This window comes from Carya illinoinensis, chromosome 15 (genome assembly GCF_018687715.1).
Source record: "Carya illinoinensis cultivar Pawnee chromosome 15, C.illinoinensisPawnee_v1, whole genome shotgun sequence".
NCBI classification, from domain to species: Eukaryota; Viridiplantae; Streptophyta; class Magnoliopsida; order Fagales; family Juglandaceae; genus Carya; species Carya illinoinensis.
This window is the reverse complement of record NC_056766.1, coordinates 5,535,727-5,679,905: the sequence shown is the minus strand read 5'-3', so window position 1 is coordinate 5,679,905 and position 144,179 is coordinate 5,535,727. Positions and strand designations below refer to the sequence as shown.

The following is a 144,179-nucleotide window of genomic DNA, read 5'->3' as shown; positions in this document are numbered from 1 at the left end:
AATGTATTAGCCAAAGCTAAATGACACTTTTAGATAATATCAGATGAATTTGATTTTGGCTATTCTAATTCTCACATTAGAATAGCTATTTTTTCATTATATAACAATAAAATAGTATGAGATGAATTTGATATTCCATTCACATCAAATTCTCACATTGAGTTATTCATTTATTCATTATGTAGTAATAAAATAATATTACTTTATAAAATATTTAATATTTAATTATTAATTTATTTAATTTTATCATGTTTTATCATTCTATCTGTTATATGTGAATTAGTAATCATATTCTAATTAAATTAATGTTGTTTCATATAAATTAGATAAAATTTTGTAATATACCAAAAAGAGATTAAATGACAGCATAATTCAACTAGGAAAGAAAAAGAAGAAAGAAGTCAAAGCGGTTGATGAGAAAGAGCACGGGTTGCGCGATGGAGGTCTAGCGTTGTCACCACTTGCCACTCATTCGACGTCCGTGCCTCCCCCAGTCACCTTGTGCTGTTTCATGCTCAACCGCTTGCCACTGTCAACCCAACCGCAACCCAGTTTCTAGTTGCTTTGTACCTTTCTTCATCTCTGTAACGTATCGCATACTCTAGTCGTAAGAAGTTTTTCCTGAGGTGCTTAGGTTTTATTTTGCTATAGACTTGTGTTATTAATTTACAACGAGGCTAGTTTTCTTAAAACCTTTCTGTATATTTTATTTTCGTAAATCCTCCTTAAGCTTTTGGAGTAATTCCAATTTTTGCCCGCTGATTTTTAAACCAAAGCTTGAGGATTTTTAAAGTTATATTTCGATGGGTTGGTTTCTTACGTTGAGTCTAAGGTTGCGTTTGAGTGTTGAAGATAGTTGAGAAGAGTTGTGAATAGTTGTGAGTAGAGATGTGGTAAGTTTATGGGGTCCCATTGAGATGAGTTTGATGTGTTTAAATATATGAAATATGTTGAGTTGTTGACTTTTGAGTAGGAAGTTAAAAAATATGTGGGTCCCGTCCCAACTATTAATTTATTTATATGTTATATTTATAAACACAATTATTATGATAAATGATTTCCAACACCTTTAAATATTAATTTTTCACAAGCTTTTTTTTAGAGAAATTCATTTAAATAAAAATTTTTGATAAAATATATAATACCAACTTAAAAAAAAAAAAAAAAAAAAAAAAAAGAGCCAGTAGCCACATGTCCAATAGTGGCACCCTTCCAAGTTTATTAAAAAATTCTCACTTGTGGTAGAGAGAAACCGTGGTTATAGAACCAGCCTCTGGGAATTAATAGATAAAGAAAAAAAAGATCTCCCAAATACAACCCAAACAACAAGAGAAAAAAATCACAAATCAACCTAAACAAGCCTATAACAGACCAACGTCTAAACATGCCTAACAATGAACTACACAAGCTTAAAAAACCAACACACAACCAAACAAAGAAGAAAAACAAAAATAAAAACAAACCCAGCTAGAAACGAAAAGAAGGAAGGCCGAGAGAATCAGTCCAAACAATGCCTTTCAAAAGTCGAAGACCTCTTTGAATGCTATCATAAACTCTCGTCCTCACCCTTTCTCCTTCACGAGCTAAAAAATCCGCCTCAAAATTTGCTTCCCTGAATTGGTGTTCAACCATATAAGTCATTCCCCTCAATTCCTCACATAAATCATCTAAAAAATCCCAGAGATACCACAACGTGCACTTCCTTTTACGAATCCAAATTACGACAATTTTAGAGTCGGTTTCAATAATAATATTATTCATATGAAGCCGTTTACAAAGCCGAACTCCTTCCACAATGGCCTTTAATTCCGCACTATTATTAGTGTCATGTCTGTAATATGTAGACAAAGCCCCTTTCACGAAGCCATGACTACCCCTTATAATACCACCACCTCCTATATTACCGAGATTCCCTCGATAACTCCCATCGCAGTTAAGTTTAAACTAACCCTCGGGAGGCCTAGACCATTTTACTATTTTTCCAGGTCTAGAAACTATATTCTGACATTGTAACTGAAAATTTTCAAAAACAGCTCTATCATGTTCTGAGAATTTTCAGGCTGAGCAAAGATTGTCACCCAGCAATTTAATCCAAACACATACAGCTCGTCAAACCTGATCAGCATTTTCAAACTTCCCCTCCATTCTTGCTTTACATCTTCTCTTCCAAAAGCACCACGTAATTAAACAAGGAATTAAACCAATCAACGTTCCCTTGATGGAAGACTTCTTGGCATAATTAAACCAATGCAACACTCTGGATTTCCAAGACCAATGATGTGTCGAAGGGATCCCCATTTCTGTGCTAGCAAACAACCAAACCTGAACCGCAACCTCCCCCCCAGGAGAAAATATGGTCTATACTTTCTATTTGACGCCTCAAACAACAATCACAAGCCGAAGCTAACGAGACCCCTTTGTGCTGAATTCATTCATCCACCGCCAAAGAATTAAACCAGCTCTTCCACGTACACATAGATATCTGTGTGGGTAAACTATTATGCCAAAACCACCCATAACCCGGTAATAACTGCCCTTTAATCCTAGTCACCTCCCAAGCTGTAGAAGTAGAAAAATTACCATCAGGAGAAGGCTTCCATAAGTTTTATCCACACCCTTTTTCCCAACCGGAACATGTAAAATAATATCTGCCACCGTATTAGCATCAACTAAGTCCCTTAACAAATCCGTGTTCCAAGAGTTATTAATCCAACAATCATTAATCCGTAATTTCAAATTAGCAATATCATGAACTCTAGCGGAAAGCAAACCCGAAGATAACCATCTATCAAACAAGAAAGAAGCGTTACCACCATTGACCAAAACCTTCACATTATCCATAACTTCTGGTAAGACGGAAATAATAGATTTCCAAAAACGGGAATCCGTGGGTCTCCCGTTTTGTGCTAAAACATGATGCCATTTTGTTCATAATACCAACTTATTATTCATACGAACCATTCTTATGTCCACATTTTGTTCCCAACTTTGGCTATATATTATGATCACAACCCGCAGGTGAGTTATTTCATCTTATTTTCACTCCAAAACTTTATTAATTAAATATATGTAAATTATAATAAGTATTTTTTTGTAATAAATATTTTTTCCCACACCAATAATTATTTAATTAAAAATAATTAATGTTATTTGATGGGAAGAATGATTGATGAGAAAAGTTATTTGAAATGAAAGATCAATCATGCTACAGTGCAGCAAAGGAGTGTCGCTTGAGTATGTTTAAAGTGTTTGTGGGTTGAAAACACTTCAACCGTACGAACCCACCTCAGATTTCTAAGGTATGTTTGTTACCCAAACATGCCCTAAGTTTTTCTGTAGAAAATTATTAGATTTATTTTAGTGGGCTTGTTTCTACTTGGTTTCTTTTTATATTTTTCTAGTGAATTATGTTAAGTTATTTTGAAGTAAAATATTTTTGGGTTGAGTTTAAGTTCTAAATTATTTTTGGGTCGGGTAATATTTTTTATTTCAATGACTCTTCATTTTTAAATGGGTTGGGTTTTGATTTTTTTTTAAATAAAAATAAACTTGTGAATAAGTGGGAATTATGTTAAGTAAATATTAAGTGGACATCGATGAAGTTGGAAAGTGATGATATTTTAGGGTTATGAGAATATTTAGGTTTTTGAGGAATTAAAATAGTTATTTCAAGTGTAAATACGAGGCAAATGTTCATTTGGAAATTTATTCAAGTTACATGAATTCTTCTATAGGTGACGATTGATTTTCGTTCAGTACTATTATGGTGAATTTCTAAAAAGTTAAGAAGTTCAAGTAAGTGAAATTCCTATACTAGACTTTGCATAAAAGGAAAATAAAACGAATTTGACTTTTAAAATATGCATTTTTTGGTTTTTGAAAAGAAATATGAAAAACAACCTCAATTGTTTGTTTCAATGACTCACGAACTCTATATAAAAACGAAAATATTTTTGTCATGACTAGTATAGACATGAGCTTATTTTCTGGTATTTTGTTTCGAAATTATGCAAAAGAGAGCGAATATGAAATTTTGTGCATAAATTATATTTTTGTAGTCTGATTATGTTTTGTTATGAAGATGTTTTAAACTCTAATATGATATGATATGATTTTTGAAAACTTTTGACATGACATTCTGAATTTGGGATGTGCTTTATGGATGATGATCTGTTTGACCTACCACGGGTATTAATAGTAGCTTCTGTTTGGATTGTACCAACTATTCTGTTTCTGGTGCATCAACTTTGGAAACAAAGTGATTTTTTGATGGTCTTTCATGTGTACACACTTGAGGTTCCGAAAATAATAATAAGGAAAAAATTCACATACTGTTTCTGCTCGGTTAGCTACTGGAGTTTGCACAACCCTACCACGGGGGTAAAACATGGTCTCTGATGTGATATGATGTTTTAGTACGATGGTGATCAGTTATGCTATGCCAAGAGAATTTTGAATAAGAATATTTTGAACATTCGCTCTGATATTTTTTATAACATATTCTGACTCTGCATTCTGAAATTAAAAAGTATTTTCATTATGCATTTTGAACTCTGTAAATGCTCATATTTGTATACTAGTATATGTTTTCTACTTACTGAGTTGTTAATAACTCATCCCTTATCTCATAACATTTTTCAGATATTTTGATGGTTTAGCTGGAGAACACGAGTAGAAAGTTTTGGAAAAGTTTGATGATCATATATGAAAAAGGCTAAGGGTATAAGTATTTTTTTTAGGATTGTATTTTGTAGGTTTGTATACCTTTGGCGATAATTTTGGTACGTCGAGTTATGGGAAATTAGAGTCTCTGTGGAATTGCTATTCTATTTTTATTGAGGGTTTTGCTTAGTATTTCTGTAGAGGAACATGAATATTTGAGTTGAACAAATGAATTAATATTTTTTAGAGTTTTTCGGGATATATCGTTTGTGATATTGGAGTTAATATGAGGTATTAAGAGATAACTCTCCGAACCTCTGGGACCAAGGCGTTACATGCTTGCTGCCTTCGGACGTTCAAAGAGGCCTCTATTTTGGCTCCCAAGAACAGAGCACATTTGCGCTTTTAGCTTGTGCATAGCAGAAGTTGTGTGACGTCACCATGCATCGCGAGCCACCGTTGATCGTCAGTCCTACTTGGTCACCATCACCCTTACAATGTCTCAATATGTACTTGTAGAGCTCCCACCATTTCATCATGCCATGTTCTCTCTCTCTCTCTCTCTCTCTCTCTCTCTCTCTCTCTCTCTCTCTCTCTCTCTCTCTCTCTTGAACAACAGTTCACTTTCTCTCTTTCTCTCCCCGTGCTTAGCCACCACCCCCCAGCCATGCCGCTATTGAAAGTCACCCAGGCCGCCGCCGCATGTAGCTCTCTCTGTAAAGAACTCTCTTCTCTACGATACGGGTTGATCTCAGTTTGTAGTTTCAAAGAGTTTTATTCTTATTTGTTGCCATTCCTAAAGAATTTAGACATGTTTTGGCCAATCCCTAGAATACCATTGTCTTTAGGTAGGTTCTACCTTGGCCATATTTGGGCTTTATTTAAAAAAAAAAAAAAAACACTTTGCGTGTGCTTTTTTTTAAATACAAGATTTTGTAAAGAAAATAAATAAATTTTTAAATTGTATTGTTGGTATTTTATTAATATCATTTATACAAATCGAATTTCTAAAACATTTAGTAAGCATATAGTTTTATTTTGAATACTTTAAATTTGATTAAGTCTATTTTTATTAAATGACATTTTTACTAATACTTATATTAGTGAATATCAATTAATTTAAAAAATGGTTATTTTCATTTTTAAGGTTATTTTTCACTCACTAGGTTAGTTTTTACATCGAGCCTAAGTCTTTTTGTAGTAAATTATTGGATTTATTTCAGTGGGTTTGTTTCTACTTAATTTCTTATTATATATATATATATATATATATATATATATATATATTTAGTGTGTTAGGTTAAGTTATTTTGAAGTAAAATATTTTCGGGTTAAGTTCAGGTTCGAAATTATTTTGGGTCGGATAATATCTTTAGTTCAGTGACTTTTCATTTATTTTTTAAATGGGTTGGGTTTTGTTTTCTTTTAAATAAACTTGTGAATAAGTGAGAATTAGGTTAAGTAAATATTAAGTAGACATCGATGAATTTTGGGAAGTGACGATATTTTAAGGTCAAGAGAATTTTTGAGTTTTTGAGGAGTTAAAATAGTTATTTTAGGTATAAATATAAGGTAACTGTTTATTTGGAAATTTCTTCAACTTACATGAATTTTTCTATAGGTGATGATTGATATTCGTTTGGTACTGTTGTGAGGATATTCTAAAAGGTCAAAAAGTCCAAATAAGCAGAGTTCCTATACTAGACATTGCATTAATGAAAAATGAAACGAGATTGACTTTAAAAATATGCATCTTTTGGTTTTTGAAAAGGAATATGAAAAATAACCTTAGTTGTTTGTTTCAGCATTAATCATGAACTCTGTATGAAAGAGAAAGTATTTTTGTCATGACTGGTGTAGACATAAGCTTATTTTCTGACATTTTGTTTCTAAACTACGTAAAAGAGAGTGAATATGAAATTTTGTGCATAAATTATATTTTTATGATCTGATTCTGCTCTGTTATTAAGATATTCTAAACTCTGATATGATATGATTTTTGAAAACTTTTGATATAACATTCTGAATTTGGATGTGGTTTGTGAATTGTGATCTGTTTGACCTACCACATATGCTAATAGTGGCTTCTATTTTGGTTGGTATCAGCTGTCCTATTTCTAGTGCACTTAGTTTAAAAACAAAGTGGTTTTTCTTGTGGTCTTTTCTGTGTGCACACTCGAGATTTTGAGAATAAATAAGGAAAATATTCACATTCTGTTTTTACTCGGTTAGTTACGGGGATTTGCACAACTCTACCACGGAGGTTAAACATAGCATTTGATGTTATATGATGTTCTAGTATGATGGTGGTAAGGTATGCTATGCCAAAAAGATTTTGAATAAGAATATTTTTGGACTTTCACTCTGATATTTTTGATAAAATATTCTGATTATGCATTTTTACCATATAAAGATTTTGTTCTGCATTCTGAACTAAATAAATGCTCATATTTACACACTAGTATATGTTCTCTACTTACTGAGTTGTTTATAACTCACCCATTATTTCCATAACATTTTGTAGATATTTTTTATGGTTCGGCTGGAGAACACAAGTAGAAAGTATTGGAAAAGTTTGATGATCATATATGAATAAGTGCTAAGGGTACAAGTATTTTTGGAGGATCATATTTTGTAGGTTTACCTTTGGCAGTTATTTTTTGTACATTGAGTTATGGGTAATTCGAGTTTTTGTGAAGTTGTTATTTTATTTTTATTGAGAGTTTTGGTTAGTATTTCTGTTGAGAGACATGGATATTTGTATTGAGCAAATAAATTTATACTTTATGGATTTTCTTTTTTCAGATTTTATGGTTAGGATATTAGAATTGATATTAAGTAATAAGAGTTAACTCTCTGGACCTCCGGGAACAGAGTGTTACATCTCAAGTGGCCATAGAAACTATTGGCTATTACCTCCCATCAACCTCACACAACACCGCCACCGCTACCATCACTTGTTGCCGGAAATCGCAGCCGTACTCCATGTCGCCCATTGCCCCAGCACATAAGACTTCTTCTCTCCTCTTAATTAGTGTAGCAAATTTCCTATAGATTTATATATTGAGTCTTATTGACATGGCAAATTATTTTGTACTTGTGATATTTTACGTTGGGCTTTGTTTATACGTAGGGCTTTATTTTATTTTATTACATAAACCTTTATACTATTTTAACATGGGTTGGGCTTAAGATTTTAAATCGGGCTTAGTTTTACTTGGATGAATATGTTAGCCCAAAAGCTTTATTTTTACATAAAATATTTAAATAATGTTATTAAATATTAACTTTTAAAACTGAATTTACTAATAAATAATTAGAGTCTAATTCTTTTTTTATTACGTTAAGTTTGGTTAAGTATATTTTATTAAATAAAAATATGATTTTTTATTAAATTGTGATATGTTATTAGAATATTATTTTTTAATATTATTATTATTTAAAATTTAAAAAAATTAAATTATTTATTATATTTATATAAAAATTTAAAAAAATTATAATAATGAGATAAAATACTTTTACCGTTCAAACGAGACCACGTGACATGAAGTAAGATAGATCTTGTAGTGTTTTGTATTGCTTTTTGTATTAGGTGTGTGTTTGCCATCAAATTTGATAGATGGGAAGTCATTATCCCGAGCAAATTAGACTTTGTGGCCATTATTATGCCACCGTAACAATTGCTTAGAAAATTATGGAGTTGTCTCATTGATGAGAAATCATCACATATGATACCACATTTATTAAAAAAATAAAAAAAATATTTAAAATAAAATAACAGCTGAAAATATATTAAAAAAATAAGATTGAAACTTTAAATTCTATTTATTTGATTTACGTTAAGACTTTTAATTTTTTTTTTAATAAATTATGCAACCCCCCGTGAATGGGAAAAAATGAGCTTGTGGCAAAAAGTCAGGGAGGGAGGCCACGGCCCACAGGATATTTATCAATTTATCACCGGGGAGACCGACAGGTCTCAGTCTACTGAATTATGCCAAGATACCAAAATACCATCTGTTTTCTTCCGCCATGAAAATGAAGTATGGCGGTGAGACTATTCTTATCCCCTCCCTTCCATGAAAGGACGCAGAGGTGGAAGCAATAATGGTGGGTTGAAGATAAGTCTGCTCAATACATGAGTGATGGTTAAAAATTGAATTTTTAGTTTGTACCCTTTTCATTCTTTTGAAAAAATCTCCCATCTTGTTCTCAACAGAAATCATTATTGGATATTGCCCCAGAATCTATCCTAGTTTATAAGCAGAAATTGTGCTTTTGTAAGGAATCTCCCAAGTCCACCCAAGTCAACGTTGATAGTTTATTGCTCAAAAGCCCATTCTCTGACACAAGGATTTCAAGTTGTCCTGGCACTTTGTTTTCCATTAACACAAAGTTTGAGGATATGGGTGAGTCCTTGTCATTTCCGAATTCCGTTCTGTTTGTCTTTCTCCTATTCTGCATCGGTTTTTCAATCGGTTCAGCCACTTCCTCATGTCCCATGGATCTCAGCTATGTCGAAGCCTTCCCATGGAACACTTCACAGTGTCAACAGCCTAATGGGAAACACTGTTGCGAGACCCTTCTCAGCCTTCTTGGCTTGGGAATTGCCCAGTACCTCAAAGACACCTCCATGTTCAACCTCCCTGATGCAGCTTCTTCATCTTCTTGCCTTTCCGATCTCCAAACCAAGCTCGCCGCCTTGTCAATCCAGCCCTCTTGGGTCCCTATCTGTTTTAAAAATTCAATCCAGTTCGTTGCTAATCCTTCCCTTTGTGCTGGAATCATGACAACCCAAGATTGGACTAAAAAGCTTGGTCCAATGACTGCATTGGACGAAAATTGCCGGGGAGACATGAACGCGCTAACTCGGTGTGGCGCCTGCGTGGATGCTGGCATGAAGGTGAATTCCATGTTGAAACGTCTAGACCCGAATGGCACAATTTGCTTTTACTTTGTAAGCTTATACGCTGCAGGGATTGTTAACGAGTTCGGTCCAAAGGATGCAGGGACTGCTTCTTGCATTCTAGCCTTGCCATTGTCTAGCTCAGCGGACAAGTCATCAAATCATTGGACCAGAAAAACTTCAACGATGTTGATTTTTGGATGCTTGGGTGTGATTATTGGTCTATTGGTTACCTTTATAGTGATCATGCTGTATAAGAGATGGGACAAGAAAGAAAGGCAAAATGGTGTGCATGAAGGCTGTGTGAGTAGTTTCAAGTCGCGCTTGTTACCCAACACAGGTGCAAAATGGTTTCATGTATCGGAGCTTGAACAAGCCACCAATGGATTTTCTCAGATGAATTTAATTGGTCAAGGCTCATCTGGGATTGTGTACAGAGGAACTCTTACAGATGGCACTTGGATTGCAGTGAAGCAAATTCTTGATTTGGACTCGAAAAGGGAAGAAGAGTTCTGCAATGAAGTCGAGATCATTAGCAAAATAAGGCACAGAAATCTTCTGCCTCTTCGTGGTTGTTGCGTTACAAGCGACACTCTGAAAGGGACTCAGAGGTTTTTGGTTTATGATTTCATGTTAAATGGTAATCTCAGCGATCAATTGTGCATTTCTGGAGCTCATGAACATGGTAGGAAGAAATTAACATGGCCTCAGCGCAAAAATATAATCCTTGATGTGGCCAAGGGGCTTGAATACTTGCATTATGGGATCACACCCGCCATTTATCACCGAGACATAAAAGCCACCAACATACTTCTAGACTCCGAAATGAAAGCTAGAGTGGCCGATTTCGGGTTGGCCAAGCAAAGCAGTGAAGGCCAGTCTCATCTCACCACCAGAGTTGCTGGCACTCTTGGTTACTTAGCACCTGAGTATGCTCTCTATGGGCAACTAACAGAGAAGAGTGATGTTTATAGTTTTGGAATTGTTGTTCTTGAAATCATGAGTGGAAGGAAAGTGCTGGAAACATCAAATTCCACAGTGCCGTTGATCACTGACTGGGCTTGGATGCTTGCAAAATCAGGAAATGTGAATGAAATTTATGATGAGTCCATAAGGGAAGAAGGGCCAAAAGGTATGATGGAGAGGTTTGTTCTTGTTGGAATGCTTTGTGCTCATCTTATGGTTGCTTTTAGGCCTACTATATCTGAGGCGCTTAAAATGTTGGAGGGTGACATTGATATTCCTAGATTACCAGACAGGCCATTGCCACTTGGTCACCAGTCATTTAGATCTTCTCTGCAGCAATAGTACCTCAGGTCCTCAACAAGTGAGAGAGATCAAGGCTCAGCTCAAGCAATAGATGCTTCCTCTAATACTTTTAACTGGACTGCTGTGTTTTTATACTTTTCAGGGAAATTTGAAGTTGGTTTTGAGAAATGAAATCATCCTAACAATGGATGCTTCCTCTAACAGATCTTTGTTGATGGCAAGGCAATGACATTGCAGGGCATGTAATCAATTGACAGGAACAGTAAGTTTTAGACATCTGAAGCGACTATAAGAACAGCTTCTGAATAATACAGAGATGGGAAGGAATAAACTGTTGGACTACCTTTGGGTTTGTCCTTTGTTAGTAAGCAATGTGACAGGTAACTTGCACAAACTTCGTAGGTCTTTCTGTGAACTACGAAGAACTGAATTTTTTTTAAGTGTCTTTTAATTAATATGTAATCAAACAAATGGAATTTATTTTTTGTAGATTAATGTTATATACAATCTTAAAATGTCTAAGTTTTGCACATTCTCATTGAGAAAAGTTGGGCGTGCCTTTAAAAAAAAATTAAAAATTTATGTAAGTCCTAAATTTATCAACTTTTTCGAAATGCCCTGCACACACCAAGACGATACAAATAATTTTCCTTTTCATATTTTCTTTCTATATTTCCAATTGACATTAGGCATCTCTTCATATGAATGAGGGAACTTTCATTCAGCAGGGACTACTGTAATTTATGAATGAATTTGTAGGACTATTTTCACTTGTTGATATAGAGGTGACAATTCGTATTCATGCCATGTTAAGTTATAGACGTTTAATTATATGAGTCAACTAAAAAATAACACATTAAGTTAAACGGGTCAGAATTTCAAAACCTTACACAATCAATTTTAATGACGGGTCGTGTCGCCCCCTTTGACTTGTTAAATATTTAATTAGAAATCAGTCAACACAACACAACACAATTCATTTTAACTCATTTTATATAAATAGGTTGATCTAGTCCACATAATTCATTTGACCATATTAGCATAGTTTTATGTAAAAGTTAAAATCTATATTTATTAAAATCTTAAAAAAATAAGACTACCTATTAACAAAAAATATTAATATTTCATATTTTAATCTATAATAAAACTAATATTACAAACACAATAATAAAAAATATGAGCATAGTCGTATAGATCCAAAATTACAATCCCAACAATAGAATATATGTATATTGAAAAATACCAATAGTATAACTCTATAATAATAAAATTATAATTTTGAAATAAAGTTTAAACAAGTTATTGCAAGTTAATTTTAGGTTAAGCAGGTTCACCAATTTTAGTATAGATTGATGGGTTAACCTGAATCCATTTATATCAAACTCAAACATATTAATTTCATATGTTTTTATGTTAAATTCACGAATTGTGTCATATATTGTTATCCTTATGTTAATATATCTATCATGTGGCAAGTATATGTGGGAAAAGCCTATTTGAGTTTTTAAGTATATATTTCTTTTAAATAGACTATGGGCCTAAAATCTTTCTTCTGAATATCTAAGATTTCCTTTGCTTTTGTTACTTAAAAAACAAAGATTAAAAATTTTTTATGGGCTGAGATAATTTTTTTTACAACGAGGCTAGTTTTCTTAAAACCTTTTAGTATATTTTATTTCCTTAAATCCTCCTTAAGTTTTTGGAGTAATTCCAATTTTTGCCCGCTGATTTTTAAACCAAAGCTTGAGGATTTTTAAAGTTATATTTCAATGGGTTGGTTTCTTACGTTGAGTCTAAGGTTGCGTTTGAGTGTTGAAGATAATTGAGAAGAGTTGCAATAGTTGTAAGTAGAGATGTTGTGAGTTTATGGGTCCCATTGAGATGAGTTTGATGTGTTTAAATGTATGAAATATGTTGAATTGTTGACTTTTGAGTAAGAAGTTAAAAAATGTGTGAGTCTCGTCCAATCAATTATTGATTTTATTAGTAATGATAGTGACATATTGATTTTATTTATATGTTATATTTATAAACACAATTATTATGATAAATGATTCTCAACACTTTTAAGTATTAATTTTTCACAAGCTTTTTTTAGAGAAATTTATTTAAATAAAAAATTTAAATAAAATATATAATACCAACTTATTATTCATACGAACCATTCTTATGTCCCCATTTTGTTCCCAACTTTGGCTATATATTATAATCACAACCCGCAGGTGAGTTATTTCATCTTATTTTCACTCCAAAATTTTATTAATTAAATATATGTAAATTATAATAAATATTTTTTCTCACACCAATAATTATTTAATTAAAAATAATTAATGTTATTTGATGGGAAGAATGGTTGATGGGAAAGGGAGAGAAAAGAATGATTGATGGGAAAAGTTATTTGAAACGAAAGATCAATCATGCTACAGTGTAGCTTGAGTATGTTTAAAGTGTTTGTGGGTTGAAAACACTTCAACCGTATGAACCCACCTCAGATTTCTAAGGTATGTTTGTTACCCAAACCGGCCCTAAGTTATTCTGTAAAAAATTATTAGATTTATTTCAGTGGGCTTGTTTCTACTTAATTGGTTTCTTTTTATATTTTTCTAGTGTGTTATGTTAAGTTATTTTGAAGTAAAATATTTTTGGATTGAGTTTAAGCTCTAAATTATTTTTGGGTCGGGTAATATTTTTTATTTCAATGACTCTTCATTTTTAAATGAGTTGGGTTTTGATTTTTTTAAAAAAAATAAAAATAAACTTGTGAATAAGTGGAAATTATGTTAACTAAATATTAAGTGGACATTGATGAAGTTGGGAAGTGATGATATTTTAAAATAGAATTTTTAGGTTTTTGAGGAATTAAAATAGTTATTTCAAGTGTAAATACGAGGCAAATGTTCATTTGGAAATTTATTCAAGTTACATGAATTCTTCTATAGGTGACGATTGATTTCCGTTCAGTACTGTTATGGTGAATTTCTGAAAAGTTAAGAAGTTCATGTAAGGATTCCTATACTAGACTTTGCATAAAAGGAAAATAAAACGAGATTGACTTTTAAAATATGCATTTTTTGGTTTTTGAAAAGAAATATGAAAAATAACCTCAATTGTTTGTTTCAGCATTACTGTAACAGCCCGCTAGAAATTCAATTGTGAAATTTCTATTAACTTTAGGAACCTCGTGAAAACCTCATAAGTTTTCACGAATCCATTAATCGTATAGGTTTTTGTCTAACTATATAGTTAGTGTTATTATTTACTATGGTATCATAAGTGTATTTTTGATTATTGGAGATAGTTAAAAGTGTCAAAATGTATTATAGTTTGTGCCATTAGACTCGGATGATTATTTAAAGTCTTATGGCGCAATAATATTTTTTCATATTTTCGGACAAAACGTCTGTTCAAAACTGTAGATATTATTGGATAAAAAGAAATATCTTGAGGTAATTTTCGTGAATATTATTGGGTAAAAATATTTTGAGTTGATAGATATTATTAGATAAAAATATCTTAAGTTGATTTTTTTTTAGATATTATTGGATAGAATATTATAAGATAATCATTTATAGATTTTTTTTGGGTAGGAGAAAACTACACTCAACTCTCAACTCCAGCCTCATCTCTTCCATATCTCATCCATAAGTATCTCCAGCCACCTCTCCCCATGAAATTATCTTCATTTACACTTTCCATTGAAAGAATATCAAACACTCTCTCTCGGACAGCTTTTAGGAGGTCTTTTGTACACCCATTTCGAAGCTTTTGTAAGTGTTTTATCATAAAGTCTCCTTCATATAAGTTGTTCTTTTTTTAGTCTAGTTTACATGGATATCTTATTTGCCCCATTTAAAGATCATTTGGTCAGTCAAATGTTGTGTAAACTATAGAAAGGTCATTCTGGGAGATAAACTGGAGAATATGTTATAGTTTGGAGTTTTCGACCAAGCTAATGGATAGATATTGATCCAAAATTTTTATGGAGTATTGTTAACATGTATATGTGACTATTGGTTGAGGATTTTTGTATGATTAAAGGTTTTGATGAAAGATTTTCTTAGATTTAGAAACTTAGAAACTGGAAGAAGAAAAACAGTTTCTGTTTTGAGAAAGTTTAACTCTTTGGTGGTCTAAACCTATTCTAATGACTTTAATAATTTTATTGGAGGATCTTAAGTATCTTATATACATGTTATATTATTATTTTGAAAATATTTGATGTTAGTGTCAAAGATATGAAATTTTATGCAAAGAGATATTCAAATAAGCCAAAGTGTGGATATTCTTGGCTAAATTTATGTTTTGGTTAATTTCTAATCATGTGATCTTGAATTAGAAGCTTATATATGTTTTAGGACATCTTTTTAAACCATGTGATGGTTTAATTTGAAGATCATATATTTATAAGTCATAGATCAAGAGATTTATCAAAACTAGTTGAGGAAAAAGTTTCTGTTTTTGGACTAAGTGTAAAACCAAAAACTCCAAATGTTATTTTGTGATTTTGGTGACTTTAGTTTGATGATTTAAAGCATGGTTGATGTTAGGATGATATTATGAATATGTTAGAAGTAAGATTTGATTTTTGAAATTCTTGGAAATGTTTTGATTTAAGGTCAAAACTTGTGATTCAAGTGCTTAGATCTTTTTACAAAAAAGTTTGGTGTTAATTATTAGCTTTTTCTAAATGGATGTTTTAAATATGGTTTTGAACTTAGGATTGGAAGATGTTTGTTGCAAAATTTTGGTTTAAGCATGAGTTTTGAAGTTGGAAGGAATTGCAACAAAAATAAAAAGAAATGGCCTATGGATGTTTCGGCCATAGTGTGTTCTTCATAGTTGTGTTTTGTTTTAAATTTTTCTGAATTGATATTTAAATTTAGGACAAAATTTACATGAAAAATGTAAATTTTGGAAACTTTTGGAGTTAGTATGCAAAATCCTTAAGTTATGGGTAAAACGGTCATTTTCCCACATGTAGAGAGTAAAATGAAAATTTTACTCTTTAAGTTAGTATTTTTCATATTTCAAATTTTTAGTGATTTAGTTCTAACTTTTAGAATCACTAATTACAGTTCCTCGTGATCGCACTTGAAGTTTTATAAGAAACGCGGAAATCGAAGTAAGTTAGCTTTTAACTTACTAGCAGTCTACTGTGTATGTGTGCTAAGTAAAAGAACTACAGTGTATGTATGTGTGTTATCATATATGTCATGCCATGCCAAGTTATCACGTAATTGTCTATTATACAGAATTTATTCTGTCATCAATTTTTATCTGTTACATAATATATTCTGTTATGTATTACTGTACATTACAAGTACGTCATGCTAAGTATGCCATCTATTACATGTATGTCAAGTCATGTAATATTCACTATTGCAAATATGTCATGTTAAATATGTTGTCTATTATATGTTATGTCATGTTACGAAATGTTTCTATCTCAAGTTGGTCATGTATTTCAAGTTATGTTCAAGTCACGTTATGTTACGTCAGGGTTTCAGTCCTTTTGTATTCCAGTCACGTTTCATCTTGAGTACATTATGTTTGTGTAGAATACATGAGGCCACAACAACTGTGGAGTATGTATTTAACTACAATTGTGATGCGTAGAATACATGGGGCCACAACAACTGTGGAGTATGTATTTACACGTAGAATACATGGGGCCACAACAACTGTGGAGTATGTATTTTTCATGTTAAGTCAAGTTTGTGTAGAATACATGGGGCCACAACAACTATGGAGTATGTATTTATACGTATAATACATGGGGCCACAACAACTGTGGAGTATGTATTTTTCATGTTAAGTCAAGTTTGCGTAGAATACATAGGGCCACAACAACTGTGGAGTATGTATTTACATGTAAAATACATAGGGCCACAACAACTGTGGAGTATGTATTTTTCATGTTAATTCAAATTTCAAAGTAAGTTCATGCTAAGTCAAGTTTCAGATCAAGTTCATGTCAAGTCAAGTTCAGTTCATGTTTCAATTTAAGTTATGTCAATTATGCTATGTTGTACTCCAAGTTATGTTTTAATTACTTATGAATTTGATTATGCATTTATGCTTTTACTGTCATCCATGCATCATTAGCTTGTGTGGAAGTTTTTTTGTTAACTTACTGAGATTTGTAATCAAATCTCACTTTGGTAGTCCCAACTACCATTCCCCCCGAATGGTAGATCTTGTTACAGGACCTGAAGGAGAATCAGGAGCTGATCAACTAGACACAGTTGACTAAGTGACGGTGCGACATAAATGTTGATATAGTAATTAACGTAAATTACTACTTGTACGATTGAGTTGCATCTCTATTACTTTTTGGATCATAACCATTTTGGACTAGTGTTGTGATCTTAGTTGTTCAATGGATTTTTATGTATGAAGTATGTTTTAAGCATTTAGGATATTTTCAATTTGGTGCATAGTATTGCTAAAGAAAAAAATTTATCCGCTGCGAATATTGCATATTGTTAGATGCATGTTAGGAATATTGCATCTTATATGTCATGAACGGGGGCAGGTAACCTTGTGTTGCATGTCTCGATGCTTCAAATGTCCGTCCGATCCCAAACGGAATTTGGGGGCGTCACAATTACTCCCGAACTTTATATAAAAATGAAAGTATTTTTGTCATGACTGGTATAGACATGAACTTATTTTCTGGCATTTTATTTCAAAACTATGCAAAAGAGAGCGAATATGAAATTTTGTGCATAAATTATATTTTTGTGATCTGATTATATTCTATTATGAAGATGTTCTGAACTATAATATGATATGATATGATTTTTGAAAACTTTTGGCATGACATTCTAAATTTGAGATGTGCTTTGTGGATGGTGATCTGTTTGACCTACCACGGGTGCTAATAGTAACTTTTGTTTGGATTGTACCAACTGTTATGTTTATGCTGCATCCACTTTGGAAACAAAATAATTTTTTTATGGTCTTTCATGTGTACATACTCGGGGCTTCGAAAATAATAATAAGGGAAAAATTCACATTCTGTTTCTACTCGGTTAGCTACCAGGGTTAGCACAACCCTACCATGGAAGTAAAACATGGTCTCTAATGTGATATGATGTTCTAGTACGATAGTGGTCAGTTATGTTATGCCAAGAGAATTTTGAATAAGAATATTTTGAACATTCGCTCTGATATTTTTTATAACATATTCTAACTCTGCATTCTGAAATTAAAAAATATTTTCATTATGCATTTTGAATTCTGCAAATGCTCATATTTGCACACTAGTATATGTTCTTTGCTTACTGAGTTGTTAATAACTCACCCCTTATCTCCATAACATTTTTTAGATATTTTGATGGTTTAGCTGGAGAACATGAGTAGAAAGTTTTGGAAAAATTCGATGATCATATATGAATAAGGCTAAGTGTATAAGTATTTTTTTTAGGATTGTATTTTGTAGGTTTGTATACCTTTGGCGATAATTTTGGTACATCGAATTATGGGAAATTAGAGTCTTTGTAGAATTTTTATTCTATTTTTATTTAGGGTTTTGGTTGGTATTCCTGTGGATGAACATGAATATTTGGGTTGAGCAAATAAATTAATATTTTTAAAATTTTTCAGGATATAACGTTTGTGATATTGGAGTTAATATTTAATAATAAGAGACAACTCTCTAGACCTCTGGGACCAGGGCGTTACATGCTTGCTGCCTTCAGACATTCAAAGAGGCCTCTATTTTGGCTCCCAAGAATAGAGCACATTTGTGCTCTTAGCCCGTGCATAGCAGAAGTCGTGTGACGTCGCCACGCATCGCAAGCCACCGTTGATTGTCAGTCCTACTTGGTCATTGTCACCCTTACGATATCTCAATATGTACTTGTAAAGCTCCCACCATTTCATCATGTCATGTTCTCTCTCTCTCTCTCTCTCTCTCTCTCTCTCTCTCTCTCTCTCTCTCTCTCTCTCTCTCTCTCTCTCTCTCTCTCTCTCTCACCTCCTTGAACAATAGTTCACTTTCTCTCCCTGTGCTTAGCCACCACCCCCCAGCCATGCAGCTGTTGAAAGTCACCCAGGCCACCGCCGCATGTTGCTCTCTCTGTAAAGAACTCTCCTCTCTACAACACGGGTTGGTCTCAGTTTGTAGTTTCAGAGAGTTTTATTCTTATTTGTTGCCATTCCTAAAGAACTCATACATGTTTTGGCCAATCCCTAGAATACCATTGTCTTTAGGTAGGTTCTACCTTGGCCATATTTGGGCTTTATTTATAATAAAAAAAACACTTTGCACGTGCTTTGTTTTAACAATTCTTCTATATACAGTCGGCTACGTTCAATCACCGTGCAATCGGCTGTGCCACATCAGCCAACTTAAAAAGAAAACACAAAAAGAAAGTACATCAATGCAAACAACAACTTTCCCCTCTAAGAAATCAAAAATTTCATTCTGCGATGGAGCTTTACTTCGTACTGATTCACTTCTGAGTTTCTCTTCAGTGGAGATTCACTTCGTTTTGCATTTGAGTTGCTGGGTTTCTCTTTACTTCTGAGTTTCTCTTCATTGGAGATTCTCCACAAATCAGCAAAAAGGACATATCTGGATTTATTCAAAGCTTTTTGAAGGATATGTGCAAATCGATCTATTCACCTTTTGAGTTTTGCATTTAAGTTGGAGCTTCTCTTTGCGGGTTCTTCCACGAAATCATGCGTCAAAGAAAAAACAAAAAGTTTCAAATTTGCTTCATTCCTAATCAAACTCACAAAGTAAAATGTGAAAAACGAAAAACAAAATAAACTTCCAAGAAGAACCGATGAACTCTCTAAGTTATCACTACAAACAATTAAAAAAAAATAAAAAAATAATTTTCCAGACCCTCGAATGGAAGAAAAATTGTGCAGAAAAAAATAAAAGCAAAATTGTACCAATTTGTTTGATTCACTACGCACTGAACACAGCCCTCTTGAAACAGAGGCCTAATCCACACCATTGCTGTGACGCCCCCAAATTCCGTTTGGAATCGGACGGACATTTGAAACTTTGAAACAGACAACACAAGGTAACCTGCCCCCGTTCATGACATATAAGATGCAATGTTTCTAACATGCATCTAATATTATACAATATTCGCAGCGGATAAATTTTTTTCTTTAGCAATACTATGCACCAAACTAAAAATATCTCAAATGCTTGAAACATACTTCATATATAAAGACCCATTGAACAACTACGATCACAACACTAGTCCAAAATGCTTATAATCCAAAAAGTACTGGAAATGCAACTCCATAGTACAAGTAGTAATTTACATTAACTACTATATTAACATTGACGTCGCATGGTCGCTCAGTCAACTTTGTCTAGTTGGTCAACTCCTGATTCTCTTTCAGGTCCTGTAACAAGATCTATCATTCGGTGGGAATGGTAGTTGGGACTACCAAAGTGAGATTTGATTACAAATCTCAGTAAGTTAACAAACAAACTTCCACACCAGCTAATGATGCATGGATGACAGTAAAAGTATGAATATATAATCAAATTCATAAGTAATTGAAGCATAACTTGACGTACAATATAGCATAATTGACATAACTTAAATTGAAACGTGAACTGAACTTGACTTGACATGAACATGATATGAAACTTGACTTATCATGAACTTGTTCTGAAACTTGACTTAACATGAACGTGATATGAAAATTGACTTATCATGAACTTGTTCTGAAACTTGATTTAACATGAAAAATACATACTTCACAGTTGTTGTGGCCCATGTATTCTACGTATAAATACATACTTCACAGTTGTTGTGGCCCTATGTATTCTACACAAACTTGACTTAATATGAAAAATATATACTCTACAGTTGTTGTGGCCCCATGTATTTTACGTATAAATACATACTCCACAGTTGTTGTGGCCCCATGTATTCTACGTATAAATACATACTCCACAGTTATTGTGACCCCATGTATTCTACATAAACTTGACTTAACATGAAAAATACATACTCCACAGTTGTTGTGGCCCCATGTATTCTACGTGTAAATACATACTCCACAATTGTTGTGGCCTCATGTATTCTACACATCACAATGCAGTTAAATACATACTCCACATTTGTTGTGGCCCCATGTATTGTATGTGTAACAATTGCTGTGACCCCATACTTCGTGTACCACAGATGTTGTGGACCCCACGAAACTGAATGTACTCAAGATGAAACGTGACTGGAATATGAAAGGACTGAAGCTCTGACGTAACATAACGTGACTTGAACATAACTTGAAATACATGACCAACTTGAGATAGAAACATTTCGTAACATGACATAACATATAATAGACAACATATTTAATATGACATACTTGTAACAGTGAATATTACATGACTTGACATATATGTAATAGATGGCATACTTAGCATGACATACTTGTAATGTACAGCAACAAATGACAGAATATATTATGTAACAGATAAAAACTGATGACAGAATAAATTCTGTATAATAGACAATCACGTGATAACTTGGCATGGCATGACATATATGATAACACACATACATACACTATAGTTCCTTTACTTAGCACACATACACAGGAGACTGCTAGTAAGTTAAAAGCTAACTTACCTCGATCTCCGCGTTTCTTATAAAACCTTAAGCGCAATCACGATGAACTGTAATTAGTGATTCTAAAAATTAGCACTAAATCACTAATAAATTAAAATATATAAAATACTAATTTAAAGAGTAGAATTTCCATTTTACTCTCTGCATGTAGGAAAATGACCGTTTTACCCATAACTTAAGGATTTTACATACTAACTCTAAAAGTTACCAAAATTTACATGCCTCATGTAAATTTTATCTTCAATTCAAATATCAATTTAGAAAAATTTAAAACTAATCACAACTATTAAAACTCTATAGGGCTAAAATTCCTATATGTTATTTCTATTGATTTTTGTTTCCAATTTGTTTTGATCAACCTTTTGATCTATGACTTATAAATATGTGATCTTCAAACGAAACCATCACATGGTTTAAAAAGATGTCCTAAAACATATATAAGCTTCTAATTCAGGATCACATGGTTAAAAATTAACCAAAACATAAATTTAGCCAAGAACATCCATACTTTGGTTTATCTGAACATCTCTTTGCATAAAATTTCATATTTTTTAAACTAATATCAAATATCTTCAAAATAATAATATAACATGTATATAAGATGTTTAGGATCCTCCAATAAAATTATCAAAGTCATTGGAATACGTTTAGACCACCAAAGAGTTAAACTTTCTCAAAACAGAAACTGTTTTTCCTCTTCCAGTTTCTAAGTTTCTAAATCTAAGAAAATATTTCATCAAAACCTTTAATCATGCAAAAATCCTCAACCAATAGTCATATATACATGTTAACAATACTCCATAAAAATTTCGGACCAATATCTATCCATTAGCTTGGTCAAAAACTCCAAACTATAATATATTCTCCAGTTATCTCCTAGAATAACCTTTCTATAGTTTACATAATATTTGACTAATCAAATGATCTTCAAATAGGACAAATAAGATATCCACGTAAACTAGATTAAAAAAGGAACAACTTATATGAATGAGACTTTATGATAAAACACTTACAAAAGCTTTGAAATAGGTGTGCAAAAGAACTCCTAAAAGCTGTCCGAGAGAGAGTGTTTGGTATTCTTTTAATGGAAAGTGTAAATGAGATAATTTCATGGGGAGGGGTGGCTGAAGATACTTATGGATGAGATATGGAAGAGATGAGACTAGAGTGAGAGTTAAGTGTAGGACTTTCTTATCCGGAGTGAGAGTTAAGTGTAGAACTCTCTTACCCAATAATATCCACGAAATTAGTTTAAAATATTTTTATCCAATAATATCCACAAAATTAGTTTAAAATATTTTTATCCAAAAATATTTACAAAAATTAGCTCAAGATATTTTTATCCAATAATATCTACAGTTTTGAACAGATGTTTCATCTGAAAATATGAAAAAGTATTATTGCGCCATAAGACCTTAATTAACCCTCCGAGTCTAATAGCACAAATCATAATACATTTAGACACTTCTAACTATCTCCAATAATCAAAAACACATTTTTGATACCATAATGAGTAATAACACTAACTATGTAGTTAGAATAAAACTTATACGATTAATGGATTCATGAAATCTTATAGAGTCTTCACGAGATTTTTAAAGTCAATAGAAATTCTACAATTGAATTTCTAACGGGCTGTTATAATTGCAATCGAGAAAAAAAAAAATTGTTGAAGAGTTTCAAGAAAAAGAGAAGCTAAAATACAAATCAAAGACCATGATCCTTGTAAGCGAGAAGGGCAAAAACGATTGGGAGAATAAAGGAGAAGGGAGAGGACGAAGGTGAAAGTTGGAGAGAATGACTCGGTTGGACAGAGGGAGAAGAGAACAAAAATGCATTGTTTTATTTATTCCACGTGGGCAACGACTGTGCAATGCTTTCCTCATCCGACTACAATTAGCTTTTTTCTTGTTTTAAATACAAGATTTTGTAAAGAAAATAAATAAATTTGTAAATTGTATTGTTGGTATTTTATTATTATCATTTATACAAATCGAATTTCTAAAGCATTTAGTAAGCGTATAGTTTTATTTTGAATACTTTAAATTTGATTAAATCTATTTTTATTAAATGACGTTTTTACTAGTACTTATATTAGTGAATATCAATTAATTTAAAAAATGGTTATTTTCATTTTTAAGGTTATTTTTCACTCACTAGGTTGGTTTTTACATCGGAGCCTAAGTCTTTTGTAGTAAATTATTGGATTTATTTCAGCGAGTTTGTTTCTACTTAGTTTCTTTCTATATTTTTTTTATTGTGTTATGTTAAGTTATTTTAAAGTAAAATGTTTTCAGGTTGAGTTCAAGTTCGAAATTATTTTGGGTCAGATAATATCTTTATTTCAGTGACTTTTCATTTATTTTTTAAATGGGTTGGGTTTTGTTTTCTTTTAAATAAACTTGTGAATAAGTGAGAATTAGATTAAGTAAGTATTAAGTGGACATCGATGAATTTTGGGAATTGACGATATTTTAAGGTCAAGAGAATTTTTAATTTTTTGAGGATTTAAAATAGTTATTTTAGGTGTAAATACGAGGTAACTATTTATTTGGAGATTTCAAGTTACATGAATTTTTCTATAGGTGATGATTGATATTTGTTTGGTACTGTTTTGAGGATATCCTAAAACGTTAAAAAGTCCAAATAAGCGAGATTCCTATACTAGACATTGCATTAATGGAAAATGAAACGAGATTGACTTTAAAAATATGCATCTTTTGGCTTTTGAAAAGAAATATGAAAAATAACATTAATTGTTTGTTTCAACATTACTCATAAATTCTGTATGAAAGAGAGAGTATTTTTGTCATGACTGGTGTAGACATGAGCTTATTTTCTGTCATTTTGTTTCTAAACTATGTAAAAGAGAGTGAATATAAAATTTTGTGCATAAATTATATTTTTGTGATCTGATTCTGCTCTGTTCTTAAGATGTTCTTAACTCTTATATGATATGATATGATTTTTGAAAACTTTTGATATAACATTCTGAATTTGAATGTGGTTTGTGAATGGTGATTTGTTTGACCTACCATAGGTGCTAATAATGGCTTCTGTTTTGGTTGGTATCAATTGTCCTATTTTTAGTGCACATAATTTAAAAACAAAGTGGTTTTTCTAGTGATTTTTTCTGTATACACACTTGAGATTCCGAGAATAAATAAGGAAAAGATTCACATTCTGTTTTTATTCAGTTTGTTACCAGGGTGTGCACAACCCTACCACGGAAGTTAAACATGCCCTCTGATGGTATATGATGTTTTGGTATGATGGTGGTCAGTTATGCTATGCCAAAAGGATTTTGAATAAGAACATTTTTAGACTTTAACTCTGATATTTTTTATAAAATGTTCTAATTCTACATTTTTACCATATAAAGATTTTGTTCTACATTCTAAACTCTATAAATACTCATATTTACACATTAATATATGTTCTCTACTTACTGAGTTGTTTATGACTCACCCTTTATTTCCATAACATTTTTCAGATATTTTTTATGGCTCGGCTGGAGAACACGAGTAGGAAGTATTGGAAAAGTTTGATGATCATATATGAATAAGTGCTAAGGGTACAAGTATTTTTGGAGGATCATATTTTGTAGGTTTATCTTTGGCGGTTATTTTTTGTACGTTGAGTTATGGGTAATTCGAGTTTTTGTAAAATTGTTATTCTATTTTTATTGAGGGTTTTGGTTAGTATTTCTGTTGAGAGACATGAATATTTGTATTGAGCAAATACATTTATATTTTATGGATTTTTTTTTCTCAAATTTTATAGTTGGAATATTGGAATTGATATTAAGTAATAAAAGCTAACTCTCTGGACCTCTGAGAACGGAGCGTTGCATCTCAGGTGGCCATAGAAACTGTTGACTATTACCTCCCCCATCAACCTCACACAACACCGCCACCGCTACCATCACTTGTCGCCGGAAATCGCAGCCGTACTCCATGTCGCCCAGTACATAAGAATTCTTCTCTCCTCTTAATTAGTGTAGCAAATTTCCTATAGATTATATTACGTTTGTGCCCGTGAACCATATTGAGTCGTATTGACATGGCAAATTATTTTGTACTTGTGATATTTTACGTTGGGCTTGATTTTATTTTATTACATAAACCTTTATACTATTTTAGCATGGGTTGGGCTTAAGATTTTAAATCGGGCTTAGTTTTACTTGGATGAGTATGTTAGCCCAAAAGCTTTATTTTTACATAAAATATTTAAAGATTTTAATTATGTTATTAAATATTAACTTCTACAACTGAATTTAGTAATAAATAATAAGAGTCTAATTCTATTTTTATTTCGTTAAGTTTGGTTAAGTATATTTTATTAAATAAAAATATGATTTTCTACTAAATTGTAATATGTTATTAGAATATTATTTTTTAATATTATTATTATTTTGAGATTTGAAAAAATTAAATTATTTAATATATTTTGTATAAAAATTTAAAAAATTATAATAATAAGATAAAATATTTTTACCATTGAAACGGCCACGTGACATGAAGTAAGATAGGTTTAGTAGTGTTTTGTATTGTTTTTAGTATGGTTAAAAATTCCAACTAATATATATATATATATATATTGGGTGTAAGGTGTATGTTTGCCATCAAATTTGATAGATGGAAGTCATTATCCCAAGCAAATTAGACTTTGTGGCCATTATTATGCCACCGTAACAATTGCATAGAAATTTATGGAGTTGTCTCATTGATGAGACATCATCACATATGATACCATATGATTTATTAAAAAAATAAAAAATATATTTAAAATAAAATAACAGCTAACAATATATAAAAAAAAATATGAAGATTGAAACTTTAAATCCTATTTATTTAATTTACGTGTATATTTTTATTTATTTTTAATAAATTATGCAACACCACGTGAATGAGAAAAAATGAGCTTGTGAAAAAAAGTCAGGGAGGGAAGCCACAGGATATTTATCAACGGGGAGACCAACAGGCCTCAGTCTACTGAGCTTTACCAAGATACCATCTTTTTTCCTCCGTCACGAAAATGAAATATGGCGGTGAGACTATTCTTATTCCCTACCTTCCATGAAAGGACGCAGAGGGGGAAGTAATAATGGTGGGTTGAAGATAAGTCTGCTCAATGCATGAGCGATGGTTAAAAACTGGAATTTTGAGTTTGTACCCTTTTCATTCTTTTGGAAAAAACCTCGATCTTGTTCTCAACAGAAAACATTACTGGATATTGCCCCAGCATCTATCCTAGTTTATAAACAGAAATTGTGCTTTTGTAAGGAATCTCCCAAGTCCACCCAAGTCAACGTTGATAGTTTATTGCTCAAAAGCCCATTCTCTAACACAAAGATTTCCAGTTCTCCTAGCACTTTGTTTTGAATTAACACAAAGTTTGAGGATATGGGTGCGTCCTTTTCATTTCCGAATTCCGTTCGGTTTATCTTCATCCTCTTCTTCATCGGTTTTTCAATCGGTTCAGCCACTTCCTCATGTCCCATGGATCTCAGCCATGTCGAAACCTTCCCATGGAACATTTCACAGTGTCAACAGCCTAATGGGAAACACTGTTGCCTGACCCTTCTCAGCCTTCTTGGCGTGGGAATTGCCCAGTACCTCAAAGACACCTCCATGTTCGGACTCCCTGATGCAGCTTCTTCATCTTCTTGCCTTTCCGATCTCCAAACCAAGCTCGCCACCTTGTCCATCCAGCCCTCTTGGGTCCCTATCTGTTTTAAAAATTCAACCCAGTTCGTTGCTAATCCTTCCCTTTGTGCTGGAATCATGACAACCCAAGATTGGACTAAAAAGCTTGGTCCAATGACTGCATTGGACGAAAATTGCCGGGGAGACATGAACGCGCTAACTCGGTGTGGCGCCTGCCTGGATGCTGGCATGAAGGTGAATTCCATGTTGAAACGTCTTGACCCGAATGGCACAATTTGCTTAAACTTTGTACGCTTATACACTGCAGGGATTGTTAACGAGTTCGGTCCAAAGGATGTAGGGACTGCTTCTTGCATTCTAGCCTTGCCATTGTCTAGCTCAGCGGACAAGTCATCAAATCATTGGACCAGAAAAACTTCAACGTTGTTGATTTTTGGATGCTTGGGTGTGATTATTGGTCCATTGATTACCTTTATAGTGATCATGCTGTATAAGAGATGGGACAAGAAAGAAAGGAAAAATGGTGTGCATGAAGACTGTGTGAGTAGTTTCAAAGCGCGCGTGTTACCCAACACAGGTGCAAAATGGTTTCATGTATCGGAGCTTGAACAAGCCACCAATGGATTTTCTCAGATGAATTTAATTGGTCAAGGCTCATCTGGGATTGTGTACAGAGGAACTCTTGCAGATGGCACTTGGATTGCAGTGAAGCAAATTCTTGATTTGCACTCGAAAGGGGAAGAAGAGTTCTGCAACGAAGTCGAGATCATTAGCAAAATAAGGCACAGAAATCTTCTTCCTCTTCGTGGTTGTTGCGTTACAAGCGACACTCTTAAAGGGAATCAGAGGTTTTTGGTTTATGATTTCATGTTAAATGGTAATCTTGGCGATCAATTGTGCATTTCTGGAGCTCGTGAACATGGTAGGAAGAAATTAACATGGCCTCAGCGCAAAAATATAATCCTTGATGTGGCCAAGGGGCTTGAATACTTGCATTATGGAATCAAACCCGCCATTTATCACCGAGACATAAAAGCCACCAACATACTTCTAGACTCGGAAGTGAAAGCTAGAGTGGCCGATTTCGGGTTGGCCAAGCAAAGCAGTGAAGGCCAGTCTCATCTCACCACCAAAGTAGCTGGCACTCCTGGTTACTTAGCACCTGAGTATGCTCTCTATGGGCAACTAACAGAGAAGAGTGATGTTTATAGTTTTGGAATTGTTGTTCTTGAAATCATGAGTGGAAAGAAAGTGCTGGAAACATCAAATTCCACAGTGACATTGATCACTGACTGGGCTTGGATGCTTGCAAAATCAGGAAATGTGAATGAAATTTATGATGAGTCCATAAGGGAAGAAGGGCCAAAAGGTATCATGGAGAGGTTTGTTCTTGTTGGAATGCTTTGTGCTCATCTTATGGTTGCTTTTAGGCCTAGTATATCTGAGGCGCTTAAAATGTTGGAGGGTGACATTGATATTCCTAGATTACCAGACAGGCCATTGCCACTTGGTCACCAGTCATTTAGATCTTCTCTGCAGCAATAGTACCTCAGGTCCTTAACAAGTGAGAGAGATCAAGGCTCAGCTCAAGCAATAGATGCTTCCTCTAATACTTTTAACTGGACTGCTGTGTTTTTATACTTTTCAGGGAAATTTGAAGTTGGTTTTGAGTAATGAAATCATCCTAACAATGGATGCTTCCTCTAACAGATCTTTGTTGATGGCACGGCAATGACATTGCAGGGCATGTAATCAATTGACAGGAACGGTAAGTTTTAGACATCTGAAGCGACTATAAGAACAGCTTCTGAATAATACAGAGATAGGAAGGAATAAACTGTTGGACTACCTTTGGGTTTGTCCTTTGTTATTGAGCAATGTGACAGGTAACTTGCACAAACTTCGTAGGTCTCTGTGTGAACTACAAAGAACTTTACTTTTTTTAAGTGTCTTTTAATTCATATGTAATCAAACAAATGGAATTTATTTTTTATAGATTAATGTTATATACAATCTTAAATTGTCTAAGTTTTGCACATTCTCTCACTGAAAAAAGTTAGGCATGCCTTTAAAAAAAATAGATTTTTTTATGGAAGTCCTAAATTTATCTAGACTTTTTCGAAATGCCCTGCATCTAGACTATACAAATAATTTTCTTTTTCATATTTTCTTTCTATATTTCCAATTGACATTAGGCATCTCTCCATATGAATGAGGGAACTTTCATTCAGCAGGGACTACTGTAATTTATGAATGAATTTGTAGGACTATTTTCATTCGTTAATGTAAAGGTGACAATTCGTATTCATGTAATGTTAAGTTATGGACATTCAACTATATGAGTCAACTCAAAGATGACACATTAAAGTTAAACGGGTCAAAATTTTAAAATCTAACACAATCAATTTTAATGACGGGTCGTGTCGTGTCGCCCGCTTTGATTTGTTTAATATTTAATTAGAAATTAGTCATTTTAATAACGGGTCGTGTCGTGTCGCCCGCTTTGATTTGTTTAATATTTAATTAGAAATTAGTCAACACAACACAATTTATTTTAACTCATTTCATGTAAATGGTTTGATGTAACATGCATAATTCATTTGACCTGATTAATATAATTTTGTATAAAAGTTAAAATCTATATTTATTAAAATCTTAAAAAAATAAGACTACTTATTAAGAAAAAATATTAATATTTCATATTTTAATCTATACTAAAACTAATATTATAAACACAATAATAAAAAATATGAACATAGTCGTATAGATCCACAATTACAATCCCAACAATAAAACATAAGTATATTGAGAAATACTAATAATAAAATTCAATAATAATAAAATTATAATTTTAAAATAAAATCTAAACAAGTTATTGCAAATTGATTTTAGGTTAAACAGATTGACCCGTTTTATTATAGATTAACGGGTCAATCTAAATTCATTTATACCAAACCCAAACCTATTAATTTTACGTGTTTTTATGTTAGATTCATGAATCGTGTCATATATTGTCATCCCTATATTAATATATCAATCCAATGGCACGCACGAAATGTGAATAAATACACAGATTTATTGAGAAAAGCTTCGAGTACTCTTGATTTCTTGAGACAATCGCTCGTATCATATTCTGATTATACAAATCTCTGGTTCATTTACATATTTAATCTTGGCCAAGCACCGTCTAAAATTGTTACATTCCTGATTTAAAATGGAAGAATAACCTTTAAAAACAACAAATTCGCACAACGCTAACACAATTCTCTTCCAAACCACGACCTTGCACTAAATTCTGATTTGTGGTAAACTTTGATTAATTTGCTTACTCTTCTCTTCCTTTCAGGTTTACAATAGTAATGTTTCTTTTTTCAAACATTTCACTCATGCACCATGTCAGGCATCCACTCCCTTACGTGCCACCAATCGCTAGCTCGCGTAGGGCCATGTCACCCAGATCAGCTGGAGAGACCTAGCCTTATCATAGAAGTGCTAATAGGGCATAAGTATGTGGCTATGAAGGTTAATTATTGACTTATCAGGGAGCTTATAATAAATGACTTCTTTATCAAACTGTCGATGATCCATAATTTTAAAACAAATATGAGTGGATAAAGTTTTCTGCCACAGTCTGTAATCGTCTACACGCAAAAATGGTCATAAATTATAAAAATCTTACATCTCTAAGATATACTCGCCTTCCCTTTTGGGTACAATGTCCATATGGTACTTGAAACCAAAGAGGAACGGCAAAAATGAAAGACAAGATCATCATAACCTTGGTTCCCCACTCAAAGCCTTTTTGTTTTCGAGTCACTTTTGGAGAGCGCCATCCCAGAAAGCTTGTTGATCTCATACAACAATCCAGCTGAGAACAGGAAACTGCAGCAAAGAGAACGTTAAATATTTCATTAACATATGTATATCTCCCAGTCTCAAAATTTCAACAGATGTTCTAAACTCAATTGATTTTGTATACCACCCCAGTTCATCTGCTTGGCCTTACTTTTCTAGAATGTAGCATGTTGTAAGTTGTAACCCCTTTTGTTCAATTACTAATACAGAGACATTGTTTTGTTGCATTTACAAGGACGTGAATCTATTCATAATCCAGGATACGATTGCACATAAAATGTGGATTAGGACATAATCAACAGCCAACAATTTTCCAAGTCAATTTAAATACAGACTTTCACTCTTTGCAAGGGCTCCATTTTATTCTTTTCTACAATAACTAACTTCTACATTATAGATATTTCTAAGAACAAGTAGTAAAATCTATTCCCATAATTATTACATACCATGTTGTGATGCAAACTCGATGGACTGTGCTAGCAGCAATCAGAGCAATGGCTTCTGCTATAATGACTGCAAAAAGATGTAAACAGGACTGGTTCAGTTATTCTTCCAACAATACTAGGTCTACTATCATAAGCCTACAAGTGACAATTGTCTGTACACAGTATTGCCCCCCCCCCCCCCCCCCCTTTTCTTTTTCCTGACTGTATGCGATTTTGAAAGTAAGCCCAGCGTTCTATTTACCTATCAAAAAAATGCCATTGAATCTTCATGTGATTATTAAAATTGTTAGAAAGTTAAAGGCCCCTACAAAACTATTAGAAATAACAATAATTTGGATGAAGTTCAAGCCCCTTACTTTTCATGGCCAATTTCACTGGACCTTCAGTTGCTATTAAATGCATATGCAAAATACATTTTAGTTTTTTCCCTCCAATAGTATATTCAAGGAAATGAGGAATGTGTAATACATGTTAGGAAAGAGCATTAATGGCAAATCAATATTGAAAAACTGATGACAACATTAATTCTCAGCCTTTTGAATTTTGGGACAATTTCATCCTGCAAGGGTATCCTCTAGCTGCTTTCCTACTCATCGCAAGTGGGTCAAACTGGAAACAAACTTATAGGTCCGGTGATCATAAATACAAGGATTCAACAGGACAAATTCAATTATTTCACACAATTCTTCTCGAGTACTTGGGATCTTAAAAATTCTAAAACTTAGGAACCAACTGGCCTCAACACGAGCAAAAAACAACCGGAGCAACGGTCCGAAAGATATATTGAGAAAAGATCATATACATAAGGGTCTTCATGCTTTAAAAATCTTTTTAGTCTGTATGTGTTACTATTATTCTAATGAATCTGTAGAGTATGTGTTTGAATGGTGTTTGGATGTTGGATGAGATGAGTTGAGACGAGACCATCTTGGAAACCAATCAGGGCTTAAGACGGACTTGAGCAACATTGCTTGAACAAATCTCTTTGTTTTGACAAAAGAAACAGCATGTGTAGGAAACTGAAAAGGCTCCATTCTATATCACTCAGAAGGCTTTCATAATATTATCTCATTAACAATAAGATGCACAAACAATATACAAAGATAAAGCACACTCACCAGCACCCCACCCAGTCTTCATGCCACTTGTTTCCTGGAAATTTCCAATGAACTGCAGGAACAGCACCAATCAATACACACACATACAGACACACACACACCCACCCACCCACCCACCCACCCCAATATGTTCTACCAATTATTTGAGTGATACACAATAAAGACTATGCATGCTCAGTTTTTTTTATTTGTGGCGAATTAAGGCAATAGAAACCAATTTATTCTACAATGTAGAACAAAGAAAGTAAACACACGCATTCATGATAAAGCAACTACATCTACTTAACTACACGAATATGCATGCATGTACTTATATATAGTGCGGCAATAAGCATTTTATTGTTTCCTTTCTTAAACATTCATTCAAAATGCCGCAGCATGGAGTCACACTTCGCAAGAACAATAGGGTAACAGCTTTCTAACTTGTGTACAAAACAAAAATTTTGCAATCAACACCATTGTTTGTTTTTGATAAGTAAAGCACTCTTAGTTTTTTATTAATTTGCAACGTTTATCCCACCATCAAAATTATTAGTATCAAGATGAACAGAATTTTTTTTGATTAGTATCAAGATGAACAGATTAGCAGGCAGAACATGCATGGTGCACAAATCTCATATAATTAACAGATCAAAATATATTGATTAGCGTTTCTGCCATAATTGATATTTCAGTTACATATAAAAAAACATATTGATTAGCATTTTCTATCCCATCACCCACCTCTATAATCTGTTACTTTGATATTAACTAAGAAAGTGGGATGGACCTTGTAACTAAATCTCCCATTAAGATGTGATTCTGAAAAGCGCCCATGAAAACGACAACACAATTAAATCTTTATTTGATGAGTAATAATAGAAGTCAATTAATCTCTTATATCTTTTAATTGTAAAGTTGGATTCAAATCAGAAATAAATTTGGTTTCAAGCGGATACACCAGTGTGATATTGTCCCTCATGAAAACACAAACGCCAATAAGGAGCTTCAGAACTCACTGTTAGCAGCACGAGAAATAGAAGAGAACTGGTGAAGCCCCCAAGTATGGTGAACAGCTCTGACGACGCTAACTTCCCTCTATACACTTCTTGAAGCGAGAGAATGACTGTGAACAGAAGGATGGAATAAAGCATAGAACTCCCTGGCCCCGCCATGGACTTCGGTTTGCAAAGATAATCAACAGAAAAATCACACACATCAGTCAATGACGATCAACTATAACAAGCAACTCCAATATTAGTAGAACAAGCCACAACAATCACGAAAAAGGGTTTCAGACCCCATAGAGTGCCACAGATATGAGATTTCACGCAATAGCTTGACAATTATATTCACTTACATTTTTCTCGGAACCAAACAGGGTTTTCGGCGAGGAAGAGCGAGAAGGATCGTACCTCCTAATCCCAGATCCCCTTCTCTTCTATATTAAGAGGCTGTTTCGAAATTAAGCGGGATGTAGGGGGGTACATGCGTCCAAGAAAATAATGCGACACAGACGGCGTCGTTTGCCAAAAGAAAATCTTAATTGATTTAGCAAACGGCGTCGTATTTGTAAGATTCCTCCCTCCTCCGCAGTAATGGAGTCGGGTGAAATGGAATGGCCAGAGTGCCCGGTGTGCCTCCAGAACTACGACGACGGGAGCGTTGTCCCACGCGTGCTCGGCTGTGGGCACACGGCCTGCGAGGCATGCCTCGGGAACCTGCCCCAGAGGTATCCACAGACGATTCGCTGCCCGGCGTGTAACCAGCTCGTCAAGTACCCTGCTCAAGGCCCATCCGCTCTGCCCAGGAACATCGACCTCCTCCGTCTCTGTCCTCCTCAAAACCCGAATCCCACACCCCAAATTCAAAACAAGGACCGCTCCCAGAATTACGGTGATCGCCATCAGTTCTTACCTCGATTTTGGTCTGAAGAGTTGTATTCTCTTTGGAAGGATTGGGTCCTCCCGTACGAGTCCGTTTTGGTTGAACCAAACGATGAAGACGAAGGCAAAGGTATTTGTCTTGTGGTACATGGGAGGACTGCGTCTGCTTCTTCATTGTCGATTCGAGGCGGGTTCAGAGAGAACCAAAGGGTGAGTCTTGTACGGATCGTTTCTTTACCTACAGTGAGTGACTCTTCTGTGTTTGATTATAGCTATGTCGCGCGGATTATGAAATGTTTGAGTGGAATGGAAGAGGCAGAAAGAGATGAATTAGGTTTGATCTTGAGAGCATCTTTGGGACAACAGAGTGGGATGCATAAAGTTTATGGCTTGTGGGGTGATTTGGATGGTGGGTTCTTGGATTTAGTGTGTGAGAGACAGAGAGGGAATTTGTTGGAGAAGTTGGGTGACTTCAGTAATGGGGAGGGTTTAACTAAAGATGGGATGTCCGTTTTCTCGCTGGTCGGTGCGGGAATTTGTGAGGCGGTAATTAGTTTGCATTTGGAAGGGTTGCTTTTGGGTAGTTTGGATCTTTCATGCTTTGCTTTCGACAATTTCAGTCGTGTTCATGTTGATTTGAGTGGGGTATTGGTGGCAGGAATGAAGGTGCATGAGAGTGTTATAGAAGCCGTTTCTGGTAGGTCAAGAATTGATGATGATGCATTGGGAGTGATTTTCAGTAGTTTGTTAAAAAGCAAGGTTTTTTTGAGCCCGGAGCTTTTGCTTGAGTTATTGCAAAAAGAGGGCATTGCAGTAGAATGTGGAACCTCAGGTTATTCGTTAAGTTTTAGCTCAGATGTTTGGTCATTAGCTTGTGTGCTAATGATCGTTATGCTTGGGAAATCATTCACAGAACTGATTTCAGAAATAAGCATAGAAGGTTCTGATTATTCTACTTTTCACATGACGTGGGTGGAGAAAGTTAGTTCTTTGTTGGAGAAAAATTTGGGTTCAGAATATGACCCATCCAGTCAGATCCTTCGTAAATGTTTGAATTTGGATCCAGAAAGTCGCCCACGTGCAACTGATGTGAGAAGATGCCTAAGGGAAGTGTTAATCAAGCCTCAATTTGATGCCTTAGGTGGTCTTGAGGATGTAAAAGGGGACAGAACTTTGCATTGCTTGATGCTTGGGAAACTGTGTCGGTTGCCCACTAAAAGTGCAGAAAAATACAAAAAAGATAGTGGGGAAGATATTGATCAAGGTGATGAGGGGGTTGACCGAAACTTTGTTGAAGTTCTCTCTAAAGGAGTCACCAAATTTAAAGATCTTCAGGGCCATCTTGATTGTATTACAGGTTTAGCAGTTGGAGGTATGAATTGTAAATGGATTTTTATGATTCCAAATATGCTATCTCAAGTTTATTCTCTATACTAGACAAGAATCCATGCATACCCATTCAGTTGTTTTGACTGTTAAGACTTCCTTAAAAAATCTGGAACTTGAGAATTAAGATGTTTGCAAATGGGCACAGGGTCGTGACTGTGAGGTTTCTTAGTTCCCCGTACTTTCTATGATAAGTGGTGGACTATATTGGTGTCTGTAATTATGGTGAAAGTGTGGGAAAAGCTACGTGGGTCTTGGTGGTTCTCCTTTATTAGAAACATGATGAATCAAAGGCTTCTAAGTAGGAGATCACCCCACCTTTCTTTATTTTGCATTCAGAGCTTGGAAATTTTAATGAAACTCTTACATGGATACAAATTCAAGCTTTGAGCTTGGTTTTTAAGCATAATCAGAATATTCTACTTCAATATAATTAATCCTTTAAGGTGTGAAACTGTGACTTCAAAGTGTCGAAACTTTTATGTGCTCGCAGAAAAAGGAAAATGAATAATGTTGGATCACTGTGGTGCTTCACTACTTTTGTTGTTTCAAGTATATTGCTTTCAATGACTACTTTCTTCTGATCTTGTAGGGGATTTTCTGTTTAGCTCCTCATTGGATAAAACTGTACGTGTATGGTCTTTGCAGGTAAAGACTAAAGGCACAGTTTTTGAAGTAACCAGTTTTACTACTAGTTCAATTTGTAGGAAATCATATTAAGTAATTTATTGTACTTTTAGTTTCCACTTAACTTTTTTTATCAAGTAAAATTTTCAGTTGTCTTAGAGTTAGACATGTAATATTCGGCATCTCAGTCTAGTGGATTCAGTAAGTAAAGCCCTATAAAATAAAATGAAGTATTGGCATATGTTTGTCTACTTTCTTTTAGTGATGAGTTCTTGCACATTTATCTGGGGCACTGCCTTTCCAGAATGAAAGAGAGAGTTGCTAACTTGGATATGTGAAAGCTACAACATAATATTAGAACCATTTTTTGGGATTTGCTTTGCATTAATAGGAAAAGTTTCAACCTGAACAGAAGGCTTATAATGGGTCTTGATGGTGCCTGCATCTGTGCTGATTGCTTTTTTACGTGAATTTGAAAGTGTGTTTGACCATTTAAGTCAGATCCTTTTTCGGTGTCTTGCAACTCTTGTCTTTAGCTCAGGAAAACCATGTATAATAGCAGGAGTCATGTTGCAAAATAAAACTTATGAAGAAAAACTTATTGGTGCTTAGTGGTTGCTAGGTGTATTCTGTGTATGCTTCCTGTCTATCCGGGCTATGCCTTTTTCTATCAATAAAGTTTTACTCTTTTTTTTTTTTCAATAAGTATCAATAAAGTTTTACTCTTATATAAAAAAAATTATTTGATTTATTTTTTATTTTTAATCTTATGTTTAAATTTTGGTTATTGCAATTCTAATAATTTTCTTTGGCATGTATATCATGCAGGACTTCTCTCATGTACACACATTTAGAGGTCATGAACATAGAGTCATGGCTCTAGTTTATGTGGATGAAGAAAAAGTGTGCATAAGTGGTGATAGTGGCGGTGGTATATTTGTCTGGAGTAGTACTGTCCCTCTAGGGCAGGATCCTTTAAAGAAATGGTATGAGCAGAAAGATTGGCGCTATAGCGGTATTCATGCCCTGACCATTTCAGGAAATGGTCATATCTATTCTGGCAGTGGAGATAAAACGATAAAAGGATGGTCATTGCGGGTGATTCCTTGTATTATCATGTGATATGTGATTTTGCATATATATTTTCAATGATATGTGAAGATGTATGAACTCTATTTTTTTTTTTCTTTTTTGGTCTTTCCCAGGATGGCACTCTATCATGCACAATGATTGGACATAAATCAGTCGTTTCCACTCTTGCAGTATGTGATGGGATTCTTTACAGTGGAAGTTGGGATGGAACAATCCGATTATGGAGTCTTATTGATCATAGTCCATTAGCAGTATTGGGGGAAGATATGCCTGGCAATGTGACCACTGTCCTGGCCCTTGCTGCTGATGGGCACATGCTAGTTGCAGCTCATGAAAATGGATGTATCAAGGTTTTATATTCTCAAACCTTGCAGGGGCAGGGTTAGTTTAGTCATTGGGTAGTTTGACATCACCTAGATGTGAATTTAGACTTTCAAGATGGTCATTTAATAGCCTGTCTAAAATAATTAGTTATTCCATTTGTCAAGATCCTAAAATTGCCTTGTATACATTCAAAGAAAGTTAGGTCTAATGAACAGATGGGAAATTTCTAGCACTTAACATAAATATTTGCATTTTTTTTTTGTTTTTTGTTTTTTGTTTTTTTTTTTTATACTGATGGACTTCATTGCTAAGTAATCATATGCTTTTGCCACTCCACTCAGGTCTGGAGGAATGATGCACTAATGAAATCGACAAAATTACACAATGGTGCTATATTTACTGCTAGTGTGGAGGGTAAATGGCTATTTACAGGAGGTTGGGACAAAAGTGTCAAAGTACAGGTATGCATAAAAGAATTCCAGATGCCACTAAATATTACAGAATGAACTCTCAAATGTAGCTGATCCATTGTTGCTGTTGGCTTTTTTTCACCCATGAATTTGAGTTCTTTTCTGGGTTTTTGAGACTCATTAACTTAGTATTGACTTGTAGGAATTATCTGGAGATGAGTTTCAAATAGATGTCATACCAACTGGGTCCATCCCTTGCGATTCTGTAATTACAGCTTTGTTTTGCTGGAAAGGGAAGCTAATAGTTGGTTGTGCTGATAGGTCTATCAAGGTATGCTACATTTTATGCGATATAAATTTACGAGAGACTCACACTTCAGGCATTCTTTGGCAATCTATAATAGATGTAAATATCTTCTTTTTTTTTGATGAATTATATCTGTAGATATTTACATCTATCATCTATGATAGATGTAAATATCTACAGATATGTACCTACATTTTTTTCCTGGATGACCATAACGAATGTTCTTGGTTTCTGATTATTTTTCCCTTTGTGGAATGTGTCCTCTAGAAACTAATCAATATGTTACATTTATCTGATCATGAAATTTCATCATAACTCTACACACTTTGTTATTTCTCTATTTTTCTTTTTCTCTGTCTCTCTGTCCTTTTCTAATTGCTCATATTGGAGTTTTTTTATTCTGCTAAAATTAAATATCATTTGAAGAAATAGTCCTTCCATTTTGGTTAATTTGCTGTTCAAGAGAAAGTCTTTAGACTATCCGTTCAAAGGAAAGACCTTGAGAGAGAGAGAGAGAGAGAGAGAGAGAGAGAGAGAGAGTTAATACTACATAGGAAATAGAGATGGAAATGAATACCCTGAGATTTTATTCTTAGCCCGTGGTAAGAAACAACCAATTTCATTGTTAATTTCTTGTAGTTTGCTTGGAAAAGGAATTCAAAAAGGAAAAAACTATCTGAGCTTTTTTATTTCAATAATTTTTGGTTGAGATAAGCATTCCATATAGCCATTCTATTGAAGATTCACATTTGATTTTGCTACATATTAATGCTAAGTCACGAAATCTTAATTCGATTGTCCCAGGTGTATTATTATGGAAAGTGATCATAGTGGCACCTAGTATGCTGTTGTTTCTTTTCTTTACATCATCGAGCAGTGCCAGCCTCAGTTCTTTGCAGTTTCATTGAGTTGCTCAATTTCGGTGTCATGCTGGATTTGTGACTCCCAGTTTGACTCTCCAGGTTATTAAGTCGAATGTGATCAATGCACTTCGATCACTAGATCCGGTAGGTTTTAGCGTAATACCAGGTTCTGTAATTATTTCCACAAAATATATTAAGATGTAAGTGTGAGGTATTTTTCTCATTCTGAATTTTATCATTTCCAGTCACACCGGTTAATGTGGGGCATTTTAAATGGCTTCCAAATTAAATAGAGATCTTCTTTGATTGTCTAACCAAATTGGATATTCCAATTCTGGAGAGAAATAGACACTTGTAGATTCTACAATGCTTAATGTTGTCCGAAAGTTGCCGTAAAGGATTTCAGGCAATATGGACTCTACATGAGCATTAATTGCTATGCCTTATCTCTCTCTTCATTGGATTATCCAATTTGGTCAAGCAATTCAATGTATCATTGGTGGCTTCTTATGTCAATCACTCAGTGAAAAGTCACATAAAATGTATCACATGGTGTGACTGAGGATTATAAAATTTCAGGATGAATAACAAACATTCCTCTATTGTGAATATGAAGTGTACTACGAAAATAATTGAAGATTGTAAAGACTCATTGGCGGGATAGTTGAAAATTAGAAAAGATCCATGTTGCTATTTTTATACAGACTCCCTCTTCTGTTTCACCCATGGGTGAGCCCCCCTTTCAAGCTTCAAACTCTCTCATTAGACTTTAGATATTTTTATTCTTTTTCCTAGGGGTGCTACCCGCATATGCGGTTGCGGGGGCACCCCTTCCCCGCACCCCGCCCCGGCATATGTTGGGGGGGGGGGGATGGATATTCTATCCCGCACCCCGCCCCCGGGAGGCGGGGGCGGGGCCCCCCGCCCCGGTGTCGGGGGGGCGGGGCGAACACACCATCCGCCCGCCCCCCCCCCCCCCCCACTTCAGGAACACTATGTTCCATTGGGTTTAAAAAATATTTTGGGTCTAAAAAAATATATAATTAAATCGTAAATTAAAATTTATATATATAATAATAATTTAAAAATTATTAACATAAAAGTTATGTTATTAATTTTTAAATTTGCTAGACTTAAGTCCCACATTACTCAAGTAAGACTCTTGTATGACATTGGAATTCTATATAAGGTGGTCTAGGGTGTCCATGTCATTTGCAATCTTGTGAACAAGTCTCACTCTCTTGTGACTCTTGTGAACAAGTCTAACAAATTGTAATATATATTTATATATATACAATTTATAAAATATAAATATATATTTATAAATATAAACTGAAGTGCGGGGCGGAGGAAAAGCGGAGCGGGGTTGAGCCTTGCCCATCCCCCGCCCCCGCTTAGGATATTTCATGCAGGGCGGGGGACCCCGCCCCGGCATGTGCGATGCGGGGTACCCCGTCCGTCCATGCGAAGGCGGGGCGGACGAGGGCAGGGTAGCGGGGGGCGGGCCCCCGCTGCCCACCCCTACTTTTTCCCATTTTGACTTGGCTATTGAATATTTTCAATCTTTAAGGATACGAGCATTTGAATCAATCTGAATGCCATCTGAGTTTTCCATTAACATGATTTATGTGATCGTATCTGCCGTTGATAAGTATGTTAATAGGTATGGAACCATATTACATAAAGCACCACAATATTGATTCAACCTAACACAAGTCGACAGATAAATACTATTTGCCTCCATATTTACTGCTTAGTTTTTACCCTTAGAATTGGGTTCGGTTTGGCACTATAAAATTTTTATCTCAAATTTAAAATTCTCATATCATCATTACAATTTTCTTAAATTTTCATATAAAATATAATAAATAATTTAACTTTTTCAAATTTCAAAATAGTAATAATATTTTAATATTTCATCTTAAAATTCAAAATTCTCATCTCAAAATTTTTACTCACCCAGTTTCATCTGCAATTTTCTTTTTCTTCTTCTTGTAATTCTCTGCATGCAAAACTAGAATTTGGAGATCGTTTGCTTGACAGGAGAGATTTAAAATGGTACGTGAAATTTAGAATTTGAGTGTCTGTTTTTAAGATGAGAATTATGACAAAGAGACATGCTACACAATAGCCTTACACTCAACACACCATCGTTTTTGAAGTGTAAAATAAAGGAGGGTAAAATAGTAAAATTACATTTTTTAATGGTGTAAAAAAGTGTAAGCCTGCTGTGTATATTTTCTGTATGACAAAACCACCTCCTCCTGCCCCCCAAACTGATTTCTATCACGAGGCCATGTTTTCCCCCACTGATATGTAGATTCATGTATACCATAATACAATTACAGGCACAAAGAAATTATTATAACATAAAAGATCAACCCAAGTGGGCTTCAACAACAACAAAGGAACAATTTTAAGGAAAAATGGAACAAATCGAGACTTGGTAAACATTTCAAATGGTGTAGATAAGATGTGTTTGGTTGTTGAATCAAATTCAATTATCTCAAAGCAATCATTGATAAGACTTAATACATTTTCAACTTCTTATAACAAAATCATTGATAAGACTTAATACATTTTCAACTTCTTATAACAAAGTTAAACTTTTCTTAATTTATTTCGTATATTTCAACCTTAAAAGTTAAATCCATCTCAATCTAAAAAAGTAAAATTCATTTCAATGGGATTACAAAATACTATTATGCACGATTCAACTCAACTTTTCTCAAAGTCCAAATGCAACCAAAAGTTTAAGATTTTAATTGCATTATAATATTGTGTGACTACCTTCATGATCTGGCCAATTATCATATGCATGTGAAACAAGAGTGCATGTCTTTTTAAGGGATACTCAGAAAATAATCTTGAACGCCCTTGCAAAATATAAGTAAGAAAGAACCTCCCAAAAAATGCTGGAAGAATCAAGACAACTCACCATAAATAGAGAAAAATGAAAACCCAAAACCCTCGTCACTGGCAACCCAGCCTCTATCTTCCTTTAACAGTTCCCTCCTTCCCTTCATCTCTTAAATTTCTTTCATTTTTCCTTAGTTTTTCCATATTCTTGAAGCCACCACTTCATATTGTTTTCATATTTCTTTTCCAATATTTGTCTCGTCTCTCTTTTTTTTTTAAGGTTATATTTGGATGTTGAGTTGAATTGAAATAAGTTGAACTCTTTATAAATAGTAGTGTATTGAGAGAGTAGAGTGAATTTTGTGGGTCCTACCTAATATAAATTTAGATGTGTTTAGATGTTAAGATGAGTTTAAAGATATTTATAGGAAGTTGAAAAAGATTGTGGGTCTCATGTATAAAAAGATTTTGAATTAAAAAATATTGTGGATCTTATATGTAAAGAGGTTTTACGTTAAGATAAGTTTAATTTATTTAAGAGTTGATTTTTTGAATGTTAGACTCAACTAAAAATTATATTAAAACTGAATTGATTTCAGTTAAATCTAACAATCAAACACAAGCAACTATCCTCCACTACCATACATGCACATTAGTGGGAGTCATAGTTTTCGACTCCACCAGTCCACTTCACCTTCCCATCAAGCAACTCTGCAATTTTGACTAGTATTTAGGCCATACGTGCTAACTGATGTTGGTAATACATATAGGTCCCATGCGCAGTTATGTCCCGCCGCTGTAAATAATTTTGAAAACAATAAATCTATCCATCCCCCGATTCCCTAATCGCACGCCACACTCCTGATGTGGCGAACCCGGTCCAATCAACACGATTCGGTTTAGTAAAACTGAAACCCTCGCTACTTCATTCTCCCACTTCTCCCTAAGACCTCTCACTCGAAGCTTCATTCTCCTTCTTCCCCCTCTCCCTCATACCCCTCATTTATGACCAAAACACGCCTCCCCCTCAGACTCTTCTCTCGCACCAAAACGCACGCCAAGACCCCCTTAAGTCTCGAATCCTAGAAATCGGCCCCCTTTAGTCTCGACACTCCTCCCTCTCGAACCAGAACACTCACCCCTTCTCTTCTCGAGTCACCCCTTCTCTCTCTCTCTCTCACCCCTTCTCTCCTTCAGCTCCAAGCAACTGGACCAATTCGAAGTCAAAGGTACGTTTTTTTTTCCAATTCTGTGTATCTATGAGAGATTCTGTGTCTCTATCTCTCTAATTATGCTTTTTTTTTTTTTTGCTCTCTCAACCCTGCGCTCTCTCTCTCAACCCTTCTCCGCTTCATCCATGAGCCGCTGGACCGATTGACCGCAACTTTTGAAGACCCATCTCCCTCACCCCCTTTAGTTGAAGAAATCGTCGTCAAAGGTATGTTTTTTTTTTATCCAATTCGTTTAAAATGTCTACCTTTGAATGCTGCGTCTCTCTCTCTCTCTCTCTCTCTCTCTCTCTCTCTCTCTCTCTCTCTCTCTCTCTCTCTCTCTTTCTGAGTTTTTGCATTTTCCACACTTTAATGGGACTTATTGCTCAGTCGCACATGTTAAGGGCCTTTCCTTTAGAAATTAGGTTAAAGAACCAAATTTTGGGAACTGCAAGTCTGTATTCAACTCAAGTTACCCTTTCCTTTCTTTAGATTTTGGGAAGCTCTGAATTCCAATGTTAAGGGCCATGTATCGTTTCTATGGTACAATGCACAAAAGCAAAAATTGATTGAAAACCCTAGTACTTTTTTTACTCCAAATGAACAACCCCTTTAGAAATTAGGTTTTTACATCCCTTGTAAATTATATTTTGTATTTGTAAAAGCTCTCTGTTATGAACTATGTTAAGTGTTGAATGTAAAATAATTGCCAATTAAACAGTTAACAATTTTGCCAAAACCATTTGGATATCAGATATGTTTGTTTAGTTGTAGCTAAATCTTATGTGTGTTTTATTTGGTATTTTAGTAAATTATATGCCTCTTCTTGGATGTTTGAAACAGTTCTCTCATGATCTCATCGTATGCTAGTTACTGTAGGATGGCATATATTAATTTTTTAACTCGTTAAGCCTTATTAACGATCGAAAAAGGGTTAACTAGATTATCACCATCATCAATAACATTATTATTTGTATATTGTGAATGAAAAATATTTAATTTTAAGGTGGGCTGGATGTCTCTCTTCCTTTTGTTGGTTTATTAATTCAATTTTCAAAATGAAATGAAAATTGATAGACACATATGCATATTTTAGATTGTAAGATTTGAATTGAGCATTGAGTGCTGATTTTGAAAAGAAGAAGGAAGATATTAGAGGTTGTCCAAAACATATATCTATATGTAAGATAGCCTGGAAGGAAGAAAGCCTCTTGTACTCTGCCTTCAAACCACATAGCTTCTCATTAATTACTCTTAATATGAAAGTTTGAAACCATTAAAGAAATTTATATCTATATGTAAGAGAGCTTGGAAGGAAGAAAGCCCCTTGTACTCTGCCTTCAAATCATATATCTTCTCATTAATTACTCTTGATATGAAAGTTTGAAACCATTAAAGAAATTATAATGTCAAGAAAATATTACACTGCTGCTCCATCACAGAGCTTAAGTAGGAAACATCTTCTATATTTTACCTGAATTTTTCATGATATTGTTGCTATTCTATATAACTTAATTTTTTTGGCTTAAAGTAGTCATTGCGTTCGATGTTGCTTAATATTTTCTGGTGATCATTTGTCAATCATCATGTAAATCAACTATGACATCGAGTCAATCATCATCCTCTGTGGTTAATAATCTTGAAATTGAATCACAGACTTGTTGGTGTGGTTTGAAATCGCCATTAAAGATCTCCCACACCCATTAAAATCCTGGAAGGAAATTTTATACTTGTCTAAATTATTACACGGTAATTAACCTCCCCCTTTTTTGGATTGCTTTTGAATGTATGTACAAAATTCTTTAGTAATGGAGCTTGAAGTTCTTGAATTGTCCACAGGGAGAACCAAGATGTCAATTCTTTATTTTGGAAGATATATTCCAATCAGTAGTATGTGAGAATGTAAATAAGACAAGAAAGAATGAACTTCAGAAGAGGGAGAATGCTTTATTGTTGCGTGAATATGAAGCTCAAAAAGAAAAGAACAAACTAGTAGAGAGAGCATATGCTTAACAAGCAAGAGGGCGAACTTGGAAGAAGGATAGTAGAGAATAGGATTGGTCGTATTTTCTTGTGTTTATTTTGGATTGTATCTCTTATAATAGTTTGGTTCTAAATGTAGATGTATCATGAAATATTTTAGATGTAAATAACTTTATCTTATCCTAACATGTGCAAATATGACAGTTGATTATGGATATTAATTTTGCATTTCTGAAAGTAAGGTTGGCAAGATTTTTGGATAAATTAAAACAACTTGCCAAGATTCTGGTTGTGAATATCATTTGGCTTTGTAAGGACTACAATTGAGTGTTTTTAGTAGAAAAGCCTATTTATGCATTTGTCAAATACAAGCATATTATAATTTTAACTGTCTATTTGTGCCTAGTTTAAAGCTGTCTGTCTATTCAATGGGGGCTAGAGTGCCTCAAATGTGAAATACATACACTACTATCATAAAACAGCTCTGTTCTACGCCAACCACACTACCCAAGGAATTGGTTGCCGACTCCTTAGCATTGAAACCCATTTTTTGCACGTACTAAAGAAATTTTATTTCATAACCTGCAACTATTAGGCATTCATCAAACCTGTTTGCATTGAATTTCTGGCATTATGCATTAGCTGTTTGCATATAATTGTAATTTACATCAACTAAAATTGGGTCTTTGCATTCATTCTGCCATTATGCATTAGCTGGACAACCCTGTTTTAATACAACATCCAACAAACATGTTATACTCAAAGAAGTTTATAATTCCAGGTAGTATGTGAAATTGTCAAGTGAAGTTCATATGCAATATTACCATGTACTTATTTGTAAGGAATGACCTAATTATGAACTACCTGCTGCAATATGCTCCATTTCATCTACTAATTTATTTACAAATAAATAAATTATCCAAGTAATATACAACTATGTCCTGATTACAAATAAATTCTTTTCTACCTCTACAAATTCTTTTACAAAAGTGATTCAAACTTTCAACTTCCTTTACAAAAGTGATTCTCCTTTCAACTCCTTTGCAATAGCCTCCAAAATAAAGTCAAAATACAAACACATTCCAAGGAAGATCTTGTAGGATCAAAAAGCACCCACTACTAGTACCATCTGTAAGTAGATCAACAAAATATTAAATGCAAATATCTTAATTTATTTAGGTCCTACACATATATAATAAACTTTCATAAATATTCACATTTCTAATAAATTTATTATAAAGCACAATGGAATGAGAAGTCTAGCTTCTAATTCTCAATAAATAAAATATGGAGGTTCATTGGTATGTTATGTTTCACTCCGTATGGGTCAGACGCCACGATAATAATCATTACTTTCCCCATATTTCAATGGTAGAAGACTAAGATGATGATGATCATTCTCTCCCCCCATAAAAATTGCATGTGCATAACCAAAAAGACGTTAAAGAGTGAGATTAAAACGTTACCAACATCAAGGGAGTTCCTGAATGTGACGCCCCCAAATTCCGTTTTGGATCGGACGGACATTTGAAGCGTCAAGACATGCAACACAAGGTTACCTGCCCCCGTTCATGATATATAAGATGCAATGTTTCTAACATGCATCTAACATTATGCAATATTCGCAGCGGATAATTTTTTTCTTTAGTAATACTATGCACCAAATTGAAAATATCCCAAATGCTTAAAACATACTTCATACATAAAGATCCATTGAATAGATCACAACACTAGTCCAAAATGGTTATGATCCAAAAAGTACTAAAGATGCAACTCTATTGTACAAGTAGTAATTTACGCTAACTACTATATTAACATTGACGTCGCACCGTCGCTTAGTCATCTGTGTCTAGTTGATCAGCTCATGATTCTCCTTCAGGTCCTGTAACAAGATCTACCATTCGGGGGGAATGGTAGTCGGGACTATCAAAGTGAGATTTGATTACAAATCTCAGTAAGTTAACAAAAAACTTCCACACAAGCTAATGATGCATGCATGACAGTAAAAGCATAAATGCATAATCAAATTCATAAGTAATTAAAGCATAACTTGGCATACAACATAGCATAATTGACATAACTTAAATTGAAACAAGAACTGAACTTGACTTGACATGAACTTGATCTGAAACTTGACTTACCATGAAAAATACATACTCCACAGTTGTTGTGGCTCCATGTATTCTACGTGTAAATACATACTCCACAGTTGTTGTGGCCCCATGTATTCTACGTGTAAATACATACTCCACAGTTGTTGTGGCCCCATGTATTCTACACAAACTTGACTTAACATGAAAAATACATACACCACAGTTGTTGTGGCCCCATGTATTCTACGCGTAAATACATACTCCACAGTTGTTGTGGCCCCATGTATTCTACACAAACTTGACTTAACATGAAAAAATACATACTCTACAGTTGTTGTGGCCCCATGTATTCTACGTGTCACAATTGCTGTGTTTCATGTAGTGTATGCGTCACAATTGCTGTGACCCCATACATAAGTAATCAAGATGAAACGTGACTGGAATACGAAATGACTGAAGCCCCGACGTAACATAACGTGACTTGAATATAACTTGAAATACATGACCAACTTGAGATAGAAATATTTCGTAACATTGCATAACATATAATAGACAACATATTTAACATGACATACTTGCAACAGTGAATATTACATGACTTGACATACATGTAATAGATGACATACTTAGCATGACGTACTTGTATGGTACAGTAATACATGACAGAATATATTATGTAACAGATAAAAATTGACGACAGAATAAATTCAGTATAATAGACAATTACGTGATAACTTGGCATGGCATGACATATATGATAACACACATACATACACTGTAGTTCCTTTACTTAGCACACATACACAGTAGACTGCTAGTAAGTTAAAAACTAACTTACCTCGATCTCCGCGTTTCTTATAAAACTTCAAGTGCGATCACGAGGAACTGTAATTAGTGATTCTAAAAGTTAAAACTAAATTACTAATAATTTGAAATATGGAAAATACTAACTTAAAGAGTAAAATTTTCATTTTACTCTCTACATGTGGGAAAATGACCGTTTTACCCATAACTTAAGGATTTTGCATACTAACTCCAAAAGTTTCCAAAATTTACATTCCTCATGTCAATTTTGTCCTAAACTTAAATATCAACTCAGAAAAATTTTAAACAAAACACAACTATGAAGAACACACTATGGCCGAAACATTCATAGGCCATTTTCCTTATTTTTGTTGCAATTCCTTCCAACTTCAAAACTCATGCTTAAACCAAAATTTTGCAACAAATATCTTCCAATCCTAAGTTCAAAACCATACTTAAAACATCCATTTAGAAAAAGCTAATAATCAATACCAAACTTTTTTTGTAAAAAGATCCAAGCACTTGAATCACAAGTTTTGACCTTAAATCAAAACATCTCCAAGAATTTCAAAAATCAAATCTTACTTCTAACATATTCATAATATCATCCTAATATCAACCATGCTTTAAATCATCAAACTAAAGTCACCAAAATCACAAAATAACATTTGGAGTTTTTGGTTTTACACTTAGTCCAAAAACAGAAACTTTTTCCTCTACTAGTTTTGATAAATCTCTTGATCTATGACTTATAAATATATGATTTTCAAACCAAACTATTACATGGTTTAAAAAGATATCCTAAAACATATATAAGCTTCTAATTCAAGATCACATGGTTAGAAATTAATCAAAATATAAATTTAGCCAAGAATATCCACACTTTGGCTTATCTGAATATCTTTTTGCATAAAATTTCATATCTTTGAAACTAACATCAAATATCTTCAAAATAATAATATAACATGTATATAAGATGTTATCAAAGTTATTAGAATAGGTTTAGACCACCAAAGAGTTAAACTTTCTCAAAACAGAAACTGTTTTTCCTCTTCCAGTTTCTAAGTTTCTAAATCTATGAAAATCTTTCATCAAAACCTTTAATCATGCAAAACTCCTCAACCAATAGTCATATATACATATTAACAATACTCCATAAAAATTTTGGACCAATATCTATCCATTAGCTTGGTCAAAAACTCCAAACTATAACATATTCTCCAGTTTATCTCCCAGAATGACCTTTCTATAGTTTACACAATATTTGACTGACCAAATGATTTTCAAATGTGGCAAATAAGATATCCATGTAAACTAGACTCAGAAAGGAACAACTTATATGAAGGAGACTTTATGATAAAACACTTACAACAGCTTCGAAATGGGCGTGCAAAAGAACTCTTAAAAGCTGTCCGAGAGAGAGTGTTTGATAATCTTTTATTGGAAGGTGTAATTGAAGATAATTTCGTGGGGAGAGGCGGCTGGAGATACTTATGGATGAGATATGGAAGAGATGAGACTGGAGTTGAGAGTTGAGTGTAGTTTTCTCCTACCCAACATAGCTATAAAAGATTATCTCATAATATTCTATCCAATAGTATCTACAAAAAAAACAACTTAAGATATTTTTATCTAATAATATCTATAAAAATCAACTCAAAATATTTTTACCCAATAATATTCATGAAAATTACCTCAAGATATTTCTTTTTATCCAATAATATCTACAGTTTTGAACAGACGTTTTGTCCGAAAATATGAAAAAATGTTATTGCGCCATAAGACTTTAAATAACCCTCCGAGTCTAATGGCACAAACCATAATACATTTTGACACTTCTAACTATCTCCAATAATCAAAAACACACTTCTGATACCATAGTAAATAATAACACTAACTATGTAGTTAGACAAAAACTTATACGATTAATGGATTCGTGAAAACTTATGGGGTTTTCACGAGGTTCCTAAAGTTAATAGAAATTTCACAATTGAATTTCTAGCGGGCTGTTACACTGAATGTATTAGAGATAACTTGGATTATATATATATATATATATATATATATATATATATATATATATATATATATATATATATATATATATGCTTTTGAAAAATTAAAATAACGCAAAGCATCCGCATCTAATTTTCTTACCCACCCAGTAATGCATTTGTGCACTATAAATTTCATACAAATTCGTGTGATATGTGTTATAATATCAGTAGAGAGATTAAAATAAGGGATTATTGCCCCAAGTTCTGCTTTGGAATGCTGAGACCTAAAAGAAAACATGAAATTTTGTCATTCATAAATGCAAAAGTGATGTTGAAATTTATAATAACACCATTACCAATCTGATTAATATACTATACGTGTATGTATTGCAGAAAATTAAAAAAAATAAATAAAACATTGTCAATGTCAAAACCCACTTACTAACTTTGTAATACTTAACTTTTGTAGCACATACACTGCAAGGTAGCTAAAAATAGTAATCAAAATGCATCAAACTGGTGAACTCAAATCCGAGGACTATCCAATGCTAAGTTTCACATGGAAAGCTCGGCGTAGCCTAAAGATATGCAAAATGTCCTTATTAATATAATATAAATTAAAAATGGAACATTGATGGAAAATATAAAAATGCGACAATGTGGAAATAATGATTGAAACCTCATCATGGCTGGAGGCGTTACTTGTGTTACATTACTTTGCTGGGTTGGAGTAACAACCTCGTCAACAGTAGAACTAACTTTCGACACTGGATGGCTAATATTTTGTGATTCATCATCAAATATTTTCCTATAAATCTACATTGAAAAATAGAAAATAACATCTATTAGGAACCCATATGTCTGCAATTCAATATCTACACAACTTATGGAGCAAATTGTAATACCTTTTTTTTTTCTTTCTCTTTCCTGCAGACTTCTCGACCATTGGGACGTTTCTTCGTGTTGGCGGCCTCCTTTTCCCCCGAATAACGTGTGGACTTAATATTTTCTTACCCCTGTCAGCATCCACATTCTCTTTCACCTTTGTTGAACATGACGCAGGCTCTAATCCAACCAACTTCTGCTTAAACTCATCCAAAAAATGAAAGAATGCATTTACATGCTCATCATTTCGAGATACCCGCGTCGCAAATCTTATACATCTTTTAACAACAAGGTCATACCGTCGTGCATCTGCATTGACCCGACAATCATCATAGCTACTCTTAACCAGTGTGTATATTCTCTTTGTGTCTTTCCCCCATCATTCCAACGTATATTTCTCTGGCAAAGCATGAATGTACTTCATCTGACAAACTTTAAATGCATGCCTACAGATAATCCCCCTCATCTCAAACATAGCACACGTGCATTTAACTTCGAATTTCTCTTCATTCAAGTAAACTTTGTACTTCATAATTTTGGATTGTCCATTGGGGTGGAAATTTCTTCAAAAGCATCGAAAGTAGAAAATGCTACCTTGTATGCTGACAAGTGAAGGGTTATATAAAAGCATCCCCCAAACCTCTGCTTGGACCTCTTTAAATTTTACATTCGTGTACAGTGATTGAAACTGCCTCTCCATTTTGAATGGGGATACACATGGGATAGTTTGGTTACAGGACTGAAAATCAGCTGTCATCTCTGTCTCCACCTTCCTCAAAGCATTGTCAAATTGATTGACAAATTCTTTTAATGTCGTACCGGAATGCACAAATCCGTCGAAGAAGACGTTCATGCTTTCAGATCGTTGGGTGGTGCTCATACCAGCCCATAATACACTTTTCAAGTAAACTAGTACCCAAAATGACCTATCGGTGTACAACCCCTGCAACCATGCATTATCAGTAACATCATACTTATGCATTAGCTGCCCTCACTTCTCCTCAAATTCTTCGCAACTCTGTGTATCATAGACTGCATTCTAAATGGCAGTTTTCAACCCGTTGTATTCCGAGTGGGATCTTAATTTTTCAAGCAGTTTCTGCATTATATGCTAGAGACAATATCTATACCTTGTGTTTGGGAATACAATGCCAATGGCATTCTTCATTGTATACCTATTTGTGAGCTATGTTGTATCGAACGTGATCACATCTCTAAAATACTCATGCCACTCGACTTCTTGCGTCAACCCAAAAGACATTTCTAACTCTAAACTCATCATCCATATCCATGACAGACACAAAGTCATCATTTATTTTTCTCATTCTCTTAAAATAGTCATTCAGTGCTTTCCCACATCCTTTACCCATTCTTAAATGTCTAGCTCTGTCAATAAAATTTCTACAATCTTTCTCTTGAAAATCCAATTTCTCATACCCCCCGCTTCAGCCACAAGTGTATGGAAATTTTTATGCATCTGAATACCCGCTCTATCATTCAAGTCGAGCATCCTCTGACTGTATTTATCTAGATTTTTGTGAGATCTAAAAAATCTAGAATTTTTAGGGCTAACAGGACTATGATTGTGAACAAGATCGACACTGGTCAACACCTATTCCCTATTCACAAGGCGAGCATTAACCTTCGCCTTACAATCCATTTTTGTCGTTGGCCGTGGCTTTGATAAATTACTATGGTTAGGATAATACCTGCCGCCATGTGCATAGGCAATCGTCACATACTTTGCATTCTCATCTAGATCTCTCTTCGTCCTTCTTATAATAACACCAAAACCCTCTTGTTTGGCATATCATTTGTAATAATCTAAAATCTCTTTATCAGTACCAAATTTCATACCGGCTTTCGGAGGCTTAACTTTATTATCTTCATCTAATACTTCAAACATCTGCTCCGCATTTGGAGATATATTTATGTCGGGTGAAGTTTCTTAAAAGGAAATGCGACAAGGTTAGTATTGCCATTTTTATTATATACAATGGATGTTAATATCATATTGTTAAAAGTGTACCTCCAACATTCTTTTCACTTTCAACACTAAATGGTATAGATGATGAACCACTTGCGCAATTTGGATAGGGCATAGTTGGTTCGTCATGCGACATTGCTGAATGTTGTATTTTCCTTATTGTGTTATTCATTAAGGAAAATACAGAGGTACAAGAAAAACCATAAAAAGTGACTTTAAATAACTACCTGAGTTGTATCTTCACCTCGTCTCAACTTCTCCAGATTACTCGACGGAGGGTATGGCATGTTTGGCCCCAAGGGTGGCATTGCCAGATGCTGCAATTACCCACTGCATTAGAATGACTCAAATCCACGTACGTAAAAAAATAAATAAAAAAAAAATCAATATACAAAATTTATTGACCTGGCTACCCCAAGTATACGAATATGGATTTGGATATGTAGGCATCATATACGGCGGGCCATATGGATTTGCAATACCATGATATTCCTACAATATAAAATAAAACATGGATTAAGTAAAAGCTACGATATCTAACACTACGAGCATTTTCAAATAGTATCATACCTGGGTCGATGTAGAAGGCCTAGGTGACCTTCCATCTTCCTCTTTGCCCATCACGCTATTTGAAGAGATGTTTTTCTGGAACAGTATCTTGTATACGTAAATTTAGTGGGCAGCTTATCTACTAAAAATCAACCACATCTAACACCCTGCAGACACATAACACTCCTGTAAACAGTGCTTTGGGCATAATATTATATTAAAAAAATATGAAAATGATAATTAAAAAGGTTATGAATAACATTTAAATTGAATTTAAATACCTATTGAACTTTTGGCATGAGTACCCATTTAAATTGTTATTCAGTTTTATGACATGTATCGAGTTACTTCAAATATTAATTACTTAGAGCATTAGCATTGGATTATACAAATGCAAATGTAAAATTTACATAATATGACATGATTTTGCATTTGGCTATTCCACTTAAAAGTTATTATTTTAATTTTATTTTATCTACTTTATTTTTATCATATTTTGCAATTCTACAATTCATATCTTAATTAATAATCAAATTATAATTTATTTTATCTAATTGTACCAATTCATCCAAAACATGCTACCTTCAGAATTTAAGCACCAATTCAAGCAAAACATACTAGCTTCATTTCAATAATTACAAAATCCCCACACTAGGCAAAACATAATTTAGGCCACTGAATTATATCAACCCTACACTCGTAATAATTACATAATCCAACAACTTAAATTTCAAAACAACAACTTAGAAATGATTATTAATAAACAAACTATTGAGAGCCTTTATAGATTTGGCTTCAAATTAACAACTTAAGTGAGGAAAAGGGCACAATGTACATATAGGACTTCATAAAATAAACAACTATGGAAGAAGAGCTTTGGAGAGACCAATCTAGTAGCTTCTATGAGAAGAGATTTGGAAAGAAATGAAGATATGGAAACAAACATCCAAGTCTTTCATGTGATTTTGTACTCATACAAACTAAAACATATTTTCCACAAGCAGTACCCAAATTAACATTGTCTGAAACAACAAAGCAACCTAAGAGCCAAAGAATTACAGCTACATCTTCAGACCATCTAGTCAAGGCATTCCCCTCCCCCCTTTTTCTCTCCCTCTTAAAAGGTTCCTCCTCCATTGACAGTTTTTAAATAAAACGTTAAAGTCCATTAATCAACCCAGACGCTACTATAGATCACAAACTACAAGATGAATCATGGTTTTCCTATATTGGCCTAAACTTAACATTGAATCATGGTTTCAAACAATATCAATGATTTGGCAGTTAAAGTCTCACTTAATTGTATGTAAAACACGAATGCTATATTAGGATGTTTCTAAAAAAGTCTTGCTAATTTCCTTTAAATGTGTTATCTTGGATACAATTTTGTTCAATAATTAAAAAGAAGTGTAAATATATAGCAAAACTTGTGAAGTTTCACGAGTAATATCAAGTAGTAGATGAGATCCAATATTTTCTACACATATTTACTACCCTTAACATCCAATTAGTTGCTTTCTAATCCTGCATCAGGCAAAATTAAGGAAATTTATTCACTCCGAACCTAACAACTTAAAGCTGATTTTAACCAATATATATACACGTAAAAGATGGAGCGGAGTCTGAAAGCAAATCCACAAACTCAAGAAATTCACTAGCTCAAACAAAAAGAAGAACTTTAATGATTAAAAAAAAATCCATAAAGAAAAAAGCTAAGAAAAATCAAGAACTAGCTTGTAAATTTCAAATGGGTTTTGCTTCGATTTCTTCTTTGAGAACTAGTCAATTGTTGGACACCAAGATGAGATTTCTGCGTCGATTTCTTCTTTGAGAGATGGATGTGCAAAAATTGGAGAGAAACTGAGATAAGAGGGAGGCTTGGGAATACGAGGGAAAGGGGAGAGAGGAGAGTTGGAGTCTGGGGGTATTTTTTTTACAAAATATTCTCTTCGTCTATCTACAAGGCTAATCAGATGTCATCAACAATAAAAAAATTAGTGGCATACATACAATATCAACAACTCAAAAATCCCACAATACACAGGTCCAACAAACATTAAATCGTAGATCTATAAACACAAAAACACATAATATGAGTAATGCTAGAAATGGAGTAATGCAACGAAAATATAAAAATAAAAACCCTTTCCTTTAATTTCTTACCGTTGTAAGATGACAGACGGTGGACTTGAAGCCGTGCAGGAATGGAAGCTAGAGAAGCTGTGCAGGAATGGTTAACCTAGAGATGATCTTTTCTTACACAGCTGAAGTCATGGAGCCACGTTGCCGGAGTCATGGAGCTATATGGTTTTGGAGTGAAGGAGCCGCACGGGGCGGCCAGAGGGTGAGGCTGGCGAAAGAACAAGAGTGGGGGGAGTGGAGGAGAGAACGTGGGGGAAGATTTCTGAAGAAAGAAGTGAAGAAGAACGCGCGGGGTGGGGGGGTGGAAATTGAAATGTTCATTCTGGACCAAAACGCTGACGTTTTTAATTAAAAAAAATGCTATGTAGGCTGGAGTGGAGGTTGAGTCAACAGTGAGTGATTGTGTAGTATAACCCTTTTGAAAATAGTAATCGGTGAAAATTTCCAAAAGATAGAAAAGCCCCCGACTAAAATGGGACATGCAAATTGTGAAGCAAATGGTTGGTTATAGCTTTTAAGCTTACTCCCTGTTAGCCGCCCATCGAAGCGCACAAAAAAGAAGGAAACACAACTCCGCAAGCATGGCAACGGTGCCTGCTCTCCTAAACCCCCCCTCTTTCCTCTCTCCAAAACCTCCCGAGAGAAGAACCGCTATCTCCCTTCCCAACCCCTTTCTCACCCTACCTCTTCGTCCTCCTCATCGTCGTTCTTTTTTTAGGCTGCAACGACGAGTTTTAGCAACTAGACCAATTGCTTCGTCAGTAAAGGTTCTACTCTGCTCGTGCTCACCATTTGTTTGTCCATACGTTTGTGTATATATTCAACCGCTCCTTTTGTTCTGTTTAGGAGCATTTGGGTCGTCTCAGTAAGACATGGAGTGATGTCATGAGTTTAAACCACTGGGTTGTGCGCGACTATGACCGTCTAGTGAAGTCCGTGAACATTCTCGAGCCAGAGATTAAGAGGCTTTCTGATGAGCAGGTTTCTGGGTTTAAATTGGTTTTCGCTAAGCTGTATTTTTTTGTTTTTGGTGTACTACTTTATAAGGGGGTTGCATTTGTTGTGATAGCTGAGTGCAAAAACTGAGGAGTTCCGAGGCCGATTGAGGCAAGGGGAGACGCTAGCCCACATTCAAGCTGGTTAAACTTCTGTTTCAGTTTCACAGTTTTAGGCAGCTGAATCTTAATTTTTTTTAAAATACCATTGATGTTTGTTTAATTATAATCTCTGCAGAGGCATTTGCTGTTGTTCGTGAAGCTGCAAGGAGGAAACTTGGAATGCGTCACTTTGATGTGCAGGTCTCTCTCTCTCTCTCTCTCTCTCTCTCTCTCTCTCTCTCTCTCTCACGCACGCACGCACGCACACACGCAGGCATATCTGCTTAAAATGTGCAAATCGGCTTATATATGTTTCACATTTCACGATAGATTATTGGTGGAGCGGTGCTTCACGATGGATCTATTGCCGAGATGAAAACAGGGGAGGGAAAGACATTGGTATCCACATTAGCAGCATATCTTAATGCCCTGAGTGGTGAGGGTGTTCATGGTACGTGGTCTATCATAATCTTTTTTTTTTTATAGTCAATAAGAGAATTTTATTCCAAGTAAATAGGCATAATCCAAGTACACAGGAAGTATACAAGAGAATACACCTAAATACAAGCTAAAACAGAACACGAATAAAACAGAACATTACAAAAGTTCCCATCCCTTACAAGATTCTTCACCCAAAGACTTAAAGTACCATAGAAAAACTCCCTAAGTTCCCCCATAGAGCGTTCACAATCTTCAAAACACCTTCCATTCCTCTCCAACCATAGGCACCAAAATAAACACAAGGGTATTATTTTCTGTTTAGCATAATCTGTTTAGCAGATGGTTTTATTTTCTTCGAGAATTTAGATTATGGTATGGAAAGTTTCTACGTACTAGTGATAAAGCATAGTTTTAGCATTATCTATAGGTGTTTTTTTATGTGCCAATTATTTGAATTTAAATGCTTGGGAAAGGAAAATGTAATATTGCTATAACAGCAACAACAAACACAACAAAAACAATAATAGCGATAACAGAAAAAAAAAAACTAGCTACATAGGAAGAGTTTGTACCATCAATCATCAACCATTTCCATTTGGTTTGCAAGATGCCATTTCCTGAAAGACAAGTCATGATTAATTTTGCTCTTGGAAGAAAGTTAGTTTAATATTTCTAGCTAACTGCATCAAAAAACTATTTCACATGCTGTAGCAGCAATTGTAATGATCCATGCACTCCACATCCTGCTGTAAATATATGGAAAACATAGCGTCCAGGAAATTTTATAAGCATTGGAGGTGAAGGATTTTTTACCTATTTGTCTCATTAATGGGGTGTATAAGATTATCTCAAAGTTGCTTGCCAATCTATGAGTGCTGTTATAGTTTATTTCAAAATCTTAGAATGCTTTTGTGAATGGGAGACAAATCTTGGATTTGGTTTCAATTGCCAATGAATGTCTAGATTGTTGAATCAAGGAGAGTACACCTGGGCTCTTGTGCAAGCTAGATATGGAGAATGCTTATGATCATGAGATTTTTTGTGTTACTTAAGAGGTATGGTTTTGGGGAGGGATGGATTTCTTGGATTAGGCATTGTATATCTATTGTCTGATATTCGGTTTTGGTGAATGGTGCACTTAACAGCTCTAGGGGTTTAAGACAAGGGTATCCCCTCTCCCCTTTTCTGTTTGTCACTGTTATGGATACACTGAGTTGCATCTTGGGAGCAGCTGTTAATGGAGGTTTCCTTGCTGGTTTTTCAGTGGGAGGTGTTAATATATCTCATCTTCTCTTTGCCGATGACACTTCACTTTTTTTGTGAGACGGACCATGGTCATATGCAATATTTAAGGGCTGTATTACTTATCTTTGAAGCTGTTTTGGGCCTGAAGATGAATCTATTGAAGTCTGAAATGGTTCCTGTGGGTATAGTGAACAACATTCAAGGCTTGGAAAATATCTTGGGCTGTACGGTTGCTTCGCTGGCCTTGAAATACCTTGGTCTTCTGTTGGGGCCTGCTTTCAAGGCGAAATCTATTGATGATGGTGTGTTAGAAAAAATTGATAGAATGTTGGCGGGTTGGAAATGAATCTATTTGTCAAAGTGTGGTAGATTAACTCTCATCAAGAGCTTTATCTAACCTCCCTACATATTTTCTCTCTCTATTTCCGTTACCCGTAGGCTGCAGGTGGGGTCTCTCATATTGAGAAAACTTTTCATAATTGCTTTGGGGAGTTATTGGGGAGGAAACTAATTTTCATCTTGTTGGTTGGGATAAACCTTGTTCACCAATATGTTGTGATGGTTTGGGGGTGTGTAATTTCAGGGTTTTCAATAAAGCACTTCTAGGGAAATGGTTGTTGAGATATCATCAGGAAGGCAGGGTTTGTGGAGAGAAGTCATAGATTCAAAATATGGGAGTATTCGGGGGGCTGGTGTTCTAATGAAGTTAGGGGGACATATGATGTGGGGTTTTGGAAAAATATTTGCTCTATTTGGGAGAGATTCTCTAATTTTTTCACCATACCAAACATCATGCCAAAAATAAACACCATGACCTCTTCCAATTGCAAATCTGAAAAAAATTAGACTCTTTAATTTTTTCAGCTTTGCAATTGGAAGAGGTCATGGTGTTTATTTTTGGCATGATGTTTGGTGTGGTGAAACGGCTCTTAACCAGTTTTTTCCCATGCTTTACCAGATTTCTAGTGACAAAGAGGCTGTTGTGGCTGATTTATAGGTGCTTTCCATTGGAATGCTAGTTTTTTGAGAGCTGCTTATGATTGGGAATTGGATATGTTCGCTGATTTTTTTTGACTCATTGTATGCTGTCACTTGGTAATGTGTTGGAGGATAGGATGATTTGGAATCGTGGTGGTAATAAAAAGTTCTAGGTGCGTTCCTTCTATAACGCCCTCTTGGGATTCTCTAATGATTGTTGTTTTCCTTGGAAGGCTATTTGGAATTGTAAGGTACCTTATAAGATTGCTTTCTTTATATGGACTGCATCTCTTGGGAAATTCTCACCTTTGAAAATTTGAGGAAACGTGGTCTTATCATATGGATTGGTGCTTTTTGTGCAAGAAAGATGGTGAATCAATGGATCATCTTTTGTTATATTGTGAAGTGGCATGGTATTTACGGAATGAGATCCTTAATTGGACTGGGGTAGCATGGGTTATGCCTGGAAGAGTTATGGATATTTTGAAGTGCTGGACAGGTATTAGGGGAAATGTCCACATTGTTGCTGTGTAGAGAGTGATCCCTCATTGTATTATGTGGTGTTTGTGGATGGAGAGAAACAAGAGGTGCTTTGAAGACAAGGAACTTTCTTTGAATGAGCTGAAGAGATTTTTTTAATAATACTTTACTCTATTGGACTTCGGCCATTACTTAGAAGGAGAACAATTTTCATGATTTGCTTGTATCTCTCACTTGTGCATAGTGGTAATTAGGCATGTTCAATGTATACTCCCTGTTAGGGGTGAGAAACGGTCGGTCCAGACTGGAGATACCGACCTGACCGGACCAAGATTGAGACCAGTAGGTCTAGGTCCATGTTTTAGAGGACTGAAAAGTTTTAGTCCGGTGGTCTAGAGTTTTTCCACCCTGGATCGAATGAAAAATTAAAAAAAAAAAAAATTATATATATTATTTATATAATGATTGTACAATTTATTATGTAATTTTCATATAACCCATCACCATTAACAATATAAAATTTTAAATATGTTATTAACAGATTAATATTCTATCAATTAACTAATTATATAGTAATTATATAAATTAATAATGTAATTTTGATCTAATTTATTATCATTGACCATATAAAATATTTTTTTATCGAGTTAGTTATATAATCCATATTAATAAGTCACTTAATTTTAATTTAGTATTTTGAATAAATTTTCTTTCTTAATCGTTTTTTTTTAAAAGAAGAAAAAAATAAAAAATAATTGAGTTGGACCAACCAGACCGGACCGATAGCTAATGGTCCGGTCCGGTCCAGGGAAAATGATGGACTAGTCCATCACCACCACCACCACACCACCCCCCCCCCCCCCCCCCCCCCCCCCCCCCCCCAAATAAAATTTTACTTTTACCTATCAAAAATTTTTTTATAAGCATTTGAACATTTTTTGCATGCTTTTTTCATGCAATGAGAACATTTTCCCTCAAAATCAAGACAATTATTTATGCACTTCTTGTTATGCCAGAAAAAATATGGTAAAGAAAGTCCAAGCAATTTTATGTGAGTACTTTTCTCAATGTTATTGTAGATTAATTCAGTTTATATAAACCTATAACAAAAATGAATTCAGTTTATATAACTATAAAAAAAAAAAAAAATCAATTCAGTTTATATAGGCCTATAAAAAATTAATTCAGTTTTTATAGGCTTCCTTGGAGTAAGTATTGTTATCGGATAAATTTTAGATTTTCTGAGTGCTATCAGCTTAAGCATGAGTTAGAAGAATTGGCTGGATTTATTCCTTACATGCTGTCGAATGGAAATAGAAACATGCATTTCCCCAGGGTTGCCATCATCAAGTGAGGTTTCTGTTATATTATATTTTCTTTTTCTTTTATTGGCATTGGTTGCTTGGGAACAAGTCCTAACTAATCTTGGGGGTGCATAGGCTTTCGGCAAGGAGTTTCCTGCAAGTGCACCTCGGGTAATTCAATGGAAAATTCCCCTAGTCCGATGAGTCGATGACCCCTAGAAATTGTTTGCACCAAAGGGTTCTAACCCTAGACTTGGACGGAGCATACCACCAAGACCAAGGCCCTTACCACTTGAGCCAATCCTTAGGGTTTAATATATATTATTTATTGTATTGAGATTTCTAATGTAGCTGGTATTACGCTCCTTAATGCTATTGCATATTATTGATAAGAGTGTTTTGTAAAAGAAGAATATGTGAGAAACACATGAATACCCATATGTTTTTTTTTTTTTTATAAGTAAATAAATTATATCATCAAAAGAAGGCAAAAGCCTGATACAATGTTTAGTGGCCACATCTAGGTATGATCAATGGATATAAGGAATTCATGTAACACATGAATACCCATATGTAGAGATAAGTTTATGTTAAAAATGCCCAAAAGCATGTGCATGTGTGTTCATTATTTTCTTTAAAAGGCAAGTGCTTAATATTTATAAAAAGAAGGCAAGTGCTTACTTTTTAGAAGAATTTAAGATGAGTGCTTGGTGTCTCTCTGCTTATGGGTACTAAAGTTATTCGTAATTTGTTTGAATTCTTTCTTTACTGCAACCTAGATAGGTCTTATCTCTTGTATACCATCTTGTGTAATTGGGCTATGCCTATCATCATCAATAAAATCATTTACTTGTAAAAATAAAAAATTGTTTGAATTTTTTCTGCTGCAGTCTTGAAGAAATGATTTGGTACTTTTCATAACTTTTGTATATGTTCTGTGTACATGGGTTATGCCTAATGTTTTCATTGATAAAATTTCTTGATTACTTATAAAAAAAAAAGAAAAGAAAAGATTTATTATGATCATTGCAAGGCTTTGGCGGGATAGGTGTTGCATTGGGTCGTTTCTTTAAATTAATGTGGATGATGTTTTTTATTATCTCTAGGCCATGCTAATGTTGTTATTTGCTCTCTCTATCCACAGTGGTAACTGTTAATGATTATTTAGCTCAACGTGATGCTGAGTGGATGGGTTGTGTTCATCGTTTCTTAGGTCTTTCTGTGGGTCTTATTCAGGTAATTTCCTGTGAATCCAACCAAAAAAAGAAAAGAAAAAAGAAAAGAAGAGATGATAAATGAAAAGGTGATTTTGCTATGAGTAAATGTGAATTTTCAAAAGTGCTGAGGCAAGCTGGGCTTGGACCTGGGTCCTACTGATGTAATGTTGGGACCTAAAAAGGGGTTTGATTTACAGTAAATTTCTTTTACATTGAGGATAGGTGTAGATCACTACACAAATGTACATCTATACTGCAACTTATTATTTTTTCTGATACTAAAACTTAATATTAGCTTTGATCTTTTGTTGCTTGCATATATAGAGGGGAATGAAATCTTCAGAGAGAAGATCCAACTATGGATGTGATATAACATACACCAATAACTCAGTAAGTCGTATACTCTTTCATATTGAACATTGATGCTTTTTGCTGGTGTTTCACTGCTTTGCAGTGGTTGATTGACAGTCTTGTTGAAATTGTCTTCGTGCAGTTGATTAATGACTTGTATATCCTCTATTTATTTTCCTTGTTTCTGACTTTTTGTTTTTCTGAATGTGCTTTCAGGAACTTGGCTTCGATTATCTGCGAGATAATCTTGCGAGAAATAGTGGACAACTTGTGATGAGATGGTATATTTCATGAAATTAATAAAGTTTCATCTTTATTTCTGTTATCGAAGTAGCACAATAATCTCTGCAAAACAGGCCAAAGCCATTTCATTTTGCAATAGTTGACGAAGTTGATTCAGTCCTTATAGATGACGGAAGAAATCCTTTGCTAATCAGTGGGCAGGTAATACTGGGACACTTTTTAGTGGGGGCTATTTAAATAAAAAGATGTATAATTGAAGAAGTCAATGCAATAGTAAAACTTATTAAAGTACGTTGTTAACATTTGATCCTTTGTCTTCCTGATATAAAAGAAAGTTTATCTTTTGTTTCCTGTATTTCAGGCTAGTGAAGATGCTGCACGATATCCGGTTGCTGCGAAAGTGGCTGAGCTGCTTGTGCAGGGGCTTGTGAGTCCAGTTTGTTGCTTTAATGTTTTGTTAAACTACAAAATTGCTATTCTCAAGCAGTTCAGCAGAATTGCATTTTGGAGTGCACCATATTATATGTTAACAAAACTGCTCTCTAAAACAATTTTTCTGATAGCATTACAAAGTGGTGCTTAAAGATAATTCCGTGGAGTTGACTGAGGAAGGGATTGCACTCGCAGAGACAGCTCTTGATACCAATGACCTGTGGGATGAAAATGATCCCTGGGCCAGGTGAAGATTGATATCTCTTGCCTTTGTGGTCACTAAGCATTATTGGTGTTGTTAATAGATATTTTGTTGCACATCAACATTACCTCCTCTATATGTTCTTTCTTGCATTGTTTCAATAAAGTTTATTACTTATAAAAAAAAAAAAATGTTCTTTTTTTCATTGTTCTATACTATTTTGTTTTTGGCTTGTTCTGTTTATAAACCAAGTTTTATTTTCTTTTCTTTTTTTCCCTGGGGATTTTCAAGCAACTCAAATTCGTTTGGTTAACAATCCCATGGTGATTGAACTTAATTGATCATGTATTGCACGCTAGCTGCTTTATCAATCGGCAAATATGGGTTATGTATTTCAACTTCCAACTTTGTAGTTGGCCTTGAATTATCACAGGTTTGTGATGAATGCTTTGAAGGCTAAAGAGTTCTATCGGCGCAATGTCGAATATATTGTTAGAGATGGGAAGGCTCTCATAATCAATGAGGTATTATTTATACATATTTCAGCATTTTTAATTTTCTTTGGAATGTTATTTTATCAGATAATCAGCTGCTATTAACCTGTGTTATTTGCTTGTCTTTGTGTTTTGAAATATGGTTACCGTAACTTTTCTACAATAAAATTTCATTCATGTTGTGCTCAGATTATGCTAGATTTGCCTCGTACATTTTTCTGAGGTGTTTCTACTACAGTAGAGTGAATATTTCTAGTAAGAGTGATCAAGAATCTAACTCCACTTCTAAATACCCTACCCTTAACTGAAGTCTACATAATATATGCTCATCACAGCATCTGTGAATAAAAAGTTTTTGGGAAATGATATTCCCACCGAGGAATATCGCCAATAAAACCCACCGATTGTTGTTATTGTTGTTGTTGTTTTTTTTTTTTTTTTTTTTTCACTTAATGATGGTTAAGGAAGTGTTTTTTAATGAGTTTGTATTTTTTTTTTAAATGTTTTAAGGGGTTTAAAGAAATGTTTGAAAACAAAATTGCATGTTTGGTAGGAACTTTCAGTGGCTTTCCTTGGTAGGTGTAGCAGTGTCCAAAGTTTTTAATTGATAATTAATTTCCATAGACATTTACAGGAGGGATACAAAGATCTCCAATATTAGTACGCCACAATCAGTGATAATTTTTTGATGAAAAATTAGTTGGCGCATGTATTTAACGGGATTAGTCAGGACACCCGATGCCAATAAAATAATAATAATAGTAATAATAATAATAAACATCAAATGCGATAGGCTTAAGCACTGACGAATGACAGCTGGTCCCCTAGTTTAAGGAAAATGAGAAGGAAACTAATCAAAGCATATAATAGAAACAAAATATACATGTTAAAGCTTGTATTTTTATCATTGCCCTCTTCCTAATTTGAAAATCACTTGAGCTTTGGACTTTGCTCTAGATGCAACAATACTTTGTAATTAGAAATTATGTATTCTTTAAGCCTTTGAAATCTGGAGAAGGTTAAGTTTTGGGACCACTTTATGAAACCATGTATAATATGCCAAATTAAGCATAGGAGGGTAGTGAATGAGATCCCATATGCATGAGAGGAACAATATGCACCAGTTAAACTAAGAGGAAATACTTTCATGGTAATCTTCCAGCAAAGAATTTGTTGCTCAAAATGAACTGCAGTTTTGCAGCAGATAGAACACTTGATCTCATGGAATGAGGACTTCTTTTATTAGGACTCTGACTTTAGCTCAGCTAGTTACACAGTAAGGGGTATAATTCTTGGTCTGGACCTTGATCAAGGAAGTGGGATAAAATTGAATGTGGAAGCATTTTCAAACAAAACCATCGAGAGAGATAGAGAGTAATGGTATGAATTAGACGATTGGAGCTAATACTTTGATGGCTCAGCTTGTACCACCAGATCATTGCTTTTTAAGGTAGTGGAGTTTTGTGCAGACTATTCATAACCATCACCCAAAAGCTCCAAAGCGTTCTCATAAAACTGGATTGATTAGGTTCTTTCAGTAAATTATGATTATGATCTGTAATTTTATTCTTCATCTATATCTCAAATGATATAATCATTACATTGAAGATCTCAAATGCAGCTTTTATTTTTTGATAAGTAGATCTCAAATGCAACTTAATAACACTATAGCTCCATTTATCTGCTTGGTTGGAGAGATTGAATCATGTTACCTAGTTTGGCGATTAAGGCATTAAATATTTTACAAATGATTGTTGTGATAATGTTGGTGGGATATATCAGTGGCAAATAGGATTTGAAGGAATCTCCTTTATGACTGAATGGAATTTTCAAAAACAATTTTCAGCTGACAGGCAGAATTGAAGAAAAAAAGAGATGGTCTGAGGGGATTCATCAGGCTGTAGAGGCTAAAGAAGGTCTGAAGATTCAGGTATCTCTTGATCTTCAATGTTTGATTATGAAATTTGATCTGCACACTCTGAGTATATTGAGACTTTTTGATAAGTGATCAAGAATTTTATTGATGAAAACGATAGGTATAACCCACGTACACAGCATGATATATATGAAAGCTTATCTAATTCGAGCTTAATTTTTGTACGTTTTTTAGGCTGATTCAGTTGTTGTGGCACAAATAACCTATCAATCACTCTTTAAGCTTTATCCAAAGCTGTCGGGGATGACTGGGACTGCAAAAACGGAAGTATGGCCTGTATATGGATCATGACATTGTATTTATCCATTTTTTGAATTATTTATAAAAAAAAAAATTAACCATTTTTTGAATCCAATGTTTTGCTTGATTTTTGTGATAGAGATCTCATGTAAAAGAATTGCATTCTTATCATTGCAGGAGAAAGAGTTCTTGAAAATGTTCCAGACACCAGTAATTGAAGTGCCCACTAATCTTCCAAATATTCGTAAAGATTTACCAATCCAAGCTTTTGCTGTAGGACATTCCACATTTATACTTGATTTTGTTTTAGGTTTGCTTTATTTAAACTTGACTAGTCCAATGGGTCACATGCTATTTAGTCTGCCCGTGGAAAATGGGAACATGTTCGTCAAGAGGTTGCTCACATGTTTACACTGGGCCGTCCAGTTTTAGTTGGAACCACAAGGTAAATCTCTGGTTTACCTGTCAATATAACTTGTTTAATAATCTTACACCTGGCTTTGAATGTGACTAATTTAAGCTGAATCAATGTTGTTTATATCCTAATGTTTTGGAGCTCTTAACTTGATTGCAATATACTGATGCTGCTGCATTTAGTTTCTGCAGAAGGCAGTAGAAGGGGACTAAGTGAGTTCTGAAATATATTGATAACTTGTATCCCTCGAAAAAAGGACCTAAACTTTATGGAATGCCAGCCCTTCTATACATAGTGGCAATCCAATTTTGACAATATAAAAACTTGGTCACAGCAACAAGAGCACTCATATCCTCATGAGTGCCTCGCACCAATACCAAGTATAAGATGAGGTTGATGTTCCTGTGATACCGTGAAGTTAAATCTTGAAATCGTTTGTTTTGCATGAGATATTTATCAACAGGAAGAACATTGCATGAGTGGATCCTTTCCCCATCAATAGCACTTATAGGAATTCCTTAAAACAAAATTGACTGGAAGTGGAATATACAGGAAGGAAAAACTCGACATTCCTTCCTTTTTTGATATGATAATGCTGTTTATGATATGACTGGATTCTTTTCCAGGTTACTGATTTTTAAATAATGAATTACTAATGGATATGTCATTTATAGCTGTTTAATGCCATCAGTTCTTACCTTTAGGCTCATCAAGCTATATTAGTGGATGTTTTTTTGCCTTGGTACTGCTGGATGCTACTTGGGCTTAGTTTGGATAATGAAACTCTACCGTTCATGCGTTTACTGTGTGTAAGATTTTAAGTCTATCTAGAGTGGTGAACTTGGAGGGAGAGGAATAATAGAAATTTTGAGGATCACGAGTGGACAATGGAAAAGTTTTAAACTTTCTTTTTCAATACTTTGTTCCTTTAGGCAGCCTCTCTAGATTTAATTGGCTGACTTTCCATTATTTTCGTATAATTTTTCTGTTTCAAGTCAGCCTCTTTCTTAAAAAAATCTTTGATTACTTATTGAAAACAAGAAGAAAAAAGATTCAAGTGTTGGTTAATATAATCTTTTAAAACTTACAAGGAAAGCTGATTTATGACTACGAACTCTAATCTTCTCAATGCAGTGTCGAGAATTCTGAACATTTGTGTGATCTGCTGAAGGAATGGAATATACCTCACAATGTCCTGAATGCACGACCCAAGGTTTGTTAATTTTATGACCTTAGAGTTAAATGCACAGTTTGTCATTTTGTGAAATGATGCTTATTTATGTGGCATTTCTTTTATCTTTATGGATACTTGTTTATTTGTTTCTTTTAGTCTTTTAAGAATACTCCTGATACCTTTCAATTCTGTTTTTTCATCAGTACGCTGCAAAGGAGGCTGAAGTTGTTGCCCAGGCAGGGCGAAAATATGCCATCACCATTTCCACAAATATGGCTGGTAGAGGCACGGATATAATCCTAGGAGGAAATCCAAAAGTAGGTGTGCTTGTTACATAGCGCTCGTTTCAATTTGTAGTTCTCATTTTTATTTTTTGATTAGTAAGTTACTTGTAATCTCTCTTTCTCTCTCTCTCTCTCTCTCTCTCTCTCTGTGTATGATCTTTCATCTTCCATTCCGCTTCTTGCTAGGGATAATCCTTGATCTTTCTTTGCTTCCCTGATTCATTTTCCCTTTTTCTTTTAGTTTTTTCATTAGTTAGATGGAGATGGATTGTAGTTTTGGGATTGAAGCTAAGAGGTTTGTGTTTAGTAGGAAAGGTGGTAACTTTTTCTGTATTACTGAGAGGAGCAGGAAGATGTCTAAGTCCCTTCATCTTAGTGAATGAATGGTTATTTGGATGGCTAAGGTGGTGGAGGATTGTCTGAGGTTATTGGGAAATAAGGATTCTTTTCAGACGAAAAGGGAGGGTAACAGAGTTTTTCTGGTTCAAAAGTGTCAAGATGTGTTTGAAAGGTTTGTGAAGCTGATTGAGTTTGGCACTGGTACGGGGAATGGAATCATGGTGATTACAAAAGGGAGGAAGGGGGGTGGTTGGGCAGGTTTTGTGAGATCAATGAGAGAGATGGTTGATTCTTGGAACTTTGTCTTAGGCTCCATTTGGATGTTGAGTTGAGTTGAGTTGAGTTGAGTTCTTTATGAATAGTAGTGAGTTGAGATGGTGTAGTGAGTTTTGTGTAGCCCACCTAAGATGAGTTTAGATGTGTTTCGATATATTTATGAGAAGTTGAAAAAGGTTGTGGGTCACACGTGTAAAGAGGAGTTGAGTTGAAAAAGGTTGTGGGTTTCACGTGTAAAGAGGTTTTGAGTTGAGATGAGTTTAGTAATTTGAGAGCTTCTCTTAGTTATAAAAAAAAAAAGTAATTTGAGAGTTGGGTATTTGGATGTTAGACTCAGTTTAAAATTAGCTCAGTTCAAGTTCCAAGCGGGCCTTTCAAGTTTCTGAAAACAGAGTTGTCCCAATGAATGGTGGTGGTGAATGGGATTCCAGAAATAAGAAGGTGATTTCTGATACATCTTCGAAAGGTGTTAATCATCATCATGAAGTGTCTTGTATGTTGGCTTTAACGAATCCAAGGCAGGAGGGTTCTGGTCCTCAACAGAATTATGGCAATGGTAAATTCAGGAAGGATAAGTCGGTGCTAGATGGTAGCAAAAGAAATTATTTGTGGTGGAAGCAGTTTGATGGAAGGAAGAATGGTTGGCCTGTTGAGGTGTTGCAAAACGTTGGAGAAGTCGAAAGGGTCTTGTAAGGGCAAAGTTATTTGGATGGAAGGAGAGGTTGGAGTCATTGTTAAGAAGTAGATGAAGGGTTGGGTTTGTTTATGGGCTTGGGCCTAAATTTAGTGGATAAGGAAGAGGGAAAAAGGATGGGGAGTCGAGGATTGATCCCTTGCAATCCTCTAACTTCATGTAGAGAGATGCTTTATGAAAGAATGTTGTTGCTGTTAAATATGGGAGTGGGTGGGGGGATTGGTGTTCTAATGAAGTTAGAGGATGGGATGAGTTATGGAAGTTTATGAGGAAAGGTTGGGGGGTATTTTCTAAACATATTAAATTTAAGGTGGGGGAAGGGAAGATGATTCTTTTTGGCATGACATTTGGTGTGGGGAATCAGCTCTCAAATCTGATTTTCCCTCTCTTTATAGGATTGCAAGGGATCAAAATGCTGCAGCGGCAGATTATCTTCAACATACGGATAATAATATTCTATGGAATGTTGACTTTATTAAAGATGCAAATGACTGGGAAGTGAATGTTGTTTCAGATTTTTTGGGAAGAATTTATAATTCAAAAGTGGTGCAGGGAAGAGAGGACAAGCTACTGTGGGACCATGCTGGAAATTCCAGGTTTTCAGTTAGTTATTTTTATAAGGTGCTTGCTTGTCATTCTGGCTGTGTATTCCCTTGGAAAAGCATTTGGAGGGTGAAGGACCTACTAAGGTGGCGTTCCTCAGTTGGGTGGTGGCTCTAGGGAAAGAATTGACCATGGATAACCTTAGAAAACGTGGTTTGTGTATAGCTGATTGGTGTGTCATGTGCAAGAATAATGGTGAATCTGTAAATCGTCTCTTTCTACATTGTGAGGTGGCAAAGTCTTTGTGGAATGAGGTTTTTGGTTTATATTGGGTGATGCCTAAGGAAGTTGTGGATCTTCTTGCATGTTGGCGTGGTTTTAAGGGGAGGAATGTGTAGCTGCCAGATGGAGAATCATTCCTTTGTATTTAATATGATGTCTTTGGATGGAAAGGAATGAGAGATGTTTTAAAGACAAAGATCGTTCTTTTGAAGATCTTTGGAATTTTTTCTTTTCTACTTTGTGTTTGTGGGCTAAGATCTTTGGAAGGAATGATGATAATGTACTGAATCTGTTTTAGTTTTCCTGCTTTCTAGAGTGTAGTATGTATTTCCTTTGTATACATCTTGTGTACTTGGGCTGTGCCTATTCTTGTTAATAAAATTTCTTATTTATTATCAAAAAAAGGTGTGCTTGTTACATAATTATCACCAATGTTCAATGTAAAGCATAAATCATAGCATCACTTCTGGGTAACTAGAGGTGCACAGTTTATGGGCATATTTTTTTGTGTACACACAATTTTAGTTTCATATTTCCTTGTTTGGAGTATCACTTTGACGATGAGTTGTCTTTATGCTGTGATGTGTAAAGATGCTTGCAAAAGAAATTCTTGAGGACCACTTACTTTCATCTTTGACACAAGAAGCTCCTAACGTTGAAGTTGATGGTGAGGCAATTTCACAAAAGGTAATTCATTGTGATCCCTAAGCGCCTGTAAACTATAAATTATGTGTTTAATCAATCTTTTGGTGTAGGTATTGTCAAAGATAAAGGTTGGGTCATCATCAGCAGCATTGCTAGCTAAGACAGCCTTAATGGGTGAGTGACCACAGATGAAATATATATATTTTTAATCTGTAAACAAGATTTTATTGATCAAAAGAATAGGCAAAAGCTCAAGTATACAGAACATATACAAGAGCAATGCCTAACCGTGCTAGTTTAGAGATAAAAGGAATTCATGAAAAGGCATGCCATGAAAATCAATTACAATCGACCAATGGAGTAAAGTATTGAAAAATAAATTTCTAAGCTCATCCATTGACCTCCCTTGATTTTCGAAGCTTCTTTCATTCCTCTCCCTCCAAATACACTATCATAAACATATTGGAACCATCTTCCAAATTAATACTATCTGAGAGTTATCCCAAATATCTCTCCAAGAAGCTAGGAGGTCAATTACCTATCTCGGCATCACCCAAGCTAATCCCATCCGAGCAAAGACTTCATTCCACAATGTCCTGGCAATCTCACAATGAAGTTGTAGATGGTCAAAAGATTCTGCTTTTTTTCCACATACAACACCAATCCATGAGTATGAATTGATGTTTCCTTAGGATGTAGAGTGAGGATCTTCTCCAAGGAAGCCATCCATACAAAAAATTTTGCCTTAAGGAGTGCCTCTCTCTTCCTAATACTCTTCCATGGGAATGGATTTGTATTGTGCGTTGTTATGGCTTGGTAGAAAGCGTCAATTTCCTAATCTTGGGCATCTCTAAGGAATGTAACATTCCATTAGGGAATGCCATTCGAGAGTATGAAGAGGTCCACAATTGAGGCTTCTTTCATACTTGCTATACCATAAACTTGTGGATAAGTTTCCTTGAGAAGTGATACACCAAGGTGATACTCTTTATAAACTTGTCCACAAGTTTCCTTGCACAAAAGCCTCAGCTCTCCTGACTTGAACCTATCCAAGCATTTGTTGGCAATAAGCACCGAGTCAAGAATTAGACTACCTTTGACAAAGACATTTTGAGGCTTGGATATTAACTTCTCCATGGCCTTGCTCAATTTATTGACCAAAATTTTGGAGAGAATCTTGTATATCCCACTTACCAAGCTAATGAGACAATAATCTCATACATCTAAAACTCCAGGTTTTTTTGGTATGAGCGCAATAAAAGTTGCATTAAGGCTTTTTTCAAAACCTTCCACTTGCATAAAATTCATGAAAGACCCCCATTATGTCTTCTTTGAGCACTTCCGAACATGTTTCGAAAAAAGCCATAGAGAAGCCATCTTGGCATGGTGCTTTGTCACCCACCATGCTTTTTAATACTTCACTAACCTTCGTCTCTTCGAATGGCCTTTCAAGCTATTCTATTTCTTGTGAATCAAGAATATCAAAAGTGAGCCCATCTAATCTTGGTCTCCAAGAGAATTGTTTTGAGAGCACGTTCTCATAATATTTGACTACGTGATATGAGATCTTGTGTTGGTTTGGGGAAGCCACCCCATCGATCCATCAACGTCTCTATGACATTGTTTCTCCTATGTGAATTAGCCACTTAGTGGAAAAACTTGGTGCATTTAAACCCTTCCTTCAACCATAGTGCTCTTAATTTTTGTCTCCAAAATATTTCTTCAAATAGAGAGACCCTTTCAATATCTGTTGTCATTTCGGTTTTGCGAGCCCTTTCCGTTTCAAATAGTTCCCTCTCCTCTTCCACTCCCTCCAAACCCTTGAGTTCCTCAAATAGAGTATTTTTTGACCTCCCACATCACCAAACACATCCTCATTCCAAACATTCAAATCTTTCTTCAGGGCCTTTAATTTGCAAGCCAAGATGTAACTTGCTTTTCCATAGAATTGATAAGAAGACCACCATTGTCGGACTCTGTCAAGAAATCCATCCGACTTCAACCACATATTCTCAAACTTGAAGTACCTTAGGCCTCAATGGAGACCTCCACAATCAAGGAGTATAGGAAAGTGACCTGAACACAACCTAGGGAGTCTCTTTTGAATAAGATCCGAATATGTGCTTCCCATTCTGGTGATACTATAAATCTATCGATCCTTGACCAAGAGGGGTGTACTTGGTTGCTTGACCAAGTGAAATAGCCACTTGCAAGAGGAATATCCAGTAAATCTTGTTCAAAGATGAAAGTAGAGAAATCTAACATAGTTGGGTCAAAACTAGAGCCACCAAATCTTTACTTGGGAACCGAGTGACATCAAAATCACCACCAATATACCAAGGTAAGTCCATATGCTACTTAGTCCTGCCAACTCATCCCATAATAGACTTCTAGTACAATTTAGATTTGGACCAACGACTCCAGTGAAAGCCGACTAATATCCATCTACAACATTCTTAAATGAGCAAGATACCATAAAGTCCACCGAACAATCCTCCATTTCCACCACTCTTTTATCCCACATCACTAAATCTTATTTGTTTTCGCAAATGAGATGAGATGAAAGTTGAAAATTAAATAAAATATTGTTAGAATATATTTTTTTAATGTTATTTTTGTTTTGAGATTTGAAAAGGTTGAATTGTTTATTTTATTTTGTATTAGAATTTGGGAAAGTTGTAATGATTAGATGAGATGAGATGAAATGAGTTGAGAAGTGTTGTGAAAACAAACGAGGCCTAAGATGCCACCCGATGCTCCTTGGGATGGTAAGTAATGCCACCCCACTTGATTACAACCCCACAAACTCCTTATATTGTCAAGAGGAATAAATTCCAGCTTCGTTTCTTGCATGTTTCTAACTTTGAGGCGTTTTTTCTTCTTGTTCAGCCCCCTTAGATTCCATGAAACAATTTCTGGTTTTGTAAAACAGCCTCCATTGCTCTTCCCTTCAGTCTTCTACTGTCAGAGCTCATCTCTCTTTTCTCCATCATTGACTATCCAGTCAAGCCTTTTTAATTCTCTAGCTCTCTTCTTAGCTGAATTGAGCTCACTAGGTGAGATATGATGGGTCTGTCCAGCCTCTATTGCTGCAAGGAGAGCTATGAATTGGTCCTCAAAACCTTCACACAAGATTCCCACACAATGTTGAATCTCCTTGCCTTGTGCAATGCCCAATCTGAGACCTGCTTGTTGCTGCTGTTGCTTGGGTGTAGAGAAAACAGCGGAGCAGAATCTTCCTAGTGAACATCTCCACTAAACAAAGGACTTGCTTGTGCCTTCCCCAACTTGTCTGAGTCATGATGCAGCACCTGCAAATACTCTCCCTGAGAGCCAACTGAGTCAAACACTACCATCGCATTGTCTGGAATTTCTTCCTCCCCATAATACACTCTTTGCAGTTCCCATCCACTGGTTGAACAAAGCTTGGGCTCCTTATACCTTCTATTTCCATGGAAGACACTGTCTTTGATGAAACCAAGGTGTTCTCGTCGATTTCAATGTATCGGCTGGACATTTCTGCTTCAAAAACCAGCCGTCTATTGTTCTTGTCGCTAGCACCACCACCTTGTCGGCCTGAATGCCAGCCACCAGCTCGCCTTCCTCGGTTGATTGTTTTTCTGATGTCCCCATCCGGAGTAACATCGGCTCCAATGGTTTGGTATCAGCTCCAGAGGACGACCTGATTCCATGGACAGAGTGACCTGAATCTTTGACCCGCCATCGCCGGGCTGGATGGCCTGTTGGGTCCTGAAATTTCATCTTCCCTTTCTCTCCTCACGTTTTCCTTACTTCTCCTGTGCCCACTTGTTTTCCCTGAGCCCACATGGTCCTAGCAGACTCGTAATGGGCCACTTGTCCTCCCTGACCCCAGCCCAGGCCCATATCCTGGTTTATCCTATGGATTAAACCAGTGACCCTCTACCCTAGTTCTATCAGCTTGTCTCTGATACTTTGTATGGAAATTTTCTCTGCACTGCACGCCCTGAATAGAGAGCCACCATCCCTTCTTGCGTAAACTCCTCTGGCTTTCTGCACAGCAGTCTTCTTCTCTTTACTCTTCTTAATGGTAACTTCTATCTCCTTTGAAATACTTATACTGCCCTTCATTCTCTGGTATGGCAACCTTACATTTCTCAGTATATCCTCTGTTCTCCCGATGTCGCCTTTAATGGCTGCGGCTGAACATGAGATTGCCTCTGCATGATTTAGGGGTAACTCCACCGCGTGTAACTTTTGTGCATGGTTTCTGTTTGAGAGTTACAAACCCCCTCTGTTCCTTCCCTCCAGTTTTTCCACACTGCCATACATCACACAAAGCTCCATTGCCATCTTCCTCCAACCTTTACCTTCCACTTTGTCAGGGATGATGATGAGACTTCTTTTTCCACCACCTCTGTACTCTATTATGGTCAGGTATCAACCATGTACATTAGAGAACCTTTGTGCAATGTAAGCACTTCTTCCTAGGCTGTTCTGATAAATTCCTTGTTACCATCCGAATGAGAGCATTCATCCAAAGTCTGCACGACCCAGTTCTCTGTTGGAGTACCTAGCACTAACTCTTTAGTTGCCTTCCTTCCTCTCTCTATGATGTGCACTGCACAACTTCCTGCAAATGAAATCTCAAATATCTTTGTCTCAATGAGGACTACCTTTGAGCATTCCATCCTTAAAGATTACACCTCCTAATATCAACCAGAACATGCTAAACGTGGTGAAGATCACTGGCTATAATCATAAAAAAAAAAAAAACCTGTAGCATAGGAGATGAGAAAAAGTGCACGGAGAGAAGGAAAAAAAAAGGTTTATAACATTGCAAAAAAACCTAGTTAAAAAGATTCTTTATCCAAGAAATATTTTGAAGGCTCATTTTGGATGAAATATGTATTTGTATTGCAAGTATATATAGCTTGATATGTTTTGTTTGTTTCAATTGAGTCACCCAGCTAAATATGTGCACAAAAGTGAGGGTAAGACCTGGACATATCAGAAGGCCAAGTCTTTGATCTCAGAAGCTGTGGAATTGAGTCAGTCAATGGATTTGAAAGAAATAGAAAAACTTGCTCATGAAGAGGCCGAGATGTACCCTCTTGGCCCTACTATAGCACTAACTTACCTGTCAGTCCTGAAGGATAGTGAAGTACACTGTTCCTGCGAAGGTGCTGAGGTGAAAAAACTAGGAGGGCTTCATGTGATTGGCACGTCCTTGCATGAATCAAGGAGAATAGATAACCAGGTGAGTCCTTAACTGTGCTATCTTTATATTTGGGTTGTGCCAGGTGTTTTCCGGTGACTTATTCACTCCCCAAAAAGTCATAATATCTAGATCTTTGTCATGCATTACATTTTATGACATGGTTTTGATATGTAAATGGCGATACATTTCTATAGCTTCGCGGAAGAGCAGGAAGGCAAGGGGATCCTGGATCGACACGGTTTATGGTGAGGTAGTGTACTGTTCAATGGTGTTTATTTTCCTCTAAATCTAAATGGATTTAGTCAGTGATTATAATACCAATCCCAACTTCATAATATAAACTATTAACTTGGGGCTAGAAGGGGTGACTTTATTGTGCTACTTGACAAGTCCTTACCCTAAAATATGGAGATGGTTATATGAGTTCTGCTTTTGCCATTTTCTTTTTAGCACTGAACAAGATGGAAACAGGAGAAAAAATCTTCTTGAGTTAAAAGGGGTTCAAACTCTTAGTACTATATTTTAGCGCTATACTAGCTTTCCAGACTAATGCTTTGAAGTAGTAAAGCTCTAGTATCTAAATTTGGGGTCCATGATGTTCCTGTCTTCCTGGTAATCTACTATATGTTCTTCTTCTTGGTGTTTTTTTTTTTTTTTTGGGGGGGGGGGGGGGGGGGGGGGGGGGGGACAAACCTTAGATAAAGTCTCATCTTATGTATTCATGTGACAGCTTGCAGGATGAGATGTTTCAAAAGTTTGATTTGGATACTGAATGGGCAGTGAGACTTATATCCAAGATTACAAATGATGAGGATGTACCAATTGAGGGCCAAGCAGTTGTTAAGCAGGTTATGGTCCTATATCTCCATGTTGACCTTTTCATTTACTCGTTCTCGTATACTATCTTTCTTTTCTTATTTGTTCATTAATTTATTGTTTCATGTTTGATTAGAATCATTCTTTTACTTCTAACATGAAACTATCAAATACTTGTAGCTCTTGTCCTTGCAAATCAACGTGGAGAAGTTCTTCTTTGCCATAAGGAAGAACCTGGTTGAGTTTGATGAAGTATTAGAGGTCTGCATGCAGTGCCTTTTCTGGATATAACATACACCTCTTTTTACTTTTCTTCTTCTTCTTTTATTTAATATGACTTCTGCTTTGCAAAAGATACTTAATTTCCTCTAAATTTTTCGTTCACAATTTGGAAAACAATCTTTTGATTCTAAATTGGCTTCTTAGGACGTTCTTCTAGTCACCAATTGGTGGGTTACTAATTTATTTGGTTTTCTTTAATCAGGTGCAGCGAAAGCATGTCTATGACCTTAGGCAATTAATTTTAACTGGCGACAGTGAAAGTTGTTCCCAACACGTTATCCAGTGAGTGCCTTTTGGTTCTCAGTCAGTCCTAGGAGATCTGAATTTTCATTGTTGTATATTTATTTTGATGTTGGTTTTCCAGATTATTTTTCTAGAGTTCTCTGAAAGACTTTGCTTACAGGTACATGCAAGCAGTGGTGGATGAAATTGTTTCTGGAAATGTTGATCCGTTGATGGTAGTTGAGATTTTCCTGTGAATGTTCTATATACTTCTGTGTGATGATACTTTTTACTTATCTCCTTATTGATGTTTGATAGCATCCAAGGAGATGGAGCTTGGGTAAGCTCTTGAATGAGTTCACCTCAATAGCAGGGAAACAGTTGGATGGTGAGATAATTTTTTGGTCCTGGTTTTTTTTTTTTTCACTTTTTTGTTTTTAATAATGAAAGGCGGTATGCTTTGTTTAAATATGCCCAACCAATGGAATTTTTGAAGATTCATTTTCAGGGGTAACTGAGGATGCGTTACTAAAATCTCTTGGACAACTACATGAAGTTGGTTCAATTGATATTGATAACTTTTTTCTTCCAAACTTGCCAAGACCTCCAAATTCCTTCAGAGGAATACGCAGGAAGAGCTCTTCATTGAGACGTTGGCTTGCTATATGCTCTGATGATTTGACTATGTGAGTACTCTTGATAATATATAGATAATTGAGTTTTTTTCCCCTTTTAATTGTGTGTTTTTGCAATTTATTGAAATACACTGTTATGCATAATATAGGAATGGAAAGTATCGGACTACCATTAATCTTCTTCGCAAGTACCTTGGGGATGTTCTAATTGCTTCATATTTAAATGCCATACAAGAATCAGGTTATGATGATGCATATGTGAAGGAAATTGAGGTAAGGTCCTTCAATGCACTCTTTCTGATGGAGTAAAAGTTAGTTCCTTTGTGAAAATTGACCATGCCCCCAAGAACTGATTGTGATTCACTTTCGGATTATAGTCAGTCAACCTAACAGAGTAGTAGGTATAATTTAAAATTTTTGTCTTTGATTTTTGTTCAATTTGGGTTTTGTTAATCGTATAAATATTAAATGCGGGCTGCTCGTCTTCATACTTTACTCCTCTTTTCTTTTTTATTTTTAATTCCCTGCCATCATTCCTTAAATTTCCTAGGCTAGATCCTGTAGAATCTGGCCCAGGTTTTGTTATCTGTATAAATATTATACTTTGGCAGTTCCTCTTCATACTTTCCCTCTCTTTTCTTTTTCAATTTCTTTTCAAATTCCCTTCCATCATTCCTCAAGTCTCATAGGTTCGTCTTTTAGCTCATAAATACTGTGTGAAATCTTCCGTCTTCTTCAATCTCCATCTCTATCCCACAACATAGCGTTTGAATCAATCCAGAACCTTTTTTTTTTTTTTAATCTGTATGTATAGATAATCCATAAGGGTTGTCTGTCTCACGTGGTAAGGATCTTGGTCTTGGGAGTTTGCTCCACCTCCCAAAACCCCAGGGCTAAGGTTCAAACCCTTGGGTGCAAACAATTAAGCAATGTCTCATTGGTGAGAATACATATTGACAACCACTAAACTGTAGATAATCAAAAAATTCCTGAAAATGATGAGAAGCTGGTTCTGGAATGATACGAAAATCAAGAAAGAAATGGTTAGAAGAAAACATCTCAAGCTTATGTGCTGGATGCACGATAATCTCAAAGCCTTTAAAATCTCTGTTATTCTGCTCATTTTGTATGCTCCACATCAAGCATAACAATGCAGTTCACTACAGAATACCTCCTTACTCTTTCCACCCTCCCCCTTCCAGCTTTCAAATCATTCAGGATCTTGGAGTAATCTAAGATACACTATATATGTATAAAAGCAAAGACTGAAAATATATATAAAAACAAAGACTGAAACTTGTTAGCAGCCATGTGAGCTTGAAATTTTTTTTTTTTCAGACTTCTCCATGGGTTTGCACATGTAATACTGGCTAATCACTATTTCCTGATCATTCATGAGTGAGAGCAACTAGAAGTGAAATGTTTGATGCAAATTGGATCTGGAAATAGTTGGTACATTATAGTTGTATGTAACTACTCGTAGACCTGCAGCACTCATAAAAATAGTCAAATTTGTTAAATGAAAGTTAGTGTAAGAGTGTCAGTGCTGCTTGATAAAAAGAGTGTCAGTGCTAGCATTTTGATCTCCAAAATGTTAGTTGAGAAACTTGGTGTTCTATCCTCTTACTCTCCTTTTTTTCTATATTAATGATCAGAAACCTCACAAACTTTGGTTGAAGGAAGAGAGAGACCAAGAGCTATTTATACAGTGTGCTAAAGTAACTCTGATCATCAAGACTCATAGCGTATAGGTTCTTTAACCTTTTTAGAATTCAATAACATTTTTGAATTATTGGTTATAAAACTAGAAGACATAAGTTGACAAAAAAAAAATATGCGTTGAGACAACTAAAGAATACTAATTTTAAATAAAAAAATTGGTAACATAATGCGATATATCATTTTTCATTTTATAAGTTTGACTTAATATATATTATTTAATTTTCATTTAATAATAACACTAATGGGGAGTAGATGATGTGGTTTTATAGCACTAGTTTTCCTTTAATAACAATGTGACGAGATAGTTAATAGCGTGGCTTCTGAAATGACAAGATTGACCCTAGATACACCTAGAGGGGGGTGAATAGGTGTATGTCACAATTCTTTGTCCAATTTAACTCATGTAAAGATTAATTCTGAATTAGCTCACATGCATCAAATCGCAATATTGAATAGAAGTATAAATATGAATGATAAAGCAAAACAAGCCAACCACAAGACAAGATCTTTGGTGACTAAGGGAAACCCTTTAAATAACTCTTTAAAGGTAAAACCACTCCGGGGTGGCCTACTCAGAACATACCAATTACACTATTTGAAGATTAATACAAGTTTCCTACAAACCTTTGTAATATGAATCCCTTACTTGCCATGACAAAACAACCCGCTTTGTCCCTGCTGTAGTAGCAGCCAGAACATCTGGCAATCTTCACACTTGGCTTCTTCTCCTGGAACCTCTAGTGACTATATTCTCCTCCAAGCACGCTATCAATATCCTTGTATTTTGTGTGGCTTACAAAAGCTCTAAGAGAGATAATTCTTGTAAAAGTCCCAAAACTCATTTTCTCTCTTGGCACACTTGGATACTATATCAATATCTGATTGGGTAACTTTATAGGCCAATTCGTGCTCCTTGAAGGGCTCTTGAATTGATCAATCTCTTTTTGAATTTCAAAATCACATTTTTGAAAATCTGCGGATGGCCTGCCGTGACAGGTTCCCACTGGAACATTAACTCTTCTTCAGAATTCCAGATTGCTTGGCCTTTATCCAAGTTTCGAATTTTGTAATCTTCAAACTTTCATCTTCATCCAATACTCAAAATTTATCTCATCAAATAGAGCATTGTAGATAAATTTGATCTCTTATCAAGCCTTACCCGTTATCCTTATAGATAAATCTTATCTATCAACCCTAACCAAATAACAAACCTTACCCATTGTTTTGAAACCAAATTTAGCCAATACCAAAAATACTAACAGCTTCATTGAAGTAAAGCTCCATGCTTTGAAAATTATAATGTATTAGATAGATTAGCATCTTTCCATTGGATGAAATGAGTTAAACTCAAACTGGAATTGGTGTGCATGTCTCGACAGTTACTGAAAACATACAAAAGTTAGAAGATGTTCCAATAGGTTTTATTCTCTAAAACTATTGAGATATGAATTTGGTGATCTATTGATTGCCAATTTATAGCGAAGCAGTTTTGTTTTATTTAGTGACTTTGTAACAACTTCCAGAAAGCCTTGAAAGGGGAAAATAAAGGATGATGTAAACTTTCTTGCTCCTGGAGGTGCTGCTGATTGATGTTTTTCCTGCTTGAAGAAGTTTTCTAGGTTTTCTTTCTGATTTCCATAATTTTTTTAATTTGAATTGCAGAGAGCAATTCTTGTTAAGACTCTAGATTGTTTTTGGAGAGATCATCTTATAAACATGAACAGGCTTAGCTCAGCGGTAATGTACACATTCCTATTAATTTGGATCTTGACTTTCCTGTGAGCACAAGGCTTACATAAATTTTCTGGCAGGTAAATGTAAGGAGTTTTGGGCACCGGAATCCTCTTGAAGAATACAAAATTGATGGCTGTCGATTTTTCATCTCCATGCTCAGTGCAACTCGAAGGCTAACTGTAGAATCAGTCTTGCGATATTGGTCATCACCATCGGAGTCTCAAGAACTATTCTTCTCATAAAGTCAGAATAATTTCAATGCTATTAGTGTGTATAAGTGCTGCTTCTACCTTAGTTTCTACTTTTGTCTCTGTTTTTTTTCAAATAGAAATTATCATAAGATCATGTGAACTCAATGTTTCTGTTAGTGTGCCCCATAATATTGTCAGTTGGGTTCATTCTATATGAAGTATGTGGTAAAGGATGCTAAACCTTAATTTTCTTGTTCTCTGCACGACCTGTATCAAAAGTTCATGTCCATAGTCTAGATTATTTTTTGGTTGGCAGGATGCTTTGGAGATTTTAATGGGATGTTCTTGGTGGGATGGCGTGCCTCAGATGATCGATAAAAGTTCATGAAAAATGTACGTAGTTTCTCTTGCTGGTACCCGGCAGGGTGGAGCCTAGCAGTCAAAGGGTGGGCTTGGAATGAAATGTAGACTCGCATATCTTGGATTCGTTGTGGCACTAAGAATTGCCAAGCATTACCTGGTCGTGTATCTGGAGTTTACTTGCCAAGGATGGGTTCCAACGGTTCTCCTTTGGTGAGGTTCAATGTCCTAAAAAAGTGTCTTTCTGGTATTCTTGTATTCTGAACGTAGTTCAAACCAAGTTTCACCCCACACTCAAAAGGAAATTTTGTAGCTGCAGGATATTGGGGTGACAAAATTGAGGTTGTCCTTTAAAAATAAATTCGTTTTTAGGATTTAGAGTAAAGGTGATTGCAATTACATATAAAAAAAAAAAAAATTGGTGATTGCAATGAGAATTACTCCTTTTTGGTTGGTAAATGAAAATAAGAGAGCTCAGGATAATGTTGATCCACATGATCAGACAATCTGGTCAAGTCACTTTGTTAATTCAAAGATACGGGTTTCTGTCATGGCAATGCTTGAAAGCAGCTTTGCAGCTGCTGTGCATGCTGGCCTTTACCTTCGTGATACATTATCTGCCTATGTAATTATGGTTCACAGCCAAAAGAATGTGTCTTATATCTTATTTTAATTTTTTGGTTTTTCAGCTCAGCTATAAAATCAAATGCCACACCATACTGTGTCTTTCCAGTGTCTTGCTATAGCTTTGGCTGTGTCAAACTTGTATTCGCAGAAGTTACAATCTCACGTATGTTGACTGCCACATATATGTACCAAGAGTTTTCCTCATATATTAACATGGGTTTTTCTCTCTTTGGCAGTGTTGTAAAACTTTAAAATGTATAATTATTGTTACTATTTTTTATCAGGTATTATCCTTTGTGAGTTTATCAGCAGCTTCAACAAAATGATGGTAGACAATTTGTTGTGCTTATTAACTAGAAATTGATGTTCAGAACGAACCCCCGCGGCCCCGCCACTAATTTAAAAGTACAATAGAAGACTGAACATTATCGCAAAATTAATTTTGGAATTGAGTTGTGATTCAATCAAGATGATGAATTCTTGAATTTGGTTTTATCAGACTTCTCCATGGAAAAGCTTTTTCAATTCAGAAACTGTAACATATTCATATGACCCCATTTTGTATATCAATGTTCCTTACCGGCCCCTTGAACCATTTCCTTGCATCCAAGACCCACCAAAGCATTATTGCAGTCAAAGCTACAACAAGGGCTATTGGTGCATAATTGAAAGTTCTCCATTGAAGAGGGTAGAGAGTTGGCAGTAAGAATGCTGAACAGGTGTAACATATCCACAGGAAGGCTACCAAGCAAATTGGCCTTCTTGCTTTACCCAAATAGAAAGGTCCTGGTTTGAAATTTTCCTCTGCCATGACTAACCTGGCGAAGATTGGGACAGCATAGCCACCAACCCATCCGATTGTACTTATGGAAATGATGGCAGTGAAAACTACATCTAACTTCAGGATGGGCAGGCCAAGGATCATGCATATGGCAGCGCATAGCCACACAGCATTTCTGGGAACCTTTTGCTTTGGGTGAACTCTCCTCCATATCGGTGAAAATGGAATTCCTTTATCCCTAGATAGTGCATAAACCTAGAAAGAACGGAAGAGACCTTATTGTTTATATTCATTCCTAAAATATGCCAAAAAAACACAGAGGGGGATGAAGTGAGATCCACTTATACTCACAACTCTGGCAGCACTAGTAGTAACTGAAAGCCCACAAAAGAAGAATGATCCCCATATTATACACAGAAATACAACAGCTCCAGTGGAATTTTGATACCTCCCATGGAATGCATCATAAATGATCTGTGCTGGTACAAGGGCACCGGCTGTCTCATTGTTCACATCATACAAGTAGTTTGGATCCTGCATTGAAATCACAATACCCAGTCATCTTGAAGCTGTATTTCCCCAAATTTATCACAAAAACAGAAAAAAGGACCCCCATTAAAGTCATACCCGAATGCAGAAGGTAAGAGCTAGGTTATAAGCCCACCCAAATGCAGAAATGATCCCAATACTGGAAAGAATAGCAATAGGACCAGTTCTGTCGGACCCTTTTGTTTCTTCAGTTAGATGAGCTGCAGTGTCATAACCGTATAGACAGTAGTTGCTTAAAAGCACAGATAGTATCACTGCATAAGGTTTGCTGCGTATTCCAGTTGCCTCAGGGGATGTATCAAAGTGAGTGAACACATAAGAAGCTGGTTGTGTTTGCTGTGCCACTAGAGGGAGCATTATAATCACCACTAAACCACCGATTACCTGTATGCTCGCATGAGCGTTTCGAGTTGAAAACAGAATGAAAACCACAAGAATCTCGTAAATTTATAACTAGCATTACTTGATGCAGTTGGTTCTATTTTTCTCTTTGACACTAAAACTAGAACTTATACTGCTTACAAAGATAAAATAAGTTGTTTACCAGGCAAATAAATGTTGATCTTTATGAACCTGTTCATATGAAGTTAAACACGCTCCTACAAACAAGATATTTGAGAAACAGAATGGTTAAATGGGCTCACCTGCCACCATATGGAAATTATGTCCAGGAATGCTATTACTTGTAAGGCGAATGAATTGAGTATAGCCCATATAAGGGTAAGGGTCATATACATGGCCAAAAATACACTTCTTGATGCAAAGTAGCCTCCACCCTTGTTTGTTCCAGTGGACAAAAGAATGATCATCTGCAGTGCCTGCGCTCCTGAATAGGCCTAATGTGGAGAAAAGAGGACGAGTTAAAGTGGAGAAAGAAACATTTCTTGATATCATTGCAAGCTATTGTTTTCTATCCTGGATTATTGTTGTACTTATTTTATAAAAAATTCAGAATTTGGTAGTGCAGTTGTCAGTACTGAAAATATGTGGAAAAGAAGTTGCCAAACCTGAGCTCCAATTCCAGAAATAAGACCAATGGTCTCGAGCCATGCACAACACCATGATGCAAATGGACCCCACCTTGGTCCAGCCAAATGGGCAGCCCAAAAGTATAGAGAACCTGTAGTCTGCTCAAGATCACCTTAACTTAAGCAAATTCGAAACTGGAGAAATAAGAAACCTTGAAAAAAAGAACAAAAAAGAATAAACAAGCAACTCCTTTGACGAGTGACCAACATGGGCGCGCAAGTTGAGATTGTTATATTCATTTGAAAAACAAATGATCAAAAAATGAAGAATTTTATCTGGAGGAACTGTAGGATTATCTACCAGAAATCTAAACGATTGATTATTCCTGAAAATCAGAGTCATTACTTTTTTCTTATGTGAGTGTGTGTGTGGGTTGTGAATGGCCACTACTAATTGGTGTTAAGATATACATACCGGGAAGGAGGAGCATATCTCAGCCAAGGCTAGTCCAACAAACCAGGTGAAGAAGGTGACCACCACCCATCCCCATATTAAGCTTGCAGGACCTGCATAACGTAGGCTTGGGCCATATAGTGGCGTTCCAGTAAAAACTGCCATGCTCGAAAATGTTATTGCAAGCGTCTTGAATAGAGTCTGAAGAAACCCGAGAGTGAAAAAAATGAAGAGCGTGGATGTTTAAAGTGTTAGATTCTTTACAAGACTTGGGAAGTTTCAAGCTTATATCTTTCATCATCAACAAAAACATTTGTAAGTTTTTCCAGGTATTCTTCGAATTAAAATGATATAAAACTATTAAGAAAAGGAAAGTTTAATTCAGATAACCATCTCTCTTCTCAACTCTTGCTTGTATCCAAGCTCATTGAGACGCTTCTCTCCGGAATCCATTTCCAAAGCCTGCTGACTGACGCCTAAATGATCATGTTCTTCTCTGGAACTCATACTTGCAGTACTGTTGCCAAGGTTTGTTAGGCAGACAGAAAGGAAAATCATTAAATACATTTCCAGGCGGAAAGTCAGACAACAAGACTAGTTGTTTTGAAATAGTCAGCATCTCCAGTCCTCGTATGGATTAAAAAAACAGAAAAGGGGAACGATCTGGTGGAAACTTATGTACAAGTCATTAATTAACAGTACTGTTGGAGTATAGATTCGGGTGAGTCATGACTATGTTCCATATTTCGATTGGTAGTCACGAGAAGCGGTGCTTGATATAATATAATTAACCATATTACATTGGCTCAAGTTTCTAGAAAAGGTCAGAACAGGATGAGAAAGTGGAAGCAGCTGATCGTAGTTGAGACGAAAAATGGAAAGGAACGTAGTGGCTTTATTTGACTCAGATCAGAAATATAAGCAGTCGAATTGTAGTTGCTTTTTTTGACCAAAAAAATGGAAGTGGCCAAGGAAAGGAGTCTACACCATGTTTACTCAGATGAAGAAAGCTTTGTAGTGCAGCAAAAATATCATTCAAGAATTCAGCAATAAGGTTCAACTTCAGCAGATAAAAATGATTCTGGCCGCTTGCAAGCAAATTGAATGTCTCTTCTTTCAACTTTTGGCATATCCCCTCACCAAGACATTTTTGCGTTTTTCAACTCATGGAAACGATTAATGTACCTTATTTGTGTCATATAGCTAGCTAGGTTGTTATATAAGTGTGTGCATATATATATATATATATATATATATGTATATATATGGTCACAGTTTGAAATTCAAAGCACATGCTTGGATTTGGTCAGCACACTGGTTTACTATCTTTCCCTTAAAAGAGTTTTATTGCCACTGGAGTTCATGATGAGGGAATATCAACATCGTATGACTTCATGAAGAAAGATTGAACTTTTTGGAATGCCACAGTGGAAGATTCAAACCACATTATCTATACTCTAAAAGGACTAGTTAATAAGCTCAATTAAAACCTTATAATGAGCAAGAACTTCTCATTTTCAAGTAACGTGGGATCTCATACACCACATACCCTCATCCTTATCATATGGGGTATCACACTTTTAACACTATTGCGTATGAAAAATGTGTAAATTAGTCCAAATGCCGGGCCGTTCACGTTGTTTGGTTTTTCAAATGAAATCTAGTCAAAAATCTGTATTCTTTTGAGGCAGATTATTTTTTCAGTCCTTTTTACATAAACTTGAAGTCTAAAGGATTGAAACCATTTATTATTTGCCAAGTCAAATAGAAAAGATCATTTAATTTTCTATCCAATAGAAAAAAAGACTCTTTAGATATTATCTTGTGAAGATCAGATCATCAGCTTCGCTCCTGTTTATTCACCTACTACTACTTGTCATTAATGTTAAAATTTGATAACATATGAAATTAAATAAACATAAACTTGTTCTGTTGATTTGCCTAAATCTACGAAGGTGTGTGAGGATCTTGGTGATGGAAGTTTGGGTCAGCAACCAGGTGAGACTGGTGATCATGTCGACCCAGGGTAAAGGAAACAGGTGAATTTTGTTTGTTCCAGATTTTTATTCCTCAAGCAGATACATAGGTGATGACAAGTATACAATGCGGTGGCAATAAAAGCATGGGTGTCAAAATTAGCAGCGTCGAGTGTTGAGAAGATAACGTGAAAGATGGCAGCCATGCATTGTTTTCCTAGCTTGGTCATTACAAGGATGCTCCGTGTCAAGTTACATCTTGATGGTGTGTTTCAACAAAGGTCGGGGATCCTCCCCGGAACCCCTTTGGAATTCCAAGTCTCTCTCCACTAAAGTAAAATTTGTGAGGTTCTCCATTATCTTACTTAGAAACCAAAAAAAAAAAAAAAACAGAGAGAGAGAGAGAGAGAGAGAGAGAGAGAGAGAGAAAAACCGGGGAAATATAAACTTGATCGTGACATCTCCATTGAAAATAGGAGAACACAGATCCAATAATATTACAAAGTGTAGATGCAATGCCAATCTATTCATCCAGTTTGCATAAAGCAGACATAGAAAAGATCATTTTAAGACAATGAAGTACATCACATCTACTACATATTACAACCTTTACTTTCTTTTCTCTCTCTATTTTATATGAAACTTTGTCCCCTTTGAATGGTAGGACAGTTTTAAATGGCTCCATTCTGGAATTCAATATTCTTCACTGGTCCCTTGAACCATTTCCTTGCATCCAACACCCACCAAAGCATTATCAGTGTCAATGATACAGCCATAGCTATAGGTGCATAGTTGAAAGTATCCCACTGCAGAGGGTAAAGAGTTGGCAACAGAAAGACTGAACAAGTATAGGATATGTATAAGAAAGCTATCAAGCAAATTGGCTTGCTCGCTCTTCCCAAATAGAAGGGACCTGGTCTAAAATCCTTCTCATCCATGACCAGCCTTGCAAAAATTGGGACAGCATAGCTTCCCACCCATCCAATTGTACCAATGGAAATGACAGCAGTGTAAACTACATTGGATTTCAAGATGGGAAGTCCTATGATAATGGAAATGACTGTGCACAACCACACTGCATTTATTGGAACTTTCTGTTTTGGATGTATTTTTCTCCAGACTTTTGAAAATGGAAATCCTCCATCCCTGGATAGTGCATAGACCTAAAAAGTAGAGAGTATGCGTGGATGGTCATTGTTAGAGAGAGAGAGAGAGAGAGAGAGAGAGAGATTCAGGTTTGCTTACTACTCTAGCAGCACTAGCTGTGACTGAGAGCCCTGCAAAGAAGAAGGTTCCCCAAATGATAGAGAGAAAAATTATGGCTCCAGTACCGCTGTGATACCTTCCATAAAATGCATCATAAATTATCTGTGCAGGAACGAATGCACCTGCTGTTTCGTTGTTTGGATCATATAAATATGCAGGATCCTGATATATTAACCTTAATATTATCTATATAATTTTCACGGCCCAAAAATAGAAGTAAAAATCTACCAGAATCTTCAAACTAAGCATATATACCTGGATGCTAAATGTAAGGGCTAAGATATATGCCCATCCAAATGCTGAAATGATTCCTATGCTAAAAAGAATGGCCAAGGGACCAGTTCTGTCAGCACCTTTGGTTTCCTCAGTGAGATGAGCCGCAGTGTCGTAGCCAACCAAACAGACTTGGCTTAGAAGTACTGACATTATTACTGCATAAGGTTTACTATGTATGCCAGTTGCCTCTGGAGATGTTTCGAAATGAGTAAAAACGTATGATGCTGATTGTGTCGGGCTTGCTATCATGGGAAGAGCTACTATTATAACAAATCCGCCAATGACCTGCAATTTGCTTAGGTGACATGATTGTGACAAACTAATTTGCTAATATATTCCAATTAAGACTTCAAGTTGTACATGAGTCTTAATTACTTTGATCATTCTTAGACTCTTAAAAACATGTTTTATTATATGAAACGTAAGTGATTTGTTGGAGAGCAGTATCCATTCTTTTAAACTACACACAAACAACATTTTCCACTTTGTTTTTCGTCAGAATTGGATCATGCTGAATATTTCTGATATTAATATACCATATATATATGTAGAAACAGAACGTCAAATTAAGAGCACACCTGCCACCATACAGAAATCATGTTGAGGAATGCAATGACTTGCAATGCAAAGGAGTTCAGAACTGCCCATATTAAGATAAGGATTATATACATAGACAAAAATACGCTCCTTGTTGCCAAGTAGCCTCCACCCTTGTTTGTCCCAGTGGACAAAAGAATTATTATCTGCAATCCCTGTGCCCCAGAGTAGGCCTGATAACAGTAAGGAAAAAAAGAAGATGAAGATCAATAAAGAAACATTGCGATGAGAACCAAACATCACATTTGGAATCATGAACACATTATTGATAACTAACTACTTAACATTATCACTGAACTTCCTGAAAAATACACTGTCCATCCTCTCACTTCTGCATTTTATATCATCACAAACTACTAAAACCGACACATTGCACCTTTCAACTTCGAAACCTGACAAATAACTATTAAGATATAAAATACATAATAAAATCTAAATTTTTCCATCAGCGTAAGTTTTTGGGACAAGTAGTGATTTTACTAGGTATCAAAGCCAGGATCCAAGTTCGAACCTTGACTCTACACTCTATCCCATTTAATTAAATATTTCACATGTTAGGCCACTCATTGAAGGAGAGTCTGACCTACACGTGAGGGTGTGTGTTAAATATAAAATAAATAATAAAATCTACCTCTTCCCATCAGTTTAAGCTTTTGGGACAAGTGGTGTTTTCACAATAACATCACTGTCCAATTATGATTGTTAAGATATAGAAAGAAAAAAAGTGATTTAACTCAATCTTAACTATTTTATGTTAACGGGCTTGACATATTGTGACTATATAATAGTTTTGAGAATGCAATGTATCAATGCTGAATAGATTGGGATTGGGACGCCAAATGAAAAGTGTTTTTTTTACCTTAGGCTTCAGTGCTGAATGGGGAGAATTAAGCACATACCGATGCGCCGATTCCAGAAATAAGACCGACAGTTTCTAGCCAAGCGCAGCACCAGGATGCAAATGGCCCCCACCGGGGTCCAGCTAAGAGTGCAGCCCAAAAATAAAGGGAGCCAGTAGTCTGTTTAATGACTTACAATCAGTTCATATATCTGAAAAATCGTGACTCTTGAGATGCAAAAGAAAAATGAATATATATGTATCAAACAGCCAATAGAAAAATTACACCAGGAGATATGAGTGATCGATTCTGTTGAATTAAAAGCCTACATCCACTATAAATTTGCTTCTTTGCTTTTTTATTACATTAATTATGATAAATCCCATGTTTATGTGAGAAACAAATGAGAATATTAGCATGTGAATAAATTATGGCATCTGATTAAGAGGAAAATCCCCTTTGTAAGTTTTTTATTGACATCATGCCATATATATACATATATATCTGGGTGTGTTGGGGAGGGGGGGTAGAATGTACTAAAATAGAATATGCTTGTGTTCACGCACGGGAAGAGGAGCATGCAATGGATTGTTCTCAAAGCCAAAATAACTTTACTAACTGGGTTGTACTTTTCGACTCATTAAAGCTGCGGGGTTACCCGTTTCAATTCCAAGTACCAATCTGTTATAAGGATTTTGGAAACATTTATAATACATATGTATTTGATTAATTTTAGATGTCATGATTGACTGATCCTTAGTAATCAAGACATGGTAAAGATAATATACGGAATCTTAAAAACAACAGATTCTTTAAGAAGGAGAAGAAGGAGAAGAAGAAATAGAATGATGCATACTGGAAAAGATGAGCAGATCTCAGCCATGGCAAATCCTACAAACCAGGTGAAGAAGATGACCACAACATAACCCCATATCATGCTTGCAGGGCCTGCATATAGTAGGCTAGATCCGTATAGTGGAGTTCCAAAGAAAAGTGCCATGGTCGAAAATGTTATCGCAAATGTCTTGAATAAACTCTGCATTAATACCCCAAAAAGAGAGAGTAAAACCCATGTCAATAATCTGGAAAACATTTCAGGGTCCATGTTAATAATCTTGAAAACATGTCAAAGGAAACAAACAGATTAAAGGACTGAAAAACTGTCATATACCATTTCTCTTCTGAGTTCCTGCTTGTAACCAAGCTCGTTCAGCCTCTTTTCTCCTGAATCAATCTCCATATCTCTGGGATTCAAGCCAACAAGTGCCTCTCTAAAAGCCATACGTGCTGTGCTTCAATGGGTAGCAGTATCTTATCTAACAAGACATGTTAAGAAGGGAGAAAGTTGGACTCTTATGCATGCATCGATCCCGGCCAAGTTCATCAAATGAATGCCAAGCCACATGGTGAAACTGATTTTCTTATAAACCTTTAAAAATTTCTGGTATTGACTTTCATGCATGATCCTTGCATGTAAAACTTCAGGTACTGGTCCCCCACAATGTTTCTCATTCTCTCTACACCTGTTTCATTTCTCTCTCTAGTGTTTTGCAAGTTGTTATAAAGAACAACCCTCACACTGTTGATATAGTAAGATTTGATTCACAAAAATTGGGGCCAACAAAGTGTATGTAAAGTCAAATAAATCTGCTTTGAAGATAAAACTTGATCTTAGAAGATTGTACTAGAATTAGCCAATAAAAGTACCAAGCCCACACCTAATTTGCAGGTGCAGTAAGCACTGTGAGACAGAAGAAAAAAGTTGACTGAATAATTGAGAGATAATAATATTATTGAATGAACATTAATTCAGCCGAATTATGAGACTGATTTATATTAATTTACAAGCTTTCCAGTTTTTGAAGTTTCATTTTTAGATGCTCCATCATCTATGGCAGAACTTGGCCTGGTTAAGTGCTTGTTTTCTGCTATTATTTTACTAATTAAGATCAATGGCAGTTATTCAAGGTTGCATTAAAATAAAACTTATCTCTGCAGCTTATTTGAATAAGAAAGTAAGCGATGAATCAGTCATGATCAGCAGCAGGTCATTTGACTTGAGGACTTTTGCTCTGGAAGGATATAATATATATAAATATATATATATATATATATATATGAGAGAAAAATAATCCTTGTTGCTTGGTTGACTCTACTTCCTATATGCACCGAACGCCATTCTCTCTTGTTCCCACATGTAGTTTCTGTCTTATGTAGACTCTCTTGTTCGCTGTAATAATCCTTGATGCCATGCCCAGCTGAAGGTCTTTTTGGCCTATAACTATGTTGGGCCTTTGAACCAATAGCTCTAGCACATTAATTAAAGAGAAATGATTTAGCCACAAAAATAATTTTATAAAAACAAATTCATAGATTGATATGATTTGATGTAATACATCAAGATTTTTAAGTTACTCTTATTGTAAAATAAATTTAACATATCACATAAAACTACGTTTATATGTGAGTTTACTTTTATAAATTTTTTGTATCTATATCACTTCTCTTAATCAAAGTGGTAACAGGAGTGAGGGATACGTATGCATGGATGGAGCAGATGTTTGCTGATATGCGTGGCAGGTTATTGTATAGGCCTGAAGGTTGCTTTTGGGATATCCTCAGTTTTGACCCTTATCTGGTGGTAACCAGACTTGAGGTCTATTGAGAATATCATAGACCCACACAGTACATCCAAAAGCTCACCCACCACTAGTGTGGGATATATATGCTTAATAGTGGCTTTGTTTAAGGCCCTATAATCCACACAAAGATGCCATGAGCCATCAGCTTTCGTTACCAACAGCACTGGTGAGGAATATGGACTCTGAATTGGCTGAAGAACCTCTGTAGTCAGTAGCTCTCTTACAATTTTCTCTATATCATCCTTCTGATAATTAAGGTACCTATAGGGTCTCACTAGAAGGTAGGGGCTAGCACCGCCTGATAGAAGTAGAAATAGGATTGGTTCCTGGTTGTAATGGGATGGAATGAAATAGGATTGGTTCCTGATTGTAATGGGATGGAATGGTCATGGGATCTAATTTGGGTTGGAAGACCTGAAGGCTCAGAAAATATATCAGAGTATAGGTTCATTATATTTTTTGAGTGAGGTAGGGTTTTCTTGTAGGTTTGACTTAGGTTCCATGACCCTTGTTCCCCATACTGCTAGTCTTGGGCACTTCCCCCACTTCAATCAACATAGAGCTAAGTAGCCCTTTTAACACCACTGCCTGTCCTGCCACAGAAAACTGCATAGTTAACTCTTTAAAATTCCACAAAATGGATCCCAGAGTTTGAAGCCAGACCACTCCAAGGACCATGTCACAACCAGCCAATAACAGTAAACTTCAGAATTAAAACAAATATTTTGGATGGATAGATTTACTTTATCTACCTCCCTTCATTGGAAACTAGTTCACCACTTGCTAGTTCTACCTTAACCTGGACCCTTACAGTCAGTTCAGACCAGCAACATGCGGCACAGATCCTTGTATTATAGTCCGTTTATCGAACTGTATCAAAACTGCTTTAGGCAGCTTCCCCTTATGGGTGGGGGTCAAGTCCTTGGCCCCAGATCCTTTTTTTTTTTCTTTTCCTGTATTGTACCAGTTGGTTTGGGATGAAGCTCGGAGCCTCCGACCCTGTTATCTCTTGTATCCTGTAACTACTTTATATATCTATAACATGCTTGATTAGGGAAAATAAAAAACATAGTGTAGCTGTAATGCCAATCTATTCGACCAGTTTACATAAACCAGGCATATAAACGATCATTTTAAGACAATGAAGTACATCTACTACATATTACAACCTTTGCTTTCTTTTCTTTCTCTATTTTATATGAAATTTTGTCCTCTTGGAATGGTAGAACAGTTTTAAATGGCTCCATTCTGGAATTCAATATTCCTCACTGGTCCCTTGAACCATTTCCTTGCATCCAGCACCCACCAAAGCATTATCAGTGTCAATGATCCAGCAATAGCTATAGGTGCATAGTTGAAAGTATCCCATTGCAGAGGGTAAAGAGTTGGCAACAGAAAGACTGAACAAGTATAAGATATGTATAAGAAAGCTATCAAGCAAATTGGCTTGCTTGCTCTTCCCAAATAGAAGGGACCTGGTTTAAAATCCTTCTCATCCATGACCAGCCTTGCAAAAATTGGGACAGCATAGCTTCCCACCCATCCAATTGTACCAGTGGAAATGACAGCAGTGTAAACTACATTGGATTTCAAGATGGGAAGTCCTATGATAATGGAAATGGCTGTGCACAACCACACTGCATTTATTGGAACTTTCTGTTTTGGATGTATTTTTCTCCAGACTTTTGAAAATGGAACTCCATCCCTGGATAGTGCATAGACCTAGAAAGTAGAGATTATGCGTGGATGGTCATTGTTAGAGAGAGAGAGAGAGAGAGAGAGAGAGAGAGAGAGAGAGAGAGAGAGAGAGAGAGAGAGAGAGAGAGATTCAGGTTTGCTTACTACTCTAGCAGCACTAGCTGTGACTGAGAGCCCTGCAAAGAAGAAGGTTCCCCAAATGATACAGAGAAAAATTATGGCTCCAGTACCACTGTGATACCTTCCATAAAATGCATCATAAATTATCTGTGCAGGAACGAGTGCACCTGCTGTTTCGTTGTTTGGATCATATAAATATGCAGGATCCTGCAATATTAACCTTAGTATTATCTATATAATGTTCACTGCCCAAAAATAGAAATAAAAATCTACCAGAATCTTCAAACTAAACATATATACCTGGATGCTAAATGTAAGGGCTAAGATATATGCCCATCCAAATGCTGAAATGATTCCTATGCTAAAAAGAATGGCCAAGGGACCAGTTCTGTCAGCACCTTTGGTTTCCTCAGTAAGATGAGCCGCAATGTCGTAGCCATACAAACAGAATTGGCCTAGAAGTACTGACATTATTACTGCATAAGGTTTGCTATGTATGCCAGTTGTCTCAGGAGATGTTTCGAAATGAGTAAAAACGTATGATGCTGATTGTGTCGGGCTTGCTATCATGGGAAGAGCTACTATTATAACAAATCCGCCAATGACCTGCAATTTGCTTTGGTGACATGATTGTGAGAAGCTAATTTGCTTATATATTCCAATTAAGAGTTCAAGTTGTATATGAGTCTCAATTACTTTGATTAGTCTTAGACTCTTAAAAACTTATTCTTTTGTAAGAAACATAACTGATTTGTTGGAGAGCAATATCCATTCTTTTAAGCCACACACAAACAACATTTTCCACTTTTTTTTTCGTCAAAATTGGATCATGGTGAATATTTCGGATATTAATATACCATATATATATATGTAGAAACAGAACGTCAAATTAAGAGCACACCTGCCACCATACAGAAATCATGTTGAGGAATGCAATGACTTGCAATGCAAAGGAGTTCAGAACTGCCCATATTAAGGTAAGGATTATATACATAGACAAAAATACGCTCCTTGTTGCCAAGTAGCCTCCACCCTTGTTTGTCCCAGTGGACAAAAGAATTATTATCTGCAATCCCTGTGCTCCAGAGTAGGCCTGATAACAGTAAGGAAAAAAAGAAGATGAAGATCAATAAAGAAACTTTGAGATGAGAACCAAACATCATATTTGGAATCATGAAAACATTATTGATAACTAACTACTTAACATTATCAATGAACTTCCTGAAAAGTACAGTGTCCGTTCTCTTACTTTTTTATGTCTGCATTTAACATCATCAGAAACTACTAAAACCGATACATTGCATCTTTCAACTTCAAAACCTGACAAATAACATCACTGTCCAATTCTGATTGTTAAGATAGATCAAGAAAAAAGTGATATAATTTATGTTAACTGGCTTGACACATTGTGACTATAGAATAGTTTTGAGGATGCAATGTATCATTTTGATAGATTGGGATTGGGACGCTAAATGAAAAGTGTGTTTTTCACCTTAGACTTCAGTGCTGAATGGGGAGAATTAAGCACATACCGATGCGCCGATTCCAGAAACGAGACCGATAGTTTCTAGCCAAGCGCAGCACCAGGATGCAAATGGCCCCCACCGGGGTCCAGCCAAGTGTGCAGCCCAAAAATAAAGGGAGCCAGTAGTCTGTTTAATGACTTAAAATCAGTTCATTTATCCGAAAATTGTGGCTCTTGAGATGAAAAAGAACAGACAATATATATGTACAATATAAAACAGCCGATAGAAAAGTTACACCAGGAGATATGAGTGATCGATTCTGTTGAATTAAAAGCCTACATCCACTATAAATTTGCTTCCTTGCTTGTTTATTACAGTAATTATGATAAATCCCATGTTTATGTAAATGTTTGAGAAACAAAGGAGGAAAAATATTAGCATTTGAATAAATTTTTGGCATCTGATTAAGAAGAAATTCCCTTTGCAAGTTGTTTATAGACATCATGCCATATATAAATATATATATGTATATATATATATATCTGTGCGTCGTGGGGTAGAAAATAATAAATAGAATATCCATTGTGTTCACGCACGGGAAGAGGAGCATGCAATGGATTATTCTCAAAGCCAAAATAACTGTACAAACTGGGTTGTACCTTTCGACTCATGAAAGCTGCAGGGTTACCCGTTTCAATTCCAAATACAAATCTGTAATAAGGATTTTGGAAACATTTATAATATATATGTATTTGATTAATTGTTATGATTGACTGATCATTAGTAATCAAGACATGGTAAAGAGAATATACGGAATCTTAAAGACAACAGATTCTTTAAGAAGGAGAAGGAAGAGAAGAAGAAGAAGAGGAAAAGAATCATGCATACTGGAAAAGATGAGCAGATCTCAGCCATGGCAAATCCTACAAACCAGGTGAAGATGGTGACAACAACATAACCCCATATCATGCTTGCAGGGCCTGCATATAGTAGGCTAGATCCGTACAGTGGAGTTCCAATGAAAAGTGCCATGGTCGAAAAGGTTATCGCAAATGTCTTGAATAAACTCTGCATTAATACCCCAAAAAGAGAGGGCAAAACCCATGTCAATAATCTTGAAAACATTTCAGGGTCCATGTTAATAATCTTGACAACATGTCAAAGGAAACAAACAGATAAAAGGACTGAAAAAACCGTCATATACCATTTCTCTTCTGAGTTCCTGCTTGTATCCAAGTTCGTTCAGCCGCTTTTCTCCTGAATCAATCTCCATAGCTATGGGATTCAAGCCAACTTGAGCCTCTCTAAAAGCCATATGTGCTGTGCTTCAACGGGTAGCAGTATCTTTTGGCTACCAAAACATGTTAAGAAGGGAGAAAGTTGAACTCTCCTGCATGCATTGATCCTCGCCAAGTTCATCAAATGAATGCCAAGCCAGATGGTGAAACTAATTATTTTTTTTATAAACCTTTAAAAACTTATGGTATTGACTTTCATGCATGATCCTTGCATGTAAAAGTTCAGGTGCTGGACCCCACGATGTTTCTCGTTTGATTCACAAAAATGGTTTAAAATTAAGTTCTTTGATAAATCAAATCTTTTCGTGCCATCAATTAGAGACTACGTTTTCTAATTTTTTTACTCGATTATTATTGACTGAGGCATTCGACGTAGATTTTTTCTTTTCTTTGTCATTTATGGCAGAACTTGGCCTGGTTAAGTGCTGGTTTTCTGCTATTATTTTACTAATTAAGATCAATGGCAGTTATTCAAAGTTGCGTGAAAATATATAAAACTTATCAATGGCAGATATGTAAGGTTGCATTAAAATAAAACTTATCTCTGCAGCTTAATTATTTGAATAAGAATGTAAACGATGAATCAGTCATGATCAGCAGCAGCTCTTTTGACTTGACGACTTCTACTCTACTTCCCATATGCACCGAACGCCAGAATTGAAAATTTGAAAGAATATAGATCAAATAAACTTCACTGGAATAGTCAAATAGTGGAAACTTCAAAAATGAGCTACAGTATTTCTAAAGCTTTCTTCATATTTAGAGATGCACTGTTCCATTTTTCTTATTCAAAAGTAATATTTATTCCTAAATATCACACCCACGTTTTTCACAATAATTTAAGTAAAAATTATATTATTAATTAATATATAGTTAGTTTAGTTGCAAAATATGAAAAAAAATATTATTATTTTGACTAATCTAATGTGAAGTTATGGCTTGAATATTTTTGAATTTATAGAAAATATATACTTTTAGCTAAATTTTAGATATAGCTTTGATGAAACCAATATCAATACTCTAACTCGGTCGTCATGGACTATATATATTTTCTATATGCATCTTCGATATATTAGATTAAAAAATTTTAAAATTTAAAATTTTATATTTCTCTTATTAAAGTTTGGGTACCGTTGTTAATTTGGATGGAAATGTGTCCTAAAAAAGCAAAGCTCTACCCTTAACAGCTGGAGAATGATTCAGTTAATTCACAGCTTGATGCCAAGCCCAGCTGAAGGTATTTTAGGCCTATAACTATGTTGGGCCTTTGAACCAATAGCTCTTTCATATTAATTAAAAAAAAAAAATTAATTTGATAAAAATAAATTAATATGGTTTGATATATTACGTTAGATTATTAAATTATTTTTATTATAAAATAAATTTAATAATCACATAAAATTATATTTATTTGTAAATTTATTTTTATAAATTTTTTTTAATATCTTTGTTACTTCTAATTTAGGTTCATGGTGCACCTCTGGTTTTCAAAGATGTTTTGTACTTCTGGTGGCTTTTGTCTTGGGGTGAAAATAAATACTCAAAAGTAATCTTTCCTTTTCCTATAACCATATAAATAAATTAATACTATTATATCTATAAAAAAAATTATATAAAAATAATCTCACAAATTGATATGGATTCATCTGATCCATTAAATTTACTTTAAAATAAAAATAATTTTATAATATGATAAAGTACATTAAATCACGTTAGTTTGTATGATTATTTTTATGTAATCTATTTATAATTAGAGTATTTCCCTAAATATATTTAACAACCATATTCTTATGTGGTAATGATCTTTGTAATTCCATTCAACCTGACTTGAAGAATGAGACAATTTTCAGTACTACTATTAGATCCCATGCATGAAATATTTTTCTTTTACTTTTCCTTTCTGTTTTTTCCTTCTCAACTCCAATGGCAAACGTGCATGTAAACACTACAGTACTATATATCATTAACGTACGATGAGACTATATATATATACTACTACGTTCGTATAAAGCTAGTGAATTTGATCTATATAATATGTATAGTTTTTGATCTTATGTATGGCGTAAAATAAAATTTATCATTCATAGAAAATAAAATAAAAATAGCCCGCACATGATGTTTCATATTAAATAGAAATATCGTGTGTATATATATATTCAAGAATAATGTAGAAATGGAGATCTTCAATGGTACTACTCGTGTTAAAATAATATTTGATCGAGGCATGATGCAATGTACGTAATTAATGTAGAATAATTATCAAGTAATATATGGGTAATCATGATCTATACTACTTACCTTCAAATTTTTTATTTAGATCAAGTTGACGATTATGATGTCAAATCAATGAAAATGATCGATTGATTAATGTAAAGGATTGTTACATACTTGTCATCTCAATTCATTATTTTAATTTTTATTATTTTTTCATTTTAGATTATAAGTTTATAAATAAATAATAATAAATAATTTCTAATCATTTAATGTTACATCATAAAATAATAAAAATCAAAATAATGAGTAGTATTACTTATCGATATATATGTAGTGCCATCTAGCTAGGGTTGAATTAATGTTCATCATGATCTAAAACAACTTTTAAAAGATTCAATAATATTATTCCACGTGCTTTGTTAATTTTGATCATGTACATTAATTGCATTTTCCATCATATATAATACAATTTCTACTGATCATCTATATATATATACTAGTAGAATTAAAACGTCCAAGGGACGTTTGCGTAATGGAGGCAGATTATAAATGTAAAACTTTTTCATGAAAGTAAATAATAGTATAAAAGAAAAATACAGCAATTGTATTAAAACAACTGAATGTATGAGAAATTGGAACATAACAAGTTATTTTCTACAATAATAATAGATTGAGAAATTGCATAAACCCAAAATTATATTTTCACATTGCCTCTCTCTCTGTCTGTCTCTGTCTTTCTCTCTCTAATAATAATACTTAATCCATCTCCGTTAAAATCGCTTATTTTTTGTTTGTCTGACTTCCCTCTCATTTTCCTGCTTATAGTGTTTTTTTGTTTGTCTGACTTGCCTCTCATTTTCTTGCTTATAGTATTCCTTTCGGCCTTCTTCCACATTTTTTTATCTCAGTCTCTTTCAACCTTACAGCTTCAGACTCTCTCTCTCTTATATCGCTCCTAATAGTATTTCGGTAGGGTCCCACATGCATGTGCATTTTTGTTGTCGAAGAAAAGTTTACGTTACTATTTTAGATAAAATATTATATAATATATATTATCATCATTTCCAATAGTATTTCGGTAGGGTCCCACATGCATGTGCATTTTTGTTGTCGAAGAAAAGTTTACGTTACTATTTTAGATAAAATATTATATAATATATATTATCATCATCAATATTGACATGATTTACTTCGTGGAATTTTCTTATCAGTTACTATTTCCTTAAGACAGCAAGCACCACTTGCATGATCAACCTGATCCTAACTTCGAGTCCCTCACGTCTATGATTCATGTGCTAGCTTTCGCTTAACAACAAAATTAAGTGGTACCCATCTCTTAAATTTAATTTTCCCATTGCCTCGGTTTCAATTTCAAGAGAGGGATGGTACGTTAAGGCCTTTTTCGTAAATATACTCCTCATTCTTGGATCTTTTACCTCTTCTTTTCTGGTTTTTTTTTTTGTATTTTATTTTTAATTGTCATGATCCTTATAATTACTTTTTCTTGGGGTCTAAAGTCCATACTCCTCCTAACACATTCAATTAATGAGCGGCTCATTATCATGCTTTCCACGCCTACCTATCTCTAGTACTACTACTATACTATTATTATTATTATTTTATTAATTGCTATATAATAAGTGGTGAGGTGCGTGAAGTGATGGTATTATAAAATAGATTTAAGTTAAAGCTGAAGTTTATAAATTTGTGAATTTAGATATTTTTATAGATAAATACTTTTTCAAAAAAAAAAATAGAAGAGATAATAGAACATCAACATGCATTATTTTAAAAAATTGGAAAATAATGCACCTCTTTAAGTGAAAAGAATGAAAATGGGGTCGCGGTAATGACGAGCGCGATGTTAATTAATAAAAGATGAAACTCATCATACATATATTTATTATTTACTTTGTTTTTAAGAATAAGAATTTCTCATTTTTAAACAATGTAAAATCTCACACACTAATTATCTTCAATTCTATCGATAAAAAATAGATCAATATAATAGGAATTAAATTAACATGAATTCCTAACAAAGATGATCGAATCAATTTATGATCAATTCGATACTTTTTACCATGTCCAAAAGAATGAAGAAATGCTTACAAATCAACTTGCATATATATTTTTCTTTATTGGCCGGTTATGCTTTCGAGAATCATCACTGGCCATTTCTTTAAGCTGAAACAGCATGCATGCCTACTATTACCAAAATTTCCAGTCTTATTTGAGAGAATAAAATATAATTTACATCATCTAAAAAATGACAAAAAAAAAATAGGAGAACCTAACTAACTATATATAAATATGCATATATATATATATATATGCAATTGACAACTGATGCTACATCGACCATTGGAGCATTAAAGACATGATGATAAATGAGAAATCATACAAAATTATATTATATTATTATAATTAAATATATTTGATGCGAGTTGGGGAATGATAATCCAATTATAATATATATTAATGTGCAATACTGTACACATCTAATCTTTCCCAGCTATCCAATTAGAATTTCTGATTCCGTATGGCGTAGGCAAACTTAACGAAATTGAATTCATACCTCACAAGCAATCTAGAGAGAGAGAGAGAGTAGGTGAGTGGTTGCTTTCATTGGAGAAGCATTATTGTCAAACTTTGGGCAAATTGCTTTTATATTTTTTACTTTGAAACAGGAAAGAAATGTAAGATAAGGAAAAGGATCCCACAACCCTTGCAACCGACCCTACCCACTTCCTATATTATACTCCATAATATATTATCACGGGATAAATAGAAAGCACAATAGATTGAGAGTGTCTCCACACTACAATGATAGATTCGTATATTAGTAGGAAATAGTATTTTTTAGCGATAAGAACGCATGACTCATTCCTAAAAATTAGTTTATCCCACATGTCTGCAAAAAGCTTGAAAAATAATAAACGACAAAGCAAATTATCCAACGAAAGGTGTCTTAAAAGTCAAAAGTAGAAAGAAGAAAATCATCAATATTCGATGATCATCATCGGTGCCAAAAAAAATAAATTATAAATATTTTTTCCCGAGCCACTCCAAGGGACGTTTGCTTAGTGGAGGCAAAATATAAATGTAAAACCTTCCCATGAAAGTAAATAATAGTAATCAGCAACACGTTCAGCAATCAGCAACACCACTATGCACCGCTCAACAGCAGATAAGAGGGGTGAAATGCCCTAAAATAAAGAACATAAGAAATAAGTACATCTCATTCAGTATACTGAAGCAACTGAGGTTATTCATGTGAATCAACCTGTTTAGAAGGAGAGCAGCAGCGCTGTCACGATTGTTGATATCTTGATCCTGTGGAATTTTTCCAAATAACAAGCAAAGATTTTACAAGTGAACTGTAACTAACAAAATTTGTAAAATGAGAAGCTTCAGTTGGGATTTAGAGAATATTCATGGAGGAGATGAATGAAATTATTAGATCTAAAATACCATCTCTTAAATACAATTAGTATTTCAAATTCATATTACGGTTTTGTAAGAAATTGTGCATTATTAAAGGAGAAATAAAATGGAACACACAGAAGATCTAACAGAAGATAGAAACACAAATATGAATATTTGTGAAGTATTATTTTATTATCACAAAGTAAAATTACAGAAATTTAAGGCTCTTTGCCTCAATCTTTAAACGCTCTTGCTCTTCAAAAATCTGCATGCTTTTCCTATCTAAAGGAGTAGCCACTCGAAAAGAAGAGTTAAGCAAAGATTTTAAATCTCTGTTCTCTCGCTTTACTGCTTCTATCTTCATGTTGGACTCCATAAGAAGCCGCTGAAGGATAAAAATACTCTCGTGGAGTTTGTCAACCCCACCAGTCCTAGATTGTAGTCGTTGAGAATATGCGACAAGAGTTGATGAGTATCGGGTACCGAGACTCACAAGGTCGTAGATAATTTCATTATCTGACTTATTAGTCAGATCATTATTGGATTGCATTATAGCACCAACGGAAGAAGAAGAAGCAGAAACAACTGGTGAACGAGGTGCAGAATACCTCATATATTGGTGATGGGAAGATTGCTGAGCCATTGCAAAGTGAGAAAGCAGAAAGAGATTACAGAGTAAGAATACAGACTAAATTTAGAAAAGTGAAGAAGATGAGATGCGAAAGAAGATGAACTGAATAATTCTTTTATAGAGAAAATTATGACAAAGTATCACTCTATTGCTTCATAACATCTTTCGTGAAGCATCTCTCTACAAGAGATAAGAGATGTAGCATCATAGCTGCGGCGCCTAACAGATACAGAAGAGCGATGTAGTATCATAGCTGCGGCGCCTGACAGCTACAAAAGACCTGTAAAAATCTTACGGATCAGAGTTGTCTGGTCTAAAACAGAGGGTCACCGTTTTTGTTGAAAGAGAGAGAGAGAGAGAGAGAGAGAGAGAGGGATGTTAACAGTTTAATTTTGATGAATTCTTTACTGAGTATGTTATTTAGAAGAACACTTAAAGTATATCATTTATGTTTTTTTAAAGCAATCGAGAGTTTACCACTGAAACCGAAGATGTTAGACATGGGTACAGCTGAAAAAATCCCAGGAGGTCGAATCCGCACCGTTTTCCATCAGAAAACCCTCCAAACAGAGCAAAAAAGAGAAAACCAAAGAAGACAACGGCCAAAATCTATTCTTACAGAGCTTTATCAACAAAAACGGAAACCCACACGTAAATTCTATGAGATATGGCAAAAAAAAGTAGAGAAAATAAGTGAGAGGAAAGAGAAGGTGAGGAGCGAAATGATAGGAGTCGGGGTGGGTAAATGGAGAACAGTTTTATTTCGTGAGAGGAATGTGGGAGGTTTGTGTATGTGACAATACACACAAGGGAAATCCACATGCAATGTATTTGTGCTGAGAAGTGGATTTCCTCCCACCAAATGAAAACCAGGCGTCCTTAAAGCGGTTTTCGGTTTTGCTTTTTGGTGATTCATGTGAATCAACTTGTTTAGAAGGCAATTTGTAAAACTGTTTTTGATCTGATGTAAATATAAGATATATATATATATATACAAGGTTATGCCACGTTACTTAATTTTTTTTTTCTATTACTTGAAAGTGTAATTGTAAAGAAAAATGTTACAATTATAAAAAGATTTCATAAAAAAAAATTTATAAATTAATATACTTTTATATGATATATTAAATCTATTTTATAATAAAAGTACTTTTACAATTTAACATACACTATTAAACTATGTTAATTTATAAGTTTAATTTTATAAATAAGATTGTTGAAACATTTTTCAATTCAACAATGGACTTTTTGGGAATGCAAAATATAAATTTTCAAATTATTTGAGAGTGAAAAATATACCTTTTGAAAGTAGAAAGTAAACTTGATGTTGAAAGTAGAAAGTAGTACGCAGCAATCAACTAACATTAAAGAATGATTTTGGTCATAGTGATGTTGCATTAAATGACAAAAATGAGAGATCTTGCATTAGATTTGTTTCCCAAATTATGTTAATTCCCAAAATTTGGTGGACAATGGGTAATAATATAATAGAGAAGTGGCATTCGAGACATGATCTACGTCATAGATATATTTTTTTATTATTAGAAAAGATAATACCGCCATTTCATTATAATAACCAAGAAATACAATGAGGTGAATCCTCCGTGATTACGATGAGTTTAGAAATGGTAAAAATATCTTTTACAAGTAAGTGAGTAATTGTGTTGCTGTCCCTGAGAAATATCTCACTTTACAAAATAATATTATATTAAAGTAATAGATTATAACTTTCGATATATTAAAACTTGATATATTAAAACTTAATTCAATAATTTAAAATGCATGGGTGTGTGCCAGCTATTGATGCTCTCTGTCATCAAATAAAATAAAATAAGTGAGAAGATGCGATTAGACTCGGCAACCGAACAAAGCATCTTCACATGGCATCAACTCCAGAATAGTTTCATTGTCACATGGTTTGAAATTTAATCATAGACTAAAGGTTACTTTCGATATAGTACGTAGCAATCAACTAACATTAAAGAATGATTTTGGTCATAGTGATGTTGCATTAAATGACAAAAATGAGAGATCTTGCATTAGATTTGTTTCCCAAATTATGTTAATTCCCAAAAATTTGGTGGACAATGGGTAATAATATAATAGAGAAGTGGCCTTCGAGACATGATCTACGTCATAGATATATTTTTTTATTATTAGAAAAGATAATACCGCCATTTCATTATAATAACCAAGAAATACAATGAGGTGAATCCTCCGTGATCACTGTTTACTCCTAATCACAACCACTGTTTACTCCTAATCATCTCGATAATCTTTTGTTAAAATCACCAACAACTTCACCACTACATCTAAATCTTAATCATTCTTGGGATCTTATTAAAAAAAAATGATACACATAATTTTTTTCAAAATGTTTTTTTATATAATTCTATTTTAAATAAGATATGATTTTATAAAATAACCAATAAAAATAGCATCGCTTTTTATAAAAATACTTTCAATTTAAAATAATATATAAAGAATTATAAAAAAATTTATACTTGCATCATTGCTCATAAAAATAATCCCTAACTGTACTTGCTTAGCCTAAAAAATCATGTCAGTCTTCTACCTCAAATATCTTAAAATAAAGATCAGCCTTATTTGAGAGAATAAAATATAATTTACATCTTTTAGAAAATGAGAAAAGAAAATTAGGAGAACCTAACTAACTATATATAAATATACAAGGAGGAGGAATTGAATATAAAGTTCTAATACTGTTCAATACTAACCCCGGTAGTGGGTCTTCAAATCATTATTGTATTTCTATAGATCATCACAATAATATATAAGGATGAAGGAGAAAAACGTTCAAGGCTTTAATGCACATGATACGGGTTAAACACACACACACACAGTTCTCCTTTCCATTTCATCGTCGCCCCTTTGACCGCCCGGTACGCCGCCGTCTGGAGGCTGTGTTATACACCACCCCCACCATTCTCTTCCCCTCCTAGTAGAGATCATCCCCACCAATTTTCAGAGCCATCGGACCAGCCGTTAGCCGCCACGAGCCCCTGGAAGTCACGGCACCTGCCTGTTTTTTCTCCCCTGTCGCCGGTTGCTTTCGCAGCCCACAACCGCCGCCGTCCGGAGGCTGTGTTATACACCACCCCCACCATTCTCTTCCCCTCCTACCATAGATCATCCCCACCAATTTTCAGAGCCATCGGACCAGCCGTTAGCCACCACGAGCCCCTGGAAGTCACGGCACCTGCCTGTTTTTTCTCCTTTCCATTTCATCGTCGCCCCTTTGACCGCCCGGTACGCCGCCGTCCGGAGGCTGTGTTATACACCACCCCCACCATTCTCTTCCCCTCCTACCAAAGATCATCCCCACCAATTTTCAGAGCCATCGGACCAGCCGTTAGCTGCCACGAGCCCCTGGAAGTCACGGCACCTGCCTGTTTTTTCTCCCCTGTCGCCGGTTGCTTTCGCAGCCCAGAACCGCCGCCATCCGGAGGCTGTGTTATACACCACCCCCACCATTATCTTCCCATCCTACCAGAGATCATCCCCACCAATTTTCAGAGCCATCGGACCAGCCGTTAGCCGCCACGAGCCCCTGGAAGTCACGGCACCTGCCTGTTTTTTCTCCCCTGTCGCCGGTTGCTTTCGCAGCCCAGAACCGCCGCCGTCCGGAGGCTGTGTTATACACCACCCCCACCATTCTCTTCCCCTCCTACCAGAGATCATCCCCACCAATTTTCAGAGCCATCGGACCAGCCGTTAGCCGCCACGAGCCCCTGGAAGTCACAGCACCTGCCTGTTTTTTCTCCCCTGTCGCCGGTTGCTTTCGCAGCCCAGAACCGCTGCTCTCCGGCGGCGTGGCCTACACCACCCACCCAGTTTTCTTCCCCTCTCACCGGTGAAGATCCCCACCAAGTTTCACCTCCATCCGAGCCACCGTTAGCCACCACGAGCTCCTCCAAGCCATACGGTTTTTCACCGATTTCGGCGCCGTCGCACCACCTCCGGCCACCATCTCTTCACAGCTTCTTCCCCTACCTCTTGCCGACCAAAACCGGTGGGGTGGAGTGGATCTTGAAGCTTTGGCAGAGAGCTGAGTTCGTGAGCTTCAGAGAGAGAGAGAGAGAGAGAGAGAGAGATATGAGAGAAGAGAGAGACAAAGAGAAGAAGAATCGAGAAAAATAGAAAAGTAGGAAGAAAAATATAAAGCAGCCAACCTTCTGACACAGTTACTAAAGACCAAAAAATCCTTATATAAACGGACACAAAGGAAGAAAATAAAAGGTTAAAAAAGTAACTATGCAATAAAAACGGAAGGAAAAAATGGAACGCAACAATTCACTGCTCATTCCTGTTCATTCCTGTAGAAGCGCGATAGGCGCTTATTATTATAGATAGATATAATTCATGCAATTAGTCAACACGACCGATAGTGGATGAACCGGCAGATGTTTAAACTACAAGTAAAATGTGAGTAATATTATATATAATTTTAGGATACGCAAGTCCCGCATATTTTTTTTGAAAAAAAGCGTAGTCTACTATTAAAAAAATGACTTTTTTATATGGGTCTTATATTTACTTATTTTTTTCAAAAAGAAATTCTATTTGTAATCCTCAAGTGGAAAATGCATGTGTAGGTCCTTTATTAAAGGAAAAAAAAATTATTTTAGGAGAGATATTTTCACTACAACAAAATTGAGATTTAGTGACGCTTTAGAATTGGTGACAGTCTCCAAACTGTCACAAAAAATCAGTTTTTGTGACGGTTTATACAAACCGTCACTAAATCTAGATGAGAATTCGTATGACGTTCGAACGTAAGAAAATTTACGTTCGAACGTTACATGAACGTTCGAACGTAAAAGATTTTTACGTGCAAACATAATATTTTTTGGTGCCAACGTTCGAACGTTAATCCGTGACGTTCGAACGTTAGTGGGTGAAGTTCGAACGTTAGATAGAGTATTTGATAAATATGACTATAATTTAAATTTTATGTAATTTTTAAATAAAATAATGCATCATTTGTGAAATTACAAATTTAAAGATTGAAATTTGAAGCGCAATGATTTAATATTAAAATTAGATAAGCTAACTGCAGTATATTATATACTATATATATAATATATAATACACTATATTAAATATTAGTTAAGTATATAATATATATTATATATATAGTCTAGTGCTATATACTATACTATATATAGTCTAGTATATATTATATAATATATATAGTATATATACTCATTATATATTATATATATAGTCATTAAATATAATCTATAATATATAATATATTATATAGTTAATATATATAGTATATATTATAGTATATAGTTAATATTATATATAGTTAATATACTATATATATATTATTATATATTATTTATAATAATAGAGTATATTTCTTTCACATACGTTCGAACGTTAGTGGGTGTAATTCTAACGTTAGATAGAGTATTTGGTAAATATGACTATAATTTAAATTTTATGTAATTTTTAAATAAAATAATGCATCCTTTGTGAACAATTATTACAAATTTAAAGAGATTGAAATTTGAAGCGCAATGATTTAATATTAAAATTGGATAAGCTAACTGCAGTATATTATATACTATATATATAATATATAATACACTATATTAAATACTAGTTGAGTATATAATATATATTATATATATAGTCTAGTGCTATATACTATACTCATTATAGTCTAGTATATATTATATAATATATATAGTATATATATACTCATTATATATTATATATATAGTCATTACATATAATCTATAATATATAATATATTATATAGTTAATATATATAGTATATATTATAGTATATAGTTAATATTATATATAGTTAATATACTATATATATATAATTATATATTATTTATAATAATAGAGTATATTTCTTTCACATACGTTCGAACGTTAGTGGGTGTAGTTCTAACATTAGATAGAGTATTTGATAAATATGACTATAATTTAAATTTTATGTAATTTTTAAATAAAATAATGCATCATTTGTAAACAATTATTACAAATTTAAAGAGATTGAAATTTGAAACGCAATGATTTAATATTAAAATTGGATAAGCTAACTGCAGTATATTATATACTATATATATAATATATAATACACTATATTATATACTAGTTAAGTATATAATATATATTATATACATAGTCTAGTGCTATACACTATCCTCATTATAGTCTAGTATATATTATATAATATATATATAGTATATATATACTCATTATGTATTATATATATAGTCATTACATATAATCTATAATATATAATATATTATATAGTTAATATATATAGTATATATTATAGTATATAGTTAATATACTATATATATATATTATTATATATTATTTATAATAATAGAGTATATTTCTTTCACATACGTTCGAACGTTAGTGGGTGTAGTTCTAACGTTAGATAGAGTATTTGGTAAATATGACTATAATTTAAATTTTATGTAATTTTTAAATAAAATAATGCATCCTTTGTGAACAATTATTACAAATTTAAAGAGATTGAAATTTGAAGCGCAATGATTTAATATTAAAATTGGATAAGCTAACTGCAGTATATTATATACTATATATATAATATATAATACACTATATTATATACTAGTTAAGTATATAATATATATTATATATATAGTCTAGTGCTATATACGTTACTTTCTAAACGTTCGAACGTATATGCATATACGTTCGAACGTGAAAAAATGCGGGAATCTTCCCACACATTTTTAACTAACGTTCGAACGTTAAAATTTAACATTCGAATGTTACTTTTTAAACGTTCAAACGTATATGCATATACGTTCGAACGTGAAAAAATGCGTAAAATTTCCCACTCATTTTTAAATAACGTTCGAACGTTAAAATTTAACATTCGAACGTTACTTTTTAAACGTTCGAACATATATGCATATACGTTCGAACGTGAAAAAATGCGAGAATTTTCCCACACATTTTTAACTAACGTTCGAACGTTAAAATTTAACATTCGAACGTTACTTTTTAAACGTTTGAACGTATATGCATATACGTTCGAACGTGAAAAAATGTGGGAAATTTTCCACACATTTTAAAAATAACGTTCGAACGTTAAAATTTAACATTCGAACGTTAGTTAAATAACGTTCGAACGGTACTTTTTAAACGTTCGAACGTCATATCAAATCAGAGTAGTTTTTATGAATAAACGCACGGAAGGAAGCAAAATCATTTCTTCTGCTTCTCCCGTGCGTGAAAGAGAGAGTGAGGGTGAGAGAGGGTTGTGGGTTAGAGAGAGTGTGTGTGTTAGAATGAGAGAGGGTTAGAGAGAGAGAGAGTAGAGTGAGAGATGATTAATATTTTTGCTCTCTTCATTGATTTTGGTAAGGAAAAACTCTTTTTTCCTTTAAATGTTTTGCAATTTTATGATATTTATTTTGTGTCTTTTTATATATATGTCTTTAACTAACTAGAGTTGTGATTTTTTTGAAGGATTGGTTGTTGTGACTTGTTCAAAACTTGTGATTTGTAAGAGGATATTGTGAGTGATAGGTATATTTCTAAACTTTATTAATATGTTTATATATTTTGTTGTGCTTTTGTTGTGGATAATGATGAATATTTTGATGTGTATAATGTGAGTTGATTGTGGATTTTGAAAGATTAAATATGGGTATAATATTGTGAATTGAGTAGTGAATTTTGATTGTATATATTGTGAATATGTTTTGAATTGAATATTATTGATGAATTAGAAGGAATTGAATTGTTTATGTTAATGAATTAGAAGAAAATCTTTGTGATATGGATTATGTAATATGATGAATTAAAATGAAAATTTGTGTTGTGTGTATGCTTATTCTTAAAATGAAAATATAAATATTTGTGTATATTTATAGATTAAAATGAATATGTTTTACAATTTTGTATGGGAATTTGAAGCATATGTTATGGTTATTTTTTTGTGACTATGTTTTGGTATTTGTGAATTAGTTATTATTGTGCATATGTATATGTGATTTGTGAATTAGTTTATTCTATAGGGAATATGTTTATATATTGTGAATTTGTATATTACAGTATCTATTAAAATTGTTGGGAATATGTAAAATATTGTAAATTTAGTTGTGAATATGTTTATATATTGTGGAAATATATGATATCATTTTGAAAAAATTTGTGAACTTTTATTGAATATGTTGGGAATAATTTATTAAATTATGCAACATGTCATTAATTTAATTTTTATTTGTATTTCTTTTAAAATGTTACTTATTTTGCAGCATTTTTTTTTTATCAAATGAGTATATGAGATCAAGACAATAAGAGTTGGAGTCTCTCTTGGAGCAACAGTCTAATTTAGAAATGCGTTTGCAGGAGCAACATAGAGATCAGGAGGAAAGAATGTGCAGTGAAGTTTAAGAACAAGTGCAGAGGGAGATGAGAGTCCAGATAGGGCGTGTTATGTCACTGTAGTAGAATCGTGGTGGGCGAGGAAAGAAGAAGAAATGAAATCAATTCAGTTTTCTCATTCTATAGAACTTTTAATATCTAATTTTGCAACTATATAAAACATTGTTAGTTGCTAATTTGATGGTATAATATGATGATACAATTTGTATATTTTTTAATTTTATGAAAATAGTATTTTTGATCTATACGTTCGAATGTATATAACAAACGTTCGAATGTTGGTTTACATTAGAACTAACGTTCGAATGTAATTACACAAAATTACGAAATAACGTTCGAATGTACGACCCAACGTTCGAACATGTTCACCTTCAAAATGAATACAACGTTCGAATGTTTAAATGATTTACGTTCGAACGTTTTGTTTGACGTTCCAACGTAAATATGATACGTTCGAACTATAACCAACGAACGTCAAATTTTCTCATTCGAATGTCAATCAGTCGGGTTAACGTTCGAACGTTCTGTTGGACGTTCGAACGTTACATTTTGTGACAGATTTCAACTGTCACAAAAAATCCCACATTCGAACGTGACATCAAACGGAAGACTTCCAACCGTCACTAAAAATATTTTTTGTGACGCTTGTACAGTAAACTGTCACCAAATGTAATCCGTGACGCACATTACGTGACAGTGGTGGTGACGGTCAGAAACCGTCACCAAATATATTTTGTGACATTTTTTCCATTTCTTGTGACAGTTTCATCTGTCACTAAAACCTATTTTTGTTGTAGTGTTTAGTAATCCTAAAAAATTTTAAAAATAAAATTGTCTATGCCTACATTGCAGTCCCCAAATGAGAATTGTACATAGCATTGCTTTTTTTCAAAATGAGTACGCGAGACTTGCATATTTCATGACTGCAAATATCATTTCTCAAATTATATATATGTACATTTTGCGCAAAGTTAAACATGGTGATTATCCTGAGCAAGATCAAGATTAATTAATGGTGTGCGTGTGTGTGTGTATATATATATATATATTATATTTCACCAGTTATTTAATGGGATCAGATTCTTTGGAAACTGCCTAGCTAGCTATATATGCATGCATGTCAACATGCCTAGCTAAGAGGTTCATCTAGCTCGATTGTAATAATTTTATATATGCAGGGGGCCGCACAGATACCCTAAAGAATATAATAAACCAATCCCTAAGTTTGTGCCATGTAACTCATCCATGGCTTCACCCTTCTTAATAATTAGTTGGTTAGGGAAACTTTCTAATCTCCATTGATTCTATATTCAAGCTATATTTGATCAGAAAACAAGGCTGAATTCATGATGTTCATGCATGCACCCTCATTAGAGGATGAAGTGTAAGAGAACCATGATATATATATTCTCCAGTACGTGTCAGTTTATCAAATTAGCTTATGTAATTAATGACCTAATTAAGGAAAACGACCTGCATCATGTTATGGATTTAAAATTAAAGATCATGGCTATATATGCCTGTGTTGTGGGTTACCAGGTACTACTTCCAAAGGCATTGACCTTGTATCTTATTTAAAACCTAATGTGTCACCGTCCCACACCTTTCCCCTAACAACAAAAAGTTCCAAAAAAAGTAAACAAAAAATGCTTAAAAATTAAGTGGTTGACATCCAATATGCATGCATGGCGGGAAGCTTTGTTATAAATAGGCTCAAGGACCCTCTCTTCCAAACCACAAAAATGTGCAACTAATAGGGCTAGGCACATATAGCACTTAGAACAAGCAACTTAGATCTCTCTGCTCCCTCTCTACCTTTGCCTCTTGTCTTGCGTCAATGACGATCCCAGTGATTGATTTTTCAAAGCTCAACGGCGAGGAGAGGGCCAAGACAATGGCTAAGATCGCTAACGGATGCGAGAAGTGGGGATTCTTCCAGGTACGTGCTTTTCTCTATCACTACTACTTCCTCTGTAATGAATCTACCACACGCCCCACGTCACTCGTCACAAGAATTTTTAAGGTTTCATCACCATCATTATTGTTACAGCTGGTGAACCATGGAATTCCAGAGGAGCTCCTTGAAAGGGTGAAGAAGGTCTATTCCGAGTGCTATAAGCAGGAAAGAGAAGAAAAATTCAAGGACTCAATACCAGTGAAGCTTTTGAATGAGATAGTTGAAAAGAAGAGCGACAATAAGTTGTGGAATGAGGACTGGGAAGATGTCTTCACTCTCCTAGACGATAACGAGTGGACATCTGAAACCCCAGGATTCAAGTAAGCAGTACTCTATGCATTTCTTCATGATCAATAGCTAGGCTGGATTAACTGAGGAAAGAAAACAAGTAGGACTGAAGATTCTGATCAGTTCTCTACAAGTTCACAAAAACTTGGTTTGCTGACAGATTGAAAAGGCACAAAATTAAGAACTCGAGATTCTAGTGGTGTGTTAATACTGATATAATATGGCCATATTCAGCTCTAGCCAACACCATACATGGAAACTTCGATCCGTAGGAACTCATTTTAGTTGTTAGAAATGGCTCATCCTCATGTAACTTGAGCATTAGTATACTGATATCATTTTCCCTGTGACACTGGTGACAGGGAAACCATGGCTGAATGTCACAACCCCACCCTATCAAGAGCGAGACCGTGATCCTGTACCTAATCTTTTCCTATTATAACAGTAAATTTATTTATAAATGAATTCCCATATTATTATTAGTATTATTATTATTATTTTATTAAATTTTTTTTTGAAAGATAATGCGAGACGATTCGAATGCATCACACATAAATTCTAATTTCCAACTGAAAGAAACATCTAATAGACATACCTTTACATTCCTTTACAAAGGACTCTCAGAGTCCGTCATCCATTTATTTAACATAACTACTTTAAACAAAAAGGGACTCAGTCCCTTCAGTCCTTACAAAAGGAAACTAACTAAAAGCAAGAGGGGTTTCCATTACCCCACTATATACTTTATACCTGTTGCCTAGATGACTAACACAAGAGGGGGGGTGAATTGAGTTGTATTAAAAAAAATAACAATTATAAATCAAATATATAATATAAAATATAAACAAAATATGAAATAACAATAAATATAAAGAGTAAGGGTAAGAGAGAAGCAAACTCAGTATGTTAACGAGGTTCGGCCCCACTGCCTACGTCCTCGCCTCAAGCTACCCCTTGAGGATTCTTAAATTCACTATTCAACCTCCTTTAGGTGGAGATAGAAACCTATTACACCTTTGAACAACATCGTTACAAAGGATCCGTGTAGAACACCCTCTACACTTGCAATCACCTTACACGTGGTGATTCAATTATTTCCCGTGTAGAATACTTTCTACACGCACAAGGGTTATACACACCCTTTTTTTGATACAAAAGCTGATAATGGGTAGGTTATCAGAAAACACTCCTCAATCAGTGAAATAAGAACAATACAGCGCAAACTATATCTCTCAAAATGAATAAGGATTAAGGCTCAATGCTTAGAGAAGAGAGAATGAAAGTTTTGAATGAATGTTGTATGCTATTGGTGTTGTGAATGTGAAGCTCTCAAATGATCTATTTATAGACATATGAGACTTCATATTCAAATTTAAAAAAATTCACATGTCAAAGACAACATCATTCACTTTTTCAAAAAATTCAAATAAAAGGTTCTTCTTTTTCAATTGTCAAAGACAACATCATTCCATTTTTAAAAAAATCAAACCTAATCTTTTACTTTTGGCATATGACAAAATGAGCACACTTTCCTCTTCAAAAAATTCAAACCTAATCTTTTACTTTTTGCATATGACAAAATGAGCACACTTTACTTTTCAAATTTTTCAAACAAAATCATCTACCTTTTGTATAAGTCCAAAAAAGTATCAATCACTTTTGAAAATATTCAAATAAAACATGCACATGTGAAAGATGACAATCAATCATCTTTAATATTTTCAAAATTCAACCCTTTAATCAAGGCATGCAAATGTAAAAGATGACAATCAATCATCTTTCAAAATTTTCAAATTTAATTTTCAAAAAAATTCATGCAAATGTGAAAAATGTATTTTAATGCTTTATGATAAAATATTAATTTTGAGCATTAATCCTAATTTTGAATTTTGAAGAGATTTACAACATTACTCTATAATTTTAATGTGAACTTGTTCCCTTCTTACTCATGCTTGTTTCCTTGATGTGCTTGACTCCATTGTGTAGATAACTTGAGTTTGAGACTTCTTTATTCTTTGAATTCATTTGTTATCATCAAAATCCATGTGTAAATATATAATTACACAAAACTTGAAATCTTGGGTTCAACAATCTCCCCCTTTTTTATGATGACAAATACTTGATAGAACCTGAAAGCTGTATTAATACTTAAGCTCCCCCTGAGAATGTGCGTTAGTTTTTCAAGCAAAAGTATAAATATAATTCCAAACATATATAATAAGTTTAGCAATTCAAACAATGTTAATGTTCTAGTCTAATACTTCTCCCCCTTTTGGCATCATTAAAAAGGATCCGCAACAAGTAAATGGATCTGAAGAAAACGGTGCGTTAGTAGACACTGTAGATAGTTAAAAAAAATAAATAAATTTCATCCGTCCGTGACCCGACAAGTGCGGCTGGAGATTTGAAAAAATTGCCTGATGTTGTTGACAAACGAGATTGAAGGCTCCGAGTTTCTAAAAAAAATGTCATTTTCACCGATCGGGAAAAAATACATTGTTCTTTGACTTGGATGATAGCTTGTCTTGTTTTTTATGCTATCTCTATAAAATCAGTCCTGAAGTTCATCCAATCCGCATCAAGTTTTTTTCTCATCTCTATAACTCATCTGCATTCCTTCAACATTCTCGTTTTAAGCCTTTTATTCTTTTCTCAATGGCTCATTCTTCTAACATTTCTCTAGATTCATTCATGAGGCATTCTGCATCTCAACCTCCTGTCCTTTCTGCAGCTGCCATTGGTGCCATGTTGCAGCAGGAAAATAATAATCTAACTAATAAGTCAGATTCTGATGCTATTTATGACTTGGTGAGTTTTGGGACTCGCTACTCTTCCTCTATTGTTGCTTTTTCTCAGCGGCTACAAGCCAAAAATCATGAAGTTGAAAAGCTCAAAGAACAAATTGTTGTACTTCAACGAATTGTTCAAGAGTCTCACACAAGGGAATGAATCATTCGGCAGAAGAATAAACAGTTGAAATCTTTATTAGATTCTTCATTCCGCTTGCCGGTTCCCATGGATAAGAATGACATGATATTGTATGAAGAGAATGAGCGTCTCAGACATAAGGCTAAGAATCTCAAGTTTATGTAAAAGTATTTAAAAAATCTATCTCTATTTTTATTGACTCTAGTCTATCTTTTAAGAGATATTCATAGCATGCATCATACCTATTTCTCTTCTGATCATACATAATCTATCTTCTGGTAAAGGCTTTGTGAAAATATCTGCTAACTGATCGTGTGTGTTTGTGAATTCTAGTACTATATCGCCTTTCTGCACATGATCTCGAAGAAAATAGTATCTTATTTCAATATGCTTAGTTCTAGAATGTTGTATTGGGTTCTTTGAAAGATTTATAGCACTTGTATTATCACATTTGATTGGAATGTGATTATACATGAGTTTAAAATCTTTAAGTTGTTGCTTCATGTAGAGAACTTGAGCACAACAACTACCCGCAGCAACATATTCTACCTCAGCAGTAGATAGTGCAACAGAATTTTATTTTTTACTAAACCAGGAAACTAGTGCATGACCTAAGAAATGGCATGCTCCGCTAGTGCTTTTTCGATCTATTTTACAGCCAGCATAATCTGCATCTGTGTAGCTGATTAGATCGAAAGATGTGTACTTAGGGTACCATAACCCTATGTTAATTGTACCACTAAGATATCTAAAAATGCGCTTAACTGCAATTAAATGTGATTCTTTTGGAGATGATTGAAAGCGTGCACATAAGCACACACTAAACATAATATCTGGTCTACTGGCTGTTAAATATAATAAGCTACCAATCATACCTCGATATATTTTCGAATCAACTGGCTTACCGGATTCATCTTTATCAAGTTTAGTTGATGGGCTCATTGGTGTTCCAATTTCCTTAGCATTTTCCATCCCAAACTTCTTCAGTAATTCCTTAATATATCTTGATTGGTTGATGAATGTCCCACTTTTTGCTTGCTTAATTTGCAATTTGAGAAAGAATGTAAGTTCTCCCATCATGCTCATCTCAAATTCTTCCTGCATAGTCTTAGCAAAAACTTGACACATATTTTCATTAGTAGCACCGAATATTATATCATCAACATAAATCTGAATCAAAAGAATATCATCATTTTCATATTTAATGAAAAGAGTTGTGTCGATTTTTCCTCTTGAAAAACCTTTTTCAATCAAGAAACCACTAAGTCTTTCGTACCAAGCTCTAGGAGCTTGTTTAAGTCCATATAGTGCTTTTGTGAGTTTGAAAACATTATTTGAGAAAATATGATTTTCAAAATCTGGAGGTTGCTCAACATATACCTCTTCATTTATAAAACCATTTAAGAAAACACTTTTAACATCCATTTGAAAAAATTTGAAATCTTTATAACAAGCATATGCAAGTAGCATTCGAATAGCTTATAATCTTGCGACAGGTGCATATGTCTCATCATAATCGATTCCTTCTTCTTGATTAAAACCTTGGGCTACAAGTCGAGCCTTATTTCTAGTAATGACTCCGGACTCATCTTTCTTGTTTCTAAAAACCCATTTTGTTCCAATAATAGTATGATTTTTGGGTCTAGGAACAAGTGTCCAAACATCATTTCTTTCAAATTGATTCAACTCTTCTTGCATAGTTAGAATCCAAGATTCATCAAGAAGTGCGTCATCAATATTTTTGGATTCAATTTGAGATAGAAAAGCAGTATGACTGCAAATATTTCTAAGAGATGATCGAGTACTTACACCTTGTGAAGGTTCTCCCAAAATTTGTTCCACTGGATGATCTTTCACAAATTTCCACTGTTTGGTTACATCTTGTATTAAATTTTGATGATCTTTCCTGATGGCTATATGTTGAACTTCCTCTATTGTTTTCTCTTTGTTGAGATTGAGACTTTCCGTATTATTTATACCTCATGTTTCTTCATCAATAGATTTCTTGGAGAGTGAAGAATTAGATTCATCAAATACTATATGCATAGATTCTTGTACAGTCAAAGTCTTTTTATTGAATACTCTATAAGCTTTACTATTAGTAGAATACCCGAAAAAGATACCTTCATCAGATTTTGCATCAAATTGACTTAAATTATCCCTGTCATTCAAAATAAAACATTTGCATCCAAATACATGAAAGTAACCAATGTTGGGCTTTTTCTCATTCCAAAGCTCATAGGGGGTTTTATCTAACTTAGACCTTAGCATAACTCTATTTATAACATAACATGCAGTACTTACCGCTTCGGCCCAAAAATAACTAGGCAAGTTGTTCTCATTGAGGATTGTTCTTGGCATCTCTTGAAGAGATCTATTTTTCCTCTCTACTACCCCATTTTGTTTAGGAGTTCGAGGAGCAAAAACATTATGCACAAAATCGTTTTCATCACAAAATGTTTCAATATTTTTATTAACAAACTCTTTTCCCCTATCACTTCGGATACTTGAAATAGTATAGCCCTTTTCATTTTGAATTCTCTTGCATAACTTGGTAAAAGCATTATGTGCCTCATCTTTATGAACAAAAAAGATGACCCAAGTATATCTAAAGAAATCATCAACAATAACAAATGTATAATATTTTCCTCCTAGACTTGCAACTCTATTTGATCCAAAAAGATCCATATGTATCAGTTGCAATGGTCTAGTAGTGGAAATATGTTTCTTAGTTTTAAAAGAAGTTTTTGTTTGTTTACCAAATTAACATGCATCACAAATTTTGTCTTTAAGAAAATATGTTTTTGGTAAACTTCTCACAAGATCATTTTTTGAAAGTTTGGAAATAAGTTCTATATTGGCATGACCTAGTCTTCTATGCCATAACCAACTAGTTTCATTTTGAGCTGAAAAATAAATTGCATCTTGTGGGGTAATTTCTTCAAAATCGATTGTATAAACATTGTTACTTCTAAAAGCAATAAAACAAATATTACAATCATGATCATTCAAAATAATGCATTTATCCATTTTGAAAGTAACTGTAAATCTTTTATCACATAATTGACTTATGCTCAAAAGATTATGTTTTAGACCTTCAACAAGTAGAACATCTTCAATTATGAGAGAAGATTCATTACCAATTTTACCTATTCCCACGATCTTCCATTTCGAGTTGTCTCCAAATGTCACGTGTCCTTCTTCTTTAGATCTAAGATCAAAGAACTTAGTCTTGTCTCCCGTCATGTGTCTTGAGCATCCACTATCTAAAAACCATTTGTTTTTGCTTGTGGAAGACTTCATGCATACCTATAAAAACAATTAAAATGATTTTTCTTGGTACCCAAGTTCTTTGAGTCCTTTATTTATTAGTATTAGAAGAAACAAGATTTTTAGGTACCTATATGGCCCTAATAGTCATTGTATGATTTCTTCTAATAGGACAAGTATGATAATTATGACATTTTCTATTACAAAAATTGCAAATAGCATGTGACATATATGAAAAACTTGAATGATTATAATAATATCCTTTTTTGACAAAATTATTTTTATGAAAAAAATTTTGAATATTAGTCTTTGATGTAGAATGATTATCAAAAAATTTTTTATAAGGTTTGTATTTTACTTTTGGCATATAACAAAATGAGCACACTTTCCTTTTCAAAAAATTCAAACCTAATCTTTTACTTTTTGCATATGACAAAATGAGCACACTTTACTTTTCAAATTTTTCAAACAAAATCATCTACCTTTTGTATAAGTCCAAAAAAGTATCAATAACTTTTGAAAATATTCAAATAAAACATGCAGATGTGAAAGATGACAATCAATCATCTTTAATATTTTCAAAGTTCAACCCTTTAATCAAGGCATGCACATGTAAAAGATGACAATCAATCATCTTTCAAAATTTTCAAATTTAATTTTCAAAAAAATTCATGCACATGTGAAAAATGTATTTTAATGCTTTATGATAAAATATTAATTTTGAGCATTAATCCTAATTTCGAATTTTGAAGAGATTTACAACATTACTCTATAATTTTAATGTGAACTTGTTCCCTTCTTGCTCATGCTTGTTTCCTTGATGTGCTTGACTCCATTGTATAGACAACTTGAGTTTGAGACTTCTTTATTCTTTGAATTCATTTGTTATCATCAAAATCCATGTGTAAATATATAATTACACAAAACTTGAAATCTTGAGTTCAACAATCTCCCATTTTTAATGATGACAAATATTTGATAGAACCTGAAAGCTGTATTAATACTTAAGATCCCCCTAAAAATGTGCGTTAGTTTTTCAAGCAAAAGTATAAATATAATTCCAAGCATATATAATAAGTTTAGCAATTCAAACAATGTTAATTAAGTGCTAAGCTCTTCTTTGGCTTTCCTTCTTCTTCTCCTCTTTTCAATGTGTACTCATGGGTGATAAGTGACCCGATGAGTTCATTGACTTCGAGCTTCTTGAGGTCTCTAACTTGAAGAATCGCTGTAACTTTTGATTCCCAACGTTTTGGTAAAGAGTTGAGAATTTTTCTTACTATCTCCACCTTGAAATAAACTTTGCCAAGAGCTGTCAAGCTGTTTATGATGTTAGTAAAACGAGTGTGCATACTAGAAATAGATTCATCATCATTCATCTTAAACATTTCATATTCATGAGTAAGAATATAAATTTTTGATTCCTTGACTTGCGAAGTTCCTTCATAAGTAACTTCCAAATTATCCCAAATTTCTTTTGCCGTAGCGCAATTCATTATTCTATTAAATTCATTTCCATTAAGAGCATTATATAATAAATTCATAGCAGTTAAATTTAAAGTATAAAGTCTATCGTCTTCACGATCAAACTCTTCTTCTTCCTTTTTGACCTTTACTCCATCAACCACTTTTGTTGGAATATAAAGTCCATCTACAATACATTTCCAGATTTCTCTACCTTGAGCTTGAAGAAATATTCTCATTCTAACTTTCCAGAATGAGTAATTATCTCCACAAAAGAGTGGAGGCCGACTGCTAGATTGACTTTCACCAAATGAAGCTGCAATGTTAGCCATAAGATCTTAACTCAAAAGATAGTTAATCTTATAATAGAGCTCTTAGCTCTGATACCAATACCCGAATGTATCTTGTCTAGAAGTTAACTCAATAAAACATCCCCGTGTGGGGTCCAGTATTAAAAAATAAGAAACATATATCTTCATAAAAAAAAAAAAAAAACCAAACTACCCAGAGACTACTAAACGTCGGCCCCTCCCTCCTCAGAAATACTCAGCTCCTCAGTAGATTCGTCTGTACCTGAACGTTTAAAACATAAACACAAAGTGAGTCTAATACTCAGTAAGCAATACACCATACTGTTAACTTACTAAGCATATAGTACTTTCTTTTGAAAACATGCATCCATAAACCAATACTAATTCTGACAGTACTTCTATACATATACTTTCTTTATAACATCATGCATACACTTACTTTTTACTATCATGCATATACCTACTTCATACTTTCATACAAAATCTTTATTTCTTATTTTCATACATACTTATATATCATATCTTCATGCATACACTTCATTTAATCTTTCACTTTCTTGTGACCAACACACTATTACGCCCCGTGTGTTGGGGTTAGCGGTCCTATTAGACCTGGATTCCACCCGTGGCCACAGGTTAGGAACCCCTTTCTGTCAGGGAGCAGCACTGGGTGCACTACCAGTACTACTTACCCGGTATTGCAATCTGCCCATTTCTTTGATATCATTTCCTTTCATGTGGCCATTACATATTTTCATACATTAATTCATTCCTTTTCTTTCTTTGAAATCAACATTTTCAATATCTTCCTTAGTCCGATGAATATGATTTTATTTTGAAAAAATAGCATTTTATGTCATGCTTACATATAAATAAAATCTTAGTTATTTCAAGAAGCATGTATAAAAATTTTATGACTTAGGGTCTACATGCATGCATTACCATATACACATATAATCAATTATAATCGATAGGATACTTAACAGGGGCTACCAAGAAAGGCTTGTACATAATATAAACTCATTTATTCTTTAATTAGATGATCGTTTGGAAAGAGATAGAGATATATTCTTCCACAGGAGAACTTGGCGTGGGCGCATGGTCATAGCTACTTACCTCGATCCGCTGCAATCCCTTTAACTTCAGAAAATCCTAATCCAATAAATAACAAAAGTGTTAAAACTCATCTAACATCTTTTAGATCCCCTTTTAACGATGGCTAAAATATTATAAATCTGACGTCGTTTTCTACCCTTAATGTTACTTCAATTAACTACCCTCTCGACAAATCCTTACAAGAGTAACATAAGAAGATAGTTAATTTAGTTAACATAACATCAAAACAACTCAATATATGCATTTAATCACTTAAAACAGAACATAATTATATATATACACAAAAGAGAACATCAAAACAGCCCTATATACGTAATTAATCCCTTAAAACATAGCATATATGTAGATATACAAAACATAATATCAAAACAGCCCTATATATAATTAATCCCTTAAAACAGAGCATATATGTAGATATACAAAACATAACATCAAAACAGCCCTATATAAATACTTAATCCCTTAAAATAGAGTATATATGTATATATATAAAACATAACATCAAAACATAAGCTAAACAATTTAGTTAGCTTCCAAAATCACATTAAATCACATTAAACAATTTACCTTAAGCTCCTAGATTCTTTCAAGAGGTGAAGTGAAGGTCCAAAGCTTGAAGAAAAATTAGAGGAGTTTGATTTCTTGAAGAGGAGAAGAAAAGAGGGAAGTGGCGTTGGCTAGCATGGAAAGAGAGATGAATAAGACTTGTTCTTTATTTGTTAGGTGTAGACCGATGGGTTTGAAGGGGTTCATTTGTTAGGTGTAGACCAATGGATTTGAAGGAAAATTCTTCATCTATTAGGTGTAGACCGATGGGTTTGAAGGGAAATTCTTCATCTATTAGGTGTAGATCGATGGGTTTGAAAAGGAAATTCTTCATTTGTTATGTGTAGACCGACGGTTCATAAGAGAAGAAGGCTTAGTTAAATTTTTTGTCATTAAAAACTTAAGGAAATTGAGGGTTATGATTAGATTTAGGAAGATAACTATTCCAATTACCAATCCAATGGTGGGAATCATTTGTGCTCTTTCATAAATAATAAAAATTTAGGATTTAAGGAGAAAATACTATAAGGCCTTAAAAATCATGTACTTAATTTATTTTAACAACTCACATAAAAGTAAAAACACACCCATCTAAATAAAATAATAAAAATCTTTACATAAACATATTTAACTTAAGGAATAAAATCAAATGACGTAAATATTCACATAGTAAGACTAGGGTATTACACTGAATACCGAGCAGAACTGAAAAAATTGGGCATGAAGGTCATGGAAGTGATGGATGAGAATTTGGGGTTACCCAACGGATTCGTCAAGAAAGCATTTGATGGTGAAGAAGGCAGTGCCTTCTTTGGCGCCAAGGCAAGCCACTATCCCCCATGTCCAAATCCAGAGCTGGTGAATGGTCTCCAAGCTCACACCAATGCTGGAGGCGTCATCCTACTTTTCCAAGATGACAAGGTGGGAGGTCTTCAAATCCTCAAAGATCATGGTAAATGGACCGATGTTCAGCCATTGCCAAATGCCATTGTCATCAACACTGGAGATCAGATTGAGGTCTTGAGCGATGGTCGATATAAGAGTGTCTGGCACCGAGTTTTGGCCACACCAGATGGAAACAGAAGATCAATTGCTTCATTTTACAATCCCTGCCTTAAAGCCACCATATCCCCTGCACCTCAGCTGGTGGAGAATCTTAAGAAAGAGGTGGATCAAGCTTACCCCAAGTTTGTGTTTGGTGACTATATGTCTGTGTATGCTGAGCAGAAGTTCCTCCCAAAGGAACCAAGGTTCCAAGCTGTGAGGGCCATGTAAGAAGCAAAAACATTAATCTTCCCACAAAATTACATACATGATATAAAATATATATGGACTTTTTTTCCTTTTTTATTTTATTATGGGCTTAGTGATGAAGATTTGCCAACAGGTAAAGGATACCACTGGCTGCTTGTCTTCTCTGTACGCTCGCTGAGGTAGGACAGAAAGCTAATGTGGGTATTAGTGTGTTTGTTTACGATTGCTAGCTGTTTTTCTTTCTTGTTATGTAATAATGAGATGCATAAATCCACATGCCATGGTCTGCTTTGTATAATATAATTATATAAATTGAGCTTTTGGGTAGTTTCTTTTTCTTGCTACAGATGATGGGATGCTAAAATGATCACCATCTTAATGTCGTTTTCTTTCATTAGCAATAATATAAAAGGACTGACCGTAAATACAGTTCTTTTGAGTATATTAATCTTCAAAACAAAATCCATATTAAAATCCATATTAACTGGAAATAAGCAACATCAGAATCCATTACAAGAGAGATTGGGAAATATCCCCTCAAAGAGATATTAGGGCACATGGACATGGGAAAGGGCACATGGACATGGGAAAGGGTGAGACCTGTCTCATTCAATCAAAGTTACAACAAAATCCCATTCCAACACCACTATAGGTGTGATCTTCCACACCATTTCTCCGAAGAGTATAAATTGAAAATGTATAAAAAAAACCTCTCTGACATTCCTAGAGGGTATAGAAACCCAACCCTCATGTACAGATAAGATGCAGCACTGCAAAATTCCTCCGAAGTACCCAATGACAGAATTTCAGTGAACAAAACCTGCAGTAAAAAGTATCTAAGAATTAAACAATCTTGCAGAAAAACACTATTTCCCAATAAACAAACTTGTAGTACCTGGCTCAAAGCTACTCTACAAGCTTTCCAGAATAACAATCAATTACTTTTCATTTTGCCTTTGTTTTCTTGGAAGATCCCTTCTTTGAAGATGAAGATCCCTTCTTTAAGGACTTCTTATGAGGTTTTAAATTTGGTTTCAACTTGCTTGAGGTTGGTGAAGACTTCCCTTTCTGGTTCTTTCGCTTCTCTTTTTTCACGTTGTACATGGTGACAGCCTAGATCCCAAGCATTACATGTCCATATGATAAGCAAACCTTCATTTGACTAACAGAGTTGAAGATCTAAACTACCAAGGGAATATTAACCTCGAATGGCTAAAGATTACCTTATCTACATTGAGTATCTCGTGGGAATTCTTAGAGATTAGCTTGTTCAGAACTTTCTCAGTTTGCTCCTTCTCTTGTGAGCCTATCCCTTTGCCTTCCACAACAGGTAGGAACTAAAAGGACATATAGAAGATGTTGAACCACTCCATTACCGAGTACAACTTCTGGTGGAGAAGCATTTTCAGGTAAAGTTTACAAACCTTGCGATATTTCCCTTTATGTTGTGCAGGCTTTTCTCCGGGCAATTTCTTGTCAAACTTCCCACCACTGGCTGTTGCACTTGCTGCTATTCCTGCAACATTCACTAGTTCATCTTTAGTGACTTTCTTGGGTGCAGTCTGGGTTCCTGTTATAGGCAACGCTGTGGCAGCTAGTTGGACATGGCTGCAGAAAAAGTTTCCTCAGGGTCCAGTGTTGCAATACAAGAAACAGAAAGATAATAAGAAAACACAACATAAAAGCCTATTTGACCAAAGTAACTAAGCCAAGAACTTCTCCTACAGCATTGTCAAGATGACAAAAGCCAAAAGCCAACGAGATATATATTATGGGCAAGAGAAGGAAGACTGGGCTGACAATGACTAGATACATGAGAACTTGGGATAGTCCTGACTAAGTCAAGACGAAGGATCAATTGGGATAGTTAGGCCATCAGAATGGACAAGAAACAGGGTTTTCAGATTGATACTCCACAAGGTCCAGTAAGTTCTTCTGGAATAGTTGGGAAAAGGATTTATGGTGTTCAGTGGAGGTGATCTAGGGCATTCCATCATAATACTGAAGAATAATTGCATTGTCTTATGTGGGTTGTAAGTGTAACCAATACAGTGACATGGAAGCAACGAAAATTCGGCTACTCATCAAAGAAATTTTCTTGAAAAGGCCGACAACTAGACCATAACCACCAATAACATTGGAGATTGCATGATCACTGATTCACTCTTAAATTGCGAAGGTGAAAGCACCATTTGTATCTAGGGGAGTCCAGCAATGGAAAAGAGGAGTGGCAAGGGGTAAATCAAAGGAAATTACTTGTACCAACTAAGAAAATATATATACTTTCAGATGTGTAGAAAGGTTATAAAATGGAAAACCTTGGTAAAGCACCAACTTTTGCCGCTTGTTTCAAGTTCTGCAGCCGATTTTTATCTTGCTTTTCAACACGTTTCCTTTTATCTGCTTGCCTTTTAGCAAAAGGATCCTCCCCTGGTTCTACAAAAAGGTGATTACCATGTCATAACCCAAGAATGTGATATGATATTTTGATGCTTGTAAATTAGTGGATAAAAGATTATTGCTTTATAGTTATGATATCACAATTAGATATTAAGTAATTTTTAATTTTTTTACTTATAAAAAAAGTATTGTAATTATTTTCACCATTTAGATAAAAAAAAAAAAAAACAAAGGGTACCAATAGAAGGCCATTAATTGCAATAAATGATTCTTTAACACACAGGTCTTGTTGAATTATTTACCATCAGTTATCTTGGCCTCAATGATTGGTATATTTTCCTCATCATTTGCCCGATCATATCCATAATGACGTTTCCAAGTACCAGTTGGCTCATTATATGATATCTTGTCTTTCTTGTGCTTCTTTATACCTGCAAGGTATCTCAAAAATTCATAACCAAGGACATCAAAACTTACCCATAATAGATCACATAATTGATAACCCATATAGGTTGCATGTGATTATAAAGATGCTAACCTCTCGCTTTGGCAAACAGTTCCCATTTTGTAGGAGGTTTAGGCTTTGGAAGCTGAAAATACAATGTATTTGAGATAATCAATCGAGTGTATATGCTATATATACACAATTAGGAACTGAATGGCCATTGTACAATTTAGTTCTCAAAAATGAGATGATGAACAAATACAGATTCCTCTACTAGGAATAAGCATCTACTCATACTTTAAGTTGCAGAAGTAGTTTCCTTCAGTGGTCATGAAGCTTCCTAAGCTACCAAACCATGAGCCATTAACACATATCCACCTCTCTCTCAAAATAGTTGCCATCAAAAACCTTGTTCACCAACTAGCAAGTTGCAAAAGCTACTCTAATATAGTGTATTTCGGTAACACAAATCCAACAAGGTAGAAAGTTCTAACAATGCCAATTATAAGCCATCTTACTTATATACGAACTACAGATTGCTTATGAAAAAAAGTTATGATCTATGCTTTCTCACGTTCAGCCCAACCGAAGAATGCACAGAAACGGTATCAATTACATGGTATAGATGCAGTACGGATATACGAAATACATATATCTGGAAGACAAAATAGAGATATATATATAAATAAAAGGAAGAACTCACAGGCTTCTCTCTGGGCAGTCTTGTGGTTGGTGGGGGCAACTTGAACAGGGGACCATCTACGTCCACAAGGTAAGTTGAACAGAGTATTTGCAATGGCTTGAACTAACTCAGTGCCCTTCTCTAGACATTCCTTCACTAACTCCTCTCTATGATGATTGCAAATATTAATTTTTTGACAAGTATAATAGGTAAAATATTAATTAAAAACATATATATAAAATTCCCGACTCAGACCAAAGACGCAACGTTCCACACAGAATGATGATCTGAAAAATAAAAAACTTTGCAGAATTCTAAAAAATGTAAGATAAAAAGGGTTATCACCACATAGAGGTTAAATAACTTTTCCTAATATCCATGTGCACATTATTTGAGGCATTAAGCACGAGGTAATAGATTTCAATATCGTCATGTGAATACAGAAGCTTCTTTCCTTAAAACCTAACCTGGATGAAGGTAGGGAGGGAAATTGGTGGTGAGGATTGAAGGCAAAGAGATTGCCAAGGTCAATCTCAAACTGTGACATCTCCATCTCCGACCACTTCTTCCTTGGCGTGCTGTTTGGTTTAGCTATGCAGCTCAGCAACTAAATCAGAGCCCTACAATGAAAACAAGCAGCAACTAAATCAGAACACTAATGGAGAGAATTTTATTTTTTATTTTTTTATTTTTTGTCAAAGTTAAAAAGAGTAAATTTATTGTGAGAAAATGCCATCAAAAGAAGTTCCCACTGTTGAACTCTAAGCTCCAAAATTTGGACTTGGAATGATCTTTTTTCAAATAAAACACGAATTAGTATCTTCTGAACTACAACTTGTCTACCATTAGTCACAGCAGCTAACCCAAACAAAGTGTTCAATCAATACACTCATCCACCTGATCAACATCATGCATCAAAACCTTTGAACTAGTAACAAAACCCAAGCTCTTGATTTCTTCCATTAGTCCACCCAATGCAAGGTATATCTCTTCACAATGGGAGTGGGAATGATCTTCTGCATTAAAAGCATGCACCTTATTGTGAACTTCTATCCAACTCCAACCAGGGACTTTTTTCACCCCATTTTCTCTCATAAGCCTAGTCATGCTAGCCTTTGCATCCCACCGCCTAAGACGCCCATACATATTCGAGAGAAGAACATAAGTGCAGTGCTCTTCAGGCTCTATCTGTAGCAAAAGGCTTGCTACCTGAGTAGCTAATTCAATGTCACCACAAATCCTACAGGCCCCAAGTAAAGTCTTCCATACCATTGCATCAGGTTCAAAAGGCATTGCCTCAATCAAAGCTTTTGCCTCACTGAGACACCCAGCACGCCCATATAGATCAACCCCACAGGCATAATGCTCCATTCTCGGTGGAATCCCATATTCTGATTCCATAGATTTCAGAAACCTGCATCCTTCCTCTAGCAAGCCAATATGGCTACATGCACTTAGGATTGCAACAAATGTTATATGATCAGGTTTCACCCTACTCTCTTTCATTAGGTAGAAGAGGTCAAGTGCAACATTTCCCTGCCCATGTTGTGCATACCCAAAAATGATCGAATTCCAAGTGATTGAGCTGTCTTTGGGAGTGCCCTCAAAGGATTTCCTAGCATCTTCAATGACCCCACACTTGGAATACATGAAGATCAATGAGCTTGCAACAAACTCATTGGACTCGAATCCTGACTTAAGTGCCAAGACATGAACCTGTTGACCCAATTGGAGGGTTGCTATATCTGAGCAAGATCTAAGAACAGCTGAAAAGGTATAGTGATCAATGTCTTCTACCACAGATCTCATGTGTCCAAAGAATTTCAAGGCATCTTCACTCAAGCCAATTTGCGAAAGTCCAGTCAAAATAGAATTCCAAGAAACACGGTCCTTGGACTCCATGGCTTGAAAAATGAGCAATGCTTCTTCCATGGATCTGTTATTTGATTTGAGATACATGGCTATTAATGCATTAGATATCGGTACTGATTGTTCCAGTCCCCTTTTTATTACCAATCCATGCAAGGATTTCCCATGGCGTTTATGTGCTCCATCAACACAAGCACTAATGACACTAGTGTAAGTATAGATGTCTGGATCAAACCCAAGCCATTGCATATCTATGAAGAGTTTAAATGCAAGTTCTTCTTTATTGTGTACAAGGTAAGAAGAGAGCATGGAATTCCATGTCACCAAATCCCGGTTGCCAACAGCACCATCAAATACTCTTTTGGCATCTTCAATGGACCCACATTCAGAATATGAAGTGATTAAGGCATTGCATACAGTATTGTCAAATGCCCACCTGTGTTTTATGATTTTACCATGAATCTGCATTGCTAACATGTAAAACTCAGTATTATCGAGCAATGTCAAAAGCGGAGCAAATGTGCCATCTTCAAGTTCCACATGCTCCCGCTCCATGCAATCTAACAGCCAAAATGCAGTCCCAGGATCACCCACCAGCACATAACCAGCTATCAGCGCATTCCATGAAACTGAGTTACGCTCCGGTATGCACTGAAACACCACATATGCATCCTCAACTCTCCCGCACTTCGCATACATGTCCAAAAGTGCACTACCTGAATAAACATTTGCAGCATAGCCCATCTTGACTATCATCGAATGCACTTGCTCCCCAATATCAAGCCGATAAGCAGAAGCAACCCCCTTGAGTATGCTTCCAAATGTATACCCATCAAAATCAAAGCCACATATCTTCATGGTTCTTAGAATCTCGAACGCAGTCTCGAAATTCCCACAACGTACATACCCAGCGATCATTGTATTCCAAGAAACAGTGTCTCTGCGGGGCATTTCCACGAACAACGTGCGGGCAAAACATAACTCTCTGGATTTCGCATACAAACTTAGAATATTGTTCGCGGTGTAGATGTCAGCGATGGCACCTGATTTGATTGCCCGACAATGGATTTCTAAAACCTTGAACAGAGTAAACGCAGAGCTCTCGATGAGAGAGTGGAATGGCCTCATTCATTAGCATAGATAAAGAGGCAGAAATCTACAATTTACACGAGAAACTTTACAAAGCAATATATCAAAGAACTCATTCCTTGATTGATCAGGGCTTGCCGTGAGAAGAAGCTGGGTGGTGCTTCCCGGTTGCTGCCGTGATGCTTGTGGCGGCATCCATTGCGGTGGCGGTTCCGGAGAGGGGACAAACAGAGGGTAGAGAGAGAGGGGAAAGAGGCGGACGGAGAGAAGTAAACACCGGAGGAAGAGGATCCCGGTGACAGCCTGATAGCACACGGCGGCACACGGACAGAAGAGAAGGCAGGGGCAGCGACAGAGACAGAGACAGACGGTGTGGGGCCTATCTTCTTGGACGGCGGGGAGAGGTGCTCGACGCAAGGGGTTCTGAGGTTTGGTGTCGGGGTCTGAACCGGGAAGAACAGTGCAGCACAGACCGACGGAAACTGAGGGCGGGCGATGTGGGTGGCCGACAGGAAACGGGATTGCAGAGAAGTGAGAGAGAGAGAGAGAGGGAGAGAGACACTTGACAGAGAGAGAAAGACGGCAGATTGAAGTACTTACTGGCGGCCTTAAGTCGAACGGCAGACAGAAGACGGCGACGGCACGGCGTTTCTGGTTGGGTTGGTGTCACACTTCGAAGGGCGGTACAGTTCGAGACAGAGAACTGAGGGAGTTGGGTTCTGTCGTCTGATGAGGAAGCGGACTTCTGGGCTGGGCTTGTACACAGGCCGACGATTGACAAGTGATGGCTGTTTTATAAATTGAGTCCATGTTATTTGCAGTAGGTCCAAGTATGTTGTCAAGTCCAGTTAATTTTTATGTTTTTAGTTCAATGGGCTAGTCAGCCCAACATCAGATGTTATCTATTTTGTCACGTAGCGTCTGGAAGGGGAATATGTTTGTTAAGTTGCAGTATGTCAGCCCTATAGGAGGCACATAGTAAAGGAAACTTATGCAAAATCTGAATGAAAACAATTACTCTCTTTTCCTTTTCTTTTTTTGGAGGCACTCACCCTTAAAGTGAGCTAACCCTTTCCATTTTTATCTATCATGCAATCTACTTTACAAAAATTACATTGTCCATTTACAGATCTTTCACATAACTTTTATTAAAATTTGAACTGAATATAAGAGTGTTACAATTGGCTATAGAGAGAGAAATAGAGAAACAGGGGGAGTAAGATATAGACTGAGAAATAGAGGTGTCGGAGAGGGAAGGAGGGGAAGGGGATTTAGGGTTTGGGGATGAATGGTAAAACAACGCCGTTGTTTAGGTAGTGGGCCGGGCTTCTATTAAGGGTTTTTGGGCTCTAACTGGGGTTGGGCTTCACAACATTAATAGAATTTGATGTATCATCACTCTCGATCAATAAAAGGATAGCATTGTTAGTTCCCGACTCCACGCACTATTATAGTTCTCCGTGTTCCTCTACAACCATAGGCCCAAAAGAGTAATATGTGATGCTAGATATAGTTCTAGTAAATATAAGTTTCATGCACTCCATTTAAAAAAAGTAGACCCCACTATTAAAAAATATTTTTTTATGTATGTCTCATATTTATCTATTTTTTTTTCAAATAAATATATAAGGGTTTACACACCTTAAAACTACAAATATCATTTCTCCAATGATCAAGACAAATAGGCATCCAGCATCCAACAAAGTATCCTTTACAAGACTGAACAAAGTGTCCTTAAAAGTAAAAAAGACTCTAGGTTGTAATTATATATGTATGTGTATACATATACATATATATATATATAGTCACATGCAAATTGAAATTCAAAGCACATGCTTGGATTTGGTCAGCACATCATGCATTGGTATACGTACTTTCTTTCCCTTAAAGCAGTTTAAATTAAATTTGCCACGAGTTCATGATGGGGGGAACCATCGATCGTATGACTTCGTGAACAACGAACATACTTTTCGCTCTTTTGTTTATGAAAAATATGTAAATTAGTCCAAAAATAATATTAGATATATATAGTCTTAAATTATGCAAGTCGGCAAATCTCCCGCGTGCTCGTCTGCAAATCTCCCGCGCGCTCTGTAAATATTATTTTTCTTGCCCATGTTATTCTAATAGTCTTAGGTCATGCATGGATCATTTGAGATCAAGATCCACCAATAACAGCCATTTAATGTAGTCCGACTAGCTAATATATAGAATGCTCCAACAACCATTTTCTTAACATCCATATATGAGATCGATCCTATTAGCTAGAATAACGTTACTTGATCATCTGAAACTTACCGTGCACTGATCAGATGATCTTCTTGACATGGCACAACTTAGTTTTTATTTTCTGCATGATTTTTAGTGTTTTGGGTGGTTGTTGGAACCTCACCCCCTTCTACTTCTAACAGTACTTTCTATAATTTTGAGAGAGATGGATACATGTAAACCCGGCTTATACTATGATACTACCTAATGCTTAATTAGACACTATAGTACATGATTATATATCTCTCAAACCAAATAAGGTATATAAAGCATTTGAGGCAAATAATTGTCGAGAATTCTTATGACTTAAATAAAACTTATCATAAAAAATAAAGATAGCATTCACATGATTCAAATTAATTAGAAATATCGTTTATTCAAGAATGTACATGATGAAATATTGGAGATCAATGGTACTCATCATGTTTAAATAATATTCGAGCCATGATTTAATGATCTAGAATACTTACGTACAAAACTTTTATTTAGATCAAGTTGACGATCATGACAAATCAATCAAAATGATCGATTGATGTAATTAAAGGACTGCGAGAACATATATACTTCCAATCAATGTGTGATCTCGATCGGTATATAAATTAAGCATGCAAAATAAATAATTAATTAGTGAAATATTTGGAAAAACCATGATTAATTAGTTGTTGAATTGCATTTATTAATATTTTTATTTCTTCTAGATATTGTAATTGGGGCCCATTTGGATACTTAAAATAATATCTCAGTATATCTGTGCATAAATAATAGTGAAATAGTTTGAGTTAAGATATTTTTATTAGGTTTTGAAAAACGAGAGAGAGAAAGTTGAATAAAAATATTATAAAATAAAAAAATTAATTGAAAATAATTTTTTAATATTATTTTTATTTTAAATTTTGAAAAATTAGTGTTGTTTTTTGTGTTTTCTTTAAAAATTTGAAAAAGTTGTAATGATCATTATATATATGAAAAGATTAAAAAATTGAAATTGAAAGTGTTTTATGTTTAAAATGATGTTTGGGAATAAAATATGATCTGAGAATATCTGACAATATTTGAAAATATATCTGAGAATATTTGATAATAATCGTGATGAGTATGATCATTTAACAATATTGAAATTTAGAAAAATAAAACAATCTCCATCGATGATCAGCTAGCTACCTTGGATGCATGCATGGTCACATTTAATTAATAAAAAGACGTTATCTATTATTGAGAAATGCTGCAAGAAAACTTTACACCTCACGCCATACACATCTGCTTAATTAATATGTGATTTATTATTTTTATTTTTTTATTTTAACACACATATTTAAACATTAAGATAAAATGACAAAAATGATAAATTACATAATATTGATTAGGTGGAACTGTGTGGTATAAAGATTTCATGTTTAATTTCTCTATATTATTATATATATAACCTAATTTCATAATCAATATTACCAAACTCCATTAACGGTTGCCATGGGTAGTTATATACGTTACCAATTAATAACGAACGATGCCTTCAATTTAATAAAATATATAAATATATATATATATATATATATATATATATATTACCAATGATTGCAACGAGATCATTAATTAGTTAAATAAATAAAATAAAATAAAAAGTAGTGAATGACAAAGACCACGAACCAAATGATCTAGAGATCGATGTGCAGTCCCCCAGGCCATTTATTCGTCACCCTCATGATCAAATACCCTCTCAGAGACACAATTACTCAGCACCATGTGTATGTGTACATGAGAGTAGTGGGTGAGATCAGGTAGAGTGATCAAAGATCTTCATAGACGAGAGATAGAAATCTATAAATAGAGACTCCTTTGGATGTACGTAATTAGGGATTGGATTATAATAATAAATTAGGAAGATGATTTAGTCAAAAAGAAATTTTATAAAAATAAATTTATAAAATGATGTAGTTCGATATGATACGTTAAATTATAAAGTTTTATTAGATTTGAAGAAATTTATAAACCTAACTCATCTCATAAAATCGGTTCAATAAAATAAGATTGCTCATTTGCTTATAAACATGCCCAAGACCTTATTCACAGGCAATGTAAATTTATTTCTCAACACCCTCAATCCCTCACGTACAGTTCAGTATTTTTCCTAATCCTTATCACGGAATAAGTAGTGTATGCTCTCATTTTTCCTTTAGCTTAATCTGATATCATGAAGAAATTCATAGGCCTAACCCATCTTATAAAACCAATAAGAGAAGTTTGCTCAATTGCTTATAAATATGTCCAAGATCTTGTCCACATAAAACAATGTAGATTTATTTCTCAATAAGATTTATCGTAAGTAAATATAATGTATTATATAAAACTATATCATAATTAATTTTTAAATTTATTTTTATATAATCTTTTTCTGAAATGATATAGCTTCTCAATAAATTAAATAAAACCAACAAAGCATTGCTTCATAATCTTAATTATTCGATCTGATCACATCTTCCAAAGCCACCATGCAGTACTGAATTAGCTAGCTATCCTTTAGGGGGAATGTATCTGTTCATGATGCAGATCAATACCCTAGATACATGCATGGCTGCATCACTTCATATATATATATATAATAAGGTGGATATATATGCATCTCTTTCCATGAAAACATACCATTGTCCACGAGAATTAATATAAGCTGGGTTGGGCATGATATTCTTGCGAGAAGCTAGCTAGGTTTACCTCGAATATAGGGCACTTTCCTATATTCAAACTGCATATATCACAATATTAACTATATATTGCTTTAATTAATTTTCATTATTCCTTTGTGCTTTGTAATTAATTTGTCACAATATTAACTATATATTGCTTTAATTTGCAGTACCTACAAGAAAAACGAATTTTTGTAATTAATTTATTGCAACCAAAAGACTATTTACAACTAATTTAATTGAAAATAATCATTTCATTGAAATTAACTAGTCGCAAATAAATAATTTTCTTATAGACCTAATGCGAAATCAAGGTGAATATATATCTGCTTATTAGATCACCACATTAATTTGTACTTGGTACGTTGTTAATTAAGACATGCATGCAGCTAGCTAGCATCTCTCTTGAGAAAGAGACAGAAATAAATAAATAAATAACTTATGATCATACTGTTGAAAAACCCACCTGCAGTGTGTACTGTTTTTTTCCTTGACATATTAGGCGCCACTCACAAACACGCACAGTGTCTACAGCAAGTGACGTCTCAGTTTCTTCCGTAAATCACTACATCGAAAAAATTTGTAGACTGCTCTCTCCTATAAATAAGAGAGAGCTCAGTTGCAAAATGCAATGGGAGAGGGGAAAATAGAGAGAAAGAGAGTACGTGAAGGAGAGAAAGAGAATTTGTAGAGTTTTTGTAAATCTCGTACAAATTATATAAAAGAAGCTCCAGTAGACGTAAATAATTTACTGAATCACTTAGATATCGTCTTGTGTAATTTTTGGACGGTCAGAGGCGCAACACATACCAATTAATTTATATCTTAAAATTAATTATAATCGAGTTTTGAGAAAGAAAAAGAAATAAATAAATAAACTTATGATCATACCAATTAATTTATATATTAAAATTAATTATAATTGAGTTTCAAATACTAATAATAATTAATGCAAGTTTTAAAATTAATGATAATCTCGTGTGTATATATATATATATAAGTAAAATCCTGGTGGATTAATATCTACAAATTAAAATTCTTGCTCGAAATGATATAGAGTTTAAAATGAAAGAGAAATAATTAAATACATGAAGAAATGTATCATTGATCATAGATGGCTTTATGCTGATCTACGCCAATTAAAAAAAAAAAAAAAAGGCATTCCATCGATCTCGACTTTCGTCTCTAACACCAACAGCTTAATTGTTTCAATTAATAATAGTCATTATTAATGTCGTAGACAAAAACCAATTAATACTTAAACAATATAAATAATGAGAGTACTTAAATATATATATATATATATATATATATATATATATATATATATATATATATATATATATTAACTAATGTTATATATAATCGTGAAGTGTACAAACGTTATGCAGTCATTTTGAAAAAGAGTGGTTGGAGGATTAAAAATTAATTTTCTTGTCACGTGGATTCCGTATTTATTTATTTTTTTAAATAATTGAGCGACACTTTACATACTCACGATTGTAAATATCATTTCTCATATATATATATATATATATATATATAGATACTATATGATTGATGGAAAACATATTATATGCATGCCTTGGAATCGGAAGGAAACAATAAGCTAATTGTGGTACTAATGACCAAAGTAGATAACTTTAGAATCAACAAAAGGAAGCTCATCGATGTCATCATGTGAGTTTCATATATACATTAACTCATTTTCTGCAAAAACTTGTACTGTTCGATCTAATTAACTCGTCTATCTGATCATCGATCTGCATCATGATTGATCCCTTTATGTAATTTCACAAACTGTCATCAATTGCTGATGCATGTTTAAATTGTTATATATTTTCATGATGATCTTAACAAATATATAAAATGTCCCCAATGTACGTCATTCATTCTAGCTAGTTTTAAAGATTGATCGAACCCCAGACTCTGTGGCCGTCGTCATCATGTAAATTATCAGCTGGAGAAATATCTAAATATAATACATGAATGATCACAGAGAACATATATATATATATAGAGAGAGAGAGAGAGAGAGAGAGAGAGAGAGAGAGAGAGATGCAACGTGGCACAAGTTAATTAATATTCAAGTACTACATGATCATATGGTTTTTGGAGGAGGACTAGTACAGTACTACTAGTACAAGTTATACCCGAACATGGCGAACGTATCGTTGGCCAACTGCTCATGATGCATGCATTCAACCGCTACTTCCATTAACAAAGATCGATGCAGATCATTTTCTGATTATTAATTAAAACAAAAATTATTCTCTCCTACCCAAAAAAAAAGGAACAAAAAAACTGTCATGAAGTCCTGATCATCATCATCACACACACACACACACACACACACATATATATATATATATTATATACAGAGCTAAGTTGACTATCTATATATAGCTTTATTTATAAAAAAAGTCTTCATGCACCTTAATGCTAGCTGCTGCCTTCCTTAACCCACAATCAATGCCTACAAATGATCAGTATATGATCAGTTTAATGATATCGCAACAACTCCTCATCAAAAAACCATTTCAATGTCTAAAAAGTCAGAGCTAGCTGGGAGGGTATATATATCTAGCATTAATACAAGAACATATATATATATAATATTAATGCATGCAAGTAGTCAACACGATCCATCGTCGATGAACCCTAACTAGCTCGCTCTAGCTAGTCGGCAGATGTTTAAACTACAAGTAAAACTACATATATTATATATATATATCATGTGTACATCTTGAAAATTTAAACTTGATGGTGATTATCCTGTGCAAGATCAAGATTAATGGTCATGTGTGTGAACTTGATGGTGATTATCCTGTGCAAGATCAAGATTAATGGTCGTGTGTGTGTGTGTGTGTGTGTGTGTATGGGATCAGATTCAATTCATTGGAAACTGGTAGTACATGCATGCATGTCATGCACCTTGCCTAGAGAAGTCAATATAATAAACCAATCCCTAAGTTTGTGCCATGTAACTCATCCATGGCTTCACACTTCTTAATTAGTTGGTTAAGGAAACCTTGATCTCATGACCACTATTAGTTGATCTATATTCAAGCCATTTTTTATCAGAAAAGAGAGCTGAAATCCTTTAGGATGTAACCATGCAACCCCATTAAAGGATATATGAACTAAGTGTATAACCTTAAGAGAATTACCATGATATATATTTGCCACGTGTCAGTTAATCAAATTGGCTTATGTAATTAATGACCTAACTAAGGAAACTAGAAAATGACCTGCATCATGTTATGGATTTTAAATTAAAGATCATGGCCATATATGCTTGTGTTGTGGGTTACCTTCAAAAGGCATTGACCTTGTATCTTATGTAAAACCTAATGCGTCACCGTCCCACACCTTTCCCCTTACAAAAAAATAAACAATACATGCTTAAAAATTATGTGGTTGACATCCAATTTGCATGCATGGCGGGAAGCTTTATTATAAATAGGATCAAGGACCCTCTCTTCCAAACCACAAAACTGTGCACATACAGTACTTATTAGAACAAGCAACTTAGATCTCTCTCCCTCTCTACCTCTGCTTCTTGTTTTGCTTCAATGACGATCCCAGTGATTGATTTTTCAAATCTCAACGGCGAGGAGAGGGCCAAGACAATGGCTGAGATCGCTAACGGATGCGAGGAGTGGGGATTCTTCCAGGTACGTGCTTTTCTCTATCACTACTACTTCCTCTGCAATGACCACTCGCCCCCACATCACGTCTCTTCCATGCATGGATGTAGCCTCTGCAGCTTGTAGATTTATTTTGTTTGATGCATATTTTTTATGTTTCACAAGAGTTTTTAAGGTTTCATTACCATCATTATTGTTACAGCTGGTGAACCATGGAATTCCAGAGGAGCTCCTTGAAAGGGTAAAGAAGGTCTGTTCCGAGTGCTATAAGCAGGAAAGAGAAGAAAAATTCAAGAAGTCAACACTAGTGAAGCTGTTGAATATTGAATTAGTTGAAAAGAAAAGCGGCAACAAGTTGGAGAATGAGGACTGGGAAGATGTCTTCACTCTCCTAGACGATAACGAGTGGACATCTGAAACCCCGGGATTCAAGTAAGAAGCACTACTGCCTTATTTATTTCTTAATGATCATTAAGCTGGAACTAAGGAAAGAAACTCGTACGGCTGAAGATTCTGATCAGTTCTCTCCAAGTTCAGAGAAACTTGGTTGCTGACAGACTGAAATTAAAAGGCTCAAAATTATGAACTCTAAATTCTAGAATAACTTGTCATTTGTTAATACTGATGCAGTATGGCCATATTCAACTCTAGCCAAAACCATGCATGGAAACTTTCATGGGAATTCATTTTAGTATAAGTTAGAAATGACTCAACCTTAATAACTTGTGCAGTAGTATGCTGATATCATTAGCCTTTGACACTGATGACAGGGAAACCATGACTGAATACCGAGCAGAACTGAAAAAATTGGGCGTGAAGGTCATGGAAGTGATGGATGAGAATTTAGGTCTACCCAAGGGATCCATCAAGAAAGCATTTGACGGTGAAGAAGGCAGTGCCTTCTTTGGCACCAAGGTAAGCCACTACCCCCCATGTCCAAATCCCGAGCTGGTGAATGGTCTCCGAGCTCACACCGACGCTGGAGGCGTCATCCTACTTTTCCAAGATGACAAGGTGGGAGGTCTTCAAATCCTCAAAGACGGAGAATGGATTGATGTTCAGCCCTTGCCAAACGCCATTGTCATCAACACTGGAGATCAGATTGAGGTCTTAAGTAATGGTCGATATAAGAGTGTCTGGCACCGAGTTTTGGCCACGCCAGATGGAAACAGAAGATCAATTGCTTCATTTTACAATCCCTCCCTTAAAGCCACCATATCCCCTGCACCTCAGCTGGTGGAGAATCTTAAGAAAGAGGTGGATCAAGCTTACCCCAAGTTTGTGTTTGGCGACTATATGTCTGTGTATGCTGAGCAGAAGTTCCTCCCAAAGGAACCAAGGTTCCAAGCTGTGAGGGCCACGTAAGAAGCAAAAACATTTATCTTCCCACAAGATTACATACATATAACATATATATGGACCTTTTTTTACCTTTTTAGTTTATTGTGAGCTTAGGGATGAAGATTTGCCAACAGGCAAAGGATACCAGTGGCTTGTCTTTCTCTGTACGTACTTTCGTTAAGGGAGGACAGAAAGCTAATATGGGTACTAGCGTGTTTGTTTCTGATTGCTGTTTTTCTTTCTTCGTTATGTAATAATGGGATGCTTAAATCCACATGTCAAGGTTTGCTTTGTGTAATATAATTATATAAATTGAGCTTTTGGGTATATATTGCTTTCAAGGGTTTCTTTTTCTTGCTACAGATTATGGAATAATGCTTAAGGGACCATCTTAAGGTCGTTTTCTTTCATTAGCAATAATATATCAAGACTGCCCGTACATACAGTTCTTTTGAGTATGTCGTCTTGAAACACAAATTTAATTGGACTTTTTCTAGGAAGACATGGTAAAACCATTGTACCTGGCCAACCACTTGAACAAGTTGTGTTTCTTCCAGTACCTCATCAGCTTGCAGCTTAGCCAAAATTTGAAAAATAGCAATAGAAATATGGAAAAACTGAGAGAATAGAAAATGCATCAGCTCGATCTGTTCAGTTTGCATAAATACTAGATATAATAATCGGGTAAAACTGTTTCGATTGGAGGAAATTGAAAGGAAGAACACGTGAAATTCACAACCAAAAAACAAAAGGGAAAAAAAAAAACAAACAAATTAACAAACAAACTATTGAAAATAACTTCCCGTCGTATAATAGTCCATAGATCCTTATGTGGTGTTATTTAACATTTCACAAAGAAATAAAGTTAATAATACAGGAAGTGATCAAACAAACATCGATCAACTTTCAGTTGCAAAGAGGACCTATAAAATTAGATCTTTATTGCTGTGTAACAGATCATGGCAGTTAACATGAATTACATTTTCTCATACTGGCAAGAGGAAAACTGGGGGAAGTGGCAAACCCTATCTTCATGTGGGAGCCAATGTGGGAATGGATATTTACTATTTGTAAAGTCAAATTCTCTTTCTTTAATCTCAATTTATAATATGTACAGTATGTTTACAAGAACCTCAGTACTCTGGCATGGCAAGAGATTAGGTTTCTTCAAAGGGCCTTTTGATCAAGCCTCTCATTCCAATTTAGACAGCGAATCAAGCTGTGAAACCAATCGCATGTCTGGTCAGACTTGTTGACTGTTGGAAGTGGGTGCCGACTCATATGTATTTGTACAGAATCTCCTCTTGAGAGTTGCTGCCTTCTCTTCCCATCGAAAGAAACCCATGCATTGCTTCTAGCATCCTCTGGAATCTGTCAAATACAACCATGTTAATACTACTAACAAAGAATATAACTGGCAAGAACTATGATCAATAAGCCAAACTTTGCTATCAACCTAAAACATGGAATAGCAGTTATTGCATCATATTCAAGGCAACTTCATGGGATGTGGAACGGTTTTAGACCTGAGATCAAATTTGGCATAAAAGTTTTTGTTCTTCCCAGAGACCGTCTTAAAGAAATAGGAGTTCACAAAAGATGAAATAGAACTACCAAACGGACACAAATACAAGTATAACAATTTACATATGGGTACAAGTAACAGAACACAGAATACTTTGAACTACTCTTTTGTGTATTGGGGTCACACCCCCCATTTGGCCTTCTGTTTTCTAACCATTTTCTTAATTTTCACAAAGAAACAAAAGATGATTCTTTGTTCTTACAGTTCATTAGGCCTCATCTCATGGTTTTTTTTTTTTTTTTTTTTTTTTTTTTTCCATAGAGAGAGGAACTAAGTCATAACTGCTTGTCCCACCGTCATTGTAAACCTTTTACCACTCCGCAGCCAAACAAGAGAGTGAAATGACTATATGTATTTTAACTTGGCTAACGACTATATACAAAGATACTGGAC

General features: G+C 34.7%; 13 protein-coding genes and 1 pseudogene across 20 annotated transcripts in view; 7 read left to right on the top strand and 7 right to left on the bottom strand.

Annotated features, from left to right (window-relative positions):
• The first annotated feature begins 8,670 nt into the window (after positions 1-8,670).
• LOC122296487 (probable receptor-like protein kinase At1g11050) lies at positions 8,671-11,326 on the top strand. Its single transcript, XM_043106246.1, has 2 exons — positions 8,671-8,783; positions 8,882-11,326. The coding sequence occupies exons 1-2, from the start codon at positions 8,742-8,744 to the stop codon at positions 10,874-10,876; spliced, it is 2,037 nt and encodes a 678-aa protein (XP_042962180.1). The 5' UTR covers positions 8,671-8,741; the 3' UTR covers positions 10,877-11,326.
• A 15,106-nt stretch (positions 11,327-26,432) lies between these two features.
• Positions 26,433-29,143, top strand: LOC122295663 (probable receptor-like protein kinase At1g11050). Its single transcript, XM_043104746.1, has one exon. The coding sequence runs from the start codon at positions 26,856-26,858 to the stop codon at positions 28,662-28,664; it is 1,809 nt and encodes a 602-aa protein (XP_042960680.1). The 5' UTR covers positions 26,433-26,855; the 3' UTR covers positions 28,665-29,143.
• Positions 29,144-30,666: 1,523 nt separating this feature from the next.
• Positions 30,667-34,011, bottom strand: LOC122296315 (protein KRTCAP2 homolog). Its single transcript, XM_043105906.1, has 5 exons — positions 33,878-34,011; positions 33,537-33,695; positions 32,539-32,590; positions 31,421-31,487; positions 30,667-31,001 (listed from the first exon to the last, which is right to left on the bottom strand). The coding sequence occupies exons 2-5, from the start codon at positions 33,690-33,692 to the stop codon at positions 30,911-30,913; spliced, it is 366 nt and encodes a 121-aa protein (XP_042961840.1). The 5' UTR covers positions 33,693-33,695; positions 33,878-34,011; the 3' UTR covers positions 30,667-30,910.
• A 75-nt stretch (positions 34,012-34,086) lies between these two features.
• On the top strand, positions 34,087-40,115 carry LOC122296313. Of its 2 annotated transcripts, XM_043105903.1 has the most exons (7): positions 34,088-35,775; positions 36,382-36,437; positions 37,245-37,514; positions 37,622-37,858; positions 38,174-38,293; positions 38,445-38,573; positions 39,354-40,115. In XM_043105903.1, exons 1-7 carry the CDS (start codon positions 34,116-34,118, stop codon positions 39,372-39,374), a joined length of 2,493 nt encoding a protein of 830 aa, XP_042961837.1. In that variant the 5' UTR covers positions 34,088-34,115; the 3' UTR covers positions 39,375-40,115. The 2 variants fall into 2 exon arrangements, with proteins under 2 accessions (XP_042961838.1, XP_042961837.1); XM_043105904.1 differs by lacking the exons at positions 38,174-38,293; positions 38,445-38,573; positions 39,354-40,115 and having other exon boundaries at positions 34,087-35,775; positions 37,245-37,524; positions 37,622-37,765.
• Positions 40,116-56,377: 16,262 nt separating this feature from the next.
• LOC122296312 (protein translocase subunit SECA2, chloroplastic) lies at positions 56,378-83,447 on the top strand. Of its 5 annotated transcripts, XR_006238460.1 has the most exons (34): positions 56,378-56,689; positions 56,769-56,903; positions 56,992-57,061; positions 57,156-57,220; positions 57,350-57,470; positions 62,612-62,703; positions 63,009-63,074; positions 63,252-63,316; positions 63,392-63,479; positions 63,640-63,705; positions 63,842-63,957; positions 64,346-64,436; positions 66,253-66,336; positions 66,517-66,609; positions 66,760-66,855; positions 66,942-67,027; positions 68,132-68,210; positions 68,375-68,488; positions 71,181-71,276; positions 71,345-71,408; positions 76,184-76,473; positions 76,629-76,684; positions 77,165-77,282; positions 77,431-77,511; positions 77,735-77,814; positions 77,936-77,990; positions 78,073-78,142; positions 78,251-78,440; positions 78,539-78,662; positions 81,774-81,848; positions 81,923-82,088; positions 82,353-82,609; positions 83,086-83,186; positions 83,308-83,447. XR_006238460.1 is itself a non-coding variant. In XM_043105901.1 (32 exons), the coding sequence occupies exons 1-31, from the start codon at positions 56,504-56,506 to the stop codon at positions 82,085-82,087; spliced, it is 3,177 nt and encodes a 1,058-aa protein (XP_042961835.1). In that variant the 5' UTR covers positions 56,378-56,503; the 3' UTR covers position 82,088; positions 82,353-83,251. The 5 variants fall into 5 exon arrangements, 3 of the variants coding, with proteins under 3 accessions (XP_042961835.1, XP_042961834.1, XP_042961836.1); XR_006238459.1 differs by lacking the exon at positions 83,308-83,447 and having other exon boundaries at positions 83,086-83,251; XM_043105901.1 differs by lacking the exon at positions 83,308-83,447 and having other exon boundaries at positions 82,353-83,251.
• A 1-nt stretch (position 83,448) lies between these two features.
• LOC122296314 (amino-acid permease BAT1 homolog) lies at positions 83,449-86,954 on the bottom strand. The gene is made up of 7 exons (XM_043105905.1): positions 86,166-86,954; positions 85,797-85,976; positions 85,361-85,480; positions 84,998-85,189; positions 84,432-84,737; positions 84,156-84,338; positions 83,449-84,059 (listed from the first exon to the last, which is right to left on the bottom strand). The coding sequence occupies exons 1-7, from the start codon at positions 86,340-86,342 to the stop codon at positions 83,568-83,570; spliced, it is 1,650 nt and encodes a 549-aa protein (XP_042961839.1). The 5' UTR covers positions 86,343-86,954; the 3' UTR covers positions 83,449-83,567.
• Positions 86,955-88,173: 1,219 nt separating this feature from the next.
• LOC122297748 (amino-acid permease BAT1 homolog) lies at positions 88,174-92,839 on the bottom strand. Its single transcript, XM_043107898.1, has 7 exons — positions 91,901-92,839; positions 91,586-91,765; positions 90,790-90,909; positions 89,872-90,063; positions 89,273-89,578; positions 88,997-89,179; positions 88,174-88,914 (listed from the first exon to the last, which is right to left on the bottom strand). The coding sequence occupies exons 1-7, from the start codon at positions 92,009-92,011 to the stop codon at positions 88,423-88,425; spliced, it is 1,584 nt and encodes a 527-aa protein (XP_042963832.1). The 5' UTR covers positions 92,012-92,839; the 3' UTR covers positions 88,174-88,422.
• A 1,555-nt stretch (positions 92,840-94,394) lies between these two features.
• Positions 94,395-98,376, bottom strand: LOC122297750 (amino-acid permease BAT1 homolog). Its single transcript, XM_043107899.1, has 7 exons — positions 97,860-98,376; positions 97,544-97,723; positions 96,722-96,841; positions 96,091-96,282; positions 95,490-95,795; positions 95,214-95,396; positions 94,395-95,093 (listed from the first exon to the last, which is right to left on the bottom strand). Exons 1-7 carry the CDS (start codon positions 97,968-97,970, stop codon positions 94,605-94,607), a joined length of 1,581 nt encoding a protein of 526 aa, XP_042963833.1. The 5' UTR covers positions 97,971-98,376; the 3' UTR covers positions 94,395-94,604.
• A 16,106-nt stretch (positions 98,377-114,482) lies between these two features.
• Positions 114,483-114,926, top strand: LOC122296584 (1-aminocyclopropane-1-carboxylate oxidase 5-like). The gene is made up of 2 exons (XM_043106387.1): positions 114,483-114,584; positions 114,696-114,926. The coding sequence occupies exons 1-2, from the start codon at positions 114,483-114,485 to the stop codon at positions 114,924-114,926; spliced, it is 333 nt and encodes a 110-aa protein (XP_042962321.1).
• Positions 114,927-124,712: 9,786 nt separating this feature from the next.
• Positions 124,713-126,223, top strand: LOC122296583 (1-aminocyclopropane-1-carboxylate oxidase 5-like). The gene is made up of 2 exons (XM_043106386.1): positions 124,713-124,716; positions 125,163-126,223. The coding sequence occupies exons 1-2, from the start codon at positions 124,713-124,715 to the stop codon at positions 125,798-125,800; spliced, it is 642 nt and encodes a 213-aa protein (XP_042962320.1). The 3' UTR covers positions 125,801-126,223.
• On the bottom strand, positions 126,224-132,972 carry LOC122296437 (annotated as a pseudogene).
• Positions 130,183-132,303, bottom strand: LOC122296582 (putative pentatricopeptide repeat-containing protein At3g25970). Its single transcript, XM_043106385.1, has one exon. It carries the CDS (start codon positions 132,301-132,303, stop codon positions 130,183-130,185), a length of 2,121 nt encoding a protein of 706 aa, XP_042962319.1.
• A 6,769-nt stretch (positions 132,973-139,741) lies between the features above and the next one.
• On the top strand, positions 139,742-142,992 carry LOC122297334 (1-aminocyclopropane-1-carboxylate oxidase 5-like). Of its 2 annotated transcripts, XM_043107371.1 has the most exons (3): positions 139,742-140,887; positions 141,063-141,292; positions 141,631-142,992. In XM_043107371.1, exons 1-3 carry the CDS (start codon positions 140,786-140,788, stop codon positions 142,223-142,225), a joined length of 927 nt encoding a protein of 308 aa, XP_042963305.1. In that variant the 5' UTR covers positions 139,742-140,785; the 3' UTR covers positions 142,226-142,992. The 2 variants fall into 2 exon arrangements, with proteins under 2 accessions (XP_042963305.1, XP_042963304.1); XM_043107370.1 differs by having other exon boundaries at positions 139,743-141,292.
• A 133-nt stretch (positions 142,993-143,125) lies between these two features.
• Positions 143,126-144,179, bottom strand: part of LOC122297332 (NAD kinase 2, chloroplastic) — a 9,335-nt gene continuing 8,281 nt past the window's right edge. For both annotated transcript variants that reach the window (XM_043107366.1, XM_043107365.1), the window contains one exon: positions 143,126-143,572. In XM_043107366.1, the coding sequence (XP_042963300.1) occupies positions 143,369-143,572 (204 nt within the window). In that variant the 3' untranslated portion in view covers positions 143,126-143,368. The remainder of the gene's footprint in view (positions 143,573-144,179) is intronic.

Excerpts from the sequence above, each read along its gene's own strand:
- LOC122296487 (XM_043106246.1), top strand. The coding sequence starts at position 8,742 with ATGAAAGGACGCAGAGGTGGAAGCAATAATGGTGGGTTGAAG. Across the intron at positions 8,784-8,881 it reads GCAATAATGGTGGGTTGAAG|AAATCATTATTGGATATTGC; the intron begins ATAAGTCTGCTC and ends TGTTCTCAACAG.
- LOC122295663 (XM_043104746.1), top strand. The coding sequence starts at position 26,856 with ATGGGTGCGTCCTTTTCATTTCCGAATTCCGTTCGGTTTATCTTCATC.
- LOC122296315 (XM_043105906.1), bottom strand. The coding sequence starts at position 33,692 with ATGGCGGGGCCAGGGAGTTCTATGCTTTATTCCATCCTTCTGTTCACA. Across the intron at positions 32,591-33,536 it reads TATTTCTCGTGCTGCTAACA|TTCATTGGAAATTTCCAGGA; the intron begins GTGAGTTCTGAA and ends CTGTTCCTGCAG. Across the intron at positions 31,002-31,420 it reads CGAGTTTGCATCACAACATG|TTTCCTGTTCTCAGCTGGAT; the intron begins GTATGTAATAAT and ends TCTTTGCTGCAG.
- LOC122296313 (XM_043105903.1), top strand. The coding sequence starts at position 34,116 with ATGGAGTCGGGTGAAATGGAATGGCCAGAGTGCCCGGTGTGCCTCCAG. Across the intron at positions 37,515-37,621 it reads TAAAAGGATGGTCATTGCGG|GATGGCACTCTATCATGCAC; the intron begins GTGATTCCTTGT and ends GGTCTTTCCCAG. Across the intron at positions 37,859-38,173 it reads ATGAAAATGGATGTATCAAG|GTCTGGAGGAATGATGCACT; the intron begins GTTTTATATTCT and ends CACTCCACTCAG.
- LOC122296312 (XM_043105901.1), top strand. The coding sequence starts at position 56,504 with ATGGCAACGGTGCCTGCTCTCCTAAACCCCCCCTCTTTCCTCTCTCCA. Across the intron at positions 63,075-63,251 it reads TAACATACACCAATAACTCA|GAACTTGGCTTCGATTATCT; the intron begins GTAAGTCGTATA and ends ATGTGCTTTCAG. Across the intron at positions 66,337-66,516 it reads AAGAAGGTCTGAAGATTCAG|GCTGATTCAGTTGTTGTGGC; the intron begins GTATCTCTTGAT and ends TACGTTTTTTAG.
- LOC122296314 (XM_043105905.1), bottom strand. The coding sequence starts at position 86,342 with ATGTATTTAATGATTTTCCTTTCTGTCTGCCTAACAAACCTTGGCAAC. Across the intron at positions 85,481-85,796 it reads AGATATGCTCCTCCTTCCCG|ACTACAGGTTCTCTATACTT; the intron begins GTATGTATATCT and ends GATCTTGAGCAG. Across the intron at positions 85,190-85,360 it reads TTTCTGGAATTGGAGCTCAG|GCCTATTCAGGAGCGCAGGC; the intron begins GTTTGGCAACTT and ends TCTCCACATTAG.
- LOC122297748 (XM_043107898.1), bottom strand. The coding sequence starts at position 92,011 with ATGGCTTTTAGAGAGGCACTTGTTGGCTTGAATCCCAGAGATATGGAG. Across the intron at positions 91,766-91,900 it reads AGGAACTCAGAAGAGAAATG|AGTTTATTCAAGACATTTGC; the intron begins GTATATGACAGT and ends GTATTAATGCAG. Across the intron at positions 90,064-90,789 it reads TTTCTGGAATCGGCGCATCG|GCCTACTCTGGGGCACAGGG; the intron begins GTATGTGCTTAA and ends TACTGTTATCAG.
- LOC122297750 (XM_043107899.1), bottom strand. The coding sequence starts at position 97,970 with ATGGCTTTTAGAGAGGCTCAAGTTGGCTTGAATCCCATAGCTATGGAG. Across the intron at positions 97,724-97,859 it reads AGGAACTCAGAAGAGAAATG|AGTTTATTCAAGACATTTGC; the intron begins GTATATGACGGT and ends GTATTAATGCAG. Across the intron at positions 96,842-97,543 it reads AGATCTGCTCATCTTTTCCA|ACTACTGGCTCCCTTTATTT; the intron begins GTATGCATGATT and ends GTCATTAAACAG.
- LOC122296584 (XM_043106387.1), top strand. The coding sequence starts at position 114,483 with ATGACGATCCCAGTGATTGATTTTTCAAAGCTCAACGGCGAGGAGAGG. Across the intron at positions 114,585-114,695 it reads AGAAGTGGGGATTCTTCCAG|CTGGTGAACCATGGAATTCC; the intron begins GTACGTGCTTTT and ends TTATTGTTACAG.
- LOC122296582 (XM_043106385.1), bottom strand. The coding sequence starts at position 132,303 with ATGAGGCCATTCCACTCTCTCATCGAGAGCTCTGCGTTTACTCTGTTC.
- LOC122297334 (XM_043107370.1), top strand. The coding sequence starts at position 140,925 with ATGACCACTCGCCCCCACATCACGTCTCTTCCATGCATGGATGTAGCC. Across the intron at positions 141,293-141,630 it reads TCTGAAACCCCGGGATTCAA|GGAAACCATGACTGAATACC; the intron begins GTAAGAAGCACT and ends CACTGATGACAG.